The sequence below is a fragment of the Pinus tabuliformis genome, chromosome 1_2, assembly GCF_031772625.1.
Source record: "Pinus tabuliformis cultivar Carrire ecotype Pingquan chromosome 1_2, CPIR1, whole genome shotgun sequence".
Lineage (NCBI taxonomy): Eukaryota > Viridiplantae > Streptophyta > Pinopsida > Pinales > Pinaceae > Pinus > Pinus tabuliformis.
This window is the reverse complement of record NC_142298.1, coordinates 574,258,184-574,402,362: the sequence shown is the minus strand read 5'-3', so window position 1 is coordinate 574,402,362 and position 144,179 is coordinate 574,258,184.

Below are 144,179 nucleotides of genomic sequence, written 5' to 3'. Positions count from 1 at the left end.
TCGTTGCGCGGATTGCGCAGCAGGGGGGTCATCGAGGGGGCGGTAGCCCCCCCTATCCGGGGGGTTTGAGGGGGGTGGGTAGCCCCCCTCTACGGGGTCTGGGGCAGCGCCTCGGGAAATTTTTTTTGGACCCTATATTAGGTTGGGCGGACCTACCTATGGTTTTCAGTCCATGGATTTGGATGCCATGGTTTTCGGTCCATGGTGTTGGATTCTTCAACATGTATAAACATCTATTGTAACATTGAAAGGCACATAATGAAAAATCAAGCTGGTAGTCCTCGTTTTGGGATCCAAGGGAAAATCTTTGTGTATATGTGTTTTATGTGTTATGCTCTCACATTGTTTATGTGTTTTCGAATTCGTATGCAGGTAATTTCTATACAGGGTTAAAACCTACGTTTGGTATCAGAGTTATTTTGGCATCAAGGGGATGCCTTTGTTACTGAGGGGTTTCACTCAGGCCTGTGGTAGACCTTGTTTAGTGGGAGATCTGAGAAACTGATTCTGGTAGTGAAAGAAGATTGCGAGCATTGGAAATATAGAGGTCAAGAAATTTAATGGTCAGAGTTTTGAGTTATGGAAACTCAAGATGGAGGATCTGTTGGTGGATAAAGATCAGTGGATCATGGTAGATACAAGTACTAAAACAACGGGAGTGTTTGATGAAGAATGGAAGAAGTTGAATCAGAAGGCAAAGAGCACAATACGATTATGTGTCTCATATTCAGTATTGTTGAATGTATCAGGGTATAATCTGGGTACACTACTCAGGTTCCTCTGTCCAACTCGTCTGGTAGCATGGGTATCCTTGTCTTCAACGCGGTTGGACCAACAACATACTTGTGCATGGTATCTACATCGATTGACAAGTATGGGCTGGTGGCTATGCACATCAACTTGTTAAAGTACGAGTCAATCTCTAGTCAGACCTGTGCCTTTGTATTCACCTGAGTGAGAGTCCCAATAGATGGGATCACATGTGCGCGTATGACAACATCCATACTATTGAAGACACGCGCATGGGATTCCTATAGACTAATGATGAGCTGCGGAAGCTCTTCATACTTCCATGTCTGACTCCGGATGCGTGCCTTCAACTCTATCGCTCTAGGCTTCATTATCTTAGGCAAGTGAAGTGGGGCTCCCTTGTATCTCATCGTCCATGTTTTCATGTAATAAACATCAACATGCATGTTCGACAAGATACATGCTCTTATAGCACAAAGCTACTGTCATCCATTGAGATGGACGACTGGCTTATGCACAGTACCAAACTTGGAATACAATGCCCACATGAATGTGTCAAGGGACAATACTTCATCCAGTATTTCCTTCTTCAATTCCACTTGGGTAGATTCTATGACTAATTCTCCTCCTTGCATAGTCATCTGTAGCTCCTTCAACATTCACTCGTTCTCAACTATCAGAAAGCGAACACTCGAGCTAGTGGCTTCAAAATATGCTCTTGTAGCATCAGCCAATGCTGCTAGATGTTTGCACACGTCAGACATGATCAATCGTTCCTCGAATTGCATAAGATATGTGTGCTCATCCAAAGTTGACACTCTGTGAGATTGCACAACTCTATGTTGAGACTCGTCAAATGAGATGTTGTGCATCTCTCCTTCCGGGTGATCTCCAAGGATCTCAATGTCTCCTTGGTCGCTTAGTACTTTCTCATCTTCTATATGCAGTGAAGCTGGTGCGTCGACCTCTTGGTGGTTACATGAGGTCGATGTCTTGCTTTAGCTCCTACTACTCCATATCCACATCCATCTGTTCAATTTCTTGCTCTATCTCTTGAGCGAAGTCCTGCTCCTGCGATGGTTCACCTTGTCTGCCTAATGCTAGTTGTTCTGATGAGTCTACTACCTGTATGGGAACAGTTTCATCTATCTGTACAAGTTGCACCCCCTGTTGTACTTGTTACTGTTGTGCTTCCTTCTCCTTTCTACATAACCCTTGTTCCTTCCAGAGTTTCTCCTTCAACTCATGCAACTCCTTTTATGTTTCCTCCATTCTCTATTTCTCTCTCTACCTTTGCATGTTTCACTTGTCACGATGTTGCCTCTTTTCCTCCATTGCCATAGCTTCTTTCTCCACAAGTGGATCTACTCGGAACATGCAGCTTTTCTCTTCCTCCATGCGGTCGACAATCATCCTCTTGCCCTAGTCGCGCACTGGTATGTTCACCTTTGCTGCTGTTGTTACTTCTGGTGCTCTTTGGGATGCTGCTTCACACTGCTTCTCTATCCATTCGACAACGAGGCTGACGGTTCATTGAGTTTGGGAAGTTGTAACAATATCTCCATGGGTCCTCCTCCACCCAATGACATGCCCCGTGGATCCAATTGAAATTTACTCTCGTGCAGTGATATTTCACAAGACAACGTGGGTCATACGGATTTTAAATTTGGAGTTCGAATGGATACTTATTCATCTACTCTACTTCGATATCCACATGCCTGAAACTCTGTATCTCATATAACCTGATCCACAACGGAAGAGCGGGCCAAGGTGCCTTCTTCTTCTAGTGCAACCTAGCTATCAATCCTGCTGAGATGTGATATGATACTTCTTGCATGATGAGTTTGTCCAAGGTAAACTTCGGTAGGACATGTAGAGGCTTCTCCGCACTGTACATCCGTATGAAGGTGCTGGACAGTGAGGCATACCAATCGGCTATGTTGATCAACGCCTCCATTATTGCCTTAAACGTGTAGGGTGGGTCCTGTTTGAATATCGTCTTGTAAACTGGGGTGACCGAATGATCGGACAACTACATGATGACTCCTCTGAAGCTGCATTCGGAAAACATATTACAATAAGTGTTCACAGCAGTCTCTGCTGATGTCCATGCCCACTTCAAGCCCGGGAATTCCCGTCGGGCACAAATTGCATCCAAGATATAGGCAGACATGTAGATTTCTACTTTCATACTTTTGGGCAGTTGTCGAGCCCTTGTTACTTGTTCCTTCAGCTGGTAGAGTTAGCCAAATGGCTAAAATTAGACTTAGACAAATTTAGGAATTCACAGATAAAATATGTAAAATTTTTAGAATTGCAAATTTCAATAAATAAGCTCAGGTTTTTCTTATAGAGAGAGGGGAGAATAATTATAATACTTTAATACAACATTCATAAGAATTGATAGAATTGGTTGATAACTAAAAATAAATATTTATGGATGATATGGAGCTAAAGTTATCTAGAGTTCAAGAACTAAAAATATCAGTCCTAAATCTTTATATGCATAAATGAATTTGAAAAAGGTGTGGTTGTTGGTTATATTATGTGTTATTAGGTGTGTATTGTTTATAGTTGAATGTTGGTGAATAGATCAATGATCAGAGATTGATGAAGGTGATTTTATGGTGTTTATGGTGAGTGTTTAATGTCATAAAATTATTTTTTTATGACATTAATCACCTCATCGTCTTAGTATTGTCATGGTTTCTAAATTTTAAGTCTTTTACATCACTTTTGAGGGTTGGGGCTTGCAAAGTGATGTAAAAGAATTAAATTTTGAGTAGAACAAGAGTTGGTGAAATAATATTGTATCAAGCCATAACCCTCAAAAGTGATGTAAAAGACTTAAAATTTGAGCAGAACAAGAGCTGGTGGTTTTATCCCATTTGGGTTTCCACCTAAAAAATGTGTGTCTCCTTGTGATGTGATTCTCTCTTATGTTGTTGATTTCATTTTTTCATATTATTGATATGATTATGGATAGATATAACTGATCAGATAATGTTTACCATTTACTATTATATGGATGAATTATTATGAAAGATTTTTAAATTATGAAATTAACCTTAAACTGATACACCCCGCCTCTCAATGTGACGTTTAGGCCAATAAGTAGTATTAGATCAAGTAGTTTTAGGAATATCTAACTACTAGAAGGTCAAAGATCAAGAATAAATGGGCACTACCATAGTAGTAGGGAAGCCCCGTATGTTTGACGGAACCAATTATTCATTCTAAAATTTAAGGATGGATACATATCTCATCTCCCTAGGAGTAGAGATTTGGAAATTTGTCAACATGAAATATAAAGTTCCCAATGCTACTCCAACAAATGAAGCAAATAAGGTAGTTTACACACATAATGTACAAGTGAAGAATTTATTAAAGTGATGCAGTCCAAGTTAGCTCATGAGATATGGAATAAACTTCAGACATATTATGAAAGTGATAGGAAAGTTAAAGACGTTTTATTGCAAGCACTTAGAGGAAAATTCAAACGTTTGAAGATGGAAGATGATGTGAACATTGCTTCATATTTCCTTCATGTCGAAAACATAGTTAACTCCATTGGAGGTCTTGGTGAAGATGCCTCTGATATTTACGTTGTTCAAAAAATCTTGACATCACTCCCATCAAGATTCAACCCTAAATTATATTCCCTTTAATAATCAATAGAAGTTGACAACATGACAATAGATCAACTCCATGGAACTCTTTCTGCATATTAGTTAAGAATAAAAGAAGACAATTCAAGGGTCAAGGAAGTATATTTCAAGGAAAAAAAGAAGAAGAAGAAAAAGGATAAAGAAGATGCTAATTATGATGAAGAAGAATCCAAGTTTATTTGAAGTCTCAAGAGAGGAACTGACAAGTTCAAAGGTAAGCTTCCTTTCAACTCTTTTAAATGTGGAAGAATTCATCAGTATGCATCTAAGTGTCCTTATTCTAAGCTAAATGAAAGTGATGATGAATTAAAATTCAAACGAAAGTATCAAAAGAAGAATCAAACAGGAAATAAAAAGAACAAAGTGATAGTGAAATAAATGTAAGCACGACCGATGAAGAAAGAAACGAAGTACTATTCATAGTTGAGGTTGAAGAACTTGAAGCATAAGTGGATATTGAAGAGGAACTTAAAAGTGCTTTGAATGAAGTCAAAACTATGAGGCAAAGAGAAACTAAATTGATGCAAGACAAGAGTCTAAATAAATACATTATTGTTTCCCTCAAAATTGAACTAGAAGAAGCAAAAAAAATACAGGAACACCTTTCTCTACAGCGGAACGAGAAATAGAAAATTTATGAAAAATTGGAAGAGAAAGTTTTCCTCTTCAGAGAAGAATTAGATAAGCCTAGTTCAAAGTTCAAAAAAGGCACTAATTCTCTACAACATGATCTTGCCATGAAAATGTCTTCACTTATCATGACATGTATTGGTTACTAAGAAGGTGAAGTATCCAAGAGAAATGATCCCCCATAAAATGAAAGGCATCTCAAGAATATTAATTTCACTTTTATAGCGTCGATCAATAGCTCAATTGAAGATTCAAAGAAAGAAGAACACGAGGATAGGGATGTTCACTTCAATAACTCTCAAACCACTTTCAAAAAATATTAGAATGCAAGGAATCTAGATAAAGAGAAAGGATCTACAAGCATAGTTAATGCGGGAATGACAATGAACATGGTTAATTCCAAAGCATCCACAAGGCATAATGGAACAGGGTTTAGGAATCAACATATGGATATGTCTCATGCTCAAATTATATAAATAGTAACAATGAATCCTCCAAAAGCAATCCTCAGAAGTCCGAGATCTCCGACTTTACCTAGGTATCAAAGAACGTTTCTTGGTTGTTGTTACTCATGCACTAAGTTTTGACATAAAGCATTGGATTGTTGGACCAATGATATGGTCAGGTACAAAGGATATGATCAAGTAAATAGATGGATATATGTGTACCAAACAAAAACATCACCTCATCGACATCTGCGAGTATTGAAAACCATTTTTGAATGTCACATATGTCACAATGACGATCATATAGCGCAAGACTGTAGGCTTAACATTGGATGGTACAACAAAGGAATATTTCCTTTTACTACTAGAAGATGGATAAGAGGATAAGAAGGACGTCGATTAGTTTTGATCCCTTAGATATAATTTGATGGAGAAATCTTATTCAATATCATAACTTTTTAAATCAAAACTTGAAGAATTAATTATGAAGGAATTATGTGGACTATGTGTTGATTGTATCTTAGATGTAAAAAAAATGAAATAAAAATCATGATCTCAAGGGAAACACAACAATAGTGGAAGCATAGTTTCATGGGGATAACAACAACATTCACAACCATAGTAGAAGCATGTTCTCAGGGGGAGACTATGTGTTAGAAATATAGGATCATCATTCATAATAGGTCCTCGGGATCATTAAGGAATAGGCACTCATATAGTTTAAGATACACGATGTATTCCTAAAGATACATGTGACCCTTTTCCATTGATTTCAAAGATGGAGAGTGGAGACATTGATGTTACTAGGAGAGATTGTAAGCATTTCACTTATATTCGTAGCAAGGACAAATTGTAGCACTTCATTAGGAGCTCTCGATTTTCTTTGACATCTAATGAACATCAATCTCTTGGAGTGTTGCCATGAATGAAAAAGTGAGATATTGTTGCACATAGTGTCTTCATTGATGAAAAGAAGATGTCTTTGATGTCAAAGGGGGTCCGTGGACAACAATAGTAGAACCATCCTTTATTATCAAATAAGTGTTAGGTATTTTAGTGAAATAGTAAAAGAGCTTGACTTCCGGTAAGGTATCATTACATGAGGATATGGGTGTTTGAAGTTATTAGAGTTTTTAACAAAGTTAAGATTCTAAAAATATCTTACAAATAACATGGTTTCAATGTGCTTGTCAACACCTTTCGAACAATATTTTTTTCACATAAAAAATCTTCCCGGATGTGAAATTATGGCCTATTGGAAATCTATAATAGTTGGGAAAAAATTAAAAGTCCAAAATATAGGGCCAAGACCAAAAATTGAATTTGTTAATTTCTCTTCTTCTGTCTATCTCCTCTCTTCTTATTTTTTCTATTTCTTCTCAAGAAACTCATCATTCTTCTCAATATCCTCTTCTTATTCTTCTTCTTTGACTCTATTTGAGTAGTTCCTATGTTTAAAGGATCGACCTTCCATTTCTTGCTGCCCTCGCTTGATCAATACCTGATCCTTTTCCTGTTATCCATCTTCTTTACAAGAGGTGTTATTTCCTCCTCCTCCTAAGCCTGCTCGTGCAAGTCCTTAGCTAGTGGATCATAAGGTGAACTAGCCTCCAATAATGGATGTGTCTTAATTTTGGAATTGTATTAGTTTTTTATCCTCTCACCTTCTTATGTAGACATAGATGAGTACTCTGTATTGTGACTAGTCCTCTGACAATGTTGCATGACAATTCACCTGGGATTATATCCATGGAAATATTTGGTGGAGAAGTTTAGGTGATCCAGCTCATGTATCTCTGCTACTGTAGACTTGTGATCTTTAATTCATACAATCTAATCCTCACTGGAAGGATAGGCCAATGTGATTTCTTCCTCCTATGAAGAACTCCTAGTAATCCCTTGTCCATTTGATTGGCAACTTTTTGCATGACCACTTTGTTAGTCACATATTGTGGCATAAAGTGAGGGGATATTTGAAAACTGAAACACCTAATTTATGTACCCTCTTGAGCTACAAATTTGTTCATGATATCTCGAAGATAATCCTTTACATGATCAGTAATTCAAGGAAGATCGATCTAAAAAATCATGTGAAATATTATTGCAAAGAAGTGTTAAGCTAATTTTTCATATATGCCTCTGAAGCTTAATTCAGATAAAACTCTATAGTATAAATAAACTAGGAAATCCACCTCGGGAGTCTACTTCCACTTCATTCCCGAGAATGCATAATTTTCATAGATTTTGTCTGAAAGAAATGCAAGCATGTAGAATTATGGTGCCTGGTTCGCTCTTAAAGATGATTTTTTCATGTCCAACCTAACGCCACAACTCAAATGATAGGATATTTTTCAGATTGAAAACATTTGCACAATTCACTACTATATTGAGCACGCATATCCAGTTCTCTTGGAACACCTCAATGTTATTAATCCCATACAACCAATAATACATAAATATTAGGTACTGCTAGATATCTCTAAGACTCTTCGTCGGATACACTATAGATGGGCAATAATGGAACTTGGCTGACTTTCAACACCATGTTTTGATAACACCATTAGTGTCAAGAGTTTCCTTGTTGTTTAAAAATCATCATTAGAATATTCAGTGGTCTTGAACATCTTATAATATTTTTTCATGTATTTACCAATATAGGTGGTTATCTAATTGTCACTCTTGCTGCATAGAAAAATGTGAGAATCATCCATGTGTGTAATGATCCATTCAATTAATTTTTTCACATGGCATGACCATGAATCTGCATGTGATCTTGTTCATCCTAGAAATCTTGATATTGATATATTCATGCAAATATTCTAAGTCCCCAAGAAACATCCCTTGCATGGATGTGTTGTATATTTTTCTCCAAGTGACTTGTGTGCGTTTATCAATGAAGTAATGAATATTTGCATATATGGCAACATTGGGCCTCGTAAATTCCACGGGTTCATCAACGCTTGCTTATAAAATCTCAGTTGAGGTCACTTTGTGAGGTGACATGTCCACGATAGATGAAGATGGAGTGGAGACACTTGAAGCATGAGCACCTATTTGAGGCAACAAACTCATACTGATAGTATTAGCCTAAAATGACCTAACTATGCAAAAATACTTGTAAATAAGTATAAAGAGACATTATAGAAAATAGATCACGAGAAATTATGAGAGATAACCTAAAATAACTTGTATGCGAGAGAGGATAAACATGAAATCTAGGAGGCCACACTTTGAAAGCATGAAGGGGACATGCATGGTCATTTTGGGTTGTGTAGTGCGCTCATACACTCAAGAAAGAGGGAGAAATCAACTAGAGCACAGTGTTGCACCCTGAAGGGGCAAACGGGTGGGAAAAAGGGCACTCATGTCTTCCCTATGTGCCCATGCACTCAAGGAGATCATGAGGGCACCCTATCTCACTCAAAAGAGACAAAGGATGAAGGAGAAATGTTTCGAGTCTTTAAAGTGCGGTTATGCACTCAAGGAAAAGGAGATCACATTGTTGCATTTTGAAGGGCTTAATTAAAATTCTTCATGCCTTGTGATTCTCTCATGCACTCTAAGGCAAAGAGGGCACTCTATAGCACTCTGAAGGGTCAAAGGGAAAGGCTTCCTACCTTTGTGATGTCCCATTCGCGCATGAAGAAAATTTGGACAAACAGGGTGCAATTTTCAAGAATGATAGACATTCAAGCCCAAAGAGTGTGCTCTTCCTGATAAAAGCTCAGGAATACTTTCAAACAAAGCGATTAGGTTCTCACATGAGAAGGAGAATGATATGCAAGGATTTATAGCTATTGTCACATGCGTGGTGGAAGATAAAAGGTTTCAAGAATGTGAAGGGTTTCTTATATGTGGCAATGGATAAACACTTGCAAGATGGAAATTCAACAAGATCACCAGCCAAAAAACTACAAAACAAGTTATTGACAACAATGAAAGCAAGATTTAATAGTGAAATCATGAAAAACAGTGAAATATTGAGCATGCAAACTTACTTGCGGAACTGGTTGATGAAGAACTTCTTGATTTCCCAACTATGTTCTCAACTCAGATGGAATGATTATGCATAGAATGATTAACTGAGTTTATTTAAATAAATTATCGTGCAAAATGGATCCATGCATGAGTGCCACTTGTCGTCACATGAAAGGGTTAGTTGATAGGAGTTAATGGGGCTCTTATTTTCTAGGAATGTGCCCTCATGCAACAAGTTGTCTCTTGCATGCAACTAGACAGGGCACATGTCTTCAACACAAAGGAGTTCACCCAATTAGGTTGCATTTTCTCAGTTTGAATGAATGCACTCAAGCATGTCACACTTCTTAAAATCGAAGGAGTTCGCTCACCTCAAGAGCATGCATTCGTCAAATCAAAGTTCGTTTTTGGCTTCTGTGAATGATTTTCTTTCTTTTTTCTCTTATTTAAGCTTTTGTTTGTTTTTTAAGTGTGTGGATGACAAGAAGGAAAGTTTTTAAGTCTATGAAGATTGTGATTTCACCTAACCATAAACCTACTAACTCAAATGCTTATGATGGTTAAGTGGGGATGGTTGAGAGACATTGACTTAGGAGGATGAAACGCTAGGAGAAAACACACAAATAATGGATCAAACCACATGAAAACACAAGGGGCCTTGAATAGATAGCTAGCATGGGCCTCAAAATTTAAATAGGAAAATTTTTTGAAGGGTCGTTGTTGCAGCGACCACACATGGATTATGATGAAATCAAGATGTTGATGTGGCACCTCTAAAGGATTTCATGTTGTATGAAAATATGGCTTTTTGTGCTATCTAATAGGCACAAAAATGGAATACATGTGGCAAGATTACGCTGTGCCATGTGGACAATGTGACGTCATGGTGACATCGGCATGTGAATGCCTATTGACTCCTAGGTCTAGGTCACATGGGATCGGCCATGTGGCAAGGATGTATAGCTCTAGGACTTGTGGTTATTGCAAATTTCAAATGGTCATATGGATAGGTTGGATGTAGGTTATATGGATAGTCCCTTGGTCAACACTCAATTTATGGGACCTCTACAAACTATATATATAGAAACTTTGTAGTTATGAATCAAATGGAACTCACAGAAAACATAGTTCTGATTTGAATACCGTCTCATTTAGAGGTTAAGCGTATGATTATGGTTCAGTCTTGTTCACATGGTCCTTAATTAAATATTTTGAGTGTCGAACTTTTTTCACAGAATGTAGTTCTGATTCTAGATCATAAAATGCACATCATGATTTGTCGTTATGATTCTGGTAATGGAAACAATGGAAAACCATTTTCTAAGATCCATGGATGGGACCAAGTTTCTATGGTTGTAACTATACATTTAAATTTTGGAAGAGGTGGGAATTTCATAGAAAATTTCTTGGAACTATACTTGGAAAGTCATATAATCAGATCGAACTACTAGTCACGACAATGAAGCGGATTCCAAATGGGGTGGACACATTAGAATCTGTGACCATCATCTATTGAATAACGATACATATGTTACTGACATGGATGTCAATAATTAGTTGAATATGAGTCATGTGAACTCCAATGAATACTATGACATAGGTCCCGACACCCTTTTTAGGTCCCACACCATATACTATTCAAAAATAGAAGTCAGATGGGCCACATAGCAAGCCACACCATGAGAGTGTTTGGTAAATTGTCAAAAAAAGTTTTTAGTTGTCAAGAGTTTAACTTGTGGTGATACACTATGGTAATATATTTTTTATTATATTTAGGTGTTTTTTCAAATAATTAGTAGGTTCTAGTGACCGGTACCGGAATCCGGTGGCTCCATTATAGGGCGCCTGAAAATGGGTAGTTTGGTGAAATTTAACTCTTTATATGGTTTATTATGGTCTTTTTGGGTTATTGAAGTCATTATTAATCCAAATTGAAAACTGGAAGAAGCTAACCAATCAGGACTCAAAGATGGATGCATTTAGAGGGGTTTGCTAGTGCTTTGGGTCATGTTTAATGACTAAATTTTTTTTTATGTGTTTGGTAAAGTTATGAGCATGTTGGAGTTATTTTTGATACATGAAGTAAACAAGTTTAGGGAAATCGTTTAAGAGATTAGATCACATCTATAGTTGGAGAAAAGTTTTGGGACAATAGTATGATAGCCAACAACAAATATTACATAAATTTTGTGATAATATTTACAACTGAGATGATGGTTACATGTTACATAGTAGTTTTTGTAAATTTCATGATAGTATAGTGATTATAGGTTGTATGGAAAAGATAGTGATGGTTGTAGTGGCAGAGATAGAGGAAATAGAGGTCCATAAGGAGGTAGAGGAAAGAGGTTGAAGCCTCAATCAGGCTACAGCCTAAATCAAATTGGAGCCTACTCATCAATGAGGTTGGAGCCTTAAGTAGGCTAGAACCTACTCATTATTGAGGTTAAAGCCTCAATAAGGTTGTAGCCTACCGTAAGTGGAAGCTTGGATATTTTGGGGTAGTTGACTGCCATAGGTTGGGGCCTACAAATTGATGTAAAACAATTGAAAATTGAGTAGAACAAGAGTTGTTGGTTTTCTCCCATTTGGGTTTCCACCTAAAAAATGTGCATCTCCTTGTGTTGTGATGCTCTCTTATGTTGTTAATTGCTTATTTTCATGTTACTGATATGATGATGCATAAACATAACTCATGACATGATTTTTATGTTTTATTTCTATGGATGAATGATTAAGAAAGATTGTTAAATTTTGAAATTGACCTCACATTGATTCACCCCCGCTCTCAATGTGAACTTTGGGCCAACATAACCTTATGATAAATTGCAAAATTCACCTTGACTTACTTATATTGAAATACTATATTCCTTAATGCTACTTTTTTGTTGCCACATTCTCCAAGGCTTATGTCACATTGTGTTTGTTTGAAAGTGCTTCACTATGGCTGACCATGGTTAACTTTGTGTTACATTACGACATTCAAGTTGGTTGACTTATGTTTAACTGTTATGATCCTCTTGCATTACATTTTGGCATTATTTAAAGATTTTGTCACATTACGTTTGTTTGAATGTGTTTGGTTATGGTTGACTTGGTTTACCATGATATCCATAATTGATCATGGATTATTATGGAGAATTATATTGATTATTTCTAAACATAATTAATTTTATGTCACATTATAATATTATTCAAATATTATTATAACACACATCAAAATGAATCTTTAATCATACCAACCATATAAATTTATATAATTATAATTATAATAATAACATATTTATATTTATACTAAAGTGTAGCTTCAAATAACCAAAAATGTGTCACTTAGGAAGACTAATGGATTAACCTTATTCCAAAACATTAAATTTGTCATTTGAAGTTAAAAAAGGACTGTTGAGTCTTGAAAATGTCATTCATTTCCATTACACTTTCACTATTATGTCCATTATATCACCTCCATTTCACCTCCATTTCACTACTATGTCACCACATTCATCCCACTTTCATTATCATTGGGCCACATTTATGTTTTTCCAAACTTTATTAATTCTTAGAAAATAATGTGCATATGCTTATACCTAACAAATGGGTTGAGATTTTTGACATGTGTAGGTTGAAAGGAGGCTTCTAGAAGACCCTTATGTGGCACTCTAAGGCCAAATTCGAATTTGAGTGGAAAGAATCATGGGATCATGAGGATATGTGTCACATCTCCTAATTATATTGTAACTCTAAGAAGACATGTGTCTTATCAGTTCCTATTTTGATTAAGACTCTAGAGGTAGAGGGAGAGATTCATGGATTCTCATTAATGAGATGGCTCTCAGATTTTTGTATAAATAGGAGATCTCTCTCCTTCATTTGTTAGTTCTTTAGCTTGGAGTTTGTAGTTCTTCCTTGATGGCTTTTGAAAGCATTGGAGAGCTTTGTTGTACTTTGTAATTTTGAAGAATTTGAATAAAGCTTTGATGTTCTCAGCATGGAAGGAGATGCGAAGTAGATGTCATGGAGCATATTAGAATGTAAGGTAGAGTAGATTTCATTTTGTAATTTTTCTTTGATTTCATTATGTGATTTGATTGCTTTCAAGTTTGATAGTTAGATTTTCCATTCATGCAATTTTAATTCATGTAAGTGTGTTCAACCGGTTGATTGTAGATTAGTTTTTCTTTACATGTTTTTGCAACAAATAGTGACATGAGATTTACCTCTCTGCTGACTTTGTTTTTTTTTTAGCTTTTCAATTTCAATTATGCTTTGATTTCAGTCTTATTCATTTGCTTTGTTAGCTAGTTTAGATATTAGATTGCTCAAGTTATTGATGATTACCTCCGAAAGCCATAGTGAGACTAACTGGCGAGGGGTCAGACTATGAATTGATGTGATTTGATTTTAAGTGTACTTTTCTTCAATTAGATATCAGATTGCTCAAGTTGTTGATGATTACCTCTGAAAGCCATAGCGAGACTCACTGGTGAGGGGTTAGACTATGAATTGATGTGATTTGATTTTAAGTTTACTTTTCTGCAATTAGATATCAGATTGCTCAAGTTGTTGATGATTACCTCCGAAAGCCATAGCGAGACTAACTGGCGAGGGGTCATACTATGAATTGATGTGATTTGATTTTAAGTTTACTTTTCTGCAATTATATATAATATTGCTCAAGTTGTTGATGATTACCTCCGAAAGCCATAGCGAGACTAACTGGCGAGGGGTCAGACTATGAATTGATGTGATTTGATTTTAATTTTTATTGGTTTGCAGTTTTTGATTTGTTTGAGTGTAATAGCTTAACTTTTATTTCCGTATTTAGACAAGCAGCAGAGACAGTGATTTCATGATCAGTATTTCATCTTTTGCTTGATTAAAGTAGCTGCATACTTACACTTTTGTTTAAGTACTAATTCCATCAATAACATGTTTTAGGATCTTTTGAAGTGCTAAGTTTTGGAAGTTACCATTAGGGACATATAACTTGTCTTGAAATCTACATCCGTACTTTACCTTTAAAAGTATTGTTAAGACCTTAGAATAGGATTTCCATTTGCATTAGATACTTTAGGAGATCAACAAGAAAAAAACCACAAAACAAAATAAAATCTATAAAACAACGAAGTAAGGAAAAGGTTAACTAAGCACATATGGTGCACCACACTTCATCAGTTTACGATACCCAGATTGATAATTTATGTAGAGCAATTTAAGACGTTAAATTGACTAGACAAGGACCAAAAAGAAATTGGTTGTGAAAATGGATAAATTAGACTCATGTATATGCATTATTCATGTAATATTGTTCTGGTTGTCACATCAACTTCTTAACCAATGTATTTATTTTCCTTGCATGGAATATTCTTAACCTTGTATAATTGCCTTTAGGAATGTCTCCACCTCACATGTCATTTTTATATGGTATCCTAATGAATATAACTATCTATATATTTAAAATCAATTAGGAATTATTAGCATTCGACATAGATTTTATATCAATAGGGAATTATAAGCATGCAACGTGAGGCAACCACTTGCTCTAGAAATTCTTCTTCTTTTTCGGAACCAGATTTATACAAGAGGTTATGGAAAATTTTAGTATTCATTTGTAGAAAAATAGTGATTTTTATGTCAAACTCCATTTTGCCATAATAAGATGGAGAATGAATTACATATTGAGATGTTTATGGAATTAGGAATAGTGATGTGTAGGCAAAGTCTCTTTAATATAGTTTTGAGTGCTTTTCATGTTTTACTGAGGAGTATTTGGGAAAGTTGGCTGAAGTCAAAGGTGACCACAAAATCTTGATGTGAGATATTTGATTGAGAACTAGCAAAATGATTGCAAGTTTGTTGTAGGCTAGTCATAATAATCAAAAAAATGTTCTCTTAAGTTCAATTATCGCATGTAAATGTCACCAGATCCCATGTAATTGGTTTATAACATCCCTTTATATATAATTAACTATATTAAATTGTTTTGTTGTGGTAAAATAGTACTTATTATACATGTCAAGGTAGGTATATGGCGATCTCTATACGATTGACTGTATATTAATTGCATTTCTTTTTTTAATATCATTCATTTATCCAAAGTTTTCGGTGCTACTTAGTAATGCAGGAGAGATTGTAAAATTTAACCAAATTTTCTTTGTTGTTTAATTGGGCAAGCAAATGAACTTCTTATTGAAGCCTCATTTTAGTTCACATGAGCAGTGTACTAATTTTACAACCTTATCCTATGTTATAACTATCATCCGTAATAACTTTACAACCATTCGTAATAAATTTACACCATTATAGTAAGTTTCATAATGTTAGGACATTATTCTACGTTTTATTTTGAAGCTAGATTATAGGGATCACTATCTTCTACCAAGTTTTATTTTTAGTTGGCCAGCTAAATGGTGTTGTGTAAGCAGCTATGTTAACCATTTTTCAAGTTTCAACCAACCATTGGCATGTTAGCCATTTGTCAGGATTCCCCCAACTACTAAAAAATAAAAGCTCCAATTCTTTGCTCCTCTCTTCTCTTTTGGTCTCTTGGTCTTGAATAAGAGGGTCTCGTACTTGATCTTCTAGTGCACTTACTTTCTTTGTGTTCTTTGTGATAGAGGTAGCCCCAATTAGTTAGCCATCATAGCCTCCAGAAGACATTTTATGCCATTTCTGTGGGTTTTGAACATCAAATAACCTTGTCCTCCGGTGTGGTTTGTATGCCATTTCTAGTGCGGATGCATACAGAGTAACAATTCCAGCATCACTACCAGTAGTTGCATTTTCTCAAGGGGCGGCGATAAAGTAGCAGAGGTCAAAGCAGTTCCAGTTGCATAACCCATTTACCAAGTTGAATCAGCATCCAAGGATGAATAGAACAAACTCATAATATAATACTCCAGAAAAGTTGGCATAAGAGTTGGTGTGTCTACTTTTGAACTTTCAATATTTTCTTTTGAATTTTCAAGAATATTGAAGGATTATAAATTAATATTGAAGAATTATAAGTTTTGTCTAAAATTTACTCATGTTTTCTCTTGAATTTTCAATTTTTAATTTTCAAAGTTCTGTCTATGTTTGGTTTAAAATGTATTCATATTTGCTTTTGAATTTTTAGTCTTCAATTTTAAAATTTTCAAGAATATTGGAAGAATTTCCAATCTTGAATTTTCCAAGTTTCAAGAATATTGGAGCATTAAATTCTATCTATGTTTTTCTCTACAATTTACTCATGTTTAGCCTTATGTTTAGCCTCAGAATTTTATTAAATAATTTGTTGAAATACAAATATTTTTCATTTAATTCTTTGCTTACTTTTTCATTTAATTCTTTCATTAATTCTTATAATTCCAATATGAAACTTAAAACATTTGAAGTACATGTAAAGCTCAAAAACCACAACTTAAAAATCAAAATCCTTAATAAAAGGTGTTATGAAAAACTCAACTCAAGCATATTCACAATGCCGCATCCACCATGATTTAAATGAAATGAATTTTAACTTCAATATCCTTAATAAAAGGTGTTATGGAAAACTCAACTCAAGCATATTCACAATGTTGCATTCATGGTGATTTAAATAAAAGGAAGTTTAATTTGGCCTGATGAAACAAAAATTGCAACTCAAAGATCCACAGCATGGAATGCATTTTTTTGTTGACATGAAACAACAATTCTACCTCAAAAATCGATAATCGGGAGTACCTTTTTCTTGTTTAAATTTTCCTTGCTTTATATAATAGAAAAAGACCTTAAATATGCAAGTTCCTAGCATGCATATCATTTTTTCTTGAATCCCAACCTGCTTTTCATTATTTTTTGAAAATCCCATTTCTTGAAAACCCGTTCCATTTCAGTTAATGCCTCAACCTCTTCTTCGGTTCAAAAGTTTCCTCTAGGTGATTTTTGTACATTTTCCATTTCCTTTTTTCCAACCTCTATTCCTTTAGCTCTAAAGCTTCCTCCAGGTGCTTTTTGTACATTTTCCATTTCCTTTTTTCCACCCTCTATTGCTCTTCTGTCCATTTCCTTTTTTCCAACTTCTGGCATTTCCTTTTTTTTCCACTCTCATTGCAAATGTCTTTTTTTCCATTTCCTTTTTTCCGACTTCTACTTATATCTTCCCGCTTACCCCTTATTATATCTAAAGGGGTATGAACAGATCCCCTAGTTATTATATCTAAAGGGGCATGAACATAACAACTGGTTGATGATGCAATTGCTGTGGCTGATAATGCAACAACTATGACACAAAAAGGATTTTATTCCTTAGGTTTCTCCTTCATAATGTTCGAGCCAACAGTGGTCTGCATAGATGTCCACTATTTCAATGGTTCTTTATATGGATGCCCAATTAAGGATGCCCTGCTTGGATTCCCATGTGTCAATCCTTTAATACAATGGATACGTTATAATGTTCTTAAATAGGGTTTTAAGGGACCTGTTAAATAACAATATAGGGTGGTAGTGCAATATGTTATAATCCAAGATGATGACTCTTCCATTTTCAAGAGCATTCAATAGACCTTTCTAATAAATTCTTGAATTCAAAAATAATGCTGACTTGAAAAAATTTTATAATCAAAAATTAATGATAACCTTCATGCCCAAGAATTCCTGAATTCAAAAATAATGTTGACATGGAACATTTTTATAATTAAATATTAATGACAACCCTCATCTCCAGGTTGGGCTCTCCAACACCACAACAACCATCTTATTTTCTATGTTGCATTATGAACAACAACTTCAACATATTATATCGTGTATTTCAGAATCAATAACAAGTTCAATGACTTATGTGGAATATGAACGAAACACAGAAAATAGTCATTGATGTGGAATGTGAAAGAAACACAAAAACTATTCAAACAAAGAAACCACCTAATGATGAGTGATCAAATGAGTCAGACTTGAATTAACTTGGATTTCTAAATTTTTGGAGGAAAAAATATAACCATGACCAACGGGAAAGGATTTTGATATAGCTTTCCTTAAGTGGTTCTGAATATTATTATCTTGAGTTGTCCATGGATCTTGGAATTTCACTAGATCCTACAATTTCACTGACAATTATATGAATAAAAATCCAAAAATTCTCAATTTCAATTTCTCATCATTGGCATATCTCGAGCAATGGGCACTGCTTTCATGAGGGAAGGTTACTGCTCGGATAATTTCTCATCATTGATAGATCCCCGAGCAATGGCCACTGCTTTCATGATGGATGGTTACTGCTTTATGAGCAATAGACATTCATCAATTTATTAAGAAATTAAAAATTACTCCACTTATCATTTCAACATTGTACTCTGACACATACAAAAAATTAATCTTCTTATGATGTCAACATTGTACTATGAAAAATACAAAAATCTTTTGAAAATAATTTCGGTGGGTATGCTATCTGCAACATAGATCTTGTTATATTTATTAACAATAAATGTTAACATACATATTTTTTCATGTGAATAGGACCATTTGTAGTTGTATTCTAAGGTAGGAAGAGTAAATGTATGATAAGCTAGGAAAAAAACTTCCTAATGTTAGTAGAGTTGAAGTAGACCAATGCTTCAGGATGAGTTAATGCATGCTAAAACATGTAGTCAATTGGAGTACATTCGTGGAGTTGATTAAACAAAGTTGATGTCCTCAAAGGATGTTATAGGACAATTTTTATACTTTATTTGACACCATAGGAATTATAAGGAAATTATTACATGTTACAAGGCTAAAATTACATAATTGAGTAATTACTCACAGCTATTTCACATTGAAGTAATTGTTTTGTCACAATTTCATAATTATGAAATAAAAATTATCTCATTATTGATCAAAACTTGAAATTTAGAAGATAGTGAATAGTGAGATAGGAATGTTCATAATTCAATATGGAACTTCTGAAATAAAATCATATTAGATAAAAATATCATTAAAGGTTTGAAAAAAGATCATATTTTAAGCATTAAACTTGTGTATGACTTGTTATTACTTGGTTCACATGCCATCAAGTCTATCCACAAATTGTATCCAACTAATTCACATGTCATCAAGTGTATCTCCAAGTTATTCTAAATTCTTATAAAATGAGGCAAAATTAAAGGGTATAGAAAGAGCAAGGGTGCATCAATTCTATCCACAACTTGTATCCAACTAATTCACATGTCATCATGTTTATCTCCAAGTTATTCTAAATTCTTATAAAATGAGGCCAAATTGGAGGGGATAGAAAGAGCAAGAGTGCAATGAAATGATGGTGAGATTCATGTAGACTCCTTGTACATGATAGGAAGTGTTAATACTAGCTAAGGAATATTTAAGTCGAATAATTTGGAAGGGGATACATGAATCCCAAGGTATAAATATTGTATGTTTCCATTTCCAGTAATATATAGATCCTATGATCACTTCTCCACATGCTATTGTTTTTTTTTTTTTGAGCTAGATCATTTTGGGGGATTTAGATTGAATCAGATTTCTCTAACCTTATATGCTTGGAATATATCTTGCGGTTGTTATTTTTGTGTAGGTTATAGGTCTAGCAGTGATGAGAAAAGGTATCTAAGGAATACATAGTATTTTCATCAACCATCATCATCTAGGATCATCACAATGTTCACTAGAACATGTAGTATTGTCATCAACCATCATCATCTATGATCATCACAATGTTCACTAGAACATGTAGAGTTATTTCCCTCTTCGTTTCTATTTCTTGCATGTAAGGAAAATGAAGAGTAGATCTAATTATTTATAGCTCAAAATTGCACTTCCTTGATTTCATTAAAGAAGCAGGACAAAAACATGATGAAGTTATTGTATCTACCTCATGGAAACCTAAACTTCACTCAATTTTAGTCTTCTAATGCTCGTGATGACCTAACAAGTAGCATTAGGGCCTTGCAATTAATAGTTGAATGTTCTCATATAAAAGAGGCAAGATAGAGTATAGATTCTTAGAGAAATCATCATTAATATATGGTAAGAAACTATACAAAATAAATATAAAAAGCAGAGAAATATGATTTCTATAAATGATATCTAAGTTGAAAAAAACATAATTTCCTTGAGTAACATGAACTTGAGCATTCAGTATGAATTTCAAAGCATAAAGCTTTATTCAAACACTAAAGATTTAATGATCAATTTTTTTGCTAAAGAGAAGGGAAGAACAATAGAAAAATGGAGAGGAAACCATTCACACATGAATCTTTGAAAATTGCACATGTGATATTGCTAATAGAAAATTATATTAATATCAAAAAGTATACATTAGGCCTGTCTTTTTCAAAAAAAATCAAACCCTTTACAATTAAAAAAGAATTCATTAAATAGGAAAAATTACAAGGGTCTATTTTTCCAAAAAAATTAAATATTTTTTTGCAATAAATGAATAACAAAAATAACATATGATCTCTCTAACTCATAATAAAATAATGAACAAAAATAAATCAAAGCTAAATATGTGGCAAAGTCTTCAAATAGGGGGATGCTGGTGGATATTTTTGGTTTGATTTCTGGCTTGTAGATCTTAACATTCATCAGAACCTTCAAATATGGTCTTTATCCTGAACATTTGGGATTTGATTAACATTTATTTTCGTTTAACTACCTTCAAATATAGGAGAGCTTGATTCTTAGTTTTATGCCATGGTATATGGAAGCAAATTTATGTCTTCGAATGCTAAATTTATTTAATACCATCTATTGATTTGATTTCCAAGTCGATTTGATACTTGACTGAAGCATTCATTCAGCTTCTCCAAGCATAAATAAAAATTGTAAATGTGACAACTCAACCAACCATCTAAAACTAATCCCTCTAGTTATGAAAATTGTAAGACGGATACCTTGTGGAGATTCTAACAGAAATGCGAAAGGGTGTTCAAAAATATTTTTTTGATTAGCAAGAAGAAAAAAGTAACCATAATATTTATATGTTGTTCCTTGTTCAAGTTTTTCATTCTAAACTTTAGGATCATTCCGAGATGAGAAAGAAATAGTCTTGTAATCATTTTTCTTATTTAAGAGGAAAAACTTTGAACATTCGTGGAATATTTCAAAAGGAACAATGACATCATGTTCTATAGGAATGTCCAAAGGTAAATATTCACATGATTTGACAAGAATATCATTCTACCTTTCCATAATTTTTGAATCTGTCACTTCAAGGGGTGAATTTTTTTGAATAACATCTTTCTTTTGATTTGAAGGTTTCTTTCTAATTGAAAAATAATTTTCTACAGGAAGAATTAATTTTGGACTATAAACCCTAGGTCTGAGATCACAGTGCTTGTGAAAATCAGACATTGCAACCTCATATCCTTTTTTATATTGTTCTAAATGAATTAGTAATGGTTCATCTACTATTGACTCATACTCTTCTTGTTGTTGATAATAGGAATTTTCAGATGAAATGGTCATATGAAATAGGTCTTGGGACATTCTAAATGCTTCTTGTTCTATATTAATTTCTTCAGTAAGCATATTTAAAAAAATTATTTTATCGTCTAGATTAAAGATGTTGCGTGATTCTAAAAACGAAAATAAAGAAGAACAAATATATTTCTACCATTCATCATTAGAAAAAATACCTATTCATTCTCTAAAATCTTGAAGAGAAACAAGGTCTTCCACATACATTGTCATCTTCATTAATGAAGCAACTAGATCAACAGTTGATCTCATCATTCCAAATTAAATGGAGTTTTCAGTGAGAACTTTCAAGCTTCGAATTATTCAGACAGTGGAATCGCCATGAATGTCTAGGCTATATAATATCTGTCAATGGAGTCGCCAGGTGAAAGATAGAGAACCACCTTTGTGTCTGACCCTTGTTCACCATTAATGATTAGAACTGGTTGTCTATCATATTTCTCAGGGATTATTTGACCTTCAGTCCCCAAAAACGGTACCTTTAGTCCCTAGAAACGGTGTGAATATGTTATCACTTAGAAGTTTTCCTTGGATGTGGAAGGAAATCTACTGAGGTAACCTTCAAACTGCTTTAGGATTGAAGGCTAACCCTTCAATCTGGAGAGAATTTGTCCTTAACTCTACTACTCAAGGTCACTATAGTAGTAGGTTACTAATATGTTCATTGACCATATTTAGTTGGTAACAAATGAATATGGTTTGGAAAGGAAAGAAAAGGGACCATTGGGCATGGATTCTTAATATATATATATATATAAATATATATATATATATATATATATATATATATATATATATATATATATATATATATAGATATATATATATATATATATATATATATATATATATATATTTGTTAGTCACATATTATATGAATAACTCTAACAGAGGCAAGATAGATTATGGTTTCTTAGACAAATCATCATCAAGGTATGGTAGGATACTATAGAAAATAAATATAAAAAACATAGCAGTATTATTCATGAAAATGTTATCTAAGTTGAAGAACACATAAGTGCCTTGACTAACATGAAGTTGAGCATTCTGTAAGAATTCCAATCCATAAATATTTATTCAAACACTAAAGATTTACTTATCCAAATTTAAAACTAAAGATAAAGGAAACACGGTAAAAAATCGGACAGGAAACCATTCACACATGAATGTATGGAAATTTCACATGTAACACTTCTTATAGCAATTTATATTAATATCAAAAAGCATACACAAGGTCTGTATTGTTGAAATAACTTGTGAACCCTTTAAAATTACAAAATAATTCATTAAATAGGCTAAATTGCAAGGGCCTATTTCTCTAAAAGATAAAATATCATTTTGTAATAAATGAATTAAAAAATAACATGTAAGCTCTCTAACTGATATTCAAATAATGAACAAAATAAATCAAAGTTGAATCTATTGCAAAGTATTCGAATATGGGGTTGCTAGTGGATATTGCTAGACCAATATTTGCCTTGGAAAGATTAACTTTCATCAAAACCTTTGAATCTAGTCTTTATCCTGAAAATTTGGGATCTAATTTCCATTTATTGTCATTTAACTACCTTTGAATCTAGAAGAGATTGATTCCTAGTTTTATTCCTCGGTATATGGAAACAATTTTTTGTCTTATAATCCTTAATTTAGTCGATGCCATTTGTTGATTTCATGCCCCATTCTAATTAATGAGGTGTCTCATCACAACTGAGCATGATCTTTTTTTTGGTGAGTTTCTGAACGATAGGCTTCAAAAATCCATTTGAATCTCCAAAACCATGATAGTTGTATAAAAACTGAAAAATACATTTGAATCATCAAAACTGTGATAGTTTCTGTTTTCAAAACTTTGTTTCCATCTGTTCAGAAACTGTGCCCAAGTTACTATCTTTTACAGGAAAAAACATTGTAAAACAGTGTGCTGCCAAATAATCTGTTAGCGATTTTGTTTAAAATATTTGAACCAATGTTGATAAAATATTTGGCATCCCTCGTGAAATTTTTGTGAAAAGCTTCAAACAAATTCTCTTTGTCACTACCCCTAAAAGTAAACTATGGTAACACCATCAAGAACACATACACCTTCAAGTAAACTTTATTGAATGCTTATCATTGAAGATTTTAGTGGGATGATATGCGTTACATTTCTAAGAGAGAAATCAAAAGCCTTTGAAAAGTTTAAAGACTTTATGGACATGGTTGAAATAATAAAAACTTTAAAATAAAGTTCATAAGGTTTGATAATGGAGGTGAGTTTACTTCAAAATATTTTGTTGACTTGTGCAAGAAACTTGGCATTAAAAGGAAGTTTACCATAGAAGAGAATGCACAACAAAATGGTGTAGTAGAGAGAGACAATATATTAGTTCAAAAGCTGGTTAGAGCCATTATGGGGGAAATAAATATTCAACTGAGATTTTGGGCTAAATCTATTCACATAGCAGAGATTATTCTCAACAAAGCACACTTCAGAACAAACAGTGAGAAATCCCCATATGAGCTTTGGTATGGAAGACCTTCAATAGTCAAGCATATCAAAGTATTTGGAAGTAGATTTTATATCAAAAGGAATGATGAAAATCTTGGTAAGTTCAATGCAAGGGCTAATGAATGTAATTTTATTGGATACTCTCAGAGCAATAATACAAATAGGATAGTTAATTATATTGATGTTAAATTTAATGAACATATTGATTTTGAAGACAAATAGCTAGTAAATAAGAATTCCAATGATCCAATCAACAATGATGAGAAGGTTCATGATCCATTTTCAGATGAAGATAATGAAGAACCTCTTAGTCCTCAAACTAAGGATCGCATAAGGTATGTGCAAAAATACCACCCAATTGACCAAATTGTTAGTGACTTGAATTTAGGTGTCTAGAAAAGAAGAAGACTATTAAATCCCCCTAATGAAGTGCATGTAGCACTGCTATCAATGATGGAACCAAAGGATTTTTCTCAAGATATCTGAGATAATAATTAGTTAAAAGGAATGTATGAAGAGATTGTTCAAATTGATAAAAATCACACTTGGGAGCTTGCCCCTAAACCATAAAAAAAGAATGTGATTTACACAACATGGTTCTACATGAACAAATTGAATGAACAAGGTGAAGTAGTGATAAATAAAGCAAGGGTAGTTTGTAAAGGCTATGCACAACTTGAAGACTTTGATGAAACCTTTGTTTCTATTGCTCGATTAGATGCAATTCAAAAAAATTGGCTTTTTTTAGTTTCAATAAATTCAAGATATATTAGAAGGATTCCAAATCTACTTTCTTGAATGGAAAATTGTAGGAAGAAGTTTACATTGAGCATCCAGATGGTTTTCAGTTGTTAGATAAGCCTAATTATATTTACAAGCTTAAAATGGTCTTGCATGGTCTTAAGAAAGCCCCACAGGCTTGGTATTCCGAATTGGATAATTACTTTCTCAAGTTTGGTTTTAAAAGAGGAAAATTTGATAGTAATTTGTATGTGAAATCTTATGATGGAAAATTGTTAGTGGTGGTTGATTATGTTGATGATATCATTTTTTGTAGTGATTTATATCAACTAACTTTCCAGTTTGCAGTTGATATGAAGGATAATTTTGAGATGTCTATGCTTGGAGATTTTTGTTATTTCCTTGGTTTGTAGATTACACAATCATCCAAAGGAATTTATATCTCAAAAAGCAAGTATCTCAAGGAAGTTTTGAAGAAATTTGGCATGGAGGAATGTTCTTTGGTAAGAAATTGAATTGTTACTAGATGCAAGCTCAGTAAGGCTAATGAATCACTAGAGGTGGATTAGACATTATTCATATATATTATTGGCAGCCTTTTATATTTGACAACCTCAAGACCAGATATCATGCAGATATTTGGTATCGTTGGAATATTTCAAGTAGCTCCAGATACAGTCATCTCCTAGCAGTAAGGAGGATAATCAAATATCTTAGAGGCACAATGGACTATGGAATTTGGTACCCCAGAGCTAAATATTTTTCACTAAATTTTTTTATTTATGTTGATTAGTCATGTGATGTAGATGACAAAAATAACACTAGTGGTTGTGCTTTCTTTCTTGGTGCATGTCTAGTTTCATGGCTGAGCAAGAAGAAAGCTTCAATTTTTCTCTCTACTGTTGAAGCATAATATATAACAATAGCTTATTGTTTCACTCAATTATTGTGGATTAAGGATACTTTACAAGATGTACAAGTGTTATATGATTAACCTATCCATATCATCTGTGATAATACAAATGCCATCAACACACCCAAGAATCATGCTTTCTATTCAATTATAAAGTATGTTCCAATCAAGTACCATTTCTTTTGAGAGAAAGCTGCAAATCAGATTTTCAAGTTAGAGTTTGTACCTACAAAAGAGCAGGTAATTGATATATTCACCGAACCTCTCCTAAGAGATAAATTTGATTATTTAAGGAAAAAATTGGGAGTAGTTCCTCTCAACTCCCTCCACAAAATACTCCTCACAAGGATGAAAGGCACCTAGAAAGCACTCAACACAATAGATGATAGTTGTCAGGGCATGTTGTAGTAAATTATATGTGCAAGGAGTTATTTCTCCATAATCCTATGCCCTATTAGGATTACTAGACAAAAAAAAGAAATGGCCAACTGATACAAGAGAAAATCCCTAACCATATGATCATACAAGTAACCAATCATGCATTACCTAATTCTGTAGGGTTTAAACTAGCACCTGTTATCCTTGTATATTGGTGAAGGTTCTTGAGTTTGATGCAAAATGATCTCACTCCAACTAGGAGATATTTCTCTTCTACCACCGATATAAGCCTGCACACATGCACAAACAAATAAGGACAACAACTGATCTTCCCTGGAAGATCCTCAGTTCAAAGCAATAAACAATAACATGAACAAATAAGTGCAAGTACAAATCTGAATGGAAAGGAACATTTATCTCTATTAATGAATAATCAAATGGTAAAATTATACCTTCAAGCATAAGATCTGCTCTCCAAAGTACAATGAAGTCTCCCCCTCTCTGAGCAATATGACCTCAAAACAAAGTATGTCTCTCAATCTTTGAATCAAGGTAACAATATCTCAATATAATTCTCACTCTCCCCTCTCCTTTCTTCTTTGTGAGATTATATAGGTTTATTCTATCCTTTGGGAGAATGTATCCAGACATCTAGGGGCTCACAAAGTTAGGAAAGTTCTACAATAATGGACCCCTATCCAACTCATAAACAAGTGGGTTAGGTTGATCTTTTTAGGAATGACAAACTCTAGAAGCCTTTTTCACAAATATGAGATTTTTCGCAATTATCTCAATTATGAAATAATTATTATCACATAATTATAATATTTTGGCAAAATAATTATGAGAAATTTCTCAACTATGTAATTTCACCCTTTTAACATGGGATAAATCTCACATAAGTAAAAAGAAAAGGTTGAAAGGGGATGCATTTTGACCAAAAAATAAGGTAAGTTGAACATGGGTTTCTCTCACTATAATGGAGTGGAAAATAGGGTCATAACAGATGCCCCCTTGTGAATGACATCAAAAGGGAAATTGATTGACAAAATGCATTACAATAAAGATTGAAGGTCAAAATAGGAGCGAGGAGACAAAGCCAAGAACTCGGATTGGGAGGTAAAAAATGTTGAAATCTCATATGTGTTGATAAGATCCCAGAGGCGAGCATACCCATGATCGGTCATGAAGAAATACTTAATATGGCCTCTAAAACATACACTATAGATCCATGACCTAAAATGCTAAAACATGGCCACAAAGAATACATAGTGGATCCATGTGACTCATCAAATAGATCATAGCCACCAGCAAGTATAATGTGGACCTATGTCGTAGTATACATCAGTAGGAATATGGACACATAACATAAAGGAGGTGCCCCATAATAGCCCACAAAGTACACAAATGATACATAACTCCACCACAACCTGGGGAGAGTTCCTTATAAGAGTGAAATGTCCCTATCTCAGGATCTTCGACATAACCCCAATAGTACGAATCTACAACATACGAATAAATGTGTTGAGTTCGAGCATAGTAGAAACTTCTTGATTTCTAGCCAATGAGGTAAACCAGTAATAGACACAAAGGAATCCATCAATGATGAAAATTGATCCCAAGGTACCTAGTACAGTCCACTAAGTGTGAATGAATGAGATGACATCAAACACTAGTGAACTTGACCGATCAGGTTTCAATGATGTAAACCCACGATAGATCCTGAGGAATCCTACCATTTGGTTTGCAAGCTCCAAGGTAGTATTGGTTCCTAGATCAAGCTCCTAGATAATGGGCTAAACTTGACAGGAGAAGATTCGTCGAAGGAGGGTCTTGATGTGTCCCCCATAAATTGACATAGTGCAAACTAGGATGATGTGATATTTGTATGAATTAATGAGATGATGAAGTATAAATAATGCAGGGATTTCAGACCCAAAAATGTCAATAGGCAATTGAAGTTGGCTGACACAGGCTGAGACTTCCCTTGAACACATAGTGGCATAACATAAGAGTGACTTGGAAACATGACTAATGAGAACCATGTGATATCACGCAACAATACATGATGCATTGAAACACTCTCCACATGACTTGATAGTAACCAACTGAAGGATTAAATAAACTCATATAGATGGTATGGGTCATAGGAAAGCTAAAACCCAACTGTGAGATAATGATGTAGACAGGTTCCATGTTCAGGGGTGACACGATTGACACTACCATTTTGATGACTAATGGAGATTAATGTTCCCTTCCCTTTCTCTTTTTGGGTTATTTTTTCATAAATTTAGTCCCCCAAGCCCAAAAAAGAGATAAAACAATACAAGGGATAACCTTCTATCCATATTAGACTAAAACATTCATTTTTCGTAACAAGTCTAGTCAATCTAGAAAAGGGGTTGACTTATACTAAATTGACATCCCTTCAAGTACTTTAATGATTATGGAGAAAAGTTCACTCAATTATATTTATGTTGATAGTGCTGGACCTACCAACATGTCAGGGGATCTCCCCAATAATAATTCCAAATTAGACCTCAGACCATTTAGTGTAGGAGTCCCAGTAGTGGGTCGTATGGTAATGCCTTGACCGCGATTTCACAAAGAGGAAAGTAAAATGTCCTTGTTAGTACCAAGGGTGTGACAGTTGTAGTAAGACAAGGAAGGTGCATGTATGGTTCTAACACACAGAGAGTTGCGTGAGTGCACCCCTTGGAAACCTATAAAAGTATGTAGCTTGGAAGGGAACACACGAGCGAAGGTGCATCACAAACTGGAAAGAAAGTTAGCTAACAATCCAAAGTGATGGTTAAACCAATCAACACATTTCAATTAGATTCATACATACTTATACCTAATAGTCCATACATGCATGCGTAAGCAAATAGATACATATGCCATTTAGAGTAAAAAGTATAGTTGGAATACAATATGACATATACATTAAACATGTTGGATCTGTTATATTAAGAAGTGTAAGTTCCAGTCATACAATTCATCCACATCCAACCACTATTTCCGATAGCGGAACATTACAGCCACAACTTCCTGCTCCTCTAAAGAGATATACTAGCTCTATGTAGTGGAGAAGCCAAGGCGCATTATAATTTTGTCCAAGCTCTCTCTAACATAGTCTTATCAGAAGCTTGGCTGACCAAAAGCCTTTACAATGAGTTATGAGGGACTATTTATAACAAATGGTGGGGTGGCCCTTGACATTCCCCTTTGTGATAGTTCATATACCCTCATGACTCTTCATATACTCTATGATTGTTACATCCAACTATCAACACTTGAACTTACACCTAAAAAGACTTTACAACAATGCACATGTACCCATGTGAGACAAAATGGATTGAGCAAGCCATGCAAGACATCACTATGACTTGGATAACTATTGGAAGACCAATTCTTTGACATCCTCATGGTGGTCAACAGTAGCGAACTGATGCCAAGAACAATAGTCTGCGATTGTGTCCATGTACTCTAAGGTGACATCTTTCTGAAACCTGACCCTTGCCTCCATATCATCTGGGTAAAATGCTCGGGTTCCTCTGTCCAACTCATCTGATAGCATGTGCATCATTGTCTTCAACGCGGCTGGACCAACGACATACTTGTGCATGGTGTCTACACCGATTGACAAGTATGGGCTAATGGCTATGCGCATCAACTCATCAAAGTACGAGTCAATCTCCAGTCAGACCTATGCCTTTGTATTCACCTGAGTGAGAGTCCCAATAGATGCGATCACATGTGCACGTACAGCAACATCCATACTCTTGAATACACGTGAATGGGAAGCCTGTAGACTAATGATGAGTTGCGGGAGCTCTTCATAGGTCCAGATCTGACTCTAGATGTGTCTCTTCAAATCGATCTCTTTAGGCTGCATTATCTTAGGCAAGTGAAGCGGGGCTCCCTTATATCTCATCGTCCATGTTTTCATGTAATAAACATCAACATGCACGTTTGACAAGATATGTGCTCTTCTAGCACATCGCTACTATCATCCATTGAGATGGACGACTGGCCTATGCATGATACCAAACTTGGAATACAATGCCCACATGAGTGTGTCAAGGGACAATACTTCATCCAGTATTTCCTTCTTCAATTCCACTCAGGCGGATGCTATGACCAATTCTCCTCCTTGCATGGTCATCTGTAGCTCCTTGCCATTCTCTCATTCTCAACTATCAGAAAGCAAACACTCGAGCTAGTGGCTTCGACATATGCTCTTGTAGCATCAGCCAATGCTGCTGGATGTTTGCACACGTCAGACATGATCACTCATTCCTCAAACTGCATAAGGTATGTGTGATCATCCGGAGTTGACACTCTACGAGATTGCACAACTCTATGTTGAGACTCGTCAAATGAGATGTTGTGCATCTCTCCTTCCAAGTGATCTCCAAGGATCTCAATGTCTCCTTGGTCTCTTGGTACTTGCTCATCTTCTGAATGTAGTGAAGCTTGTGGGTAGACCTCTTGCTGGTTAGGCATGAGGTTGATGTCTTTCTCTAGCTCCTGCTGCTCCACATCCGCATCCATCTATTCAATTTATTGCTCTATCTCTTGAGCGAAGTCCTGCTCCTGCGATGGTTCACCTTGTCTGCCTAATGCCAGTTGTTCTGAGGAGTCTACTACCTGTATCAGAACAGTTTCATCTATATGTACAAGTTGCACCCCCTGTTGTACCTATAACTATTGCGCTTCATTCTCCTATCTATGTAACCCTTGTTCCTTCCAGAGTTGCTCCTTCAACTCATGCAACTCCTTCTTTATTTCCTCCATTCTCTATTTCTTTCTCTACCTTTGTGTGTTTCACTTGTCACAATGTTACATCTTTTCTTCCATTTCCATAGCTTCTTTCTCCACAAGTGGACCTGCTTGGAACTTGCATCTTTGCTCTTCCTCCATGCGGTCGACAATCGTCCTCTTTCACTTGTCGTGCACTGATATATTCACCTTTGTTGCTGATGCTACTTCTGGTGCTCTTCGAGATGTTGCTTCATGCTGCTTCTCTATCCATTACACAGCGAGGCCGACTGGTTCATTGAGTCTGGGGAGTTGTAACAATATATGCATGGGTCCTCCTCCACCTAATGACATGCCCCGTGTATCCAATTGAAATGTACTCTCGTGCAATGATATTTGGCAAGACAATGTGGGTCATATAGATTGTAAATTCAGAGGTCAAATGGATACTTATTCATTTGCTCTAATTCGACATCCACATGCTTGAAACTCCATATCTCGTATAACCCGATGCGCAACGGAAGAGTGGGCCAAGGTGCCTTCTTATTCTGGTGCAACCTAGCTGTCAATCCTGTTGAGATGTGATATGATACTTCTTGCATGATGAGTTTGTCCAAGGCAAACTTCGGTAGGACATGTAGAGGCTTCTCCGCACTGTACATCTATATGAAGGTGCTGGACAATGAGGCATACCAATCTACTATGTCGATCAACGCCTCCATTATTGTCTTCAATATGTAGGGTGGGTCCTGTTCGAATATCATCTTGTAAACCGGGGTGACCAAATGATCGGACAGCTATGTGATAACTCCTCTGAAGCTGCATTCGGAAAACATCTTATAACAAGTGTTCCCAGCAATCTCTACCGATGTCCATGCCCACTTCAAGCTCAGAAACTCTCGTCGGGCACAGATTGCATCCAAGATATAGGCAGACATGTAGATTTATACCTTTGGGCGGTTGTCGAGCCCTTGTTACTTGTTCCTTCAACTGGTAGATTTAGCCAAATGGCTAAAATTAGACGTAGGCAAATTTAGGAATTCATAAGAATTGATAGAATTGGTTGATAACTAAACATAAAGATTTATGGATGATATGGAGTTGAAGTTATCTAGAGTTCAAGAACTAAAAATATCAGTACTAAATCTTTATACTCATAAATGAATTTGTAAGAGGTGTGGTTGTTGGTTATATTATGTGTTATTAGTTGTGTATTGTTTATAGTTGAATGTTGGTGAATAGATCAATGATCAGAGATTGATGAAGGTGATTTTATGGTGTTTATGGTGAGTGATTAATCTCATAAAATTATTTTTTTATGAAGGGAAGTGGCCCTCATGATTTGATTTTGAAAATGGAATAAAAGATGAATCAAGGATGTCAAGAAAGTAGTAGCTTTCAAATTAGAGGTTGTAGCTCCTTCCAGTAGTGGAAGGTAAATAATCAGGGGTTGGAGCTCCTTTTAGTTGTAGTTTATAAATTAGGGGTTATTTCTCCTTTTAGTAGTAGCTTCCTTCTAGTTCCAGTGAGAAAAAATTATAACAACAAGTAGAAGATTTCCTTTATGGAAATAACTGAAGATAATTTTGAAGAATTTATTTGTTCTATTTATGCTTCTAATGATTCGTTCTTGTGATACTGGTAAGAATTATTGCTAAAGTATTTATTGGTGTTCTAATATTCTATTAGTGAAAGAAAATTTTAAAATTCATACAATATTATTTCACCTCATCGTCTTAGTATTGTCATGGTTTCTAACATTTTGGGGGTGGCTAACTCCCATGGGTTGTGGCTTGCAAAGTGATGTAAAAGACTTAAAATTTGAGCAGAAAAAGAGTTGGTGGTTTTCTCCCATTTGGGTTTCCACCTAAAAAATGTGTGTCTCCTTGTGATGTGATTCTCTCTTATGTTGTTGATTTCATTTTGTCATATTATTGATATTATTATGGATAGATATAACTAATCAAATAATGTTTACGATTTACTACTATATGGATGAATTATTATGAAAGATTGTTAAAGTATGAAATTGACCTTAAACTGCTACTGCCCCCTCTCAATGTGACCTTTGGGCCAATAAGTAGTGTTAGATCAAGTAGTTTTAGGAATATCTAACTACTAGAAGGTCAAATATCAAGAATAAATGGGCACTACCATAGTAGTGGGGAAGCCCCGTATGTTTGATGGAACCAATTATTCATTCCAAAATATAAGGATGGATACATATCTCATCTCCCTAGGAGTAGAGATTTGGAAATTTGTCAAGATGAAATATAAAGTTCCCAATGCTACTCCAACAAATGAAGCAAGGAAGGTAGTTTACACACATAATGTACAGGTGAAGAATTCATTAAAGTGATGCAGTCCAGGTTAGCTCATGAGATATGGAATAAACTTCAAACATATTATGAAAGTGATAGGAAAGTTAAAGACATTTTATTGCAAGCACTTAAAGGAAAATTCGAATGTTTGAAGATGGAAAATGATGTGAACATTTCTTCATATTTCCTTCATGTCGAAAACATAGTTAACTCCATTGGAGGTCTTGGTGAAGATGTCTATTATATTTACGTTGTTCAAAAAATCTTGACATCACACCCATCAAGGTTCAACCCTAAATTGTATTCCCTTGAAGAATCAATAGAAGTTGACAAGATGATAATAGATCAACTCCATGGAACTCTTTCTTCATATTAGTTAAGAACAAAATAAGACAATTCAAGGGTCAAGGAAGTATATTTCAAGGAAAAAAAGAAGAAGAAGAAAAAGGATAAAGAAGACACTAATTATGATGAAGAAGAAGCCAAGTTTATTTGAAGTCTCAAGAGAGGAACTGACAAGTTCAAAGGTAAGCTTCCTTTCAACTCTTTCAAATTTGGAAGAATTCATCAGTATGCATCTAAGTGTCCTTATTATAAGCTAAATGAAAGTGATGATGAATTAAAATTCAAACCAAAGTATCAAAAGAAGAAGCAAACAAGAAATAAAAAGAACAAAGTGATAGTGAAATAAATGCAAGCATGACCGATGAGGAAACAAACGAAGTACTATTCATAGTTGAGGTTGAAGAACTTGAAGCATAAGTGGATATTGAAGAGGAACTTAAAAGTGCTTTGAATGAAGTCAAAACTATGAGGAAAATAGAAACTAAATTGATGCAAGACAAGAGTCTAAATGAATACATTATTTTCTCCCTCAAATTTGAACTAGAAGAAGCAAAAAAAATACAGGAACATCTTTCTGTACAACGGAACAAGAAATGGAGAATTTATGAAAAGTTGGAAGAGGAATTTTTCCTCTTAAGAGAAGAATTAGAGCAACCTATTTCAAAGTTCAAAAAAGGCACTAATTCTCTACAACACGATATTAGCATGAAAATGTCTTCACTTATCATGACATGTATTGGTTACTAAGAAGGTGAACCATCCAAGAGAAATGATCCCCCATCAAATGAAAGGCATCTCAAGAAATTATATTTGACTTTTATAGCGTCGATAAATAGCTCAATTGAAGATTCAAAGAAAGAAGAACACGATGATAGGGATGTTCACTTCAATAACTCTCAAACCACTTTAAAAAAAGATTAGAATGCAAGGAATATAGATAAAGAGAAAGTATCTACAAGCATAATTAATGCGGGGATGACAATGAACATGGTTAATTCCAAAGAAACCAAAAGGCATAATGGAACAGGTTTCAGGAATCAACATATGGATATGTCTCATGCTCAAATTATATAAATAGTAACAATGAATCCTCCAAAAGGAATCCTCAGAAGTTCGAGATCTCCATATTTGCCTAGGTATCAAAGGACATTTCTTGGTTGTTGTTACTCATGCACTAAGTTTGGACATAATGCATTGGATTGTTGGACCAATGATATGGTCAGGTACAAAGGATAGGATCAAGTAACTAGATGGATATATGTCTACCAACTAAAAACATCACCTCATCGACATCTCCGAGTATTGAAGACCATTGTTGAATGTCACATGTGTCACAATGAGGACCATATAGCGCAAGACTATAGGCTTAAATTTGGATGGTACAACAAAGGAATATTTCCTTTTAGTACTAGAAGATGGAGAAGAGGATAAGGAGGACCTTGATTAGTTTTGATCCCTTTGATATAATTCAATGGAGAAATCTTATTCAATATCGTAACTTTTTAAATCAAAACTTGAAGAATTAATTATGAAGGAATTATGTGGACTATGTGTTGATTGTATCTTAGATGTAAAAAAAATGAAATAAAAATCATGGTCTCAAGGGAAACACAACAACAATGGAAGCATAGTATCATGGGGATAACAACAACATTCGCAACCATAGTAGAAGCATGGTCTTAGGGGGAGACTATGTGTTAGCAAGATAGGATCATGATTCATAATAGGTCCTCAGGATCCTTAAGGAATAGGCACTCATATAGTTTCATGCACATGACGTCTTCCTTGAGATACATGTGACCCTTTTCCATTGATTTCAAAGAGGGAGATATTGGAGACATTGATGTTACTAGGAGAGATTGCAAGCATTTCACTTATATTCGTAGCAAGGACAAATTGTAACACTTCATTAGGAGCTCTTGATTTTCTTTGACATCTAATGAACATCAATCTCTTGGAGTGTTGCCATCAATGAAAAAGTGAGATATTGTTGCACATAGTGTTTTCATTGATGAAAAGAAGATGTCTTCGATCTCAAAGGGGGTCCGTGGACAACAATAGTAGAGTCATCCTTTATTATTAAATAAGTGTTAGGTATTTTAGTGAAATAGTAAGAGATCTTGACTTCTGGTAAGGTCTCATTATATAAGGGTATGGGTGTTTGAAGTTATTAGAGTTTTTAACAAAGTTAAGATTCTAAAAATATCTTACAAATAACATGGTTTCATAGTGCTTGTCAACACCTTTCCAAAAATATGTTTTTCTCATAAAAAATCTTCCCGGATGTGAAATTATGGCCTATTGGAAATAAATAATAGTTGGGAAAAAAATTGAAGTCCAAAATATAGGGCCAAGCCCAAAAATTGAATTTGTTAATTTCATGCAAGTTTGGAGTAGATCCACCATTGGACATGAAGATCGATGGCCTTGGGAGCATGAAGATGAACACTACTTAACCTAGTTAAATGACATGTATGTTCCTGTCTTATCTATGGTGCTTATAATAGATTAACAACCAAATAGAGGTAAAAATGCATGAAGGTTAACCATCCAACAAGACGATGACATGTGTCATGATTGCATTAGGTGATGACGTGCTATTGATAGTGTTGGATGCTGCCAACATTGTCAGGGAATCTCCGGGATGTGAAGTCCCATTTAGACCTCACATCATTTCATGTAGGTGTCCCATCCAGGGATACTGTCTGGTCACTGTTGAAATGGTTTTCTAGGATATGCCTTGGTTACAATCAGACATAAGAGAACAAAATGCCTCTTTGGGTCAAGAAGAATGTGATATTTATGAGACACTCAATGTAAGGTGTACGAGGGATACTTTCATGGATGGTGAGGGAAATGAGCCACCGGTTAGAAAAGTAATAGTACTATCCTAAAGGGGGATCCAAGGATAGAGAGAAAGAATTGTTAAGTACCTGCATATTAGTCCACATAATTAACAAAAATCATTAAAACATAACAACATTCATTCAATAACAACCATAACTATGCAACAAATTAGTTCATTAACCTAGTATGTAAATAAAGAAACATTTACATAAACATAATCATAATAGTCCAACTATATCTACTATACATGTATGAAATAATGTTGGCTCAATGAGCTTCTAATTATAAGTGTAAGATTCCAAGTACATTGTCACATGAATGAAACAATGTATCCAATAGTGAAACATGAAGCCATGAATTTCTTCTCGAAAGAATAATATATCTCCTATGTAGTACAAGTGAAGCCAAGGCTAAGCCTCCCAAAAATCCCCTTTGCTTGATTTATGAGGAGCTATTTATAACAAAAACAATGACCTTTGAGATTCCCATGACTCTTTGACGTCTATGACTATTCACATTATAGCATGACTCATTACATTCCAATGTGTGGATTTTCATATTCCACAGGTGTCCCTTGGACTTCATTACATAACATTTATTGCATAAGAAAATTTACAAATGAGATTGTGGCCTAATAAAACAAAACTGCTAAAATGACAAAGACTCCTCAAATCGATAAATCATTTACTTCTTCATGAAGTTCATTTGTGATATAAGTGTGCCATGATCTAAAGTCCTTTGCGATGTCTTCGATTCAATCTAGAAAGTCCCCTTTGCAGTGCATATTTTCTTCCAATGCCTCCATCATTATGTTCTTGGAGCCTGATTGTACATTATTCCACAACCATGAAAGTTTCATGTGCACTTTGACTAGTGCAAAGGCATACTGTTGAATAATTTGTTTAGTTACCTTCAAGCCTTCCCATTCTATTGATTGCTTGATTTGTTCAATGTAATCTCTGATCTCCTTGAAGATGACTTCTCTACCTCTAAGTTCTCTAAGAGTTATGATGGCGGGCATCCCATGCTTCTATGTTAGAGACTCAAGCCCATTATGTAGTTGGTTGTAGGCAGCCATAGTGTTAACAGACTGTGCTCCCAAATGTGAGTATTTTTGTAGGTTGAGTCTCAAATGAACTTTGTTGATTTATGTGGGTATTTTATTCCTCTTCTCCAAATGTTGTGGGGCATATAGATATATGGTAGTCCACTCATGCATCCAGTAAAATGCTCTGTTTTCTATCTTTAGGAGTTTCACCACTTCTTCGTGCCATAGTATCAACCATTGGACCATCTCTTCTTGCATGGTTGACTGCCATTCCATGACATTGAAGTTCTATGATGATAGTAATTGGTTTTTCATTGCAATTTGTTCTACTTGTTGCTTCATTGCAACAAGTTCTCTTCTCAATCTAGCATTCCCATTTAACAAGTACTCTAATTTGTCTTGTGTCATTATAGAATATGCAACATTTGCTACCATGACCACCCTCTAATTTCTTCTATTGTTGGAAGTGATCACCCTTTCTGTAGAAACTAAGATTGGATTATGAGGATATTGTGGGAAGTACATGTGCATTTGTTTTACGATCCTTTTCTTCAGTTGATCAAATTTTACACTACATACATCCATGACTCGATCTGCTGGTGGACGTGTAATCCCCATCTCTCCCAATGGAATATGATCGCTTCTGAGGTGGTTTTCCTCTGAGATACCTGGCTCATTATCCATGGGTTGGATGGTGTCTTCTTCCTCAAATTTTTCCTCTTCCATCTCTTGAGTCAATTCTTCTTCTTCTAGCCTCTATTTCTTCCTCATCCTGGGACTGCCTCTGTTTCTCTTCTTCTGTCTATCTCCTCTCTTCTTCTTTTTCCTATTTATTCTCAAGAAACTCATCGTTCTTCTCAATATCCTCTTCTTCTTCTTCTTTTTTGACTCTATTTGAATAGTTTCTATGTTTAAAGGATCTACCTTCCTTTTCTTGCTACCGTTGCTTGATGAATACCTGATCCTTTTCTTGGGATCCATCTTCTTTACTAGAGGTGTTAATTCCTCCTCCTCCTAAGCCTGCTCGTGCAATTCCTGAGCTAAGGATCATAGGGTGAACTAGCCTCCAATAATTGATGTGTCTTGATTTTGGAATCGTATTAGTTCTTTATCCTCTCATCTTCTTATGTAGACAGAGATGGGTACTATGTATTGTGACTAATCCTCTAACAATGTTGCATGAAAATTCACCTGGGATTATATCCATGGAAATATTTGGTGGAGAAGTTTAGGTGATCCAACTCATGTATCTCTTCTACTATAGACTTGTGGATCTTTAATTCGTACAATCTAATACTCACTGGAAGGATAGGCCAAGGAGATTTCTTCCTCCTATGAAGAATTCCTAATAATCCCTTGTCGATTTGATTGGAAACTTCTTGCATGACCAATTTGTTAGTCACATATTGTGGCACAAAGTGAGGGGATATTTGAAAACTAAAGCACCTAATTTATGTATCCTCTTGAGCTACAAATTTGTTCATGATATCTCGAAGATACTCATTTACTTGATCAGTAATTCAAGGAAGATCGATCTAAAAAATCATGTGAAATATTATTGCAAGGAAGTGTTAAGCTAATTTTTCATATATGCCTCTGAAGCTTAATTCAGATAAAACTCTGCAGTATAAATAAACTAGGAAATTCACCTTAGGAGTCTAGTTCCATTTCATTCCTGAGAATGCATATTATTCATAGATTCTATCTAAAAGAAATGTAAACATGTAGAATTATGGTGCCTAGTTCGCTCGTAAAGATGACTTTTTCATGTCCCACTTGATGCCACAAATCAAATGATAGGATATCTTCCAGATTGAATACTTTTGCATAGTTCACTACTATATCAAGCATGTATATCCAGTTCTCTTGGAACACCTCAATGTTCTTGATCTGAAATTCACTCGTGGGTGACCTCAGTTAAATAATTAATGAATGAAGGTATTACAGACTCATGTGCTGGTGTGTGTCTATGTTATTTTAGGCAACGAATCAATCAGATTGCAAAATACACAGTCACTGGAGAATGGAAAACAGTAAGAGAAACATAGTAAGCAAATACAAGAACAAAACAATTAATAAGGAGTTCACCCTATCCTCCAGGGCTATGTCTCCGGTCCAGCTTTTAGAGGTGGCCTTCTTTTATTGTGTCTTTAAAGCAGAGATTTACAATCAGGAACTCAATTTGAGTCTCCTGAAACAGATAATGCTTGGCAGGGTGGTTCTAAGATATTCAGGTAGCAAGTCATCAATAGAAGGCAATTGACCGTGCTCTTTGGGATCCTCAATTAGTGAGGGTTCAAACATTCTCAAGCAATTTGCATTTACGACTGAGTAGATGTGCATGTAAGCTGGTAGATCATGGCGAAAAGCATTCTCACCAATCTTCTCAAGTATCTTGAAGGGTCCATACCTGATAGGGTTTAGCTTTTTACCTTCACCTTGCATGTTTTCCTTGCTGATATACAGCCAGACTTGGTCACCAACTTGGAAACTATGCTCCATCTGATGCATGTCATGCCTTGCCTTGTATTTGGCTTGGCTCTTTTCCAGTTGTTCCTGTACTGGCTGGTGGATCTCTTGGATTTGTTCAACAAACCTAGTTTCCCTGTCCACATCACTGTGTCCCTCAACTGTGGTGTCTTTACCAAAGACAAAATCCAAAGGAGACCTTGGTGTGAAACTAAAATGGGTCTCAAAAGGAGATCTCTGTGTAGAAGAATGTTTTGATTTGTTGTAAGCATGCTGCACATAACACAAATGTTCATCCCAAAGTTTAGGATGCTTGCTACAATATCCTATGAGTAACTAGATCACAATCATATTATCTACTTCTGTCTGGCCATCAATTTGTGGATGAAAAGCTGTGATTTTCTTCAGTTTGGTGTCCATCAGTTCCCACGGACTTGACCAAAAATTCCCCACAAATCGGGTGTCTTGATCAGATACAATGGAAGTGGGTAATCCAAATGAACCCATACATGTTCAAAAAAAAGTTTTGCAGTCTATTCAACTGTAATCTATTTATTACAAGGTATCAAAATACACATTTTGCTGAACTTGTCCACAACAACATATACATAATCATGACCTTTTCTATATATAGGCAGTCCTCCAAAAAAATCCATGGAAATACTTTCCCAAGGGTGAGAAGGAACTGGCAATGGAGTGTACAAGCATAGTTTTCTATTGCTGGGCTTGCTTTTAGCACACATAGTACACCCCCTTACATATCTAGAAATAGTCTCATTCATTTTTGGCCAATAAGAAAATCTTTGCAGTTGTTCAACTGTTTTACTTACCCCAAAGTGACCTGATATTAGAGAAGTGTGTGCTTCTCGAATTATCTTTACTCTTTCAGTTTGTGGAATGGATAACTTCCCATAATGGTATAAGAGTCGGTCCTTCACATGATAATGCAATTCTTCTACTCGTTTGCCTTGACTTAAAGTTTTATATACGTCTTTAAAGTCTATATCTTGAACATATTGTTCAATTTAGATCTCATGTAACATAGAATTATGCTTAAGTATAGTAGATGCATTTATAATGGGTCTAGATAACATATCTGAAACTTTATTGTGTATGCCCTTTTTATATCTAATGACTAAATGAAACTGTTGTAGAAAACCCATCCATCTATAGTGTCTTGATTGTTGCAACTTACTTTGGGAGTGTAGATATTGAAGTGGCTGATGATCAGTATGTATTACTGTCTCTTTGCCCATTAAGTAATGTTTCCACTTTTTCACACTCTGTACTAATGCATACAATTCTTTATCATATGTAGGATAGTTAACCACTGCAAAATTAAATGTCTCAGAATGATAACATATGGGTTTACGGAGCTGTGTCAACACTACTCCCATGGAATAGTCATTGGCATCTGTTTGGATCTCAAATGGTCTTTGAAGATCAGGCAGTGCTAGTACAAGTGTTCTACTAACCTTTTTTTTCAAGGTGTCGAAGGCTTTCTGATGTTTGCCGCCCCATTGAAACACCTTGTTCAATCCTGTTAAAGAATGTAAGGGAGTTGCAATTGAGGAAAAGTTAGAAATGAACTTCCTCCAATATTGTGATACTCCTAAGAAGCTTCTAACTTCTGTAGCAGACTTGGGTTTAGGCCAGTTGACAATGACTGCCACCTTAGAGGGATCTATCTTCAATTCACCACCCCTACTATATGACCCAAATAACTTAGAGATGTTTTGCCAAATTCACATTTTGAGAGTTTAACATAAATTTTTTCTCTTTTAAAAACATCTAGTGTCTGCTTAACATGCTTTAAATGTTCTTCCCACATTTTTCTAAATATCAGAAAGTCATCTAGATACACAATAAAAAATTCATCAAGAAAAGATCTGAGTACATCATTAATTAATCTCATGAAAGTAGCAGGAGCATTAGTTAAGCCAAAAGGCATAACCATCCACTCATATAATCCCTACTTCATTTTGAAAGTAGTCTTCCATGCATCTTGTTCTGTAACTATGACCTGATGGTATCCACTGTGCAAGTCTAACTTGGAAAAATAAACAGCTTCTTTCAATTGATCTAGCAGATCATCTATGCGAGGAAGGGGATAACGGTTTTTGATTGTTATCTTATTCAATGCTCGGTAATCAATGCACATTCTCCACGAGCCATATTTCCTTCGCACCAAGACGATTGGTGACCCACATGGTGATGTGCTAGGTCTGATGAACCCCTTCTCGAGCAACTCCTGCACCTGCTTCTTGATTTCATCATTCTCTAAAGTAGACAACCTGTACATTCCAATGTTAGGCAAGGAGCATCTTGTTGCAAAATAATATCATGAACTATTTCCTTTTTGGGTGGCAAACCTTTAGGTTCTTGAAACAATATATCATATTCTGAAACAACCTTTTCTAACTCAGCTTGCTTTTCAGCATTACAACCCTCAAATACATTGGTTTTATCATGTTTCTTTTCGTTTACAACCATCAGTAAGAATTGTTTACATGAGTTTATCATTCTTTTCATCTGCCCAGAGTTTATGAGAGTATAATTATTCTTGAGCTTATGAGCTCTTACAAAGTATTCGATCCCATCTTTAACAAGTAGATACTTGTTCTCAGCTCTGTAGAAAATAGCTTTCCTATCATACAAGTAAGGACTTCCTAAAACAATTCTATATATATCCAAATGAATTATGTCTAACTCAGCCTCATCTATAAATGCTGACCCAAAAGAAAACTTGAGTTTGCATTGTCTAGTCACTTGTAGTTGTGCTTTATCATTTAACCATCCTAATGGGTATGGTTTCTTGTGAGGTGTAGTCACTAATCCCAACTTCTTTACAATTGCTTCAAAATTTAAATTTACTTGTGAGCCACTATCAAACAAAGTATCAATATTTTGATGTTTGGAAATAACTCAAATATGGAAAAGCTCATGTCTTTTTCTCTCATTTTCTTCATCAATAGTAGATTGTGCAGAATTACTAGTAGATGCTTCAGAATTCTTACCTTTTATATCTGTGGCTCAAATGGTTGTTTCATCTCCTGAAGCTGACCCCAAATCCTTTTGAAAAGTTGTAGCAGTCTTCTTCTTCTTTCCCTCGAACTTCTTAGGTTTCAGCTTTGGATGCAGAATCCAACAGTGCTCATCATCATGCCCATCCTTTTTACAGTGAGTGCATGAAGCTTTGCTTTTCTATACAGTGTTAGCCTTCCTTGCTTTCCATTTCTGCTTTGTTTTCTCCTTATTCTTGCTTACAGTGGGTTGGGATGATCCTCCAACTTCTGGACTTCCATCCTTTCCTCTAGCTTCTAGATGAGTAGCTTGTACAGATACCTCATCTATACTAGTGGGATTAAACATGAGGATAGTGTGCCTCATGTAGCTGTGTAGACCACCAATGTACTTCAACAGAGTCTCAGGTGAGTCTAATGAGATTCCTAGAATCAATGCTCTCTTTCTAAATTCTTGAGTGTACCCTTGAACACTTTTCCCTTTCAACTATCGAAGAGTTTCCCAACTCATCATGGCTTGATGCATGTAGCCCAATGGATAGAGCTGCTTTTTGATTGCAAAAACAAATTCACTCCAGATAAAGATAGTCTTACCATGTCTCTTTAGGTCAGCTTGGTTCCTGCCTTCCCACCAAACCAAGGCAGTGCCTCCAAGGCGTAGTCTTGCCAGCTGAATCTTGCTCTTGTCTGAGTCGATATTTTGCACTCTGTAATAAACATCAATTTGTCTAATCCAATTGTCTGGATTTTCTTCATTCAACTCTCCATCATATATAGCTATATCAAATTTAACATCTAGTTTGATCAAAGATTCTTTCTTTTTGTGTTCAGGGCTATTAAGAGGTGTGAGAAAGCTTTCTTCTTTCCCTTTGTCTTTTAAGTGGTCATGGAAGTGAGACTCATCTTCTCCTTTGTCTTGTTTAGAGCCTGATGAATCTTCATCCTTATGTTTTCTAAAGTCCCTATACATTTATTCTACCATGGACTTTATGGCTAGGAAACTATCTATGAATTGAGGGTTTGGCCCCATAGAACCTTCCTCTTACATTGTCTTCTGAGGGTAGACTCTCCCAATTTTAGGATTAGTTTCGACCAACTCTCATTCTCCTAATTTGAGCTTTGATCTAGTTAGCATTCAACAGCTATACCAACACAAGCTTGTCTAACCTTAATAGCCTAAAGCTCTGATACAAATTGATCTAAAATTCACTCGTGAGTGACCTCAGTTAAATAATTAATGAATGAAGGTATTACAGACTCATGTGCTGGTGTGTGTCTATGTTATTTTAGGCAACGGATCTATTAGATTGAAAAGTACACAGACACTGGAAAATGGAAAACAGTAAGAGAAACATAGTAAGAAAATACAAGAACACAACAATTAATAATGAGTTCACCCTATCCACCAGGGCTACGTCTCTAGTCTAGCTTTTAGTGGTGCCCTTCTTTTTTGTGTATTTTTAAAGTAGAGATTTATAATTAGGAGCTTAATTTGAGTCTCCTGAAACAGATAATGCTTGGCAGGGTGCTTCTTGGATTCCCCAAGCCACTAGAGTGCACATACTCTTTTCCTTTCCAAGTCTTGACCTCTCTGGTCTTTAATGGGAGGAGCCCAATGTGGTGCTCAATTCTCGACAGATCCTCTCAGGGATTGCTTGAATCTCTCAAGCTTTCTGTCTGCTCGATGCTGCCTTAGGTCAACTCGACTCTCTGTTTTCTGCTTCTTGCTTCACTGTCTTTTCTTCGCTCTCACTCTCTCTGTCTTCGTCCTTCTCTTCTCTCCTATCCTATTATCTATTTGTTAATGGCTTAAAGCCAATCTATCTTTAACTATTCCCTTCATCATCGGCCCCTTCAGATCGCCTGCTGCTATTTGTTTGGAGTTCCCTACCTCTGCGTCATCACCAATGTATCCCAGGGAAGTGGCAACTTGTCCTCTCATGAACTGTGCCAGCTCTTTCTAGACGGTTCGGTAATTCAGATACACTGTGGAATGACTCATTTGCCAACTTAGTGGTGAAATCGGACTTCAAACTCTTATGTGTGTGGCTTAACCCCCTGCCAAATTCGATTCCTCCATCGGGCGTAATCTCCGCCGTCAGATCTGGAGCCCCCGGATCCTACGTTGTTTGCTCATTTCGCGTGGTTGACTTGCTCGGCCATTAGCGCGTGATGAGAGGTAGTTTTCTCTCTCATCCACCAGATGCGTCGTGCACTGAATGGAATCACTCGTTTTCAGCCAAATCCACTTACTGCCCAAGGGTGCCCCCGATATACCACTAGTTTTGGAGCGCGGGACCCGCCTTTTGCCTTAGCGCTTTCCCCACCATTTCCCAGCTTCCTATGCCTGAGAAGTTTGGGGATTTTCCTTCTCAAGGGGTTTTTCCAGCAGTAGCATGATCGCACATTAGAAATTGCCTCCGTTTCCCGAATCAGGTTTCCCAAGTGCAATTTTTGCATCCTGCACAGTCTCCATGGGCCTTGGTCAGCACACTTTTACCAGGGTCCTCATCGTTCCTTGCTAGCTGCAAACTGCCATTGTCCAAAGGTCTTCTTGATCGCTCTTTATTCGCAAATTCGAAGTCTGTCCTATTTTGATACGGTCATGGCACTTTGATAATCTTCATGGATCCAATTCAGATCAATTGTTAATCCCATACAACCAATAATACATAGATATTAGGTACTGCTAGATATCTCTAAGACTCTTCATCGGATACACTGCAGATGGGCAATAATGGAACTTGGCTAACTTTCGACACCTTGGTCAGCACACTTTTACCAGGGTCCTCATCATTCCTTGCTAGCTGCAAACTGCCATTGTCCAAAGGTCTTCTTGATCGCTCTTTATTCGCAAATTCGAAGTCTGTCCTATTTTGATATAGTCATGGCACTTTGATAATATTCATGGATCCAATTCGGATCAATTCTTAATCCCATACAACCAATAATACATAAATATTAGGTACTGCTAGATATCTCTAAGACTCTTCATCGGATACACTGCAGATGCGCAATAATGGAACTTGGCTAACTTTCGACACCATGTTTTGATAACATCATTAGTGTCAAGAGTTTCCTTGTTGTGTAAAAATCATCATTAGAATATTCAATGGGCTCGAACATCTTATAATATTTTTGCATGTCTTTACCAATATAGGTGGCAATCTAATTGTCACTCTTGCTGCATAGAAAAATGTGAGAATCATCCATGTGTGTAATGATCCATTCAATTAATTTTTGCACATGGCATGAACACGAATCTCCATGTGATCTTGTTCATCCTGGAAATCTAATATTGATATATTGATGTAAATACTATAAGTCCCCAAGAAACATCTCTTGCATGAATGTTTTGTATGTTTTTCTCCAAGTGACTTGTGTGCGTTTATCAATGAAGTAATGAGTATCTGCGTATATGGAAACATTGGGCCTCGTAAATTCCACAGGTTCATCAACTCTTGCTTATAAAATCTCAGTTGAGGTCACTTTGTGAGGTGAAATGTCCACAACAGATGACGATGGAGTGGAGACACTTGAAGCATGAGCACCTATTTGGGGCAACAAACTCATACTGATAGTATTAGCCTAAAATGACCTAACTATGCAACACTACTTGTAAATAAGTATAAAGAGACATTATAGACAATAGATCATGAGAAATTATGAGAGATAACCTAAAATAACTTGTATGCAAGAGAGAATACACATGAAAACTAGGAGGCCACACTTTGAAAGCATGAAGGGGACATGCATGGTCATTTTGGGCTTCATAGTGCGCTTATACACTCAAGAAAGAGGGAGAAATCAACCAGAGCACAGTGTTGCACCCTGAAGGGGCAAAGGGGTGGGAAAAGGGCATTCATGTCTTCCCTGTGTGCCCATGCACTCAAGGAGATAAGGAGGGAAACCTATCTCACTCAAAAAGACAAAGGATGAAGAAAAAAAGCTTCGAGTCTTCAAAGTGTGGTTATGCACTCAAGGCAAGGGACATCACATTGTTGCATTTTGAAGGGCTTAATTAAAAGGCTTCATGCCTTCGTGATGCTCTCATGCACTCTAAGGCAAAGAGGGCACTTTTTATCACTCTGAAGGGTCGAAGGGAAAGGCTTCGTGCCTTTTTGACGTCCCATTCGCGCATGAAGAAAATTTGGACAAACAGGGTGCAATTTTCAAGACTGATAGACATTCAAGCCCAAAGAGTGTTTTCTTCCTGATAGAAGCTCAGGTATACTTTCAAACAAATGGATTAGGAGCTTGCATGAGAAGGAGAATGATATGGAAGGATTTATAGCTATTGTCACATGCATGGTGAAAGATAAAGGTTTCAAGAATGTGAAGGGTTTCTTATACGCGACAATGGATAAACACTTGCAAAATGGAGATTCAACAAGATCACCAGCAAACAAACTGCAAAACAAGTGATTGAAAACAATGAAAGCAAGATTTAATAGTGAAATCATGAAAAAAAATGAAATATTGAGCATGCAAACTTACTTGCGGAACTGGTTGATGAAGAACTTCTTGATTTCCCAACTATGTGCTCAACTCAAATGGAATGATTATGCATAGAATGATTAACTGAGTTTATTTAAATAAATTATCATGCAAAATGGATCCATGCATGAGTGCCACTTTTGGTCACATGAAAGGGTTAGTTGAGAAGAGTTAAGGAGGCTCTTATTCTCTAGGAGTGTGCCCTCATGCAACAAGTTGTCTCTTGCATGCAACTAGACAGGCCACATGTCTTCAACACAAAGGAGTTCACCTAGTTAGGTTGCATTTGCTCAGCTTGAATGAATGCACTCAAGTAGGTCGCACTTCTTCAAATCGAAGGAGTTCGCCCACCTCAAGAGCATGCCTTCGTCAAATCAAAGTTTGTTTTTGGCTTCCATGAGTGATTTTATTTATTTTTTTCTCTATTGTTAAGCTTTTGTGTGTTTTTTGAGTGTGTGCATGATAAGAAGGAAATTTTTTAAGTCTAGGAAGATTGCGAGTTCACCTAACCATAAACCTACTAACTCAAACTCTTATGATGGTTAAGTGGGGATGGTTGAGAGATATTGACTTAGGAGGATGAAAAGTTAGTAGAAAACACACAAATAATGGATCAAACCACATGACAACACAAGGGGCCTTTAAAAGACATCTAGCGTGGGCTTCAAAATTGAAATAGGCAAAAATTTTGAACGGTCGTTGTTGCAGCGACCACACATGGATTATGATGAAATCAAGATGTGGATGTGGCACCTCTAACAAATTTCATGTTGTATGGAAATATGGCTTTTTGTGCTATCTAATAGGCACAAAAATGGAATACATTTGGCAAGATTAGGTAGTGCCATCTGGACAATGTGACGTCATGGTGACATTGGCATGTGAATGCCTATTGACTCCTAGGTCTAGGTCACATGGGATCGGTCATGTGGCAAGGACGTATAGCTCTAGGTCTTGTGGTTATTGGAAACTTCAAATGGTAATATGGATAGGTTAGATTTGGGTTATATGGATAGGCCCTTGGTCAACACTCAATTTATGGGAACTGTACAAACCATATATATACAAACTTTGTAGTTGTGAATCAAATGGAACTCACACAAAACATAGTTCTGATTTGAATACAGTCTCATTCAGAGGTTAAGCGTATGATTGTGGTTGAAGTATAATGAAGTGGTTTAGTCTTGTTCGCATGGTTCTTAAGTAAATATTTTGTGTGTCAAAGTTTTTTCACACAATGTAGTTCTGATTCTAGATCATAATATGCACATCATGTTTTGTCGTTATGGTTTGGTAATGGAACAATGGAAAACCATGTTCTAAGATCCATGGATGGGACCAAGTTTTGATGGTTGTAACTATAAATTTTAAATTTGGAAGAGGTGGGAATTGCATAGAAAAGGTCTTGGAACTATACTTGGAAAGACATATAATTAGATCGAACTACCAGTCACGACAATGAATCGGATTCCAAATGGGGTGGACACATTAGAATCTGTGACCATCATCTATTGAATAATGATACATATGTTACTGAAATGGATGTCAATAATTAGTTGAATGCGAGTCATGTGAACTCCTATGGATATTACGACATAGGTCCCAACACCCTTTTTAGGTCCCACACCATATACTATTCAAAAATACAAGTCAGATGGGCCACGTAGCAAGGCACACCATGAGAGTGTTTGGTAAATTATCAGAATTTGTTTTCGTTGTTGAGAGTTTAACTTGTGGTGATACACTATGGTAATATATTTTTAATATATTCAGGTGTTTTTCAAAATAATTAGTAGGTTCTAGTGATCGGTACCAGAATCCGGTGGCTCCATTGTGGGGTGCCTAAAAAGGGGTAGTCTGGTGAACATTTAACTCTTTATATGGTTTATTATGGTCTTTTTGGGTTATTGAAGTCATTATTAATCCAAATTGAAAATTGGAAGCTAACCAATCAGGACTCAAAGATGGATGCATTTAGAGGGGTTTGCTAGTGCTTTGGGTCATGTTTAATGACTAAAATATTTTTTATGTGTTTGGTAAAGTTATGAGCATGTCGGAGTTATTTTTGATACATGAAGTAAAAAAGTTGAGGGAAAGTGTTTAAGAGATTAGATCAAAATCTATAGTTGGAGAAAAGTTTTGGGACAACAGTATGATAGCCAACAACAAAGATTACATAAATTCTATGATAGTAATTACAACTGAGATGATGGTTACATGTTACATGGTAGTTTTTGTAAATTGCATGATAGTATAGTGATTATAGGTTGTATGGAGAAGATAGTGATGGTTTTAGTGGCAGAGATATTGGTAGAATATGTATTATTACATATTTGAGCATTACTCATGATTTAGTGATACATTATGATCATTGATCTAGTCTAAAAATGTGATGAAATAGAGGTCCATCAGGAGGTAGAGGAAATAGGTTGAAGCCTCAATCAGGCTAGAGCCTAGATCAAATTGGAGCCTACTCATTAATGAGGTTGGAGCCTTAAGTAGGCTAGAACCTACTCATTATTGAGCTTAAAGCCTCAATAAGGTGGTAGCCTACCGTAAGTGGAAGCTTGGATATTTTGGGGTAGTTGACTGCCATAGGTTGGGGCCTACAAATTGATGTAAAAGGATTGAAAATTGAGTAGAACAAGAGTTGGTGGTTTTCTCCCATTTGGGTTTCCACCTAAAAAATGTGCATCTCCTTGTGTTGTGATGCTCTCTTATGTTGTTAACTGCTTCTTTTCACGTTACTGATATGATGATGCATAAACATAACTCATGACATGATTTTTATGTTTTATTTCTATGGATGAATGATTAAGAAAGATTGTTAAGTTTTGAATTGACCTCACATTGATTCACCCCCGCTCTCAATGTGAACTTTGGGCCAACATAACCTTATGATAAATTGCAAAATTCTCCTTGAATTACTTATATTGAAATACTATATTCCTTAATGCTACTTTTTTGTTTCCACATTCTTCAAGGCTTATGTCACATTGTTTTTGTTTGAAAGTGCTTCACTATGGCTGACCATGGTTAACTTTGTGTTACATTACGACATTCAAGTTGTTTGACTTATGTTTAACTGTTATGATCCTCTTGCATTACATTTTGGCATTATTTAAAGATTTTGTCACATTACGTTTGTTTGAATGTGTTTTTTTATAGTTGACTTGGTTTACCATGATATCCATAATTGATCATGGATTATTGTGGAGAATTATATTGATTATTGCTAAACATAATTAATTTTATGTCACATTATAATATTCTTCAAATATTATTATAACACACATCAAAATAAATCTTTAATCATACCAACCATATACATTTATATGATTATAATTATAATTATAATGATAACATGTTTATATTTATACTAAAGTGTAGCTTCAAATAACCAAAAATGTGTCACTTTGGAAGACTAATGGATTAACCTTGTTCCAAAACATTAAATTTGTAATTTGAAGTTAAAAAAAGACCAAAAAGAAATTGGTTGTGAAAATGGATAAATTAGACTCATGTATATGCATTATTCATGTAATATTGTTCTCGTTGTCACGTGAACTTCTTAACCAATGTCTTTATTTTCCTTGCATGGAATATTCTTAACCTTGTATAATTTCTTTTAGGAATGTCTCCACATCACACGGCATTTTTATATGTTATCCTAATGAATATAACTATCTATATATTTAAAATCAATGAGGAATTGTTAGCAGTCGACATAGATTTTATATCAATAGGGAATTATAAGCATGCAACATGAGGCAACCACTTGCTCTAGAAATTCTTCTTCTTTTTCGGAACCGGATTTATACAAGAGGCTATGGATAATTTTAGTATTCATTTGTAGAAAAATAGTTATTTTTATGGCATGCTCCATTTTTCGATAATAAAATGGAGAATGAGTTACATATTGAGATGTTTATGGCATTAAGAATAGTGATGTGTAGGCAAAGTCTCTTTAATATAGTTTTGAGTGCTTTTCATGTTTTACTGAGGAATATTTGGGCAAGTTGGTTGAAGTCAAATGTGACCGCAAAATCTTGATGTGAGATATTTGATAGAGATCTAGTGAAATGATTGCAAGTTTGTTGTAGGCTGGTCATAATCATGAAAAAATGTTCTCTTAAGTTCAATTATCACATGTAAATGTCACTAGATCCCATGTAATTGGTTTATAACATCCCTTTATATATAATTAACTATATTAAATTGTTTTGGTTCGGTAAAATAGTACTTATTATACCTGTCGAGGTAGGTATATAGCGATCTCTATACGATTGACTGTATATTAATTGTGTTTCTTTTTTTATATCATTCATTTATCCAAAGTTTTCAGTGCTACTTAGTAATGGAGGAGAGATTGTAAAATTTAACCAAATTTTCTTTGTTGTTTAATTGGGCAAGCAAATGAACCTCTTATTGAAGCCTCATTTTAGTTCACATGAGTAGTGTATTAATTTTACAACCTTATCCTATGTTCTAACTATCATCCGTAATAACTTTACAATCATTTGTAATAACTTTCCACCATTATAGTAAGTTTGATAATGTTAGGACATTATTCTACATTTTATTTTGAAGCTAGATTCTAGGGATCACTATCTTCTACCAAGTTTTATTTTTAGCCGGCCAGCTAAACGCTATTGTGTAAGTAGTAATGTTAACAATTTTTCAAGTTTCAACCAACCGTTGGAATGTTAGCCATTTGTCAGGATGACCCCAACTACTAAAAAAATAAAAGCTCCAATTCTTTGCTCTTCTCTTCTATTTTGGTCTCTTGGTCTCGGATAAGAGGGTCTAGTACTTGATCTTCCAGTGCACTTCCTTTCTTTGTGTTCTTCGTGATAGAGGTAGCCCCAATTAGTTAGCCATCGCAGCCTCCACAAGAAATTTTATGTCATTTCTGTGGGTTTTGAACATCAAATAACCTTGTCCTTTGGTGTGGTTTGTATGCCATTTCCAATGCGGATGCATACAGAGTAACAATTCCAACATCACTACCAGTAGTTGCATTTTCTCAAGGGGTGGCAGTAAAGTAGTAGAGGTCAAAGCAGTTCCAATTCCATAACCCATTTACCAAGTTGAATCAACATCCAAGGATGAATATAACAAAATCATAATATAATACACCAAAAAAGCTGGAATAAGAGTTGGTGTGTCTACTTTTGAATTTTCAATATTTTCTTTTGAATTTTCAAGAATATTGAAGGATTATAAATTAATATTGAATAATTATAAGTTTTGTCTAAAATTTACTCATGTTTTCTCTTGAATTTTCAAAGTTCTATCTATGTTTGTTTTAAAATGTATTCATATTTGCTTTTGAATTTTTAGTCTTCAATTTTAGAATTTTCAATAATATTGGAAGAATTTCCAATCTTGAATTTTCAAAGTTTCAAGAATATTGGAGCATTAAATTCTATCTATGTTTTTCACTACAATGTACTCATGTTTAGCCTCATAATTTTATTGAATAATTTGTGGAAATACAAATATTTTTCATTTAATTCTTTGCTTAATTTTTCATTTAATTCTTTCGTTAGTTCTTATAATTACAATATTAAACTTAAAACATTTGAAGTACATGTAAAGCTCAAAAACCACAACTTAAAAATCAAAATCCTTAATAAAAGGTGTTATGCAAAACTCAACTCAAGCATATTCACAATGCTGCATCCACCGCGATTTAAATGAAATGAATTTTAACTTTAATATCCTTAATAAAAGGTGTTATGGAAAACTCAACTCAAGCATATTCACAATGTTGCATTCATGGTGATTTAAATAAAAGGAAGTTTAATTTGGCCCGATGAAACAACAACTGCAACTCAAAAATCTACAGCATGGAATGCCTTTTTTTTGTTGACATGAAACAACAATTCTACCTCAGAAATCAATAATCGCGAGTACCATTTTTTTTCTAAAATTTTCCTTGCTTTATATAATAAAAAAAGACCCTAAATATGCAAGTTCCCAGCATGCATATCATTGTTTCTTGAAAAGCAAGTTCCCAGCCTGCTTTTCATTGTTTTTTGAAAATCCCATTTCTTGAAAACCCATTCCATTTCAGTTAATGCCTCAACCTCTCGTTCGGCTCTAAATCTTCCTCTAGGTGATTTTTGTACATTTTCCATTTCCTTTTTCTAACCTATATTTCTTTAGCTCTAAAGATTCCTCCAGGTGCTTTTTTTACATTTTCCATTTCCTTTTTTCCACCCTCTATCGCTTTTCTGTCCATTTCCTTTTCTCCAACTTTTGGCATTTCCTTTCTTTTCCACTCTCATTGCAAATTTCTTTTTTTTCCGTTTCTTTTTTTCCAACTTCTACTTATACCTTCCTGCTTACCCCTTACTGTATCTAAAGGGGTATGAACAGATCCCCTAGTTATTGTATCTAAAGGGGCATTAACAGAGAAGCTTGTTGATGATGCAGTTGCTATGGTTGATAGTACAACAGCTATGGCACAAAAAGGATTTTATTCCTTATGTTTCTCCTTCATAATGTTCAAGCCAATAGTGGTCTGCATAGATGTCCACGATTTCAATGGTTCTTTACATGGATGCCCAATTAAGGATGCCCAACTTGGATTCCCATGTGTCAATCCTTTAATACCATGGATATGTTATAGTGTTCTTAAATAGGTTTTAAGGGATCTGTTAAATAACAATATAGGGTGGTAGTGCAATATGTTATAATCCAAGATGATGACTCTTCCATTTTCAAGAGCATTCAATAGACCTTTCTAATAAATTCCTGAATTCAAAAATAATGTTGACTGGAAAATTTTTATAATTAAAAATTAATGATAACCTTCATGCCCAAAAATTCCTGAATTCAAAAATAATGTTGACATGGAACATTTTTATAATTAAAAATTAATGATAACCTTCATGTCCAAGTTGGGTTCTCCAATGCCACAATAACCATCTTATTTTCTATGTTGCATTATGAACAACAACTTCAACATATTATATCGTGTATTTCAAAATCAATAACAAGTTCAATTACTTATGTGGAATGTGAGCGAAACGCAGAAACTAGTCACTGATGTGGAATGTGAAAGAAACACAGAAACTATTCAAATAAAGAAACCACTCAATGATGAGTGATCAAATGAGTCAGACTTGAATTAACTTGGATTTCTAAATTTTTCGAGGAAAAAATATAGCCATGACCGACTCGAAAGCATTTTGATATAACTTTCCTTAAGTGATTCTGAATATTATTATCTTGAGCTGTCCATGGATCCTGGAATTTCACTAGATCCTATAATTTCACTGACAATTATATGAATAAAAATCCAACAATTCTCAATTTCAATTTCTCATCATTGGCAGATCTCGAGCAAGGGGCACTGTTTTCATGAGGGAAGCTAACTGCTCTGATAATTTCTTATCATTGACAGATCCTCGAGCAAAGGCAACTACTTTCATGATGGAAGGTTACTACTTTATGAGCAATAGACATTCATCGATTTATTAAGAAATAAAAAATTACTCCACTTATGATTTCGACATTGTACTCTGACACATACACAAAATTACTCTGCTTATGATTTCAACATTGTACTATGACAAATACAAAAATCTTTTGAAAATAATTTCAGCGGGTATGCTATGTACAACAGAGAGCTTGTTATATTTATTAACAATAAATGTTAACATACATATTTTTTCATGTGAATCGGACCATTTGTAGTTTTATTCTAAGGTAAGAAGAGTAAATGTATGATAAGCTAGGAAAAAAAACTTCCTAATGTTAGTAGAGTTGAGGTAGACCACTGCTTGGGGATGAGTCAATGCATGCTAAAACATGTAGTCAATTGGAGTATATTCGTTGAGGTGATTAAACAAAGTTTACGTCCTCAAAGGATGTTATAGGACATTTGTTATACTTTATTTGACACCATAGGAATTATAAGGAAATTATTACATGTTACAAGGCTAAAATTACATAATTGAGTAATTGCTCACAACTATTTCACATTGAAGTAATTGTTTTGTCATAGTTTCATAATTATGAAATAAAAATTATCTCATTATTGATAAAAACTTGAAATTTAGAAGATAGTGAATAGTGAGATAGGAATGTTCATAATTCAATATGGAACTTCTGAAATAAAATCATATTAGAGAAAACTATCATTGTAGGTTTGAAAAAAGCTCATATTGTAACATTAAACTTGTGTATGACTTGTTATTACTTGATTCACATGCCATCAAGTCTATCCACAAATTGTATCCAACTAATTCACATGTCATAAAGTGTATCTCCAAGTTATTCTAAATTCTTATAAAAGGAGGCCAAATTATAGGGGATAGAAGGAGCAAGGGTGCATCAAGTATATCCACAACTTGTATCCAACTAATTCACATGTCATCAAGTTTATCTCCAAGTTATTCTAAATTCTTATAAAATGAGGCCAAATTGGAGGGGATAAAAAGGGCAAGAGTGCAATGAAATGATGGTGAGATTCATGTAGACTCCTTGTACACGATAGGAAGTGTTGATACTAGCTAAGGAAGATTTAAGTCCAATAATTTGGAAGGGGATACATGAATCCCAAGGTATAAATATTGTATGTTTCCAATTCCAGTAATATATAGATCCTATGATCACTTCTCCACATACTATTGCTTTTTTTTTTGAGCTAGATCATTTTGGGGGATTTAGATTGAATCTTATTTCTCTAACCTTATATTCTTGGAATATATCTTGTGGTTGTTATTTTTGTGTAGGTTATAGCTCAGCAGTGATGAGAAAAGGTATATGAGGAATACGTAGTATTTTCATCAACCATCATCATCTAGGATCATCAGAATGTTCACTAGAACATGTACAGTTATTTCCCTCTTCGTTTCTATTTCTTGCACATAAGGGAACTGAAGAGTAGATCTAATTTGTTATAGCTCAAAATGGCACTTCCTTGAGTTAATTAAAGAAGCAGGACAAAAACATGATGAAGTTATTGTATCTACCTCATGGAAACCTAAACTTTACTCAATTTTAGTCTTCTAATGCTCGTGATGACCTAACGAGTAGCATTAGGGCCTTGCAATTAATAGTTGAATGTTCTCATATAATAGAGAAGGAGAATTGACGAGGCTCATGTTGGTAGGGCAAGAGTATAAGGGTTGACAAAGTTAAATAGTGATAAAAGGTGAGGAAAAGGATGAGAAGACTAAATTAAATCAAGTCAATAAGATGTCTAAATTAATCTCCTCCACCTTGTAAAATAAACTATAAATAAAATAGCCTCCATTAAGAATAGGGGAAGAATAGTGAAAATTAAGTACATGCTTCCAAAATGAGATCTCAACCTTGAGATAATCGTATCAAGCAGTGAAGCCTTATTTTAGATATAGGTGAGAGGAAGAGTCTTGGATTAAAGAGCCTATAGGTATTCCAATTAATCTAAGTGTCTTCATTTAATAAAATTCCTATACTTTTCCTCATCATTTTTCATACTTTAATTTCCCTAATTACATATTTATATTGATTTATGTGTCTAACACAAAGAATAATTGGCTTCATTTGGTTTTTGTTTCTGTATAAAAGACAAGTATGATAAACTTGGTGATTTACAAAAGAGTATTGTTTCTCCAAGGTAAATTTAATGTGACTACAAGAATTCATGGAAACACGTTAGGTACCCATCACTTATGTGACTAAGAAAAAAGATGACTATTAGCAAAAAAGGTTCTGATTCAATTCATTGATCATAGATGTAATAAGAAAGAATTAGGATCAATATCAAATGGGCATTCAATTTTCTCCCTTCGATATACATGGCCCGCCATTAAAATAGAAATTTCATTTAGCATATCAAACAAAGAATCTATATGAGTATTAAGTTAAACTTGCGGGGTTAGAAGCTAATGAGATTTTTGAACAAAATCTTATATTTCATGGATCAAGTATACGATTATTATATGAACCCATTCAATCACATCTCTTGTATTTTATATGTGTTTTGGTGCTTCTCTTGTATTCTTTTCCCATGGTATATTCATTTCCAAGCCATTCATAATAGTTAAAATCAACATGACAAGTTACATTCAATATTTGTCCCATAATTTCATTGTTCATCCATACTTTCAATTCTCACAATATCTTTAGTTACTATAAGCATCCTTGAGGATTGTTAAATGATTTTCAATATTGTCTATCAATTGAAGGACCACATTTTGAAAATTTTCATATTCAAGGATATTTGCATTGACCCAGTAATCCATACACCTATCCATTTTCCCGTTGATCCATCCATCTGAGCATTACCACTAGCACTTTCCTTTTTATCTACATAAACCATAGCTCTAGTTGCACAATATTTACATACCTTTGGAAACATTTAGCATTTTTTGACATCCTCAAGCATCATTTGGCATCATTTCACATCCTCTAGAATTATTTTTGCATCATTTGGTATCCTCTAACATCATGTGCTATATCATCCTTTAACGCATACCTTTTGAAAGCTCTGACTAGGCATTCTTTAATGAATATAAGGCTTTCGTCTCATGAAAACATTCCTTTTCTCCTTTGGCATCATCTCACTATTATGGAATTGCAATAGGTTTGGAATATATAGGTCCTATGCTTTCTCATAGTCTTTGATTTGTAACATTCTATGTAGCATTAGGCTATCATGTAGTTCCCATAGCCCCTTAATGCATAACACTCTCCATCAGTTCATGTGATGCATGTTCCTATTAGGTGTGGAGCCTCATTATCTTCTTTATTTACAAGTATCTTCATGTTGGACCCCAGTTTGTAACGGGCCAAAAAAGCCACCCATTTTCTCGACATCAAGGGGGGGTGAAAATGATTTGGGGGTAGTGCTCCTGAAGATAAAAATAGATGTAAAATTTCCTTGTAAAATATTGTAATTTCCTAGTCAATCTGAGCCGTTTATTAGGTGGATGATCAGACGGTAGAAGTTATGTTTAATTTAGGGTTTTTTCTATAAAAGGAAACCCATCTTTATATATGAGGTAATTGTATTGTGGTTGTGTATATGTGTGTATTCGGAGCGAGAAAGAGAGAGGATATTGTGTGAGAGCGAAGAGGAAATTACAATGGATCTACTATAGGTTGTATCTCTTCATTTTCTTTGATAATATAAAGGAAGGATTGGTTGTTTCTCCGTTGACATAGCCCAAACTGGATGAACCACATACATCTATGTCTCTCTCTTTTTATGTGTTTTTTGTGTTTGTTTTTCTCCAATATTTTATGTGTTCTATTGCTCTTTAATATATAATTTTCTAATAGTTGCAATCGATCAAGATATTTGTCTTCTAAAATGCTAACTAATGGCTCTCTATCCACCTCAGGTCTTGTTTGTACCAGTTTATGAATGATTATTTTATGTAAAAACCCTCTTTTATTCATCATTTTCCTTTATTTAGCCTTTAAATTTCCTCCATATTCCTTAGAAACTGATTTATATAATGTTATTTCCATTATTTTTATCTTGGAATTAATCTTAGGAATTTTTGTGTTGAAATTGGAAATTTTCATAAAATTACAAGTTATTGTAACTTCCTATAATGGCTCCATGGTTTGACATGTTATAGGATAGATTGGTAAATTTGAGGACCTGGGGTTTGATCCAAAATGTACAAGGATGGTGGAATACCTATCCACTCTCAGATTTGAAGATTCTAGGTGCTCGGTCAACGCTGGTCAAACCCAACCATTTTAGCATAAATTCCAGATTTTGTGAGCAAACTTTGCTATTTTTTAGATTTTTCTCAAATTGACGATCTGAAATAATTCGACATCCTTGGATGTAATTGTTAGGATTTCATTAGTATTATGAGGAGTATGAATAGCTTCCTCTTGTTGTGAAGATTTAGGAGAAATAACTCAAAACGAAATTATGTAGTTTAGTAGTTGTTGATACATGAAAAACTTGGGAACACAGTTTATGTATTTTTGATTTCCAGACTTGAATACAGAGATACAGTGTTGGAGTCCATATTTATGTTTCAGATCCAGTAGTTGTCTTCATTTGAATTAGTCTAAGGTGTGCTTGCAAAGTGTGGAGGGCACCCACTACAAAGTTGGTACACTTTTCCTTGAATTCTCTTTTACAATTTCATAGATAGATCTGATACTTAGAATTGCGATTCAATTAATATGCTGCAAGTTTATGAAATTGGAAATTGTTAATTGAAGAGATCCACATCTATTGTGAAATAGTTTTGTAACAAAACCTCAATTGATATTCATCTCGAAATTGACAATTGTGCTTGCTATTTCATGGTTTTTATCTCATAGCTTGATCTAGAGTTTACTATTCATTGGTTGTGATTTGTAGTTGCAAAGCTCAATTGGTAGTTTATTGACTGAACCTTATAAGAGGTTCCACTATTGTTGATCTCCAAAGCTACATACTTCATTCACTGTTTTGTGTGATGAGTAATTAGGAATTTGTTTTCCATTGAGACAATTAGATTTGTTTCGTTTAAGTAAATGCTTAAGTGTTAAAAAGACAAAGAGAAACCCCTTGTAAAAGTGCATTTTTTATTTTTCCACATTAAGCTATCATTTAGAAACTAAATCCTTCTAGATATCTATATATATATATATATATATATATATATATATAGATATATATATATATATATATATATCTTAGATAGCACCTCTAAGTGTACCTACTTAGGTTGACAAAGAAATTGAAGCCTTATTTACATCAGTAAGTAAGGCCCGTCATTTTGGCGCTGTTGTCGGGGAGGTGCAGACTAGGAAGATTTTTAAAAAATCTAAAAATATTAAATAAAAAAAACAACAAAAAACACAGATTTAGTTTTAATTCTATAATCCATGATTCTTTATGTCTAGATCTAGGGATGAAAAAGGAAGATTCATAAAAACCCCCCACCAAACAACTAACCCTCCATTGGGAGAAGAAAATTTAGAGAGGATTGAGTACACAACACCAACTGGAAAAGTTATTGTGGAAAAACTTGAGGAAAAACAAAGATCAGACTAGAGACTTACTCTTGTTGAAAGACAAATCGTACTAGCTCATGAGGCAAAGAAAAGGTATATACCTGAGACTTCTACAGTAGGGAAAAAAAATGAGAGTAGCACAAGAATCCAACAACCTATCCTTGAACAGATTGTTCCTCAAGAATCAAAACAGGAAGAAGAGTTACAAACCTTAGACAAGTCACATATCACAATGGCTGAAGACAGAGGATCCAGAGGACCTACTGTAGGACAACTTAGAGAGTACGAGAGACAAGTGGAATAAAGGAGAAGACAAAGATAGCTTGAAGAAAAACAAGGAAATGATACTTTTTTTGGAGGGAACCAAAATCCACTAGAAGAAGAGGAATCAACATTTAACTTTCCAATTCAAGATAGAGGAGAGTACATGGATGAGGAAATTAAAATGAAAAATATCCCACCATCTGTATTACCAAAATTTTATGGTATGGAATCTGAATACCCTGATTCATTTTTTGTTTGAATTTGATATAGTATGTCGAACCTATGGATATACCTATGATGCAAACAGACTTTGACTTTTTCCTACCACATTAAAAGCAGCAGCACTTAGGTGGTTCATGGGATTAGGTGAACACACAGTGATTGATTGGGATAACATGAGAAAAATCTTTTCGAAAAAGTATCAACCTTATTGTCGATCAAAAGAATCTAAAGATAACATCTTTAGAATGAATCAACAAGAAGATGAGACCTTAGAAGAATACTTGGAAATATTTTCATACAATCTGCAAAAGTCAAAACATAGAACCATGTCTGATGATATTATTCGAACAATATTTCTTAAGGGCATACACGACGAATATCTAGATGACCTCAATCTCATCGGTAAAGGGGACATTTCTAGTTTAACTTTAGAAGAGATTGTTGAATTGTGTTAGAGGTACTCCCGAAGTAGAGCAAGAAATGGAAGAAGAACTACGACATCTAGAATCATTAAATCTGCCACAGGAAATATTACCAGAGCTGAATAAGGAAATCTATTTGAAGATTTTAAAATAAACCTCTTAAGGACTTTGGTAAATCAAATATACATTCTGAAAGCAAAGGAAAGACAAGATGAACAAGAACAAGTGTTGTCTATATTTTGTCCTAAATGCTGAAAAAACATGCTTTGAAAGAATGTCCATTAGATAATGTTCAGATCTGTGGGTTTTTTTTACAGAAAATCATGACATTAATGACTGCTCTAAGATGAAAGTTTTGCAGACTTATAATTTGGAATCTAATGGAGAAATGGAGAACTTATATTTTGTGTGATCTCAAAGACGATGGAAGCCAAGAACTCTAGCTATGTTTCAAAATCCAAATACAACAAATTATCAAATGCATGTTCAAAATTCTTGGAATGTACCTATGCCATGGAAAAATTTGTTTAATCAGTAGCAACAATCTTATCCACAACAGGGATGGAGAGGATATTCACATCCTTAAAAATTTCCTCAACAACCACCTCAATAATATTAGCAGTCATTTCCAAACCCATATCCTCAACAATATGAGCAACAATACACTCAGCCATATCTACCATAGTACACACAACAATACCTTTAGTAACCAATAGCTTATCAGTAGTAAAATCCTCAGCAAACCTTACTTGCTCCTCCACCAATGAATCAACCACAGCTACAATTACCATCTAATTAACCTCCTCCTAAACCTACGTAGCTACCTGCACAACCGGTAGCTAATCCAAATAATGAACTGGACAGACCACCATACAGTATGGATGAGGGACCATCATACCCAATTCTACCTCTGCAAAACATAGAACTTAGATCCATTCGAACTCTTCACATAGAACCTTCACCTCCACCTATTTCAATGAAAGAGAGTTTGAATAAAATTGATGAACAAGAATTTCCAAAACACAGTAAAAAAGATGATTTAGAACATGGTAGAAAGCTTAGGACATTTCAGTCACCTCCTTATCCTGAGCGGTTACTTCAACCAAAATTAACCACACCTCTGCCACAATATGATGTTCTGGATGAGCTAAGCAATGTGTATGCAAAAATTCCATTGCTCCAGACAATTAAGGATATTCCAATCTATACCAAAGCCATCAAATAACTATGCCTTAAAAAGCCCGCAAAGAAAATATTTAATCCACAAACCATTCATGTTATTGGAAATTTAGCTGGCCTTATGTCAAATGTCATTTCTATGGAGAAATATGTTGACCCTAGTATACTTAGAATTACAAAAATCATTAACAAAATCTCTATTCCAAATACTCTCATTGATTTGGGAGTTGTGATAAATTTCATGACATTGGATATAATGAAAAACTTACAGCTGGAAAATTTACAATCAACACCATGGCGAAGTCCGATTGGGTCCCCTCAAAACTGGAGATGTGGACAAATTGTCTTTAAGTTTCGCAAAAGCATTTTGACAAGCATCATTCCAATTGAAAGATAAATCTTTTTCAAGAAGCTTAAACAAAGGCAAGGCTATCTTACTAAAGTTTTTAATAAATCTCCTATAATAGCTTGCATAACTAAGAAAGCTTCTTACATCTTTTTGATTTGTTGTAATTGGCAATTTGACAATAATTTGATTTTTTGTTTGATCTAGCTTGATTCCTTCGGGAGAAACATGATGTCCTAAGACTATTCCCTCATTCAACATCATATAAAATTGTTCATTTCATAATGACAAGTTGGTTTCTGTACTCATTTTAAAACTTTCTCAAGATTTTGTGAAGAATGGTCAAAGGAATCACCATATACTGAAAAATCATCCATATATACCTCAACACATTCATGAACCAGATCAGCAAATATTGCTAATATTGCTCTCTGAAATGTTGTTGGAGCATTGAACAATCCAAATCGTAAAAATTTGTAGGCATATATGCCCCAGGGATAGGTAAATGTTGTTTTTTCTTGGTCTTCTAAGGCTATGTTGATCTGATTGTAACAGCTAAAACCATCCAGGAAGGAAAATGACATTTTTCCAACTAATGTATCCAAATCTTGGTCAATAAATGGAAATGGAAAAGTCTTTAAGGGTGGCTTTACTCAGTTCTCTGTAGTTAACACAGACTCACAACTTACCATTTTTCTTGGGGACTATCACTAGTGGAGATACCCACTGGCTATCAGAGATGGGGTAAATGAAATTTACTTTCAGTAGCTTTTTCAATTCATCTCTTACAATCTCTTTAAGCATGGGGTTCATTCTTCTCTGTGGCTACGTCACTGGTGGAATACTAGTTTCTTTATAGATATGGTGAGTGCAAGTTTCCGGGTGAATTCCCTGCATTTCAGTGTAGTCCCAAGCAAATGTCTTTTGGTATTTGGTCAGAAAATCAAGCAATTTTTGTTCCTGTGGTTCTTCCTCCTTGCCCTTTGCTTCCAACTATTGTATATAATCATACTGAGGCTATTGTAAGATGTCATATTCTTCCAATGTCTTTCCTTTTTGTCCAAATTTAGTCTTCCTAGACCTCCTTTCATAGGTAGTGAAAATCTTATCCTTCTCAGCTTTCTCATTTTCTTCCCTTACCATTTTTCTAGTTTTTAAATTGCTACTGGATGGAGAAGAGATATTAGGTATGTGCTCTGAAAATTCCTCTTCGACATCATCCACATCAACCGATAATTCTGGATCTTGTTGCTTTTCTTGTTCCTCTTCATCTACTATAAATTCATTAGCAACCAAAATTCTTTTCTAGGATAATCCTATCTTCTGCAATTCAATCTCAATTAAGATTTTCACCAAGCCAAAATGATATAAGCTCCTATCCATATTACTTCTCTATTTTTGTATAGTTTTGGACATCTTAGTTAAACTCTGCAGAAGAAAATAAGGTAAAATTATAACACAATCTCCCCTCATATGCATCAACATTTTAACATGCCAAAGAAACACTATACTATATCTGCCCTCACCTGTTATGAATTTTTGAATCACATAGACTTTTCATCCCAAGGATGAACAAGCTAGCTCCTAGGAATTCATTTCAGCCAATTAACTGTTGATACTCTTGATTTAAACCTAATTGGAAAACCAATGAATTGGCCAGTAAGAATTCAGTTTTTTCTAGTTCTAGATAAAAATAAAAAAACCTTTGCCTATTTTAATTTCAAATTGATGACTTGAGGACAAGTCATATGATAAACAACGGAGGAGAAAAGTTTAAAATTTTTCATGCTTTTTTTCATCTCCTTATTTTCAAAATTTCATTATAGCAGAGGAAGGATTTTGTTTTATTTTCATTCTTCAGTGGACTTTTCAACAGAGGATTGGTGCTCATCATTTCTCAAGAAGGATTTGTTCAATCTAAATTTATAACACATCAACAAAGGGACCTATTACTTGATCATCTTTCAGAAGGGACCTGTTGCTTGATAATCTTTCAGAAGGAACTTGTTAAGAAGAAGAAGACTGCATCATCAGATCATGTCATGTCTTGTACACATCAAATAAGTCAAGAAGGGTTAAATTTCAACAAGGAAACATCTAGAGGCTGTAAGAAATTTTCATTTTAACACTTGAATTTCATTTATAAATTTCAATTTTTAATAGTGGTTAATGATATTTATTGATTTCAGTTTCTCAATCATTCAGCCTATCCTATATCATATTCACCTAGCCTATCCTTCACTTAGCCAAATAGCCTGATTCCTAAACCTATACTCAGTATTCTATTCCTGTAAGATTTATTCCTACTCTTCATAACTATCCACCCTAACCTATATATCCTATTTCTTTATCTTGTACATAATCCTTCGATTCATAAGCCTATACTACTCCAATACATCAGTTAAATGTGCCAACAAATCCACTAAAACAAACTTTGGTAGATCTAGTGAAACACAGTCTCAATCATAGATTTTTGAGGTACGTGGTCCAGGTTCAAAGCCTTGAATAACAATGCAAATTTTTTTATGGTTTTTATCTGAATTGTTTTTTATGAAATGCATGTTATGATGAAATGCTTTGATTAAAAAATGTATTAAGCGATGATATGAAAAAAGTGTCATCATCACAAGGATCAATGGATAGTTTCATCATAGGGATATTACGACAAGGTATCATTATAATAAGGGTTCTATAATTCTTCACGATCTCAGCCAAGGTTCATACCGTGCCATTATACCAAATCCCATCATTTTGAATATGATTGTTCCACATAACCATCGGGCTTATCATTACTAGGTATTGTGCTGAGGGATAGGTTCATTGCCATTGAACGCTGTGGGAAAGGTTCATTAGTGTTGAACACTGTGTTCATTAACGTTGATAAAGTCCAAATGTGTCGACTAGCATATGCTTTGTTTCTGGAACCCCAAACAACTGAGAAACCCTCCTTGGGGTATGTGTGAAGTGTAATAACGAAAGCTACGAGTATGTTGACAATGGAAATGTCAACGTACGAGCCTTAAGGGTAAATTACATAGGACCAACAATGAATTAAGAAGAATATTCCATTTGAAGACAACAGTCGTTTTCACCGCAACAAAGAAGAGAAATTTAAGGCAAAGGAATGACATTCAAGTCAGCGTAGGACCAGGTAGTTTTAAAAAAAAAACCTTGGTCAAGTTTTCTTACAGAGGAGGGTAAAAGTAAAATAATTCTCATGGCAAATAGAAGCAAACCGAAACAAATTGACATTTCTAAACTACATAAAGACTGTGTAGACATATTTAGGGAAAAACAATGGTTAGTTTTTCTGGAAAAATTTAATGGCCACAATGCGTTAACAACTAGGGAATTGGACTCTTCTTTCACTGGAGAGAGGGCCACGGTAGGGAACCTATCCTATAGAGTTTCAAAGGATACAATTGCCCAAGCTATAGGCATAAGTCCAGAGGGAGAGAAATATTTCAAAACTAAGCAGTTTAAGGAGAAATCCTGGACACATTTTGTATCTAAATCAAGAGTATCAGCAGTTAATTGGACGAAAGGAATTCCTAGGAGTTGGCTTGTTCATCCTTGGGATGAAATAGTCTATGTGATTCAAAAATTCATAACATGTGAGGGCAGATATAGTATAGTGTTTCTTTATCATATTAAAATGTTGATTCATCTGAGGGAAGATTGTGTTATAACTTTACCTTATTTTCTTCTGCAGAGTTTAACTAAGATGTCCAAAACTATAAGAAAACAAAGAAGTAATATGGATAAGATCTTATATCATTTTGGCTTGGTGAAAATCTTAATTGAGTTTGAATTGCAGAAGATAGGATTATCCTGGAAAGATTTTTGGTTGCTAATGAATTTATAGCAGATGAAGAGGAACAAGAAAAGCAACAAGATCCATAATTACTGGTTGATGTGGATGATGTAGAAGAGGAATTTTCAGAGCACATACCTAATATCTCTGTTCTATCTAGTAGTAATTTAAAAACCATAAAAATGGTAAGGGAAGAAAATGAGAAAGCTGAGAAGGATAAGATTTTTACCAGCTATGAAAGGAGGTCTAGGAAGACTAAATTTGGACAAAAAGGGAAAACATTGGAAGAAGATGACATCTTATAGCAGCCTCAATATGATTATATACAAGAATTGGAAACAAAGGGGAAGGAGGAAGAACCATAGGAACAAACATTTTCAGGCAAAAAGAAAAGGAAATTGGAAAGGAAAATTGAAAAACTATAGCAACAACTTATGGAGTCTGAAATGTTGGAAAGAATTGTGAAGAAAGAAAATGAAACCCTTAGAACACAAAGTAAATTTTTTTGGATAAAAATGAGAAGTTGAAAAATAAGGTCAGGAGACTCCAAGTCTATAAGGTTTAGATTGGTAAGAGGACCTATAAATTATACAAACAGAAGAAGGCCATCAAAACTAAATACCAAATTTTGAAAATGGAATACAAGGCCCAAATGAACATTGATGCTTTACTCCAGGTAGCAAAGGCAGAGGCAGAAGCAGAAGCAGAGGAAAGGGTTTGATAGGTTAGAATTCATTTGCATGAGGACATGCAAAGTCTTATGTTTGGGGGAGATGTTGGTACCAATTTATCATTGATTATTTTATGTAAAAAACCTCTTTTATTCATCATTTTCCATTATTTAGCCTTTAAATTTCCTCTGTATTCCTTAGAAACTGATTGATATAATGTTATTTCAATTATTTTTATCTTCGAATTAACCTTAGGATTTTTTGTGTTGAAATTGTAAATTTCCAGAAAATTACAAGTTGTTGTAACTTCCTGGAATGGCTCCATTGTTTGACATGTTGCAGGACAGATTGGTAAATTCAAGGACCTGGGGTTTGATCCAAAATTTAAAAGGATGGTGGAATACCTATCCACTCTTAGATTTGAAGATTCTAGGTGCTCATTCAATGCTAGTCAAACCCAGCCATTTTAGCAGAAATAAGCAAACTTTGCTATTTTTTAGAGTTTGCTCAAATTGAGGATATGAATTAATTCGACCTCTTTTGATGTAATTTTTAGGATTTCATTAGGATTATGAGGAGTACGAATATCTTCCTCTTGTTGTAAAGATTTAGGATAAATAACTCAAAAGAAAAATTGTGTAGTTTAGTAGTTGTTGATACATGAAAAACGTGGGAACACAGTTTATGTATTTTTGATTTCCAGACTTGAATATAGAGATACATTGTTGGAGTCCATATTTCTGTTTCAGATCCAATAGTTGTCTTCATTTGAATTATTCTAAGGTGTGCTTGCAAAGTGTGGAGGGCCCCGCTACAGAGCTGGTACACTTTTCCTTGAATTCGCTTTTACAATTCCATAGATAGATATAATACTTAGAATTCTCATTCAATTAATATGCTGCAAGTTTATGAAATTGGAAATTTTTAATTGAAGAGATCCACATCTATTGTGAAAGAGTTATGTAATAAAACCTCAATTGATATTCATCTTGAAATTGACAATTGTGCTTGCTATTTCATGGTTTTTATCTCATAGCTTGATCTAGAGTTTACTGTTCATTGGTTGTGCTTTATAGTTGCAAAGCTAAATTGGTAGTTTTTTTATTGAACCTTGTAATAGGTTCCACTATTGTTGATCTCCAAAGCTACATACTTCATTCACTATTTTGTGTGATGAGTAATTAGGACTCTTTTTTTCATATAGACAATTAGATTTGTTTCATTTAAGTAAATGCTTAAGTGTTAAAAAGACAAAGAGAAACCTCTTGTAAAATAGCATTGTTGATTTTTCCACATTAAGCTATCATTTAGAAACTAAATCCTTCTAGATATATATATATATATATATATATATATATATATATATATATATATATATATATATATATATATTAGATAGCACCTCTAAGTGTACCTACTCGGGTTGACAAAAAAATTGAAGCCTGATTTACATCAGTCAGTAAGGCCCCACAAGTCTGTAGATATATGGGTCTTCTCATGCCACTTAAGGTTACTTACATTATTATCTACTAAATATCCTCACTTGTAACTACCCTGAAGTCTTAATACTCAATCCAATATAATTTTGTTCTTGGACGTTCAGGTCTCATTAGCCCATCATTTTATTGGTAGTGTACCAATAATTTTCCTTCTTTTATTCAACTTTTTATCCTAGGCCAAGTCCATATGAGCATTGAATTTGTCTCCGTGTTACTTACGTTACTTTAATATAGCTTTGAAATTTTCTTGTTTGATGCTCAACTATCTACCTAGGTTGTTTAATTCTTCTCTCGAGGGTTGGTGTGACTTTGGACTACATCAAAGTTGATTCATGGTCAAATTTTATGGCTATGATCCTAGTGACGTTGAAAACCCCCCAAATGCCTTATGTGTCTCTGAGGGGATGTGATTGTCTCTGCTATTCAATTATCTCTCAATATGAATATACTGATAGTATCATTAATTTTTATCTATGCATATATGTGTGTGTATGTATGTATATATATGTATTTCTTCTATGCGCTTACCACAAACAATTTTAATAATAAATACCCCTTAATCATTAATAAATATCACCCTATTTATTTTATTAATTCTACCCTCCACTCTTCCCCTTAAATACTCTCCTACTCTACCTTCTAATCCTAATTCTCTTTTAATCTCCCATTTTGATCCTAATTTAAATTTAATCACTTATCCCTCTCCTACCCTCTTAAATTACATCGTCCCCTCTCCTCCTGCTTTGTCTCTTAATTCCAAAGTGATTAACCTATCCTTAATTAATATTAATGGATCTTGTCTAAGCCTTTTAGAAAAAGGTTTGAACTTTTCTCTTGTTCCCAAAAACATCCCCTTTGAAGACATCATTTTCTCCATTGAATCCATATCCGATCACCTTCCCTCCCATGAAGAAGAAGAGCTCCCACAATAGTGTGGTCGCATCTTCCAAAACTCCAAGCTCCCCAAACCTAACCTTTTGAGAGATATATTTATGGCTCTTCATCAACTTAATTCCAACCCTAATATCCTTATTTTAAAATATTACAAAGGAAATGCTTCTTTCATCATGAACTCCTTTGATTACCTTATTAAGATGCTTGATCTCCTTTCCTCGTCTTCACATAAGCCCTTACTTAAAAACCCCATCAAAACTATGACCAACATGGTCATTAAGTACATAAAATCCTCATCACTCGACCCTTCAATCCAAAATCTTCTCATTCCACTTAACCCCATTAACCCCCGACCTGAATCTATGGTCAACCTAAAATCCATAAAAGAAATACTCCCCTTAGACCTATAATTAGCACTATTAGTGGTCCCACCAATGCCCTTCCCCATTTTCTTTCCAATAAGCTTTGTCCCTTCTCCATCCAAACCTATTCCTAGATTAGAGACTCCTCTAACTTCATTGAGAAAACCAAACAAATCCATTTTGCTGAAAATGACATCTTAGTTAGTTTCGATGTTGTTTCCCTTTTTACTAAAATTCCTATCTTGGAATCCATTGAACTTATTTCCAACATTGTGGACTCTGAAATCCTCAATCTTATCAATTTATTCCTTACCAACACCTTCTTTACTTTCAATGGAATTTTCTATGAGAAAATTAAGGGCACAACTATGGGTTCCTCGCTCTGCCTCATTGTTGCCAACAATTTCATGGAGCACTTTACGACCTTAGCCCTTCATATCTACCACATAAAACCTAAAATTTGGAAGTGGTTTGTAGATGATACCTTTTTTATTTGGTTCCATGGTATTCCAGAACTCCAATCCTTCCTCACCCATCTCAATCAAATTTTTCCCCACATCCAATTCACAATGGAAATTGAAAGTAAACACTCCTTTCCCTTTCTTGATGTTCTTGTTTCTCGCATCCACGATGGCTCTCTTACCCACTATGACTATCCTAATAAAACCCATACTGACATGTACCTGCATGCAACCTCTCAGCAGCATCCTTCATAAAAATATTTTTTTCTTGAAACCCTTATTACTCATGCCATTTATATTTCATCCTCTCAATCATTTCCTATTGAAAAATCCCATCCTACCAAATCCCTCAAAGCTAATGGTTACACCTCCTCCTAGTTTAAAAAGGCTTTCCATTCCAATCTCACCCTAAAATTTCAACCATCAATCCTACCTTAGCCAAATTCACCCTTCCCTATATTCAAGGAATTACTAATCATATTTCGAAATCCTTTTCAAAAATAAACATCATATTTCGAAATCCATTTCAAAAATAAACATCAAAAACTTATTCAACCCCAAAACCACCCTTAGGAAGCTCTTTCGATCCCCCAAAGGAAATATTAACCCTATGTTATTCCATGGATATATTTCAAAGCTTGCCTAAAAGAACACATTGCTGACACCCTCCATAGCCAAACCTCTAAATCGCCATCACTAAATAATCCCTCAAGACTTATCATTTAATTCACTTTGCCAATACCAAAATCTTGGCCTGGCTTTAGAAATTGAAAAGCAACCTAAAAATTTTATTCGAGAAGATTGTTATAAATTGAGCCAATCTTGGAATCCTACTATCTATTTTCTATCTTCAAAAACATGACCCTTTGCCTCTAACCTCCCCTCCTCTTATTTATTTCAACTGGCATGATTCTTCTTCTTATCCCCCTTGTATTCATCCTTCCCTTCTTAATTCCTTCCTTTTTTATTTTTTCATCATCGAATTCAAACCTTATTAAATCTAAAACCCTTTTTATTCTAATAATTTAATTTATTAATTACAGTATCTCCAAGATATTTTATTAATTATATTTTCTCCAACATATTTTAACCCTCATTTCTATCCTTGATTTATTTTTTTCATAGGTACATTTTCCGATCATGATTATTAGTTTTTTTTTCCAATTTCCTTGATAACAATAATCTCCAACCTTTATTATTCAACTATTTGACCTATGTTAAATTTAGCTTTAAAGTATTATTAAGTTTTTTGTCTCTTTGACCAATTGTTTTAAAATATTTAATAAACCTTGTTGGAATTATGGACTAATGTGTTAGCCTTGATTTCAAACTGCACTATTATCTCATCACACTTTGCTAACTTGGATCGTGATATTGTTACATTATATCGTCACACTATGACACTCTTGTCACATTATGTCTTCATGATCTTGTCACACTATGACATTGTTAGTAAGTGTGTATAATTTTTGTGCCTAGCTAATTCATGGATGGATGATGGCTCGTAATGATTGAAAAGGAATTTCAGGAGTCCTTATGATTGCATGGAAGTTTCAAAAGCGTGCATAAGTTATAAATCAGTTGCAGGAGGATGGACAAGGTTTACAGTTTCTTTAAAGTGAAGAAACACAGTTGACTAATTGAGGATGGCTTACTAATGAGTAAAAAAGGTTGATGAGGTTGTTGAGATGTTATTAAGGCTTGGACAAGTGCTACAGATGTTAAAGAAGACATCCCAGAGGAAAGAAGGAGTTTTGAATGAGATTTGACTGAATTTAGGGCTTTAAACTAGTGTAACACAGCTTTCCAGTGTACGAGGTGTGTTATATACCAAGGAAACATAGGTTCTTAGTTTCAAATAAGTTTTACAATTCTCTTCCTGAAAGAATAGGGAGGGTTACTACCTATAAGTGTTGAAAAATAAAAATAAAAACTAAAGGAAAAACCATGGAATTTCCTAACGTATTCTTGTGCAGAACGCTGAGTAACGACTATTTTATCCCATCACCACTTAACATCAACAAATCCCATGTAATTTCTTGTGGTATTGTCCAGGAAAAATGGCTATCAAAGGGAAACAAATTGAATTAGATTAGACTGTGTATTTGATGCGTTATTTGTTATGATATGTTCTAGAATAGGTGTGCACTAGGGTGCAAGGAGGATGCTCAAATCAAATCCATCTTTGACGTATCTGAGGGAAAATAGATCTTCCTATATGATTCTTTTATTGCAGGTGCAATGGAGGGAAAATAATTATGTTTTTTCAATGTTCTAAGTTTCTAAATAGTCTGACTAGCAAATGCAGGATAAAGGATAGAAGTTATTATTTACTTATAGATGCATATGGCTTACTGAAAAATGAATGAATATGTAGGGCATAGACTTTTATGATTTGGATCAATTGGGAGTATGTCTATAGATCAATTTTTTTCATTGCAGGGACACACTTAGGTGCATTATTATATGCTTTGAGAATATCTATTCTTAATTTTTGCAGAGATCTTAACCCTGTTGCAGTTGATTAACCTACTTCTTCCCTTGTATATTTGATAAACTATTTCACTTTTTTTACATCAAAAAAGAATTTGTATTAACTTATTGCAGAGGCCAATGTGTTGTTGGAAAGATATTAGTGTGTTATTTGTTTAGTGTCTACATAGACCACTTTGTTGTTTTGGTAATGTATGCAAAGATCCATGTATCCAAATACCTATGACAAATGTTGCATATAAGAGTTGAATGACATTGACTTGTTGTAGAAGTTGAGTATGCATGGTTTAGTGTTATATACAATTTTTATTAACTTGGATACTCTTGTTTTTCTTTGAAGATAGAGGTTTTTCATGACATGAGTTGTATGTGGTATGCAAATATTAGTGATTTTGATATATTTTTAAATAATAAAGATTTTGTGCAAGAAAAAGGACAAAGGCTTATGAATCTAATGTGAATAATGTTTTTGTTTTTCAGTATGAGCCTATTGTAGAGTTCACAACTCAAATTGAATCCTTCATGTGCCAAAATGATTGGTTAATAACTCTACGATGAGTTGGTAGCTTATTAAAGCTAATGTACTACTCGTGGGAGTTGGATGTTCATTTGATAAAAGGATTTTAATGGTTTGAGTTTTTTTCTTTTTTTATTATGTATAGAAAGACATGATAATGTTGTTTCATATTATAATGTATTGAGATTGAGAACAATTTCATTAGGGACCTTGTCGTGTCTTATATTCGGAGAGGGTTTTGGCATTGATGAGAGTTGTCGATTGTCAAGGAATGTTTTTAGAACCATGAGATTTGTTTGGCTTGGTTTTGAATAAAGTGTTTGGCTTGGAAGGTGACAATTCTTTTTGAGCAAAGGACTTGGCTTAGCATTTGATAGTGAGAAAAGAGTTTGGCTTAGTATTTGAAAGTGTTGATGAGCTAGAGTTTGGTGACTTATTAAGCATATTTTTGTGCTTAATGACTTATGGAAGAGCGATTTTGGTATTTAGTTATTCAAAATGAGCATGTTGTTATTTATGGATCCAATTTGAAAATTGGATGAAACATGGCCTGTAGGTTTAGAGTTTTCTTGAGTCAAGTGGATCCTGTGTGAAATATTTGAAACATGGTACAGAGATGTATTGAGCATTGGAGCCTTCAGTGAGAGGATGGTAGCTTCCTTGCAATGATGGATGCTAAATTTGATGGGGGAGTAGTAGCTTCCTTCTAGTAGTAACTAGAGAAACACGAGGAGGTGGTAGCCTCTAGCAATTAGGAGCCTATGCACTTGTAAGAGTATGTGCTAGTGAAGGATGTAAGAATATTTTATTAAGAATAATAAATAAGAAAATGGAAACAAAAACGACGACGGTTTTTACCACTTAGGTTTTCCACCTAAAAATTCAATGTCCCAATGTGTTGATGTGTTGCATTCTCATGGTTTATATGCTCTTATTTTTATTGTTGCTCATGGTTTATTGAATATTTCTATATCTACAATATGATGTACTTCCAATGAAATAATGATTCATATAACTTTGAAAATGAAAGCATAAAATAAGTAAAATTTGATTGGGAATGAAATATTGATTCACCCCCCCAAGTATTTCTAAAAATGGAATCAGAGCCAAGTTCTTCAAGAAGTAGCTTGATCGCTAGAAGGGAGATCGAAAAACATGAGGAACCAGGTCAAAGTTTTCTCAGCAAAGCCATATTTGTTTAATGGAACACAATTTTTTATTTTGGAAGATCAGAATGAGGTCTTATTTTCAATCACTTGGAGCCTATGTTTGGGCAGAAGTCAAAGTGAGATATCAATATCATGGATCTATACCTTTAGATGTGGTAGATAATAAACAATAAAAAATAAATGCCAAAGAAAACAATTCCATACTAGGAGGACATGTAGAATATGAATTCATAAAGATAATGCAACTCATCACCACAGAGGATATGTGGGAAAAATTGGTCAATAGCTAGAAAGGTGACACGAAGTTTAAATGAGATAAGTTATAGTCATATAGAATTCAATATTAGACCCTTGAAATGCATGAAGGTGAAAGTATTACAAACCTTTTTCATAGAGTAAATGAAGTAGTAAATATTATGAAGGGTATTGGTGATAAGATAGAGGATTCTAAACTTGTTAAAATGAGTTTATGATTAATAAATCCTAAGTTCAATGCCAAAGTTTCAAGAATCAAGGAAATGTAGGATTTGAGTAAGTTATATTTAGAAAGACTCCATAGGATTTTGACAACCTATGAAATGAGGACAAAAGGGGATAAATTAGAAATCAGATAATCTATTGTCAAAGTTACATGTAAAGGAAAATAAAAGCAATAACCTGAAGACACTAGCTACATTTTAGATGAAGAAGAGGCAAACTTTGTTAGGAAGTTGCAAGTGGGAACCAAAAAATTCAAAGTTAAACTTCCCTTTAAAATTTTTGCTTGTGGAAAAGTTTCACACTATGCTACTAAATGTCCATACAAAGAAAATATTGATAAGAAAGAGAAAGAAAAGAATGTCTCCAAGAAAAATGACAAAAATAATTTCTATAAGAAGAAGAGTTTTTATTCTAATGAAAACAGTGAATATATGCTAGATGATCACGTAGATGAAGATTCAGACTCTAACTCTAGTTACAAAATTCTTATGTCCCTTGAAGATCAATTGGCTAGTGAACCAGATAACTGTGAAATACATTATTTAATGAATGCATTCAAATAAATTGATAGAATAAAAAACATAAACAAAGATTTGGAAATTAAAGAGAGTAGTAATGTTGAAGAAATAACCCTGCTAAAGACTCTTCTAGAAGAAGCTAAAAGAAAAAAGGAAGTATTGGTAAAACAACTTCAATAAAAAGAGATTCATTGTAAGAGGTTCCGATCATAAATTGTGACCCTAAGGGAATGTTATGAGAAAAAAAAATCCCAATCAGATTGGAACCTCAAATGGGTAAAGGCATCTAAATTATTAAAGAAGCTTATTAATGATAAATTCTCAGCACTACATATGATAGGTCTTCTATATAATTCTACTCAGAATCACAAGGTTTCAGATCCAACTATCATAGATCCATAGGATTATTTCAAGTCTATTCAAAGGTAAGATGAATCAAGTCACTCATAGGAAAGAAATCAACAAGGATCAAAGACTGGTCCAACCATCAGGTATAAAAGTTGGTTTAATGGTTATTTTTATACTTATAAATTGTTTAGCCATAAGGACACCAATTGCAGATCTAGAAAATGGAATATAGGAAAAATCCATCAAAGGGTGAGACTCACACTAGTACCAAACAAATTTATTACTACATGAGGTGTTATGTGTGTTTCAATCTTAGAATCATGGCCAAATATTGCAATAAGACCATAATTTTTAAGCCATTCTACCAAAAGAATCATATTTGAAGGAAGAAGGGGCAACACATAAAGATGTAGGGGAAGACAGTCCCCATTGCAGTCTATTGTACCTGAAACATATTTCTAAAAGGATTACAAAAGTGAATGTGAGGTCCACAGCCTCAAGGAAGTAGATGATGAAAATATAGGAACTTGATGATTATCAATTATGCAGGTCCAACTTGTTCTTTAGAAAGAGGTGTATGAGCTTAAGGGGAGAAATGCACGAAAATAAGGTTTACATGTGTTCTATTTCATTGTTTTAGTCTTATATTGTTAATGGTTAAGCCTTGTGTTGAAACTTGCCTAATGTGGTATCCATATGAACTTTATGCATATTCATGATTTGAATGAATCTTGATGTATTGATGAATGCACTTGAGGATTTAATAGAAGATTTATAAATGATGACAAGGTGTGGTGATGAGGGATTGGTATATGTTCAAAGGGGGCATCTCATACAGCTCCAATTGTTGTAATTATGGTCCTTTGATAGTTCAAAAGGAAAATAAAATTATTAGAGGACCATGCTACATCTGAAATTGGTTTATTTTAGGATTTATCATAGGTTGAAGAGTCTGTAACTGATGCGTAAACATTTTTTGGGATTTTACACAAGTGCGTTGACCTATGATGAGTTGATGAGATGTTGATGGTTTCTCATTCCATAACTTTGTTTCTATTGTATAGATCACTTTTCTTACACTGCTTCTTTGATGCTTTGTTTGTTGTTGGTTGGCACTTTCATTGATGAGGAGGATATATATGTCATTGTCACTATGTCATGATATTTGTGTTGCTACTACAAAAAGTTCTTTGTTTGTGTTGGCTGGTATTTGATATGTTATTGATTAGTCTAATTTTTCTACCATACTTAATGCTTATGAGTATTTTAGATGCTCAAAAAGGTCTTCGTTGAGATTACATCTATATGTTGATGAAAGCTCCACATATGTTGCTATTGAAATTATTGTTTATGGCTAAGGTGTTGAGATTAGAAATTTGCTATCATGTATTGTACTTGTTACAACTCAGTGTATTGATCATGCACAAAATAGAGCACATGTTTTATGCATTTGAATAGCCATTTTACCTTCTTTTCGTGCATTAGTCATGAGGGGATACATGTTGTTTAGTGTGTATTGTAAACCTTTTCAAATTCAACCATGTATTTATTATTGGATTCAAATTCATGTCTTGTCAAGCATACAAATGATATAGCATTGTTTCTTTGGGTGAGTGATGTAAACCTATGTTCATAGAGTCATTGGTTGGTGATAGTCATGCTTATAAGAGAGGTATACATCAGTCATATGTTCTTTTGTACAACCATGTATTTTCTTTCTTTTGATGCATTAGTCATGAATAGATCCATGTTGTTTAGCATGTATTGTAAACATTTCCAAATTCAACCATATATCAACTATTGGATTTCAAAGTCATGACTTGCCATGTATACCAATAATATAGCATTGTTGCTTTGGGTGATTGATGTAAACTTGTGTTCATAGAGTCATTGATTGGTGATAGTCATTCTTATAAGAGAGGTATACATTAGTCATCTGTTCTTCCGTACAACCATGTATTTGCTTCATAAAGCCTTGTACTTGTATTGTATATCACTAGAAGGTCCATTGAAGAAGCTAAAGTATTGGTAGCTCCAGTATATACTTAGGAGGAGCATTGTCATCTTGTGCAACTAATTTATTTGTAGGAGAAATATATCTATTTTAGTAGTGTTGATAATTTCAGGGGGGAGTACTTCCCTCATTCTGGCATGGCTATTTTCCCTTAATGTTAAAGGGGGAGAGAAGGACTTGGTATTTTGTAGGAGGTTCACATCAATTACAAATGGGGAGATTGTTAGGATTATGTCTTTCTGATCTTGTCACACCATGAGACTGTTGCTACATGTATGCTTGCTTACAGGTTTTCTGATGATGGACTCTCGTTCCCCGCATTCACTTGTAAAGCATTCCACCCCTCACTCTACTTCGGCCTTCACACTTTAGGGGACATTTGTTACACAACATTTTGTCACAGTCCCTGTACTCCCCATTCCATGATCTTGGAGGACCTCTATAATGACCCTCATGTGTTTTCCCATCATGAAGAAACTGCCATTATGTCCCTCTTCATGAGCAAAACATTTCCCTTTTGCATCATTTCCAAAGAATCTTCCTTTTACCCCAATTCACAAGACCAACGCTAATAACCAGTTCATCCCTTGTGAAAATCTACAGAGTTTAACATTAGTACTAGCATCGATAAATGCTACTGAGCCTTGTATCAGTTGCGATGATCCTCTTTTGGCAAGTTTTTTAAATATTGAGTCGAAGCTTCCAGGTCTAGAAGTTCATAATGGAAGTCCAGTAAATGGTTGGCCTGGATGGAGCCGAGGAAGTTAATTCGGGATCCTTTCCCTATTAGGATGGAACAAATAGAAGAGATAAGGCCTTCTCCCATGATAAGAGGAAACATATCCCCTCCATCCAAGCTATATAAACCCATCCTTTTACAAGCTAAACTGGTTTTTAGTCTTAGAATTTTTGGAGCTTGAATAATCAGCGAGACATCTTAGCTTGTAGCTCTCTAGTTTATGTTTGAGGGAGAATAGTGTGTTTGGTTTGATTTGAGACTAAACGAACTAATTCTTAAAACTTCCATTGTTCGGGCTATCTGTGAGATGCTAGAAGAAGTGTGGGAACCAGGATACAACGGAGGAGACCAACAACGTCAAGGCATTGGTTGTAATCTCTTTCTGAACTTATATGAATACAACTATTGATTGATTTCCTACATTTAAGTGTTATCTTACATTTGATGGCTTAATGTTCCTTGACCTGTTAAGTAGGTTGAATGCAATTTTTATGCTATCACATTTGTTGTTGTTGTTTGTTTGCTTGTTTCAGGTATTCAAAGGAAGGAAATGAAAAGTAGCTGGAGTAAGGAAGCATGATCATCACCAATAGGAATAGTGTTATAAGAGGTAGGCCCTCTTATTTGATTCTAGCTTAAGGAAGTTTTCCATAGATTGTTTGTTTGTGGCTAGGCCCACTCTCTCGAGATAGAGGAATTGTTCTTGTCTGCACTGAGAATTTACCTACACCACAGATGGGCCTACCGCCTACAACACATATGCATATGTACACCATCAAGTGGCTTCACGAAGGACGAGATCTCCACATCATCCATCAGTGTTGTCTTCCCTACACCATCAAGCCCTTCACGAATGAGGTACTATGTGATGTTTCTTTTCTTGATGTTTGTGATGTATTATTAGGACAACCATACTTATGGAAGTAGCATGTTGTATATGAGTATAGACCTTACTCTGTTATTATTTATTTGGGTACAAATTTATATAGGATACTAGAAGTAGCCCGACCTACTGCCATCTCTTTGATCTCTACTAAGAAATGCAGTAAGGTCATCTCTGAGATTGGTAAATTTGTTTTCTTCATAATTTTCTCTCAAAGTAAGTGGACGGTTATATCCACATCCATGGCCCTCGAGAAGGGTTCCTCCAAGCAGTATAAGCATGTGGATACGATCATGGAAGAATATAGGGACATATTCCTTTCACCCACAAGGGTACCTTTGCATTGTCAGGTCAAGCATTCAATCGATCTAACTCCTGAAGCACCTGTACCCAACGGGCCGATATATCGCCACTCCATTCTAGAAAATGAAGAGATCAAGCAGAAAATCTAGGAGGTGTTGAAAAAAGGGAACATCCAACTAAGTTCCTTGCCTTATGGGAGCCTGATTGTACTTGTACAGGAGAAGGATAGAACCTTCAGGCTCTACATTGATTATCGGGCACTAAACAAAATCACTGTCAGGAACAGTTATCCAATCCCATAGATTCATGACATAATGGACCAGATCAAGGGTGCCAAGTATTTCAATAAGATCGATCTGAAGTATGGTTAACACCAGGTTCCAGTAGAGCCCACAGATGTATGGAAGACCGCCTTTAAATCCAAGGAAGGCCTTTTTGAATGGTTGGTTTTTCCCTTAGAGTTGACAAATGCCCCTACTACTTTTATGAGGCTAATGGATGACATATTATGGCCCTTACATAACTCGTTCATGGTAGTTTATTTGGAAAACATCGTCATCTTCGAAAGGAGTTGGAAAGAACACTTCCAACACATTTGGCAGGTCCTTCAAACCCTTTGGCAACACAAACTATGTGCCAACTAGGAGAAATGCACCTTTGGCATGAACCAGGTTAAATACTTGGGTTACATCATAGATGAGTGTGGCGTGCATGTGGACCTGACCAATATCCAAGTCATTCGAGATTGGCCAGCCCTAACCACTCTACCGGAGTTTCGCAGATTTTTGGGCCCTACAAATTTCTATCAGAGGTTCGTGTTGGGGTTATCCCATATCACTTGGCCTTTGATTTAGATTACTAAGTGTGGGATGATAGAAAAATTTTCATGGTCCGAGTCCCAACAGAAAGCGTTCGTTGAGTTGAAGCACCACCTCTTCTTTGTGCTAGTACTCACATTGCCAGACCCATAACATCTATTTGAAATCAAGACAGATGCCTCAGACTATGCTATTGGTGCAGTCATCACCAAACATGGGCATCTAGTGGCCTATCATAGTGAGACAGTTTTTGATACAATTTGGAAGTACCCCACCTATTATAAACAGATGTATTCCATTTTGAAAACTTGTTGATAACGAAAGCACTACATTTTGGAGAAGGAGACAGTCATCCACACTTATCAATGACCTCCTCAGTGTATACAGACACAGGGGAAGTTGCAAAATGATCGCCATGATAAGTGGTCTACATATCTGCAACACTTCTACTTGAACATTAAATACAAAAAGTGTACCAAAAATCATGTTGCAGACTGCCTCAGCTGCCCCCCAGTTGCAACACTAACTACTATTGTCAACTCTTGTGGTCACGAGACTTTTGGATGGCTGCAACTATACAAAAATGATACAGAGTTTTCCTCTACATACCAGATTCTAGTAGCTGGAAAGCAAGTTCTTGATTTCCACCTCCATGATGCATTATTGTGCTACCTAGGCCACCTTTTTGTTCCTTCAAGTGAGCATGCCAAGTTGATTTAGGAAGTGACACTACAGTCGGGTCACAAGACAGTTTGGTGTGGATAAAATTGTGGTTGTACTATAAAATTACTTTTATTGGCCCAAACCCTGACTAGATGTTGGGAAATATATCAGTTCCTGCACTGCTTGTGCCATTGCCAAACCAACCATCAGGAAGCAATGCCTGTACAATCCTATGCCTACTCCTAGCTAGCCATGGGAATCCATCTCCATGAAGTATATGTTTGGCCTCCCTTCTACCAAGCATGGTAATGAATTTGTATTTGTGGTTGTCGATAGATTTTCTAATATGACTATATTGGTGGCCTGCAAGAAGAGTATCACAGTAGAGGACATTACAAAAATCTTCTTTGAACGAGTATGGGTACATTTGTAGATCCTATAGACCATTATATCAGATCAAGATAGTAGGTTCCTCGGCACATTATTGTCAAGCATATAGACACTATTGGACACCAAGCTCATGAAATCGACTGCCTTCCATCCCCAGACTGATGGCCAGATGAAGATCATTGATAGGATGATAGTGTACATACTCTACATGTACAACTCCAAGAATCCTCAAACCTAGGACGAGAGTCTTCCATATGTGCAACATAGTTATAATAGAGTTCTCCATAGCTCGACTGCTTGTAGTCCCTTTCAAGTGGGTCTAGGATTTCAACCATTGTGTCTAATTGATGTTGCCATGCCTCATGCGACTACGCAGACATAATACACACATGTACTATCGAAGGATGATAAAGCGACAAGATTTATTTAATGCAACCAACACATCCACCAACAGGTTCACAATATCCTAGAGAAGTCATATGCCAAGTACAAGCAACGACATGATCAACATTGGGTGCTAAGCAAGTTTTAGGAGGGTGAAAAAGTCTAGTTGCATTTGTAGAAATAATGCCTTGCCGAAGCCCATTAGAAGCTTATACCACTCCAATATAGTCCTTACACCATTACCAAGGTTGTGGGAGACAATGCTTTCGAGCTCAACATTCCTCCATTCATTGGCCTGCACCCAGTGTTCATTTCAGCATTTACTATTTTTAGCAGCTTTTTGGGTCCTAAACTTCTGGAGTAGTTTTGAACCCCTAAACGACGTTTTTGAGCTCTGATGCAAGCCCATAGCCAAGGGCAAGGGAATGGGGAAAATCTTGTAATACTTGGAGAGACCTTTCCAACAAGGTATCCTATGTGCCAAACAAATATAATATGATGAAGTTATGACCCCGGGAAGTTGGATGCCCAACTAACCCCAACGAGGCCCACAAACTCTTGGCGTTACATCTCCTGGGGTTATAGTTTTCATTGTTTATGGTTTTCACATATTTTTAAATAATAAATAGGTCCTTTAATTTCATTGTAACATAGGTTAGAGGCATGTACCTGCCATATCTCTTCTTTGAGATAAGCTAGCATCACCCGAGCTAGTCTTACTTCCATTTTGTTTGTAAGCATATTTCAGTATTTGATAGTAATGAAATAAAGTGTTATTTATGCTGCATCTTTGTATTTATGGTTATATTTGTAATTTTTTGTGTTCATGTTTATATTTAGATCAACTATTAACTAAAAGGAGACATGAATCACCTAACAAGATTACAAATTTGGTTGGTTTACCTGGTACTTGGATTTGGAGCTCTTATTTTTCTTTGGCTTTGTTCTGCACCTTGTCTCTACACTCTTTACAACTATTTATCTCCTCCACTCCTCTTCCTCAATTCTTCTTAACTTCTACCCTTCTTCCTCTTTTTCTCTTTGTCAGGAAATTCATGAACTTGTTCTGACATAATTCAATTCACTAACTATTCAATCATCCAAAAATACATATTTTTATATACATAGCTTGTTGACTTTTTGTAATCCAATGTAGGGATTTGATGTGAAAGTTTGTCTCTGTGTTCCAAGGATATCTCTTTGTGTTCCAATGATTGCATAAGCCAAGGCTCAAAAAATTCTTTTTCCATGCTATAGGACACATACACTTATTACCAATTGGTAATCTTGGCATTGGATGTTGACTTTCCTTTGACAGTATGGGCTACAAACATAGATAACTAAGCTTTAATCTGTGTTCATTCTCTAAATTTAGGAAATCTCAAGGTTCTTCTTCTGGATCTGCAGCCATTTGCATCACAACAACTTCATGAATTTTCATTGCACCTTCAGCACCAACAGCATGATGATGTGAATTATATTGCAATATGGATATTAATTAGAGATTTCATAACGGATATAAGCGAGGAGAGTGAACTTATTGGAAATGTAAACTCACCATATAGAATTACGTAGGTTTATGATAATATTCATGTTCAATGGAAATAAAAGGTTCTCGAGGCATCGTATTCCATGTATTTACATTGCTTAAGAAACAAAAAACATCGAAACCATTACTCATGAAATGCACATTTTTATGAAAACATTTCTTATTAAGCATTGTTGGTCTAAGTTTAAACAATTATCAAGTCATTGTCACTTCTTCATTGGAGCAAGTCACTTCTTCTTAAATCTAAGTCGATATTGAAGCCTTCGTAATTCCATGTGCTTTCATTCATAAAAATATGACATCAAGCCTTCATAACCATTTGTCATCAATGCAAATACTACCAAAACTAACTCATCATATTATATACTCAATTTGTACATCTTATGAATTTGGGGTCATATAAGGGTTCTAAAACTTTATCACATTTGATTCCCTATATTGGCATTCAGACTAGGTGGAATCCTATTGTCACTATCCTATACTCTTCTTATTTCTATTAGAGTCTAATGTGTTGAGTTTTCTTGTTTTCATATTACCAATTTTGTTTCAGGCTTGCTAGTCGATAGGGTTTTAAGGTTTTGCATGCTTTTCTTTTACCTTTTTTTAATAGTTTGAGTGTTTTGTTTAATTTTTTGTTATAAATCTTTAGAGTGAGGAAAGGACCACCATTTTGCATCCAAATTAAAAATATATCTTCCCAAATTTTAGCCTAGTTTTCAATGAATTGAAGTATTTCATTTTGATATATTGCATAAATTTCCTTGTAGTCAAGTCAAATGACACGTCATTTATTTCAATTCCATCATCCTTGACCTAACAGGAAACCACTAAAATAAATGTAATTAAAATTAACTAGACATATATTTCATTTTATTGATAGCACACTCACATTAGATTATTATTTTAGGGCCTTCAAATAGGATGGAGGGGACACTCTACAAGGCCATAAAACCAAACACTATAATATTTAGTTAGGCAACAAAAATCCACTTGTAATCAAACATTATCTAGGATTCCCTTCGATCATAATGGTTTAGCACTAGATAACGCCGGAATTTGTGGAGTGGTAACGTTGCTTCATTAGGTTTTGTTGGTGTGATCTACTTGCATATGGGGGCCTATTTCGAGACACTTCACGTTCAGATACCCTTCACTTACAAGTGGATATAACCCATGAATTATTCCCTAGGTGGATTTTTTTTACCTGATAAAATTAGTGGCCTATATTTTTAACGATTCCATATAGGTGACCATAGGTGGGGTGTTCTTAAGGTACCTAGAATAGATGCTTCTTATAACTCACTTAAATCCTCCAAGGGGTACTTGCCAATAAAAAAGGGCACTTGTGCTAAAAATTGACCCTTTAGGTAGGAAGAAAATGAAACAATACATCACACATTCATAACTAATTTAGGCCTTTGCTAACCAATCTAAAATTGATGGAAGACCCCATGAGCCACTTGGTTTTCTTTCTTAAATTGCTTATATTTTCGAGGTGTGTGTTGTTTGGTACAATCTTAGCTGGTCTTAGGTGTTCATATGTATCGTTGTGTAAAAATTTAATTTTGATTGTGGTTGATTTTAAACAAAGTTACCGATCAAACGAGAACTATTGCCTCAAAATGAGAACTCTAGCCCAAAAAACATGAGAAAACAACACAAAAACGAAAAGTTTGTATTCCAGAACAATGTTTTTTTTTAAGGGTAAGTTTTCAACATTTTTTTAAAATGGAAATAATTTATTTTTTCCAAAAAAGATGAAAAAACACCCTAAAAACAAAAAGTGTTGATGTTAGAACAAAAACAGAATTGGGTTACAATTTCAACACTTTTTAGCAATGGCATTAAAGATAAACCACGACTTTGAAAAACCTTAAAGTTCCAACATTTTTTGGGCATGACATTAAAGATAAAATATCATGTCTATGGAAAGACTTAAAATTCCAGCAATTTCCATTTGTGTTGTTAAACATAAAATATCATGACTCTAAAAAACCTTAAAATTCTAATTGTTTTCAATAATAACATTAAATATAAAATATCATAACTCAGAAAAACCTTAAAATTTTGACAAATTTTCAACTATAGAACTAAAAACCTTAAGTTTTCAACATATTTCAACCATGTCATTATGGACAAATTATATGACTAAAACAATTTTTTTAAATGAACATATAAATGAAAGATTCATTATTCGAAGAGTAATTTTATTTTTTAAAAGCTAAATTTATAGCTATTTTCATGTCTTACCCTAATACAACTTATCCCATTGCAACAAAAACCTAAAAATCAACCATCAAAATGAAGTATCACCTTTTAATAAGGCATTAAAATTGCCAATTTTTTTAAAACTATCTTATACCAAATGATAGCAATAAATAATATCGTGGCAATATTACTGTATAATTTAAAAAATCAACATAATTTATAATAATCTTTTTACTTTTAATCAAAATATTAACATTGGTAGATTGAATATAACATAAATTATTTCCGTAAGTCATTGTTGCATTGTGGATATTCTAAACAAATGAATTATTCATAATTAAAACATATAATCCAACAAACATGAAATGGCTCATAACTTGATGTAAGATCATATGGAAGTTAAAATATTTATTTCAGGTTACCATGCAAACATAATTTAAATTATTATGCTTTAGACAATTACTCAAAATCACTTATAAGTTTTGGCACACCATCAAAATATAAAACATCTTCAGATGAATGATTTGATGTAGATGAAGACGACCCATATTATTCTCTTTCATCAACTAGTGCCCCATTTGAGTCAACATTCATGCCCACGATTTCAAGTTTCAAAAGTATTCTAGATCTACGAATAGGTTCAAAATAATTCCATATTAAAATTGTTTCTTCTAGTAGAAACCTCTTCAAAAAATCTATGCTCCTAAAACGAAGAGTTCCTTTCTTTTTTAAATTGAAATCACAAAAAAGTATGTCAACATCCTCCAATTTTAAGAGGTTTTTGCAGTGACGATTTATATTTGTACCCTTTCTTTTTCTCTTTCTACAAATTTTTTTATAATCTACCCTCTGTCTTGTACACACTGTTGAATGGGTGGGTATTTGTGGCATACCAGTGTACTTCGATAACTATAACATCTTCATTTTATTTAATGACCTTTATAACCTTGGAAACCTAGAATTGATAGCCATGTAAATATCCATCTCCTAACATTGTGATCATGCAACACTCCTTAACGTCATGCAAAAAACCCTTGAAAAGGTATTCCATGGCTTCACGTTGTAAATGTGATCTTCTAGAACTAATATACATTTCTCTTTCCTTTACCTGTGGAGAATTAATAATACCTTGAGATTGTTGTTGCTCAACAATGTTTCTTTCCTCATGATCATTCAGAATTTTTTGTGGCCAAATAAATGGAGTCTTCAAAAGTATATCTTTATTTATTTATCTTGAAATGATATCACTTTTATTATTGAAAAATGACTCCCACCAAATTGAATGAGGAACATCAAAGTACTCATATGTATCTCTAATAGATTTTTTAATTTCTTCCATGCATTCAGAATAATTTATATCTCTCTTATGAATTTGTGAATTATGGAATTCAACAACTAATTATAATAACAATATATTTGATGAAAATATTGGATGCTCTAGAATGAAATTAAAAAATGCTAAACCTGATGATGAACCCCATTTTGTAGTAGTTGAATATTTCTTTCCCTATACCAGCGTTTTCCCAACAAATTTTTTGATACAAAATTAATGTTGGAAGATAATGTCATTAAGTTTTTCAATGTATTTATCCTTACCATGTCATCCCAAAATAGACCTTCAAATGTTAATAGTTTCTTCCAACCCACAAAAATAGGCTCTGGAATGCATGATTTATTAATACATTCAATTAATGATGGAAGGTTCCTAATATCCTTCCTCCTCAATGTTACTGAAAAGAAATTGAAAATTTGATCAATATGGTTTTGACTGTATCCCACAAGAAGGAAACCAACCTTTACCTTTTGAAAAAATCTCAATTCAACAAGCATGTTTAGATATCCAAAAACAATTTGATTTTTGTTTTCATGGCTAATGTTGTCTAATTACAGCTACAAAACTTCAGGAAGATTAGAGAACCAATGAGAAACCACATCATGAATGATGGTTATGGTCAAATTTACATCATTATAAATATTTGTAGTTGCGAAGTAAACCCTTGGCAACATTTTCCCATTAAAGACCGTATAACCAACCAAGTGAAACTGAATACAATTTTCCTCTTGTAAATTTTTTTCCATGTGAAAAAAAATGTGGTAGAAGTGTTTTCTCCTGGCCCATAGCATAAATTATCAAACCAAAATATTTATTTGGACTATCATAACACTTCTTTCAATACTTATACAAATTTTTCCTTTCACTTTTTGCTGATTGTGATGCTCTTGAAGTGCTTTAATAATAGAATATGCACATAACATAAAAGAAACATATTAATAAATATATTTTCATAGTTGATAACTATCTGATTTCTAAAAATTATGTTATGTATTCATACCTCTTTCTTCCCCTTGAAATTTATCCATTTTTAATTAAGAGAAGAACATGTACTGCAAACCCCCATCCTTGTCTTCTAAGGAATACAAACATTATTGAATTTACTATTCCATATCCTCATAATATGAATATGTAATAAAGTTACCATCTCCTACAGCAGCTTCTACATATTATTTGTTTAAGTTGTAGATTTCTTGACTTGAGAAATTATCTGGAATATGTATTGTGTCCTTATTTTTATACACTCTCCATGATTTGAAAAGAAGCCTTGCATCCATGACATTGTAGTATTTGCTAACCAACCTCTCAGTCATGACGTAATTCTAAATAAAATGTGCGATCTTTTTCCAATGTTGCTTATATTTTTGACACACAAAAATTACCAATTGAATGAAACATTTTGAAAATATTTCTATAGAGAAATAAATTCCCAATATCATAATCATAACCTGCTAGTGTAGATTGCATATATAAATTTTGCATGCTTTATTCATTGACAAGTATCTCTTCCTTTACTCCAATGCAAACTTGAAATCCATATGTTTCAAGAAATTATTTTGACAACATTTTCTTAAAATTAGATCACTGATAGAACTTCTTCTTGTGATATATTATGTTCTAAACCTTGTATAACTAGAATATCTTGGGTTGATATTGAAAGGTCTAGTCCTACTCCTAGATACAATATTTGTTTGCAATGTCTCCATCATTCCATTATCCTTTTAGAAGAATTTTCATCATCATCAAGAGGAATATTATCCTCACTATGATCATTCTGAACATAGTCAGGAAATTCATCACCATCATTTCTTGGAAAATATTCATTACCATCCTCACTTAAAGGAAATTATTAACCATCTTCATCCGTTCTTTTAAAATCCTCGCTTGGAGGAAATTCATCACCACCATGAGTTCCTTTGAAAAGTTGAATCAGAGAAAATGCATTATTCACATGTGTGCCTCTAAAATTATCATCTATAAGAAAATTTTGATCCTCCTCTTCATCACCGGTGCTCTCATAATCCTTAGGATTAGGAATAAGTGGAAAATATGAATCTCTATTCATATTCAAATTATCGTTTGTAGGAAATTCTTCATTATCCCATTCATCACTAGTGCTCTCATGATCCTTAGGATTAGGACTAAGTGGAAAACTTGACTCTCTATTTATCATTTGTGGATAATTCTTGATCATCCCTTTTGTCATTGGTTCTTTCATAATCCTTAGGATTATGACTAAGTGGAGAATTTAACTCTTTATTTACTGGAATTTCTTCATCCTCCCATTCGCCAATGGTGCTCTCATAATCCTTAGGATTAGGACTAAGTGGAAACTTTGACTCTCTATTTACTAGAAATTTTTCATCCTCCCGCCCCCCCCTTCGTAAGTGGTGCTCTCATAATCCTTAGAATTAGGACTAAATAGAAAATTTGGCTCTCTATTTACTAGAGATTCTTTATCCCCCCCTTCATGAATGGTGCTCTCATAATTCTTAGGATTAGGACTAAGTGGGAAATTTGACTCTCCATTTACTAGAAATTCTTCGTCCCCCACTTCATTAGTGGTTCTCTCATAATCCTTAGGATTGGGACTAAGTGGAAAATTTGACTCTTTATTTACTAGAAATTCATCATCCTTCCATTTGTAAGTGGTGCTCTCATAATCCTTAGGATTAGGACTAAGTGGAACGTTTAACTCTCTATTTACAAGAAATTTTTCATCCCACCCTTCATTAGTGTTTCTCTCATAATCCTTAGGATTATGACCAAGAGGAAAAATTGACTCTCTATTCATAGTGAAAGAATTTTTGTTATATTCATCAATATGAATAAAGTTGTTATATGAGGAAGATGTTGATGCTCTTGAAAATAAAATTCACAATCAAAAGAATCCATGACTTTCAAACAAAAGATGTTGAATGATATAAATGCACTCTCTCCCAATTGTACTTTATAACTTAGAGATTGAAAATTTCCCCCTAAAGTCTCCCCCCATTTTTTCGCCAAAAATTTTCCCTCCAAATTTCCCCCACAAAACTTTTGTCGGAAAATTTCCCTCAAAAAATTTTGGCCTTCAAAATTTTGTCCCTACCTTCTATTCAAATTTTCCACAAAAAATTCCTTTAATACATTCCTTCGAAATAAAAAAATAAAATAAAAACTTTTACTTAATTTTTTTTACATTAACTAGCTAACTAAGTTAATTTTTATTATTTATATTTTATTTTTTATCCCACATTGAATAAAAATTAATCTAAACCTATAATATTAACTATATATTTAGTTTTCTTAATTTTAATTTCAATCCCACATTCAAGAAATGCTAAAGTAATCCAAAATATTCGTTATATGATAACTTTTGTTGTTTCTATTCCTCACATCACATCAAGTCTTCTAGGTTTTGTTAAACATCTTGGAGTGATTTTGGGAGGAGATACATTTTCATTGATAACACATTCAACAGGAGTTTTCGCATTTCAAAGGTTAGTTTTCCTTCTATTTTGACCATTTAAAGAGGATATTTGGGAAAATGACCATTTAAAGAGGATAAAGGTTAGTTTTCCTTCTATTTTGACCATTTAAAGAGGATATTTGGGAAAATGACTATTTAAAGAGGATATTTGGGAAAATATGTTGTTTTGTGGTTTTTATGCTTCAATTTTTTATTTTTTATTTATTTTTAAGATTTTTTTCCAATATCATATTTTAGAGGAAAAACCACATCAAAAAAAATTAAAAAAAAAAGGAAAATGATGAAAAAAACTCATATATGTAGCATTTTTTGGAGAAACAATAAGAAAAATCATATGTTTTCGGGCATTAAAATGGAAAAACCAGTGTTGAATCTTTTTTTTTTCTATTTTTTGAAATTTAACTTGGGGGGGATTTCAATTCGTCAATTCGAAATTTTTGAAATTGTTGAAACAAGGCAGACCTAGGTTCAAATCTCCTGAGGTAACCAATTTACAATAAGGAGGATAATTCATTAACCCTTGGAAGATTACTAGTAGTTACATCTCAGGGGGGTTGTTGGGTTCCTTGAGAATACCAAAGAAAGAAAAACTATTCCTTTAAAAAAATTTACATTTATTAAAAATATTTTTTTTTTAAATAAAAATTAAAAAGAAATTAGGCTGGGTGGGCTAGCCTGTGGCCTTTTAGCAGACCAAGAGGCATGCGGGAAAGCTTGGCTAGGCCGCCCATGAGCCTTCGATCCCCTGCTAGGTAGAGGGGTTGATGCCCAGAATCAGCCCCTCCACCCAACGGGGGACCAATTTTGTGTATCAGCCCCTCCACACAGTAGGGGTCAGGCTGAAAGGCACTCACCCGGGCACAATTTCTTTTTTCATTTTTTTATTGTTTTTTTAATTAAATTTTAAGGGGTTTTTTAATATATATATATATATATATATATTTTAAATATTTGCAATATTTTTTTTTGTTTTTTTAGTTAAGTTAGGAAGAATATATATAATTTTTAAATGGTTTTTTTTTTTATTGTTTAGTTAAGATATGTTTTTTTTAATTAACACAGACACACACTCAGTCTCCCTCTCTCTCTCTCTCACACATGCACACACACACACAGACATATATATATATATATATATATATATATATATATATATATATATATATTATGGAACAAAGGATGTGATTAAATCATCTAAAGTTGTAGTTGGACCCTCTATGGACACTGTTAAACGAAGCCAAAATAAAAAAACATGGTAAACGTCAAGCAAATCACCCATCAAACATATTCAAGATTATTTCCGAGTGGAGGAATGCATGAGAAATAAATGAAACAAAATTTACAGGTTCGTTGAAAGTATAGAAATCAATGAAGGTGTACATATCTATCTATATTATGGTATGATTATCTTTGGTGAGCCATATGAGGTGATGGGAAAATTATGAGACATATGTTTGGAGCCGAATATAAACACTATTTATGTTCTTACAAAATTTCTCAAGACACATGAAAATGTTAGATATTATCTCTTAAAGGTCAAGTATGATACATATGAAGGATCTACAAAATTGTGTTAAGAACTTGCACTCAACATTACAAATAACATTGCAAGTATATTTATTTACATTTATGTGTTATGCATTATTGTAGGTATCATTATATTTTGTATAACGTATTTATCATTGACATGTTATGTTTTATTTGATAGGATTTTGCTGAGAGTCTTTAAATTATGTTGGAGGGTATTTAATATCTAGAGCTAAATATTATGAATGTGATTATCAGTTTTCACATAGAGATAGAAGAAGAAATGAGAAGGAAGAAAAGGACAATAGCTCATGCAACTACAAGAGTATATACAGAGGATCAACAAAGAATTGCTAAAGTGGACCAATCTAGTAAAGCTAGACATGTTATTTTCGAAGATGTGGAAGTTGAAGTTGAAGATGAAAAATATGTTGCCATTAGCAAGGATGAGATTATTTCTATTGTTGAAAAGGAAAGAAACTATAAAACCCCCCAAAAAAATTCCCACAGATGTCTCTCTTCCAGTTGATAATGAGAATATTGTTTGTCTAGAAGAAAATATTTTAATTGGTAAGAGGAAGAAGATAAAAGTTGCTCAATCTTTAAAAAACACATGATCTAGTGAAAATCTGAGTGAAAGCTCTAAAGGAAGTATGGAAATCATAACAATAGGTGCTAAGTTAGAGGATGTCATCATTAAAACAAAGATAAATGTCATTCAAGATAAGTTGATGAAGAATAACTTAATTAATGGCAACAAAACATTTCATCTTAATGTAAGCCAATTTTGTAAGCCAAGTGAATGACAATCTAAATATCAAATTAGAAAGCCACATCACCTACATGTCCATGTTGGGTCAGGAAAAAGGTATGTTTTCTCTTCGTAAATAGCTTTATTCAGCATTTATCATCACATGATTATCTTTGTTTATGGATCAAAGTAAAGGAAATAATAGCTAAAGTTGGGTAAAAGCACTTGGTAACAAATTAGATAAATCTAGCACGAGAAACTGACTTTTTTCTATCTTTATATGCAGAAGACATGGATTGAACAATAGTTGTTCAATCGACAGAGCAGCATCGGGCCATAAAAGGAAAAAAGACAACGTCTGAGGCAGGCAAGGTAGCAAGAGACCAGGTAGACTGATGTTATTTCATGACAGAATCAGATTATGTATAGCGAAATCCTCAGGATCCCCTGATCTTGAGGATTCACTTTTATCTATTTATTTTCTAAATGTAATATATAAGGTCGAAAGGAAAAACTGCACAGAGTTCAAAATTTCATAACTTGTAATTATTCTTTTGAGACATATAATATTGTTATCTCAGTGATGTTGTAACCATGTTGCTTATTTTAATGAAGAAAGACTGTGTTTGATCCATACCTATATTATGAGTATTTCTTAGCGGAGACTTCTGGTGACTCTAGGCCCAGTCAAGAGAAGTTCTATTGCTTTCTTGTGTTATAATATTTTCTATTTAGTCTTTACTGATTGTTACTGTTAAGTTAATATCATTTCGCTTATTGTGAAGATTGACGATTCCGATTCATATTGTTGTTCATTTAGATTCAGACTTAGCTGTGTGATATATCTGAGTAACGCTTTGATTGGATTGGTTATGTTAGTTTCGGTAGTATATTATTGTCCATTCTGAGTTATGTTATCATAGATCTTATAGATATCATTGATCAGTTTCCATAATTTTCTTACATGAGTCATCTGCTATTTAGATATCATTTATTTGTCGTTCAATTGAGATTGTTATTCAATTAGGATTTGTCGTTCAATTAGATTTGTTTTCCAATTCAGATTTGCTATAAATTACCATTGTTGTTCAGTTTTTATAGTTCTCTTTCTTGATTGAGTGAGTTAGTCTTAATTCTATTTGAATATTGTTGAGTGTGATTCTTTGCACTTACATTCAGATTCATTTGATTTTGGAATAAGTTAAATAGAGTTGCATAGTTTGTTAAGAGTTCTTTCAATAATTATTTCCTCCATAGTTATTTCTATCAGAATTGTTTGGAGTGAGCTAAAGAAATAGTTATTAGTGATTACAACAATTTATCATTAGATAACCTCTGAATTCATTGCACATATAGTGTTGACACTCTTGAGATAAAAATACTTACCTTGGATTGACGATTAATGTAGGAATTAAGATTTCCTATAAAAAGACACCTTAGTACACCAACAGTCCATACCTTGGAAACATTAATTAGGTACAATCCATATGCACATTTGGTTGATTATTTGGTTATTTTTGATCCAATTCAGATTCCCAATAAAGAGGCATTTGAGACGACAAGATGATTAAACACAAATATTATGTAATTTGGGGGAACCATTCTAAAGAGTCTAGAAGGAAATTGATCGAGGAATATCCCAATGACTCGCTTTTTGAAATAGTGAGATGTATCGTTTATGTTGGTTTAACATAAATAGAAGCAAAGTTATTGGCATGGGATCGTAATATAGATAATGAGTATAGGATGTCGATGAATTTCATCCAAAAGGTTACATTTATTCATAGTGAATTTGAAGAAAAATTGATGGGGATAAGGAAAAAATTACTCTAAATGTTCGAAAGGAATGTGGTATGGAAATAGGTTATCAAATTGAAGAAAGAATCAGTTGAAAAGGTGGAAAAATAATTTCAAATGTATTCAGAGGTATGGATAGCATTTTCCATTTGGCATTTAGAACTGGGGAGATATGGGAATTGCTTGATGAGATTTTCAACATGTGGGAGAATATTACCATAAAAAGTCAGAAGGTTAAAATGTCTAAACCCTTAATATTTACTAGTAGTAACACAGGTCCTGAAATCAAGCATCTTCTAGATGATATGTCTATCACACGTTAAAGAACAATGCAAGGAGTGAAGGATGAAAAAAAAGTAAAAAAAATATTATCTCACGTCAAGTCAAGTGAATTATCATTGGACGAAATGTGTTGGGAATTTCAAAAGTAAATTTGTTGAATCATTTTTACTTATTTTTGGATTATAATTTTCTTTTAAATATAACATATTATTGTTGGTAGTATTTTTTATACATATCACTATATTAACAATTTTTACTTTATTTACTCAGTCATAAGGTTTATATGAAAATACAAGTACACATGGTTAAAATGTTGAATGAAGAGAGTTGAGATGATTTTCTAGGAAACTACCCAGATTAAAGTTCTACAACAACACTTAAATATTTTTATCTTGCATTCAAAAAGGCATGTTGATTTATACATTCATTTTATTCATATGTAAACTATTTTTATTTTATTACTTATACGTATATTTGTTTATTTCATTAAAGATTTCAAAGAAGGGTGCAGATAGAGTACCAAATAGTTTCAAAAACATTATTGAAAAAATGAAGTTGGAAAGGCTAAGAAAACAAGGTCTTAGGAATGTTGAACTTGATCCTCGTATTAGTCATTTCATTTGGAATGGGCTCCACACTATCCAATAGAAAAGAATACAAGGTGATTGTGAACACATTGCAAAACTCATACCTAAAATGGAATATGCCCTAGTTATTGCAGATATTCCTCATGGTTTCAATTTCTCAAACATTGGATATGATAATGAGCCTTATAGCTATCAAGATTTTAATAAAGTGGTTAAGGGCTCTTAAGAAGTCACAACATCACCATTTTGGAGATTTGTCGCATTTCATTCAGACACACAATTTGCAATGTTATTATCAAGCTTCAAGGGAAAACCAAACTAAAGGATGCAACTTACATGGTAATACATTGAAATTATATGTTTGATTAATGTTAATATATATATGTACAAGTTAATTGAAATTTTATTATGTCATGTTACAAGGAAAAGTCAAATCTTATTGATTGCTGAGAGCAACTAATTATAAGTGATTTTGAGTTCATCCATGTTGAATTTTGGACAAAAGATGATAGTTATAATCCTATTCTTCTAAATTGAGTAGATGGAAAGAGTCATAGCCAAGTAGTGGTTCATGACCTTGTCGTGAGAAAACTAACATCTGATGGTAAAGATACAAAAGGAGAGATACTTAACATTTATCATAAAATGCAGGCATTGATGAACTATCTTATAGATTTATGTTCAAATGAAGGAAATTGGGTTTTGGATTTATTCTCAGGTTCAAGTAAGTTTTATTATATAAAATTGAATTTCATTAATTTTTTGTGTTTTTATACTAATTTACTTAATTATTTCTTTTGTGCTTGATGATTAGGTATAATAGTAGCATGTTTCTTACAAAAAGGAAGAAATTGCATTGTCATTGAAAAAGACTCACTACAATGCAGTTTTATTCAGTAAAGAATTAATGTTATACAATTTATTCCAGATGCAATCCAAAATGTTGGTTTGAGGAAAGGGGCTTTTAATGAATCACATGTGGAAAAAAAGGCAAAGGAACCTCAACCACCATTAGATGGAATCACTGAAAAGTATAATTAGTGAGATTTGTAGACATCAAAGATCCATTATAAGAGGAAAATGACCAAATTGAAGCCAAAAATACTATGGTAAAAGACAATAATGAAACTCTAGAAGATGATGGACATGGATTATATGATATTATTGATTAAATTTAAGTTATGCTTGCAAATGAAGCTCAATTTTGAGGACAATCCATTAGTTATACTTGCAATATTTTGAATTTGATATTTTATGAGAAGAATAAGTAATCAAGTATTGTTGTTATATGTTTAATATTTGTACTACCTATTTTTCACTTTAATTTTTATGTGAATCACTATTTTTTGTTAAAAATTTGTGGTTAATATTAATTTTTGACATAAAATTCCTAAAAAATGTTATTTTAAATTTTATTTTTTTTAAATGTTTCCATCAAAATTGTTTATTTGACATGTCATTTTTAACAAAAAAGTCTCAAAATGTGTTTTTTTTAATTATATCTACATTCAAAATGTGTATTTTTTTGTCAAATGTTTGAACTTATTTTTTTCAGTGATAATTATTTGATGTGCATTGAAATATTAATTAACGATACATAAATATATAAAGAATCCTAACTTTAAAATATTGACCCTTTTTTTTAACTAAGCAAAAAAACAAAGATTTCAATACAAAAGAATTTGAAAAGAAAAAAAAAACACAAAATTTAAAAGCACTTAATAATAAATATCTTAGGGAAGAAGAATAAGAATACATTAGAAACTTAAAGTGTCAAAAATAATCCCTCTAATAAATGGGGATGATGATCCTTCATCACTTTTCAAAATTAGCATGAAAATCACTAACATTTAAAAACAATGTGCATACTCGATATATAAGAAAATTAAAAGTGTCAAAATATGCTAAAAAAAGGTATATTCTATATTAGCACTTTTCAAAATCAGATATTTTTTTTCTAGTTCAAAAAAGTAGGTACTCGATACTGTTCTTGTAGAAATTATGATGTAGATTTGCAAGTGTTCATGAAGTTTAAATCAAAATCACTAGACACGAACATACTCTACTACTCTATAGAAGCTAATTCACAATTTAAAATAAATAGTTTAGACACACAGTAAGAAACAACAGACACGCACACAATACTCTTTTCTAGGGAAACCAATCTGCTAAAAATGTTAATGCTTGCTTGCATTGATATGATAAATAGAGATGTATTACAATTTCTTTTCTCAACTAACCACAACCTACAAGTGAATAACCTATCTCTATGCCCACTAAGAAGCTATGACCCAGACTTAGTTAATTTATGTCTCTACTTGAGCCCCTATTTCCTTGCGTAATTCCTTTAGAAATCAGTCCCCTATTATTTAGGAATTCCTCCAAAATGGATTGTGCAATTCCCATTTTTTATCATCTGACTGCATGCAACATCTGCACACTCAAGACGAGTCTACAACTAATGTTACACTGCCTTTGAATCTCCAACACTGTTGGGAAACTCGAATTCTCTGCATGCACTAACAATTTTGGGTTGATTTATTAGTTACCTGGATGATTACTGAGTTTTAATGAAGTCCCACTACACAACTGACCTTCCACTAATTCCTCCAATAGTTGGAACTAGTTTAACTGAAAACAACTTGAGATAATTGGCCTTGATTGCTACAAATTAGAAAGCATACATCATTAAGTGAACTCTAATTCCTCCAACTTGAATTTATTCAATAAACTAAGTGACACAACCCATGTCACATAATTTAACTGCATCCAAGTTGTCTACTTATGTGGAAATTTGAATTTTTTTAATTTAATCAAGGAAAACTCAAATTGAGAATTTCTTGCTGCATTTTTCAACACTCCCTCTTAGTAAGAAAGGGACTATCAACCACCCCTATCATGACTTGTGGAACTCGAACTTCCCTCTTAACAAGGCCTTTCTCAAAATGTCAGCACCTTGTTCCTTTGTAAAAAAGTATTTTAGCAACATTATCCACCTCTGCACACAGTCCCATAAATGGTGATACCGAATATATATATGTTTGGATCGATCATGAAAAACAATATTCTCAAAGAGATTGATGCAACTTTGATTATCACAATATATCGCAGTTGGATACATCATTTGATCAAACAATCTAGCAAGTATCTTTCTCATCTACATTGCCTCACATGTTGCTTTATTTTCAGGCATGTATTCTGGTTCTGTCAAGATGAGCACCACAAATCTTAGCTTCCTATTGTACGTGGAAACTACTGCAGACCCAAAATTGAAAATTCCACCTGATGTACTCTTTTGGTTTGATAGACTCCCTACCTGATCTACATTTGTGAAGCCACACAACTTCACTCCCTTTGTCATCTATAACATAGTCCAAACTGGTTAGTGCCTTTGAGGTACCATAGAGCATGCTTTGTTTCCTTCCAAAATAATTTTGTTGGCCTAACAATAGCTTGGCTCAGATGGTTGATTTCATAGCACATATATCCTCTTGTGTTCATAAGATACATCAATGAACCCATTAGTTGCTAATAAGTGGTAGCATCCACTTCCTCACCTAAAGTGGCATCCTCCTTCCTCCAGTTTGTCACTAGAGGTATCTCCATGGGTTTATAACACTCCAAGCAAAACTTCTATAGTATCTCATTTGCATACTTTCCTAGAGAGACAAACAATTCTCCATCGCCTTATCATACTTCCAACCCAAGGAAGTAGTGCATGACACCAATTTCCTTCATTTCAAATTCCCTTGCAAGGTCCTTCATGCAAGATGTGATCAGTTTCTCATAACTAGTTAAAATCAAATCATCAACGTATAAGACAATAAAAATTAATTTACATTCTAGAAGGATATGATAGAGGTTTGCATCTGCTTCACTTTTGGTGAAGCCCAAACTGGTGATATAACTATCGATCATAGTGTACCAAGCATAGGGTGCTTATTTGAAACCTCATAAGTATCACTTGAGTATGCTCACATGGGTCTCTCAATAAAAAGTCTCAAAACTTTTTTATTGCTCGATGTACACCTCCTCCTCAATAAATCCATTGATGAATGTGGTTTTTACATCCATCTAACAGATATTCCACCCCATCTACACAACTATTGCAAGAATTGATTTAATGGATGAGTACCTTGATATAGGAGAAAATGTATCCTCATAATAAATTCCCCCAACTTGAGAGTACCCCTTGGCCAAAACGCTGACCTTATACTTCTCTATACTTCCACCTACTGCATGTTTAACCTTGAAGATCCATCTCAAATGCACAATTGATTGATTTTCTTGCCTTGGGAACCACTTCCCAAACACTGTTCTTTACAATGGGTTCATATTCCTCCACCATTTCATCAACCCATATAGGTTTATCTACTTCTTTACTCGAAAGAGGATGGCTGGAACTGTACAAGCTATCATTAGAGCCATGTATTGAGTGTACCGATCAGGTGACGTTCTCTATCTGCACAAATTTTAAGGAGCTCCCACATTCTCCCTCGCATCTTGCACATTTCTATCAGCTTTCCTGGTTCTTTTCCTACCTTCTCTAGATATTTCTACTTCAGTGGATGTCTCCACTCTCTTCTCCTCAACTTGTGCCTTTCCCACAACTTCCCGAGGCTCCTACTTTGGAGCTAAAATCTCCTCTTCTGGTGGGATTTGAAGCTCCCTCTCAAGAGAGAACTTCATCACTTTCTCCTCATCAAATTTTACATCCCTTTTCACAACTATCATTCCGAGGGATCGGAAGTGCACACAGTAGTTGTGGCGGTTTCTATGTAGCCCATAAATACCCCCAATTCTACTGTCAGCTCAAGCTTCTTCCTCGATTTTTTGGAGACATGGCAGTAAGCAGAGGCTCCAAAATTTTGGAAGTGCAACACATCTGAATTCATCCTGACGAAATCCTCCTTTGGTGTAATCATGCCAAAAATCTAATGAGGACTCCATTTCTGCAAATAAAATATTGTGTTACATGCTTCAACCGAGAAATGTAAAGGTAGCCCTTGGTCATGCAACATCGCCCTCGTTTCTCCCATAATGATACAATTATTTCCCTCATCCACCCCATTCTGTTGTGGATTGTGGGATGTTTTCAACTCTCGTTGAATGCCTTCCTTCCTATAGAAATTTTTAAATTCATTCAACAGGTACTCACCTCCATTATCACTCCTTAGAGCCTTCACCTTCTTGCCAGCTTCTTTCTCAACCAGTGCCTTGAATTCATTGAACTTGGAGAATGTCTCATTTTTGTTCTGCATGAAGAAGATCCAACACTTTCATGAGAAGTCATCAATAAAAATGGAAAAATATGTGTTTATGGCAGTGGAGGTTGTCAAGAGAGGTCCACAGACATTGGAGTGGATCCTTTACAGGATTGTATGGGATTTCTTGTCCTGATCATCGAATGTGGATTTTTTTTACTTCCCTAAAGTACATCCTTTTCATAAATATTCATGCTCAAGTGCTCCTTTGGGGAGGCCAGTGGTTATTTTCTGCATAATCTTCAAGGCACCATGATTAAAATGGACAAGTATTTTGTGCCAAATTTCACTAACATTGTGACCCTTCACTTTCTCTACCTTAGTTCTTAATGCAACATAATATTCCACATATATATTATATAGGTTCTTCACACAAACCCTGATATGCTTCACATGTCCTATGGCTATGTGTCTCAAGAATGATTTTCCTTTGCTGAAGATCACATCAGAACCACATTGTTCCAAAATTGCAATAGAGACGAGATTTTTCTTTAGGCCCAGAATGAACAGGACATAGTTGAGTCTGAAAGGGGATCTTGACTCCCTCTGAAAGGTGACTATACCAACCCTGGTCATGATGAATCTTTTGTTTTTCCCTAGCTCGATGTGCATATGCAAATATTTCTCCTCCAGGTCGTTGAAAAAGTCTCTATACCCTGTTGTGTGGAACGAGGCACCAGATTCTAGGTACGACACACTCCCCATCACTATGTTGGCTATACATGCGATAAGGGTAAAGTCAAGCTCAAACTGTTAAGACAAGGCTTCACATGCTCCTCCTCCTAAGTTATTCTTTCTTGCCATTTTGTGCATACACTTCGTGGCATAGTGCCCAAATTCACGACAATGGAAGCATCTAATTTTGGACAAATATTTCTTCTTGTCCCCTTGACTAGACTCTAGTTTGGATTGAGATTTCTTCCCTTTTCCCTTCTTTTCCTTTCGCACCAATGAAATTTTTTCTTCATCTTGGCCCTTGGATGAATTTCCATCTCTGGTATTCTGCCTTATTCCCTCCTATGCCAAATCCAGCTATAAGCATTCCCAATTCAGTAATTTTCCCCTTCGGTTCACAAAATCTTGGTAGCTATGCCATCACTTGGGAAAGCTTGGAAGCTTTAGGCTTACCAAACCATCATTTGAAACAGTAACACCAACTTGTGCAAGCTCATCACGAACTTGTGTGAACTTTCTTAGATATTGTGGGATAGTGTCATTCTTCTGCATCTTGATATTTTGTGAAGTTTATCCTCGAGTGCCAACTTCATGTGCTCAATACGATTCTTGAATATATATATCAGTTCTTGCCACATTGCATTAGGAGTTTCTTTCCCATAGACATTGATGACAATGTGGTTCCATACTCCCTCCAATATTATTCTCCTTGCCTTGGTTACATCTTTCTTCCACCGCTCATGGTTATGGGCATCAAATTCTGATGGTAAATTACAACACCGCTCTTAATGTATTCTAAAAATCCATTTTCATCCAATAACCCCTCCATGTGATCCTTCCATGCGATGGAATTAGAGGTGCCTTCCAAGGCATACTCTAGCCTCAACCTATTGAAGGTAATATTCTAAGCTCTGAAGAGATCCTACAACATTGAACTGCAAATTCAATGCTTATGAGAAATAATTTTGAAATTCTTGCTCTAATGTGAATCCTGTTCTGATACCATGTATAAGTTATGATGTAGATTTTCAATTTCTCATGAAGTTTTACTCAAAATCACAAGACATAGACCTACTCTACTACTCTGTGGAAGTTAATTCACAAGTTAGAACAAAAAATTTAGACATGCAATAAGAAAAAACACACATCCACACTAGCTATTTTGGGCTGATTGATTAGTTAATTGGATGATCACTAAGTTTGACTAAAGTCCTAGTGCACAATTGACCTTCCACTATTTCCTCCAATATTTGGAACTAGTTTAACTGAAAACAACAAGAGATAACTAACCTCGATTTCTACAAGTTAGAAATAACACATGCTTAATTGAACTCTAACTCCTCCAGCTTGAATTTATTGAGTAAATTGAGTGAGACAAGCCATGTCACACAAGTTAATTACATCCAAGTTGTTTGTTGATGTGGAAATTCAAATTTTCTCAATTTAATCCAGGAAAAATCAAATTGACAATATCTTGATGCATTTTTTAACAATTCTCATTTGATCAGTAACTATGTTTTTATTCCACTTCATTCTCATTGAAAATGGGGGATTCCTCCTAAAGTGTACATTCCACCACTTCATAAATATAGGATTGACCTCAGAACCAAATTTGATTTATACTTACCTATTTCAGGGAATATTATCATTCTTTCTTTTGGGGCTGATTAAATAGTATAGGAATTCCTTGAAGAAATTATGTCACCTCACTCTCATCCTTCAATGGTTCATACCCCTAATCCCATCTTTTATGCTAGTGTTATAGATTTATCCTAATCCTTTTGGTCCAGTGGTATCTAGCATGAGTTTTTTGTTGATGATGTATAATACATGAAGAAAAGTAATGTGTTAATCCCTAATTCCATTGGATGTTCCCTTGAGAAAACCTATATTACATTATCTAGTACCAAAGGTCCCATCTCCACCATGCCTACATCATATATTTTTTAATATTTTCAAACTAACCCATGAATGTTATTTCCAACATTTTGTATATCAAGTAAGTACCTCCACAACATCAACAATGATCCCTACATCCACATCTAGTGAAGGATATTGTTCCATTATGAGTAGTATACTCATGTTTTTTAGGAGTTTTATTCGTTGTTCTAAATCCCATAATATTAAATTATCAACCAAGGATCATAGTCTTTGAGTCACACTGCGTATTGATTCAGATTTCGAGTTAAGTACAAAGTATTTTACTTTATTTCAAAAAATGTTGAAGTGAAGAAGCCTATTCACCCTCATTGTATTATTCAAACCTTTTAATGATAATCTATCTACTCAAAGAAATCCAACACAACCATTATTGAGCACACCATTCTATTCTGTAAAAAATAGATCTTATATCTACAAAGCATCACACTTTCTATTACCCTAAAGAGCTCTCCCACTAACATTCAAAGGATTCACTTACCAAACCTCACTTCTTACTGGTCACTATATTTAATAAAATGAGAAATCACTTGTTTAAGGAAAGGAATTGTAATTACGAAGTGCTTGCTACATGTTACCCTTATAACTCAAAGCTTAAAAACTAAACCAAACAAATCATTCTTTAAAACACTAACTTTATTGACAATGAAATCACGCTAACACACTAATTACGAAATTCTTATAAACTACTTACAAAATTAAAACCATTTCAAATAAGATGGTAATCAAAACACAGAATCATATTCTAATTAAAAACATGAACAATAGACCTAAATCTCGGGTCACACAAATCTACTACTTTTGACTTGATAAGAAAAATGCATACCTCTATTCATTTTCACACTAACGAAATTCAATGCAAATTCTATTTTGATAAAACTCATGAAAATTGAATATTAAATTAACACTATCATAATAAATCTCGGAAAATCCTATATTGATGCACAAAAAACTTCAATTCCAATTCAACGCTTCCCTCGTTGTATTGTATCTGCAATAAAAGGAATGTGAAACTAGATATATCTGAGCATTCATATGAAAAAATGACACTATATGGTTCAAAAGAATGCAGAGTATAAACTTAAATTATTTCCAAGGTTTTAGTTGTAAACTCAAATTCATAATACTTCATAAATGATTCTGTATGGCAAGATTTCACAAAGGAAATAGTAACATGCCAAAATCATTACCCAACAAGACCTTGATTGGCTTATGTCAAACGAGAAATGAGATTTACTTCTATCAATTCAGATCTATGACACCACAATATGAATTTAAGTACAAAATCGATCTAGTAATCCAAAAACCTGATCAATAATTCTTCACACAAGATTTCCACTACAAACCAGTGAAAACAACACAGTCCTAAGATCTAAACTAATTTTAATATTGTTTCCAGCAGTGGTGGCCCTTGCCAGTCCTAAAGCAAGTTAGATTAACTCAATGAGAATAAAATTTAAAGGATAACGAACATACTCATGGGAAAAATTAACACTAGAGATGAATTTAGGTTAAATTTGAAATGTCAATACAAATGCCATATTATAATCTCCTGGATAGAGTATTCCTTACAAAATTGATCAATAGTTTTTCATTGCTAGCTAAATACCAAACACATCGAGCCTTAAAAGGACAACCGATGAAGACTAAACTTAACTAGTTACTCTATACATAGCAAATAGTTCTAACATCAAACTATTATGCACCATACGCTATCCTTCTCGTGATCGATCCTTAGTTGGGCTGCATCCTGTTTTGGAGAACTGCTCTCCATCTTAGGCATGAAGACTTTGATATCTGATAACCCAAGACATCATGTGAACCATTGACTATTGTATTAAGTATAGAATCATGGAGAGTCATTGAACACCAACTACTTAGTTGAGTATAGAATCACAAAATAGGATTTAGGTACAGAATGGTGAACAATGCTTTGGATGATGAGGTGTCTATCTCCATGTGTCTTTATCCAGATGTTGAAATTCTAGCTACCTATCAACAGATTTCAAGTCTACGAGTCCAAGTGATAGATATTTAGAAATAACCCAATAAGAATGATCTTATGAATCTACCTAAACTTAATAAAAAACACTAAAAATAATGCTAAGTGATTTTACCTCCAGTCACAAAATGTCAGGGTTTTGTCAGTGAAGGTGCAGTACAAAAAGGTAAAAGGAGAGTAATATGTAGGTAAAAAGAGTAAATACATGGGTGCATATGGGTACAAAGGTTGGCTCGAGCATCCCCCCATGCCTAAATGAATGCATGCCCTCATGCATCACCAAAAAGACAAAATTGGAGGAATTGATACTTCAAATTCGTGCTGCTTTAACTAAAACCGCCAAGCCATGGCTAACTGTTACTGAAGACTTTTGAAAATGTAGGGCTAGTTTCTGAACATTATGTTTCCTATTAGGTTTTAGTCGAGCCAACTCCAACAGATCAATTGTTTGTAATTCTGCATTAATGCATCCTTTTGAGATATTAGATAAATATTGGTGTCCAGGTACTGATTATTTACATCTTCTACATAACGAAATAGAACCTTATACTTATGTGCATGCTCCTGTAGGTTCATGTTCTTCTTTTGTAGCTTAGCCACAAGTATCTCCAAGTCTTCTTCATCAATAGTAGGGGTTGCTTTAACTAGTTCCATAGACTGCTTGGGAAGTGCTCCCACCTAGAACTAGCTTAGTGGTATTTTTGTCAGGCTTAGAGCCTTGTTTCTTATTAATAGTACTCCCACTAAGAGGGTGTTGAGGTGGGATTTGTTTGAAAAATCTTGATCAATTTCCTATGGAATACTTTCTTCAAATAGAGGGGATTTCATTTCTTCATTCCTCAGACCACGCTCTTGAGTGTCCGGGTCAAGAGAGAATAGAACATCAATGGGTTCCAAACTTTGGGTGTTTGAAATAGGCAACCCCTGTTTACTCATACCCCTGATGCGACGTCGACTTCGAAGAGCAGTCGAAGTTTCTGCTGGTTGCTGGGAGGGAGTATTAATTGGTTTTAAATCGGTTTGAAAGAGCTTCCATTTCTATTTGAGGGTGGATTTGACCTTCTTAGCATGCAGTTCAGTGGCTTTGGCAACGAGGCTTTCAACTTATGGAAGAGTTTCCTTCTCGTCGCCTACCTGCATTTGACTAGAAACTTCTTCATTATGCCAAGGTTTGTGTTTCTGGGCCTTTTTCCCTTTCCTCTTCTTTCCTTTCCCCAACTTTGGGGATCCTCTCTTATCCGAGACACTTGAACTTAGCATTATTTCCTGAGGTTTTTCTGTGAGGTTCCCTTCCACATGAAAATTAGACTCTGTTGCTGGACTAGGGTTAGTTTTATAGCTCTAAGGAGTCTCATACTTCAAGCTTGAATGCATTGAAATAGGGCTAATGAGTCATTCTTGACCCTTAGTCCATGTTTCCTCTGCTAGAAAATGCTCAATTAGGAGTTCCTCCCAGGACTTGTTGGCATTTTCTCAACTCTACTACTATTATCATCTTAATCAAACTATGGTGATATGTTGTGGTTTTAGGGATTTTACTATCAGATTGAGAACCTCTGCCCATTTTATGAAAACTTTGATGTAAAAATTAGGGAAAATTAATTCCTTTATTCTTAGATAAGTTTAACAATAATTTAATGTGATAAAGGAAGACAAAAGCATACTTTCCCTCACATGTAATGAAACTTTGTAATATCCTGACCAACGGGTACCATTTTTCCTCCAAACAACTACGTAAAATTCCTTTGGACCAAGTTAATGTCTGGTATGCACGCTTGAGAAATTTTTTACAGTCTCTTACATCAAAGTGTCCACCTTTGAAGAATAGGTCACACGTAGGAGACAACCTCGTCACCTTACTGATGGATCCTTCTATAACTTTAAATTTCAAATTCCCTACTTCCACAATTTCTCCATTGAAGCTCTGCAAGAAGGCTGAGGTCACCTTATCATTATATCCCTAGAATTTTATGAGAAACCCCATCCATCCTTTGTCTTCCAATAATTACCTGCACTGTTGATATTTTGGACTTCTAGAAAATTGCACAAAGGTGGGCTCGTACTTGTCGGCCCCCATGCCTAAAAGAAAACAGGTCTCAAGGATTTTTCTTTCTACATAATTATCTCTCACATCCGACTTATCAATACCCTAAATAGACAAATACCACACTAATCCTTCAGTCGTGTGAAATTTATAAAAGAACCCATTTCAAAGGCAGGACTGACGTCCTGAATATGCATGAAATGATGAATCGGTACCCAACAACGTTCGTAAATTGAGGGGATGGTTGGAAGGGTGGTGATGAAGGGAATGAGAATTGTTTGTCATGATGGACAATAGCTTCTCATAATTCGAAATGATAGGGAAATAATCATGGCAAGGGTAAATTAGAGATTGGTCGGTGTTACTATAATTAGCGTAGAAGTGATGGTAAAGAGAAATTGTTCAGCATAGGAAAAGATGGTATGATAATGGTAAGGAGTTGAGATAAATTATTACATAGCTTATAATTAGATGTTTCTAATTTAGTCAAAGTAAATAAATAATCACATAACTTGGTTCTAACTCATAACAATGTTAGATCTTGAAGACAAGAATAATCATGTTGATCTTCATTTTAATCAAATCATAGCAGTAATTAAGAGAAGTTATGAAATATTTTGCCCTGCAATCCATGTTTGTCACTGAATATTTACAGGTTGCCTTTACCCTTAAAATTTCACATTCTAAAACTTCATAATTTATAACAGTGGCCAGTTAAGTACATAATCATCCCGAATTTCATTTAGAAACAATGCTTCTTTTCTGGATTATTTTCATACAGCTAACTGTAAACTTTGTCTTCAAAACATCATGAAAATCCTGAAATATCATCCCATGGATTTTGACCAGACCTAGGATAATTTTTTCCTGAGGAATTTCACATTTAGAGAGTCTGAAATTTCCCACAGAAGACTCCAGGGTTGTTCTTTTCTGTACTTATTCTGTTGAGTCCGGAAAAGAATAATTCTATACTCAATAGATCCCTAACTACCACCACCTTAACATTTTAACGAGCCTTAAGTAGCCATGTGCTCGAGGAATTCATTTTTAGAGAGTCTAAATAACCCAAAGTAGACTCCCAGGGGTTTCTTTTCTGTAAATATTCCACTGAGCCCGGAAAAGAATAATTATGTACTGAGTGGATCCGTGAACTACTATTGTTCCATTTAGTTTTTATGAGCCTATATTAGTTTCTACTTAGAAATTACAATTTTTTAGAGTCTGAAATGTTCAAAGAAGACTCCAAAAGATTCTTTTCCATAATTGATCTGTTGATACTAGTTAAAGGAATAAGATTACCCAAGATGGATTTCTCCTTTATTCTACATGAGTTGTGAGGAGAACACCTATAAATATAGAAAATATGTCATTTCATCATTTATTTATAGTATATAAATATATATACATAAATATAAAAATAAAATCAGTTTGAAGGGTCGATAGAAGCCAGGTCCTTTCCTTGAACTAATTCCATCTCCGGATCTTGCATCACTTGCTGTAAAATTTCCTAGCGAGAAAGTGGTCAGTGGTATAACTTGAGTCAATGGCCATTTACCACGAATGAGGTCTGATCATAATTAATAGTTTTGATTTGAACAGAGCCATTATCGAAAACTTCTTCCACTTCATAGGGTCCTAACTACCTGGTTGAGAATTTGCCTTTGAAGTGTTTGAATTTACTGTCACAAAGTAGTGTTGAGTCCCCAGGGTGAAAGACATTTTTCCTGAAAATTTATCATGCCATCGAACCCTTTGATCATGTACTAGAATCATTCATTGGAATGCATCGTGTCTGATCTCATCCAACTCATTCATCTGCATCATTCTTTACTCTTTACCCTCATTTAAATTCATTCCTAACTTACCGATAGTTCGAAATGTTTTTACCTACAATTCGATAAGAAGCAACACTTGTTTTCTATACACTAATTCATAAGGAGTGTTCCTTGTCCGATTCCCCCAAGTGCTATGATACACCCACAAAGATTCAGGTAATCTATCAGACCAATCACCATGGTGGAGTTGAATTGTCTTAGTAAGAATAGATTCTAAGACTTTGTTTGTAGATCCCCCCTGTCTGTTTTCTTGGGGATGGTATGGGGTGGATTTCTGATGCTTAATCTGGTATTGTTCAGTGGTGGCCTTCACACATTGATATGTGAATTGTGTGCCTTGGTTAGTAACAATCTCTCTAGGCACTCCAAATCTAGTGGAGATGTCTTCAAAGAGGAAATCCAACACTTCTTTCTTGGAAGCTAAATATAAAGCCTTTTTCTTTAACCATTTTGTCACATAATCGGTGCAAACTAATATATATCTATTTTTCCTAGACATGAGAGAGATGGGTCCCAAAAAATCAAATTCCCACTTCTCAAAGGGCTCTATTCATATCTGTGTCTAGAGAGGCATCTCATTTGAAGGAACTAGCCTCCCATTCTCTTACAAGCATCACAACTGGATACGAACTTTTTAGCATCATTGTAAAGTGTGGGCCAATAGTATCCTACATGTAGGATTTTATATGTTGTCTGTTTATCTACAAAGTGCCCTCCACAAGGTTCATTATGGCAAGCATTCAAAACATCAAACATCTCATATTCCCACACACACCACCTCATGACCAAATCAGGTCTAACGCAGAACAAATCTCCCTCTATCCAATAACAGTTGGCACTTCGTTGTATGATATTCTATTTTTCCCTAGTGGACAGATTTTGTGGCAGCTTCCCTAAAACGAAGTGGTTAGCTAGGTCGGAAAACTAGGGAGTAAAATTTGATATTGCCAACAAACCTTCATCAGGAAAATCATTTAGAATTGGTGTTGAGGCCCCGTCCTAAGAAATGTTCATCCGTCATAAAACATCAACAACCAAATTATCTCACCATGGCCTGCCAATCACAATAATGTTAAATTCTTGCAAACAAAAGCAACCATATAGTAATTCTTCCATTAGCAATATGTTTATTCATAAGAAATCTAATGGTCTAATGATTTGTATGAAAAAAGGTCTCATAACTGGTGATATAGTGTCTAAACTTGCTACTGGCATGCACAACTGCTAGTAATTCTTTTTCATGACTATATAATTTAATTCAGCAAGGGAAAGATTCTTGCTAATGAAATCAATAGCATAAGGAAAGTTATCCTCCTTTTGTCCCAACACTGCTTCGAGGGCAGTGTTTGATAGATCCGTGCAAATATGAAACAGAAGGGACCAATTTGGCCCTCTTAATACCAGAGTAGTAATCAATTTATTCTTCAGTTCCTAAAAATCATTATGAGAGTTAGTATCCCATATAAAATCAACATCTTTAGTAAGCACTTTAAATAAGAGTTCTGCAATTTTCATAAAAAATTCAAAAAATATTATATATTACCCTGCGTGTCCCAAAAATATTCTTACCTATTTCTGTGATGTAGGTATTGAAATATGTGAGATTACCTCTATTTTCACAAGGTCGACTTTTATCCCTTCGAATGATACATGATGTCCAAAAATAATTACCTTAGCCTGCATCATTTTACACTTAACACTACTAAGGGCTACATGATCTTCTTGACATCGAATCAATACCTTTTCCAAATTTCCTAGAGCTTGAGAAAAAACATATTCATATACTATAAAGTCGTTCAAGTCGACTTCTACATAGTTATGTAACAGGTCAGAAAAGTGTTGGCATTATGATGTATGCATTGTACTTGATGGCAACCCACTTGTATCAGAACAACACACTTGTAGTAGAACAACGCACTTGTATATGGTAATGAGATGAATCTATGTAACTAAATGAATCTACAGGAGAGATATCAAGATGTAATAAAATTCATGACAGTTGTGTTTACAGATGTGACAAAATGCAGGACAGTTCAAAGGAATCATTTCAAAAGTAATACAGAAAATTACAGTGTAACAGGTCTATTCAGAGGTAACAGGGAACTGGTATAGAAGAATAGGATGATGGAACTAAGGTCTATTGATTAGAATAAAGAAGGTAAAGGAAAAGGTTGATGTAAAACAATTTAAGAAGTATACGCAGGTCCACTTAGTCAAAACAATGTATACACGATGGTCCATAGAACAAAAAGCGTGTATATGTATACACGCACTTTCATAGAAGGGAAAGAGCATACATGTTGAAAAACAAGGTATTTTGGTCCAAGGTATTTGGTCTGAGGTATTGACCCTAGGTATTTGGTCCAAGGTATTGGTCCTAAGTGGTTTTGGTCCAAGGTATTGAGAAAGGTCTAAAACTATATAATGAGGAGAAGATCATTAGGCCAAGGTGTGCAACTGAATAAGATTCTAAGGAGTACTTCTATCTTAAATATATTTTATGTTGTAGGGCCATGTTTGGGACTACATCTGAAATATTTATGTGCACCCTAAAGTTCAATATTGGATCTGGATCATGAGACCTGAAATGACTTATTCATGAATGATATGATATTGGTTGAGGCTAGATCTGATGTTTTGCGCCTGTTTTATTCGTTATCTATCATGATCTGGGTTTGTCAGAGGTCTGGAATTGCAGCAAAGTTCTAAGTCAATATTTGAATATTTGTACGCAATTTTGTCTCGACCAAAGAGCATATACGCACAGGTTCTGCTATTTCAAGTAGAGTATAAAAAAGAAGGGTTTGATGTTCAGAGATGACTGATCTATCAGATCAGTATTACTGATTTATTGCTGTTGTTGTTTTACTATTGTCTGTCAATGAAGTCTTCTTAGATATGAATATAAATCTAAATGCATAAGGAAGTTGATATTCGATTGATTTTATAAGTGAGAAAAAGTGTTTTCTGTTTCCTGCCTGTGTAAAGTTCTGTAAGTTGACAGTAGATGTTCAGTATAATGTTGGTTGGTACAGTTTGTGATTAAGAGATTTATGATTCAAAATATTTAAAGGTATACGCAGGTTGGGCTTAAGGAAGTTTCATATACATGCAGGTTTTCATCATTGAAGTAGCGTATACAGTCTGACACATGAATTTTTGAGGTTTTCAGTTGGTTCTAAATATTGGTGCAGGTTTCTAGGTTTAGCATAGTATTCTGATGATAGTGATCTGATTGTTTTAGATTAATTGCATGTTAGTTGATGAAGTTTGAGTTTCCAAATTTATGATGGGTTATTGATGAGTCAAGTTCTTCATATGTTTTGATATGTGCCAGGATCATCCAGTCTAAAACTTCATGAAACGTGGTCACTAGTGAAAGAGTGGAGTTTTCTGTACACTGGCACTTACGTACTAGTAAACATATTGGTTAGTACAAGAGCTAGGGGGTTGTATCTCCCTTCCAGTAGAAGCTAGAGAATGAGAGAAGGTTGTAACCTTCTACAGGTAGAAGCCTACGTACTGGTATGAGTCTGCACTAGTACAAGATTGTAAACATATTTTATTATTATTAAAAGAAGACAGAGATGACAACAACAGGTGGTTTTCACCCACATTGGGTTTCCACCTTAAATCTTTGTGTTCATGTGTGTTTATTATGTGTGATGGTTTTTTTGTTATTACTGCACATAGTTACTTTTTATATGGTTAATGAAGTAGAATTAAAGATCAACATATGATGAATTAACTTAATCATAAGTCTGTTGGATATACACTGGTTGCCTTAAATATAGTTGCATGTACATGTGAGTTACCTTCAATGAAGTAGCATATATAAATTTGACTATGGAAATGAAAAAGTTATAGATTTGATAATACTGATTCACCCCCCCTCTCAGTATTATTTTCAACAATTGGTACCAGAGTAGGTCCTTCAAAAGAAGCTTGATCGCTTGAAGGAAGATCCATCAAGATGAATAATCACGAAAGCATGGGATCCATCAGACCGCCAATCTTCGATGGGAGCAACTTTGTTTATTGGAAAATAAGAACCAAAACCTATCTACAATATCTTGGAACAGATGTCTAGGAAATTGTGGAAGGAGGATATAATTTTCGAACAACAATTCCTATTGACACGACAGGTAAAAGGCAATATGAAACCAGTGCCAAAGTTGTCAATACTTTATTGGGAAGTTTGTCACAATTAGAGTTTTTCAAAGTCATGCAGCTCAAATCAGCCAAAGAGATATGGGACAAAATAATTCAGAGCTCCGAAGGAAACTCTCGGGTAAAATGTGCTAAGCTTCAAACTCTCAGAATTCAGTATGAAACTCTTAAGATGCATAGTGATGAGAGTATAGCTAGTTACTTCTTATGTATAGATGAGGTTGTTAATTGTATGAAGAATCTGGGTGAAGAAATAAAGGAAGTTACCTTAGTTGAGAAAATTTTGAGATCCTTGTTTGCTAAATTTGAATCAAAAGTATCCGCCATAGAAGAAAAACAGGATCTATAGAATATCACTATGAAACAACTTCACAGAATCATAACTTCTTTTGAAATGAGAAAAGGAGGTCCATCAGATATGAGAGAAGACACATTTAAAGCTTCAACAAAAGGAAAAGAAAAGGAAGAACGCAATGAATCAAGACACGTTTCAGAAGAAGAAGATGAGGTAAATTTTGTCAAGAAGCTTCAATGGGGTTCTAGAAGGTTCAGAGGTAAGCTACCTTTCAAATGCTTTGCTTGTGGTAGAGTCGTTCATTATGATGCCAGATGTCCTCATAAAGATAAATATGAAGAAGGAAAAGAATATACAAAAGGGAATAGGAAACAAGTTGTGAATAGAAGGAGTTACTATACTCATGAAGATAGCGATGGTTTATCTAATAGTGATGAAGATGAAACTAGATAAGATTACAGACTTCTCATGGCTTATGATGGTGATGATTTTGGGAGAATGATGGGTTATCTAATAATGATGATTAGAGATTTCTCATGGCTTATGACAATGATGATTTTTGGGATGATTTAGAAGAGGAAAACTTTCATAAAGAAATCTATAAACTCAAAATTTGTTTAGAAGAAAAGAATATGCTCATAGATACCTTGACATACCAACTTTCTAAAAAAGAAAAACACAACGAAAAACTAGAATGTGAAATTGTGGGTCTAAGAAAATATCTTGAGAAAACAAAACCTATCAATCTTAGATTTGCTAAAGGATGAGAAAATTTAAACGAAATTATCAAAGTTCAACATTTTCCTCTGATAAAGACAAGTCTTGGATATACTGAAGAAGCATCTCAATCGCAGAAGCCATCAATCTCCACCAAAAGCTATCTTCATGCAGCAAAGACCAGTGAACAGTATGAAAATCGTCAACAAAGGCATAAAGCTAATCACTAGGTAAATCATACTCAATTTGCTCCAAGGATGAATATCAATAGAAGCCACAACCAAACTCAGGCAAATCATACTCAATTTTCTCCAAAGATGAATATCAATAGAAACTACAGTAAATGGGTAAATAGATTTGACAGTCGCGGAAACTTCTTTAATGGGAAATTTGTTTCATGTCATAATTTTGGGCACAAAGCTGCTCAATGCATTTCTTACAAAACCATCATGACTAGAGAAGCACGAAATCAAAGGAATGTAATAGGGATCAAGAGAAGTTCCTATAATAACTTTTCTCCTCTTGAAATTGAAAAAGAATGTTCAATCTATAACAACTTTGGTCATGAAGAATTTGAATGCAGGAGAAAATTTCAGAAAACACCTCAAAAGAAGCAAACGCCATTAAATCCCAAGATATGGAGAAGGAAAGAATATCAAACAAAAAGATGTGGTATAGCCTTGTATGCAGAAGGACAAGAAAATCAGCGGTACATTGATAGTGGATGCTCCAAACACATGACAGGTGACAAAGAGAAACTTCACTCATATAATGCCTTAGAAAAGGAAAAGAATGTCTCATTTGGAAATGAAAATCAAGATGTCGTAAAAGGTAAAGGTTTTGTTTTCTTGAAAGAAAAGATTAAAGCTGGAAATGTTATGTATGTAGATGGTTTAAAGCATAACCTATTGAGTGTCAGTCAAATATGTGATCAAGGAAATGAAGTGGTGCTTCAATCAAATGGATGTGTTGTTCATGAGCTTGATACAGGAGAGACTGTGATCAAAGGTACAAGAACTCCAAACAACTTACACATACTCAAAGGAGGACAAAAACAGTGCTATCTAAGAAAAAATGATGAAAATTGGCCATGGCATAGAAGATTGGGACATCTAATATTTTCTCAAATAAGAAAAGCATGCAGATTCAAGGATGTTCATGATCTTCCAGATATCAACATCCAAAAAAATACAATATGCAATCCATGTAAAATCGGTAAGCAAACTAGAGTTCACTTCATGGAAAAAGAAGGGTCAACTAGTAAGCCTCTTGAACTTGTCCATACTGATTTATGTGGACCAAGAAGGAAAACGTCACCTTGTGGAGAAGAATACTTTATTTTGTTCATTGATGATTTTTCGAGAATGTGTTGGATAGGTCTTCTAAAGCATAAAGATGAAGCATTTGAAAAGTTCCAAGCCTTCAAAGCTTTCATTGAAAATGAATCAGATTGAAAAATAAAATGCCTCAGATCTAATCGAGGAGGGGAATTTATATCGGATGAATTCTTTGACTTTTGTGAACAACATGGAATATAAAGGCAATTCTCCATTGCAAGAACTCCTTAGCAAAATGGGGTGGTAGAAAGAATGAATAGAACAGTTCAACAAATGGCTCGAGCTATGCTAGATGAATCTAGAACTCGTGCAACCTTCTGGGGTGAAGGTGCATTCGCTACTATGACTATTCTCAACAAAGAAAATTTTCAGGCAAATAGCACTCAAACTCCACATGAACTTTGGTACAGTAAGACTCCTACTGTAAAATACTTTAAAGTTTTTGGAAGTAAACATTTTATGAAAAGGACTGATGAAAAACTTGGTAAGTTTGAACCCAGAGTAGATGAAGGTATTCTTCTTTGTTATTCTTCTAGAAGTAAAGGATATAAATGTTATAATAAAATACTTGGGAAAATTGTTGAAAGCATTGATGTCGTACTTGATGAAGCATGCAAAAATCCAAAACAGATAAAATCAATAGAAGAATATGACAATGAGGAAGATGGGGATTACTTTCCCACATCAAAACAAAATCATATTGAAGAAGAAACCAATGAAGCACTAGAAGAAGATATAATGGTAGAAGAAAAGACTCCATCTAGGTATGTTCAGAAAAATCATCCAGAAACCCAAATTTTAGGGGAAAAGGAGGCAGGTGTATAGACAAGAAGAACTATTACAGGGACCTCAAGCTATCTAGCATTACTATCCTCCACCGAACCTCAAAATGTAAATGAATCATGCAAAGATGAATTTTGGGTCAAGGCCATGGATGAAGAACTTGAGAAAATTGAAAATAATGATACTTGGGAATTAGTTCCTAGACCTCATGATAAATATATTATAGGAACTAAATGGATATTAAAGAGCACGCTGAATGAAAATGGAGTAGTCACTAGAAACAATGCAAGACTTGTTTGTAAAGGGTATGCTCAACAAGAAGGTATATATTTTGAAGAAACTTTTGCACTTGTTGTTAGAATTGAATCCATAAGGATGTTTCTTGCTCTTTACAGCTTTCAGAAATTCAAAGTATACCAAATGGATGTAAAATCAACCTTCCTTAATGGAGATTTAGAAGAAGAAGTTTATATTGAACAGCCAAAAGGATTCATTCTTGGAAATGATGCAAAACTTGTATGCAGACTCAAAAAGGCTCTCTATGGTCTGAAACAAGGTCCAAGGTCTTCGTATTACCACCTTGACAAATATCTACACCAACAAGGTTTTACAAAAGGTTCTCTAGATAGCAATCTATATGCAAAGATGGAAACTGTTAAATTGCTAATTATTATTGTTTATGTTGATGATATCATTTTTAGTAGCAATGAAGAATCCATGAGTCAAAATTTTTCTTCAATAATGCAGCAAGAATTTGAAATGTCCTTGCTTGGTGAACTTACCTATTTTCTTGGTCTACAAGTTCAACAAACTAAAGATGGTATTTTTCTTTCACAAACCAAATATCTCAAATAGATATTGAAAAGGTATGGAATGGAAGATTCTAAACTTGTATGTACCCTAATGGTAATAGGATGTAGTCTCAGCTCAAATGATGTATCAACAACAGTACATCAACCAACTTACAGATCCATGATTGGCAGTCTGCTCTATCTAACAGGTACCCAACCTGATATCATGCATGTAGTAGGAATAGTTGGAAGATTCCAAGCAAATCCAAAGGAATCACACCTTTAGGCAGTCAAAATAATTTTCAAATATCTTCAAGGAACTCATGAATTTGGACTATGGTATCCTAGAGATGGAGATCTTACTCTTCATGCATATACAAATTCAGATTCGGTAGGAAGTGTTGATGATAGAAAAATCACTAGTGGTGGTGCATTCTATATGGGTTCCAGGTGTTGGGTTGTGCTATATTCTTTCCACAACTAACTTACGCAGTGAACTGGGGAGTTAGAGGGGGGCGTCGATTGTGCAGTAGGGGGTGGGTAGCTCCCCTGTATGGGGTCTAGGGCAGCGCCCCGAGAAATTTTTTTTTGGACCCTATATTAGGTTGGGCGAACCTACCTATGGTTTTTGGTCCATGGTTTTGGATGCGATGGTTTTCAGTCCATGGCATTGGATGCTTTGACATGTATATATATGTATTGTAACATTGAAAGGAATATAATGAAAAATCAAGTTGGTAGTCTTGGTTTTTGGATCCAGGGGAAAATCTTTGTGTATATGTGTTTGATGTGTTATGCTCTCACATTGTTTATTTTCTGTGTTTTGAATCATATGGGGGTAATTTCTGTACGGGTTTAAAACCTACATTTGGTATCAGAGTTGTTTTGGCTTCAAGGGGACACCTTTGTTGCTGATGGGTTTCACTCGGGCCTATGGTAGACCCTGTTCAGTGCGAGATCTGCGAGATCGATTCTGGTGATGGAAGAAGATGGCGAGCAGTGGAAAGATAGAGATCGAGAAATTTAATGGTCAGAGTTTTGAGTTGTGGAAACTCAAGATGGAGGATCTGTTGGTGGATAAAGATCAATGGATCGTAGTAGATCCGATGAAGAATGTAAGAAGTTCGATCGGAAGGCAAAGAGCACAATATGATTGTCCGTCTCAGATTCATTATTGTTGAATGTATCAGGGGAAGCTACGGCGAAGGATTTGTGGGACAAGTTAGGGACTTTGTACCAATCTAAGTCTCTGGTGAATAAAATGTTCCTACGGAAAAAGCCATATAACCTGAGGATGAAATATGGAGACTCGGTGACAGAGCATCTGAATGCATTTAATATTGTGGTAAGTCAGTTAGCATCTATTGATATTAAAATTTCAGATGAACATAAGTGCATCAGTTTGTTGTGTTCTCTACCAAATTCGTGGGATAGTCTGGTTATTATAATAGGTAGCAATGAAAATACCTTGCAGTTTGATGAAATAGTCTCATCCTTGCTAACAGAGGAGATGAGATGGAAAAATATGGAAAGCAAGAATGGTGATGCCTTGTATGTACAAGGACAGTCCCAGAATAGAAAAAAAAATAATTCATCGAGTGGGAGAACTAAATCTAGAGGGAGATCTAAATCTCTAGGAAAACCTTTAAAGGTGGTGTGCTAGAAATGCAGAAAGGAAGGGCACTACAAAAGGGACTGTAAATCTAAAGCTCCTGATAAACGAAAGGGATCTGATGGTGCTCCTTCTGCAGAGGCAAAAACCACCTCAAATGAAGGTGGGGATGTGTACTTAGCTTCTTCAAGTACACATGTAGATCGTGAGGCATGGTTGATTGACTCAGGTGCATCCTTTCACTTCACTCCCCATAGAGAGTGGTTGTGCGCGTATGAGAGATACGATGGTGGTGATGTCTTCTTAGGGGATGATAGGAAGGCTAGAATCATTGGTCACAGAAAAGTAAAGTTGAAGTTGCAAGGTGGAAGGGTTAGAACACTTCTGGGTGTTCTGCATATTCCTGCATTGGCCAGAAATCTGATTTCTATAAGCAAGCTGGATGATGCAGGTGTAAAAACAGTGTTCGAGAAGGATATATGCAAAATGGTTCAGGGAGCACTAGTATTGATGTGGGGAGTTCGGATTGGAACTCTATACAAGCTACAAGGTAGCACTATTATTGATGGGTGCAACAGTTCTGTGGTTCCTAAAAGTGGAGCAAAAAATCTAGTGGTCTCTGGAGAAAAGACCATGGTGTGGCATCAAAGGCTTGGAAATATTGGAGAGAAGGGCCTTCGAATACTTCATGGTAAAGGTATGGTAGAAGGTATGACTAACAGCTCTTTGGATTTTGATTTCTATGAAAATTGTGTATATGGGAAGCAGAATCAGGTGAGTTTCCTCTCTGGTAGTAAGAGGGTGAAACAGATATTAGAGCTTGTGCACAGTGATGTCTTTGGACCTGTGAAGGTTCCATCACTAGGTAAGTCTATGTACTATGTATCATTTATAGATGACTTCTCAAGGAATACATGTATATATTTCCTTAAGAATAAATCTGAATTCTTTGATAGGCTTAAAGAATTTAAGGCTCTCATGGAAAATCAGACAGAGAAGAAGATAAAGGTTTTGACGATAGATAATGGTGGAGAGTTTTGCATTAAGGAATTTGAAGAATTGTGTAAGAAGTGTGGTATAGCATGACAAAAGAATACTCCATATACACCTCAGCAAAATGGAGTTGCAGAAAGAATGAATAAGACATTGATGGAAAGGGAAAGAAGCATGCTCAGTGGTGCCGGGTTAGGACAGGAATTCTGGGCAGAGGCAATGTATACTGCATGTTACCTGGTCGACAGGTCACCTTCATCAGCATTGGAAAATAAGACTCAACAAGAGGTATGGACTGGTAAGAAACCCTCTCTTTCACATCTAAGGGTATTTGGATGTGATGCATATGTACATGCTCCAAAGGAGAAATGAACCAAGTTGGATAGTAAATCTAAAAAATGCATCTTTATTAGGTATAATGATGGTTTAAAGGGTTATAAGCTTTGGAACCCAGCAACAAGGAAGGTTGTGTACACCCGAGATGTGGTGTTTAGAGAGGTGAAAGATGTTATTAAACATGAAATCCAACCAAAGGAACCTGAGAAGATAGAGTTTGAGCTAAAGGAGGAAGAATCAGACTCTACATCAAAGGAGGAATCCAAGGATGAAGAGCCACAAACTCTGAGTTTGAGAAGATTAGTTTGAGAAATAAGGCAGCCAAAAAGGTATAGTCCATCTGCTTTCTGTTCAAATTTTTCTTTGTCTCTGACTGATGATGATCCCATAATTGTGAAGGAAGCAGTAGATTCAGAGGATGGAAAACTCTGGAAAAGAGGCCATGGTTGATGAAATGACATCTTTGCACAAAAATGAGGCTTGGGATCTAGTAGAGTTGTCGGCTGGAAGGAAACCCATTGGTAGAAAATGGGTGTTCAAAAAGAAGACAAATATAGAAGGAAAAGTGGAGAAATACAAAGCTTGGTTGGTAGCAAAAGCTTATTCCTAGGTGCTGGGAATTGATTTTGGTGATATTTTTTCTCCTGTTGCCAAGGTAACTTCTATTATATTACTTTTATCTATTGCGGTTGCTTTTGATTTTGAGGTGGAACAGATGGATATGAAGACAACATTTCTTCACGGGGATTTGGAAGAGGAAATATACATGAAGCAACATGAAGGCTTTGTGGTGAAGGGTAAGAAAGAACTGGTATGTAAGTTAAAGAAGTCTTTGTATGGGTTAAAAAAGTCACCAAGGATGTGGTATCAGAAATTTTATACATTTTTACAAGGACTTGGCTTCACCAAAAGCAAATCATATCACTGTGTGTATTTTAAATTAATTGGTGATCGTGTTATTTATCTAGTCTTGTATGTGGATGATATGTTGTTGGTTGGAAATGACAAAGAGTTATCCAGGATTTGAAGACCCAATTGTCCTCCAAATTAGACATGAAATATCTTGGTGCTACAAACTATATTTTGGGCATGGAAATTAAAAGAGATCGGGCAAAGAGGAAGCTCTGGTTAAACTAGAGGAAGTATGTCAAGACAATACTGCAGAGGTTTACTATGCAGGATAGTAAACCAGTGAAGGTTCCTATTCCTGTAGGTGTAAAGTTATCTGTTGAATAGTCTCCCAAGACACAAAAGAGGAAGAGGATATGTCGCGTGTTCCATATGCAAGTGCAGTCGGTAGCCTAATGTATGCAATGGTTTGTACTAGACTAGACATTTCACATGCAGTGGGAGTATTGAGCAAGTTTATGTCAAAACTAGGGAAAGAGCACTGAACAACAGTGAAGCGGGTTTTCAAGGATTTGCGTGGCACTAGTGATTATGGTTTGTGCTACCAAGGAAGACTAGGATTGGACAGAGTGTTGGATATTCATGGCTTTGTTGATGTATACTGGGCTGGAGATCTGGATCAGAGAAGATCTACAAGTGGGTATGTGTTTAACCTATTTGGAGGTGCAGTCAATTGGATGAGTAAGAAACAATCTGTAGTGGCACTATCAACTACAGAGGTAGAATACATGGCAGCCACTCATGCAAGCAAGGAAGCAGTTTGGTTGCAGAGATTGTGTTCAAGTATGGGTTTAGTACAGGAAGCTATAAGGATAGACATTGACAGTGAAAGTGAAATTTTCTTGGCAAAGAACCTTGCATATCATTCAAAGACAAAGCACATTGATGTTCAATATCACTTTGTGAGGGATATGATAGAAGAAAAAAACGTGTTGCTAGTAAAGGTGGACACTTTGAAGAATACTGCAAATGCATTGACAAAATCTGTGAGCTTTGAGAAGTTCTCTTGGTGTAGAGAAACAATGGGTGTTTCAGGGCTGGAAAAATGACTAAGCTCTCCTGTGGAAAGAAAACAAGAAGTCGGAGAATGTTGGATTGTGTTATATTCTTTCCATGACTAACTTACGTAATGAACCGGGGGGTTAGAGGGGGGGTGGAGCCCCCCCTTCATTGCGCTGATTGTGCAATGGGGGGGTCACAAGGGGGTTTGAGGGGGGCGAGTAGCCTCCCCTATACGAGGTGTGAGGCAGCGCCCCGGGAATTTTTTTTTGGGACCCTATATTAAGTTGGGTGAACCTACCTATGGTTTTCGGTCCATGGTTTTGGACGCGATGGTTTTCGTTCCATGGTATTGGATGCTTCGGCATGTATATATATGTATTGTAACATTGAAAGGAATATAATGAAAAATAAAGCTGACAGTCTCGGTTTTGGGATCCAGGGGAAAATCTCTGTTTATATGTGTTTTATGTGTTATACTCTCACATTGTTTATTTTATGTGTCTTAGAATCGTATGCAGGTAATTTTTGTATGGGGTTAAAACCTACACCAGGTTAGTGTCTTGGTTCAACAAGAAACAAAGTTCAATTGCCTTATCTACAACTAAAGAAGAATATGTGGTTGTTGCATCTTGGTGCACACAAATACTTTGGATAATGAAAACTTTGCAAGACATTCAGATCACATGTACTCCACCCATCTCCATTCTATGTGATAACACAAGTGCCATCAGTATTTCAAAGAATCCATTCATTCACTCCAAGACCAAGCAAATACCCATCAAGTACCATTTTCTACGTGAACAAGTTCTCGAACAAAAGGTCAAATTGGAGTATGTTCCCTCCAAAAAACAAGTTGTTGATATATTCACTAAACCACTGCCTAGAGAAATATTTGATTATCTCAGGCAAAAGCTGGGAGTAGTTGTTGCATCATCCCACTGTTAAATCTAGTTTTTCAAAGGAAGGTTACTATAGGAATGTTTCATGAAGTATAGTCGCATATACATGCGTGTTTCTGTGGGTGAAGTAGCGTATATGTTTTTCTGACACGAAAAATAGCGGGTCAGACTCTGATATGGGTGCTTTGTCTAATGTTGATGATTACTATCTAACGATATGTTTTGTTCATTAATTTTAATCAGACTGATAAAGATGCCTTGATTAATGATGTTTTAACAATGCAGAGGTAGCACAGGTTCATGGAGAGCATTAGGCTTCTCATGCATTCTACATTTTTGGCATTATGGTTGCTAAGTCCAGCTATGGCTTCAGATATTTATACCATTTGTTGCTTAAGCCATGTAAATGTATAGGGTGTGATATGACTTCTCATACATTTGAATGAGTCCTATTGGACAAATGATGTAATTTTTATCCCCACTTTGCATCGGATGGATGATGTAATATTTATTGTATTTCTGTCATGTATAAGCAATTGGTATATCTCCACTTGGTTGGGTGGATGAGTCAAATTTGGTATATCCCCACTTGGTTGGGAGATTGATGTATGTATGAGTCATTGGTGATAGGAAGGTCAAACTCACATAGGTGAGTTATAGAATTATTCTTTTGGAAATATTTTTGCAGACTTTGCATGTGCTCAGGGGGAGCATGGACAGTTTAGCACATCACAACATCAGCAAATTCAGCATGTGCCAAGGGGGAGCATGATCAATGATTATATTCAGTTGTTCAGCTATGAAAGCCTTTACTTTGGTCTACCCTTTGCCCTTGATGTCAAAGGGGGAGAGTATTTTGGTGTTGCTTGTTATCTCTAATAGTTTCTACAGCTTGTAGTAATCAACACCAACATGGTTGCCATCAAGTCCAAAGGGGGAGATTGTTGGCATTATGATGTATGTGTTGTACTTGATGGCAACCCACTTGTAGCAGAAAAACTCACTTCTATATGGTAACGAGATGAATCTATGTAACTAAATGAATCTAAAAGAGAGATAACAAGATGTAATAAAATGCATGACAGTTGTGTTTACAGATGTGACAAAATGCAGGGCAGTTCAAAGGAATCATTTCAGAAGTAATATAGAAAATTACAGTGTAACAGGTCTATTCAGAGGTAACAGGGTACTGGTATAGAATAATAGGAAGATGGAACTAAGGTCTACTTATCAGAATAAAGAAGGTAAAGGAAAAGGTTGATGTAAGCAGTTTAAGAAGTATACGCAGGTCCACTTAGTCAAAACAACGTATACACGCTGGTCCACAGAAAAAAATGTGTGTATACGTATACACGCACTTTCATAGAAGGAAAAGTGCATACATGTTGAAAAACAAGGTATTTTGGTCCAAGGTATTCATCTAAGGTATTTAGTCTGAGGTATTGACCCTAGGTATTTGGTCCAAGGTATTGGTCCTAAGTGGTTTTGGTCCAAGGCATTGAGAAAGGCCTAAAACTATATAAGGAGGAGAAGATCATTAGGCCAAAGTGTGCAAGTGAATAAGATTCTAAGGAGTACTTCTATCTGAAGTATATTTTATGTTGCAGGGTTATGTTTGGGACTAGATCTGAAATATTTATGTGCACCCTAAAGTTCAATATTGGATCTGGATCATGAGACCTGAAATGACTTATTCGTGAATGATGTGATATTGGTTGAGGCTAGATCTGATTTTTGCGCCTGTTTTCTTTGCTATCTATCATGATCTGGGTTTGTTTGAAGTCTGGAATTGCAACAAAGTTTTCAGTCAATATTTGCAGATCTGTATGCAGGTTCGTCTTAGCCAAAGAGTGTATACACGCAGGTTTTTCTCTTTGAAGTAGTGTATACAAAAGAAAGGCTTGATGTTCAGAGATGACTGATCTATCAGATCAATATTACTAATTTAGTGTTGTTGTTGTTTTACTATTGTCTGTCAATGAAGTCTTCTTAGATCATAAGGAGGTTGATATTCAATTGATTGTATAAGTGAGAATTGTTTTCTGTTGCCTGCCTGTGTAAAGTTCTGTAAGTTGACAGTAGATGTTCAGTATACTATTGGTTGGTATAGTTTGTGATTTAGAGATTTTATGATTTATAATCTTTAAAGGTATACGCAGGTTGGGCTGAAGGAAGTTGCGTATACACGCAGGTTTTCATTATTGAAGTAGCGTATACAGTCTGACACATGAATTTTTGAGGTTTTCAGTTGGTTCTAAATATTGGTTCAGGTTTTTGGGTTCAACACAATGTTCTGATGACAGTGATTTGATTGTTTCAGATTAACAACATGTTGGTTGATGAAGTTTGAGTTTCTAAATTTATGATGGGTTATTGATGAGTCAAGGTCTTCATATATTTTGATATGTGCCAGGAGCATCCAGTCTAAAAATTCATGAAACATGGTCCCTGGTGAAAGAGTGGAGTTTTCTGTAGGCTGGCACCTATGTACTAGTAAACATATTGGCTAGTACAAGAGCTAGGGTGTTGTAACTCCCTTCCAGTAGAAGCTAGAGAATGAGAGAAGGTTGTAACCTTCTACAGGTAGAAGCCTGCATACTGGTATGAGTCTGCACCAATACAAGATTGTAAACAGATTTTCTTATTATTAAAAGAAGACAAAGACGAAAGTAGCAGTTGGATTTCACCCACATTGGGTTTCCACCTTTAATCTTGGTGTTCATGTGTGTTTCTTATGTGTGATGGTTTGTTTTTTTATTACTACACATAGTTACTATTTATATCATTAACGAAGTACTCATGCACTAATTAAAGATCAACATATGATGAATTAACTGAATCATAAGTCTGCTAGATATACGTTTGTTTCCTTAAATACAGTTGCGTGTACAGGCAAGTTACCTTCAATGAAGTAGCGTATATAAATCTGAATATGAAAATGAAAAATTTATAGATTTGATAATACTGATTCACCCCCCCTCTCAGTATTATTTCCAAAAAAAAGATGGCCAAAACAACCCAATGAAAGGTCATTAGGGCATTGCAGAAGCCAAAAGGAAGCACTCGATAAGAAAATGTACCCCACGGGCAGGTAAAGGTAGTATTATATTGGTCCTTTGGGGCTATTTGAATTTGGTTGTAACCACTATACCCATCTAGAAAAGAGAAGTTTTTTCCCCGATAATGTGTCAAGCACCTGATTGATGAATGGTAAGGGGAAATAATCTCATAAGATGATCTTGTTCAATTCTGTATAGTCAACATAGATTCGCCATTTACCATTTTTCTTTGGGACCCCCACCAGAGGTGATAACCATTGACTGTCATAAATGGGATAAATGAAAGTTGCATTTAAAAGCTTCTGCAACTCATCTTTAACAATTTCTTTTAAGGTTGGGTTCATACGCCTTTGAGGTTGCCTAACAGGTCACTTTTCAGCATTTATATAAATATGTTGGGTGCAGGTGTCTGGATGAATACCTTTCATATCCAAGTAGTCCCAAGCAAATGCTCCAGATTGTTGTTGAAGCATATTTGATACTTTCTTTTTCTTTTCTGTACTCAATTCGATGTCAATGTACAATGTCTTTCCATCACCAATTTCAATAGGTTCAGTAGTTATTTTGCTTCTATCTTTTAATTCTAGCAGAGTGAATGTTGCAAATAGAGCTAGATGATAGGTTTCCTGAAACTCATTGCTGAAAACATGTTGATAGCCATTAAAACAAACAAGGTAGTTAATGCAAGTAATATCAGACAAAAATTGTTGTAAAACATGTTCTTCTGTGTGATCTTGAAGTCCTCTAGATTGTTCTAAAGTTAATAGAGGAAACATACAATCCTCTTCTCCATAAGGATTTTCTAACCACAAAGGTACTTCAGTAGCCATTTTAGTAGGTGGAAAGATAGTTAATGTCTGATTTTGTACCCTATTGGAAATAATCATTTCCCTGTGCCTACCGCCAATGATAGCATCAACAGTGACTAGCCATGGTCGCCCTAAAAGTATTGGATGTCCAGGTCTAGAGGTTTTTGGGGAAATCACAATAAAATAAATGGGAAGCTACCATGAAGCTATGGTCACCACTATATCTTCTATGATTCCCACTGGTTTAACAATAGATTTGTCTGCTAATTCGAGCACTATATGGGTAGGACTAACTCCTTGCAGTTGTAAGGATATCATAGTGTCAACTGTGTGGCATTAATGGTTACCCCCAAATCTAAAAGCATGTTCAGTAAAGTGTGCCATTAATTTCTATTGTTACCACGAGGTTTCCTGGATCACTGTATTTTAATGGTAAATCAGAGATCATTTCCATTATTTGACTTACCACTTTAACGTTCTGATTTTTATTCTTCTTTCTCCCTAGTTTCTTGATACAAAGGTCCTTGATGATTTTGGTATAAATGGGAATGTCCTTTATAGCTTGTAATAGAGGTGTATTTATGAAAACATTCCTCGGTTCCATCTCCAAATCATATTTTATATGGGTCTATGTTTTCTTAACAAGTAATCTTTCTCGGTAGGGAGGTTCTTTTAGTTCTTCTTTTTGGTCATATTTTTTATTTTTTGTTTGGTGAATTTTGTCCTCAGATTTTTCTTGAGGGTCCTCCTCTTGAATTATCACAGCTGACTTTTCCCTATTGAATGTTTTCCCTGGTCTTAATTGAATTTCATTCATGGGGGCAATAGTAATAACATAGGTAGGAAAAGGTTGCAATTCCATATTTTGTATAGGTTGAGGAGGTTTATTATTGGGGTTAGAAATGGGTTGTGCAAGAAGCAAAGTAGGACAAGGTGGATTAAATGATTGTGGTGCCTGCTGAGGTGGTGATTTAGAGCTTGAGGGTAATAGTTGTGCAATGGAGGTGGAGGTAGTGAGGGTTGCTGATAGTAAGTTGGGTTCTACCCTTGTTGAAATGGAGGGATATTCTATGTGTAAGGAACACTATGCATGAAACAATATTGAGGATACGACTAATTTTGTGGCTGAAATGTATTCCCATAAAAGTTTCTCCTCAATCCTTGGTTCCGTGATGGATTTTGAGGTTGTTGATTACTCCAAGGGGGGTAGTATGGCTGAAAGTTTGATGACTGGTTTTGAATGAAGCATTTTGTATTAGGATCTTGATACATGTTTTGAGTTGGCCCTCCTATAGAGGCTTTTTGTTTGCTTGAGATGGGTCGTTAGTCTCCATACCACCTTTGTAAATGGCTTGGAGACCGGGAGTGCTTGGGCATTTTATAGTGTCATGCACAGATTACACATACTTCAACCATAATGACATGGAATTCCCTTTCCATATGTTTTAAATTGAATTTAGGACAGAAGTTTTCCATAACAACTTTCTCCTCTTCTTGTTTCTTCTTGATTTTCAAAGTGCCTAGTAGCTAGTCACCAATGGTATTTAAAATGTTTGTTTTAAAGTTTTCCAACAAATTTCACAACTCAACCCATGTAACAGCATTAGATACAAATTTCAAATTCTTCGGCACATAATCTCTTGAGCTTTCCCGAGGTCTTCTACCTACCTTGGCTTGACTTCTAGAGTAGGTGCGACATAATTCAGTTACTTCAGCAAAGTGTTTTTTAGATACATCACCGACACTCAAGAGGTTAAGTATCTCAACACATTATTCCCCTAATACTTTCAAGAATATTGTCCTAATGGTTTTTTCATCTAGGTTACCCCCTCTTGATTTATGATATTTGTAGAGAAATCTCTCTAGATATTCTTCCATGCTCTCATCTTCCATTTGTTTCATCCTAAAAATGTCATTTATATCCCTACTTTTGGAGAAGTCTTGATACTTTTTAAGGAAGAAATATTTCATTTGGTCCCAATTGTAAATGGTGTGTTCCCCTAAGCTCATAAACCATCTTAGGGCTGAGTCGTTTAAGGTAGAAGGAAACAATTTGATTTTATTTAAATTGTTGTAATATTTTTAAGTTCTACATAAAATATCAAATTTGAATAAAAATGCATCTGGGTCCTCAAAGGACATATCGTGAAAAAGTGGAAGAGATGCCAACGGGATATTTTTCATTTGGATATCCCTATTGATATCCAAGATAGGAAATCCAAAAAAAAATTCATATTCCTCTGGCCCACCTCTTGGTCCATCCCTTTAGTCATTATTTCGTCCCCCAAATAAAGTTTCTTTTTCGTGATTTCACTCATTATTTATGTTCTCTCCTTCTCCTCTATTAGCCATGTTTACTGCAGGTTCAGGAGTAGGTCTTGGAGAATTAACTCGGCTAGAGAAGGATTCATATGAATGAACCTTAGTGCTTTCAAGTCCCAAGTCTTTGTGAGGTCCTCTTGTTGCTGACTCCACCGATAGAATTAGCACTGGTTGTGTGACTGTAGTGGATCCCACAACAATTTGTGCTTGTGGTAGCATTATTTTGGTTGCTCAGCTCCTTCTTGAAGTGGTTTTTCATTTGCTGATGCCACTTTGTTACTTCCTTCTCCTTCCCTGATCCCTCCATAACGATTAGCAAGATTAGTTGGTGGTTTTTTTACATGACCAAATTTTTTTGAAAACAATTTTGTGCTAGAAATAAACCTATATTTTATATCTCTAGGTCTACATTTAGTTCTATGCATAAGAAAATAAAAAATACAAAGACCCACAAAGCCATCCATACTTTAGAGAAACCCCACTAAAGTGGATGCGTGGCTCTTCACTAACCTATTACCATACACTCCCCACCCTCTGATTGTCCTGCATATATATTTGTAACTCTGTGAAAGAAATTATTACCTGAGTGCAACTCCCTGAAAATGGCGCCAAAAATGTTAGGTGTTTTATATCCTGTTCTAAATCCCCTAATATTAAATTATCGACCAAGGATCGTAGACTTTGATTCACACAGCGTATTGATCCAGATTCGGAGTTAAGTACGGAATATTTGATTTTCTTTCTAAAAAAGTTGAAGTGAAGAAGGGAATTTACCCTAATTCTATTTTATTGAAACCTTTTAATGATAATCTATCTACTCAAACTAATCTAACACGGACATTATTGAGGACACCATTCTGTTCTATAAACAATAGAGCTTCTATCTGCAAAGAATCACACTATCTATTAACCTAAAGAACTCACCCACTAACATTTAAAGGATTCACTTACCATACCTCACTTCTTACTAGTCACTATATTTAGGCATATGAGAAATCACTTGTTTAAGAAAATAAATTGTAACTACGAAGTGTTTGCCACAAGTTACTCTTATAACTCATGTTAAGTTCCTATACCAATAGGAGTCATAATTTTGATTGAAAAAGGTTTAGCCTTGTAATATTGTACATACCTTTTCTTTCTACAAATGTTTTCCATACTTAAAAAAATTAAAAAAATGTAAAGCGGGTATGTCCTAAAAGAATAATCAAAGGACAAAAAGAATGAAAATAGGTCACAAAAAATGAAAAATATGAACCCCAAGAAAACAACAAGACCATGAAAGTGTGCAAGTAAAAATGCCACTACTATTTACTTTTTATACTTAATGAATGATTGTGTTCAGCTTGTCATTTATGCCACCATCCATGAATAGTCAAAATGTTTAAACTTGGCTATTTCATGTTTTCAACTTCATGTTTATAGATAGAGAATAAAATCTGACCAAATAGTGTAACAAATAAATTAGATAGGTAGAGTAAATAAAGGAGCTCAACTATTTAAACTGAGCCCTTGGATGAGATAAGGTCTAATTTAGAGAGTTTTCTATGTAAAGAAAAGAAAATATTGATAAGTGTTTCCTAGCTTAAATGCACCCTAATAAAGTGAAGAAAAAATCGTAGAATAAGTAGATGGGTAAGTAGAAGAAGCATTGCAGAAGTATGGTGATTGATTAGACAAAAAGCATATTTATCACTTTTCATCATATGTTCCAAATATGAACGGACAATCAAGCATGCAAATGGATTTCAAAGTCAATTAATTAACTTCCCCCACTCATTTCACCTCTTTACTTAACTAGTTTCCCATAATAAAGTTCAAAGTACTTATAAACCTTTAAGTCAAAGAGGCTCAAAGAATTTCTACAACTTTTGGAGGGACCGAACTCTCAGCTCAAAGACTTATGGATATCAAGTACTAGACCCCCCTCATCAATGTTTGCCCCCCCCCCTTCGGTTCATTCATTTTCCTAATAATACTCCTTTTCCTAAGGTTAAAACACATTTGCTTAGGAAAAAGTAATTCTCCTCCCATATAAAACACTTTTCATACCAAAACCCCACAAAAATGCTTTACCCTAAGTATTAATGTAAATATGTGAGAAACATGTAATTCACAAAAAATCACTTTGCTTAGTGTTTTTCCCTTTTCCGCCCATTTTTCATATTAGCGACTAACTTTATTATAGTAAATCCCGATAAAAACCCAAATTCTCCTATATATTTAACTCCTATGTATAGATTAACCCTACATCCCAGTTTAATTATAAACTAAGATTTTCGCCTAAAACCCGACCAAAACCTTTAACTGGTCAATCTGCGATCAAGTTAATTAAGCGCCCTTTTAATCCCCCATTAATTACCCCAATGGCCTAATCTCACTTTAAGCCATTATTAACCTTGATACTGCCATAATTAAGTGCTCATCGGGCCCTCCACTACCCTTTGCACAGTTTCTCCACCCGATCATCGTGCGATCGTGCCCTCCTCATCTGATGGCCCTTATCCATATCGGGCCAACCCGACATCCGTCCTTTACCCGCCCAATAAAGTGGTTTCTCCTCTGACCACCAATGTTATGTGTCATCTGATGAGTGGAATCAGGCGGCCCCTCCCAAATACCATAGACCACCAAAAAGCATTGCGAAATAAATTGCTTACTACCCTCCCGCTATGTGACACATTAACCACTATTCACCCCTTACCCGCCAAAAAAATAAATTTTACATATAAAAGAAAAAAGCCCCAAAATTGTTTGATTTCGCTAAAATTTCATATGCAAGCCTGTATACGCATGCACGACACCTGAAAACGTTGAATCCGTCAACCCACGTAAAATTTCACTCCAAAGATGCTACAGATAACCTAGTCGGCCTTACATCCTATACGAAGCCCATTCAATCACTTGCATTCGCCAGCCACCCTGCTCAGAACCAATTCACCCCAGTTCCAGGTATTTAAAACAGAATTCACCAAATACCCTGTCAATTTCAAAGTAACCAATTGCTGAGTGTTTTAGTTAAGTTAAAAATTAATTAGAAATACTCAAGAGCTTGAGCCATAAACCACTGCAGAACACCATTGCCATAAAAACTATGAATCCCTCACCACACTCAAATCCACAAGAACTAAGTATGGCTTCCCCAATTGCAATGGATGTGAGGCCCACCACTACACCACATTTAGGCCTAGATCACCTTCCCCTAGTTGACAGAGACTTCCAGATAAAAGATACCACTATCATAGAGCTCTTGTTCAAAGATCATTGCCAAAGTATGGACAAGTTTCTGAACTGTGCTGATGAAATTGGCCTTTGGGAATCAAATTTTCCCAAGTACCAGTTCCCCCAAGTCCACGTTTTTCCTGAAATTGTGCATATGTGCTATGCTTGCTATTCCCCTAGTCACAGAACCATCGTGTCTCATGACCAAAAGGCCCTTTTCACCATTACCGCCAAATCCATCGATGAAATGCTGCAGCTCCAATCAGGACCAAACCTAATTCCCCTCTCAATTGGAGACCTATTGGACTTATACCCCAAACTCAGCTCTTCCAAATTGGCCCAAATGTCCCAAACCTTCATCGTAGAAGAAAAGCACATCCCTAACAACCCCCCTCCATATGTAGTGACTATATTTTCCCCTTAGGGCCAAAATATTGTCGCCATGATATCTTGTGTTTTGGGTTACTCCACAAGTGAGTATATTGATGAAATTATCCTAGCTTTCATGTGGATCTATACCCCAGAACAGCCTCCTGCAACCATTTATGACTTTGTCACATTCATAGCTGACAGGATGCATGAGCAGTTCACAAGAATGGGAAATGAAAGGGTCTTCAAATACTCTTCAGTGTTATACCATATGTTCTTATATTATCAGTCTGATAAGTTCCCATTCACCCTCCAAAAAATGGACACCAAGGGTCAACCAAGGTCAATCATTTTTTGGGCCCCATTAATCCATGAGTATCAGTCTCCATACTCTTATTCAGACTTTATTGACTTATTTGTACATCCAGTTATGACAATGTTGATTGGAAACCCTCCTCCAAGAATCACTGTAGAAATAAAGAGAGTCCTTCAACTGTCAAAGTAGACTAATGTGGGTCACGGGTACCTTTAACAGTGCCACACAGAAGTCAGGATATATGGTTGCATGCTTGCACCATACAAATTGCTAAGGTACCTCCCTATGAGGTTGTTTGCATTAGAATACTACAGGAAAATTATTAATGCAGATGAGATAAACTTTGTAAATGCCAAGAAGAAGGCCAACTTCAGAATAAAAGATCAACTAGGCCCCTTCAAATGTAACTCTAAGTAGGTTGGGACAGAGGCAGATTTGATACTACAGAAGATGAAGTTCTAGAGAAGTTTTGTTTGGAGATATGATCCTTTGGAATTCACCACCAAGAAGAGGAAAAAGGTCAAGCTAGGACCTTTTATTCACCATCCCATACCTGAGATTGAAGCCTATGCCAACCAATCAGAATGGGTGGAAGGAACCCTAGTTGATCAAGACAACACTAGAATAGACATAGAGAATGCTCTAATAGATATTGAAAAACAACTTGATGAGGGTTCTTTCCTGCAGGTGCCAGAGTAGTCAGACAGGCCAAAGAAATCAAGCAATCCAGAGACAACCATGAGTACCCCCTCAGTTGCGCAAACTCCTCTAAATGAGGAGAGGAGCCTAAAAAGAAGTAGGGAGGAGGCCACCACATCAGCAAGGGCCAGTTCATAGACTTACGCAGATACAAGCCAAGCAAAAAGACAGAAAGTGAATCATGTCTCTCAACAGGAATACACAGAGGAGATAGTAGAAGTCACAAGCACAGAAGGAAACAGGAGCAAGCCCATCACCCCATCGGAAGGCACACCTTCCACATCACAAACTCAAGGGTTGGAAAGGCAACTCAGTCTTGAGGTATCTTCCTTTAGAATTCCTGCTAACAATGACAAAGACATCAAGGAAAGGTACAGGGAAATAAAAGCAAGGAATGAGAAGCTCGAGGTCCAAACTTATTCCTAGTACTTGAAGATGACCCCTACCAATCAAACAAGGCTAATGTCATCCTTTGATATCAAAGAGGGGAAAATGCAGATGACTTTCATCACACCTACAACTCAACAGCCAAGAACAACCTCAGATTTCAAGAAAGTAGACTTTGAAGTGCTGGAAAGGGATATCCATCTGATAGACCAAATTGAGCTACATAAGCAAACAGGGGAGATGATATACACCACTTTGACTGGAAAGGCCATAACTGCCCACCAACTACAAAATTCCTTAAACAACATCTCTGCACAATTACAATTGGAAAACGCCTCCTCACATGCCAAGGACACAAGAATCAAGTCCTTAGAGGACTTACTAATTGAATCGGGACACGATCCCAAGGATATAAAAGCCACAAAGCAGCTAATTAGGAAGAAAAATGATGATATCACGACACTCAAGAAGTAGCTAAAGATACCCCAGCTGCATCATCCAAAAACATTAGAGGTCCTGGAAGCCTAGCAAGGGCATGAAGAGCTCATGGAGTTGGTCCTGAAGCTGAATGATCAACTCAAGGAGACAGAGAAGGAGTTGGAAAATTTAATTAAATCAAAGCAAAGTGACTTGGCCACAACTTCTAGAACTATCATCCCATGGTATCCACAATAGTTCCTTCTACACTGGCAACATCACTGGCACCCACAGCTCCACCTACAATAGCATTTCTAGTAATAGAAGAATCTACTATAGCAACAGGAGCACCAGGGGACAAAGCAACAGAACTTGTGAAAGCCATGGAAGATATGTCTATCTAGGCTATAGAGATGAAAATATTGAAGGAGAAGGTGGAAATTTTTGAAACTGACTACAAACTTCCCTAACTCAAGCAGAATGTGGAAACACAAAGGACCCAGAGAATGGGTGACAGGATCAAAATCCTGGAAGAGGACTTGACACTTGAGAAGCCACCTGGACAAACCAAGGAAATGCTGTGGGCCAATATCATTGACTCTGTCAATGATATTTGGCCATCAATCCATGTAATTTTCGAGCAAACAGAGCCAGTAAAGATAGCTATTGAAGCTATCTAGAAAGTGAAGGAGGAATTGGGAAATAAGCCTGAGGATGAAAATACACTCATCCATTTCCTCAATAGAAAAAATAGATATGAGCTACATGAGCCGAAATTGAAGACAAAACTGCCACCATTCTAGAAATAAGGAAGGTCCTTTCTAAAAGGATCCTTATGCTTAATTTGGAAGAAAAGTGCCACAATATGCAAGTAGGTTCATGGCTAAATTTCAAATTTTGAGGGAAAAGGGTTTTCCCAGTACTATGGTCATCAATCATAAACTCATGACACAATTGGACTATGGCAACAGACTCAAACAATTGGCTAAGGAACAAGCCAACTCTTCATCCATTAAAGCCTTGCGAATGGGCGAAGTATTATATGACACATTTGAGAAATTATTTTTCCTTGAGCATGAGGTAAAACATTTGTTCCTCACCAAGCCAAATTTTTCTAAATATACCGAGGTTGATGAGATTTATAGGAGAATGGTAAATGTGAAATTACCAAATGTAGAATGGTGGGAGACAATGACAAATTTACTATGATAAATAAACAGCTGAAAGTTACTGTGCAGTAAAAATGAAGGCAATAGAGTAAAACAGGTAAAAACAACATGACAGGGTCAAAGAGTATCAAATGAAAGATCAAAGTAAATAAGACTCCAACGTAAAAATGCCACAACTATCAGCCAGCATAAAGGGCTACACCTCAACCATAAAGGCCAGCACAACCATAATTAAAGGGACAACAAGAAATAGTTCATTAGTTGTCTCTATCTTCATGCTAGAAGATATTTGTATTTCCAAGAATAAATCTCAAGTTGTTTTGAGATATTTTGTAATAAGTTTTTGTATAAATACTTCACAATTCAAAGTATGTAGGGTGGATTCCAAAACATTTCTATAGACTTTTTCTCTCGAATTAGAAATTCTATTGTATCAATGACTAGATTGGCTTACTGGATCAAGGAATAAAGATCGGATATTTTATAGGATTCTTGTGTAAAGCAAAATATAAGTAAGTATTCGCTCATGTTCAATGTTTTTTTCCTTCAAGTTTTTCATAATCTTTATGTATCTCTAAAATCTAAATGTTATAACATGGAATGATATTTCAGAAATTTCTTAAATGCACTCTACCTTGACAGTTATGCATTATTATATGTTTTCTTCACAAATCTAAGTTAAGGAATTCTTGATTGCTCCTTAGTTTAGGTAACTTCTTGTGATCTATCCATTTGTCCATAACTTAGTTTAGGTAACTTAATGAATTGGTCCAGTCCTACTATCCATTTGTTGAATCCATAGCCCAATGTCTTGAAGACCAAGCTCTATCCATCTGCTCTAAGAATTCCACCACCCGACCTTCAAATCAAAACCAAAACCCCAAAGAACACTAAGAAATAGCCTAAAATCCCATAAGAAACAAAGCTAAATTATATAGAGAGAGCCCTCTCTGAGTCATAGGTTGGCTAGAGCCTATACTTAAAAGATTGGTTTGTGGTTACCTCGGTTTCTTCCTTCTCCTGATAACTTCTAAGGAAAATTTTGAGCGATAACATAGTGGCAACCATACTAGGGACTCAAATCCTCAGTCTTAACAAACCTTTAAGAAAATTTTAAATCTTTATTTCAAGCCTCTTAAAGGGTTTATTAGAAGTTATTTACAAAATCTCACAAAAAGAAAGTAATTAGAAAAAGCTTGAAATTCTGGCTTCAAGGAGAACTCACTACACTAGGGATAATCTAGATCCAAACCCTGCCCTAGTAGTTGATAATCCCAACCTGATTTCAAGAAGACTCAAAAGAGAAGAAAGTTCAGTTAGTGAAACACCTTTAATCAAATCTGATTCGTGTCCTGATGAGTGGTTGTTTTTAGAAGACCTTCCCTTCGATGTGCCATTTGATCTTCATCTATTTAGAACAAGGTCGAAAAGTGCACTTGATGAAATTGTTCTAGATCCAGATTTTATTGCAAACCTCGAAGTCCAAAAGGCCAATCAGTCAATTGATGAATATATTCTAAATTCCCCACATTCATCCCTTACTACAGCAAGGAACCTTCAGATTTCTAAACCAATATCCACTACTCTTGGTTCACCATTATTCCCTTCCACCTCTGAAGTCTATTCCCCACCTCCATTCATACCCTCACTCCCTTACCAACCCATCATATCCCAGGTACCACTTGTTGGTCCTAGTTCATCCTCCACTGCTGAATCACCTTCCAGTGCCTCAACCCCACCTTTTAGCCCATCCCATCTTATAGCCATGAAAATAGATATGCTCCCCTTATCTTACATGCTCCACTTGGTGCCATGCCAGCAAACTACCATAGTAAAATCATCCAATTTGATGGTGTAGGACACTACACTACACAGCACCATGTTAATAAAATGACAGACTACTTTGAACTTCATGAAATTGATATTGTGGATGTCCAAATGAGATTATTCACTCAGACTTTAGCTGGTGATGTTATAAAATGGTTTAGATCACCGCCTGATAATAGTATTGATAGTTTAGAAGTATTTCAACAACAATTTTTTAATAGATGGGAAAAGAAAAAGAATCATCTACAGATCCTTTATAAACATGAAAATATTAGGATAGGACCCAATGAAAATGTTCAAGATTATTGCACCAGATTTAACAATATATACAATGCAATTCTAGTTAACCTTAGACCCCCACCTGACTTAGCATTAATAAAGTTCCGTGATGGTTTTGACACAGACATGGCATTCCAACTCAAGGAAAGAAACCCCCCAACCCTAGAACATATGAAACGTGTAGAAGTAAGTGTAGAGGCTAATTTATTAGCTAAAAGAGCTAGAGTTACGAATGAAAGAAGAGGATCAGCTAAAGATGAGCCTTCACCCTCTGACATTAAAATAGATAATTTAGAATAAGGCATGGAAAAATTAATGGATAGAATAGCGGATATAGAGAGGAAACCCCAGTGGGATAATCAACAAACACATCCAGTTAGAAACCCAAACTTTAGGTAAAACCAAAACCAAAATATTGGAAAAGATGGACCTGATCAGAATATAAGACCTCCTTTCTAGGAAAATTATGTAGAAACATCCCATCCTGAAGACCTAGAGCAAGATACATAGATTAACCCGATTGGATTATACGATAAAGGTGTTGTTTTTCTGACCCAAGATGATCAGGAATTACATATGCTGCAGCAATTGCAAATCCAGTCTGGAGAATCATTTGAATATAAACAAGGTTATGATTCTGCCATCTTTGAAGTACATAAGCAGTATAACCTGAGGAGTAAAAAGAATTCTGATATATCTGACCAAACCAAGAAAACAATGCCAAATCAACCAAAGAAAATCAAAGAAGCCCTGGTTTCTAAAATCCTCCAGATTCTCCCCGAAAAAACCAGAATCCTTCTGGTCCTACCATTGAAGATATGACCCCTAATCAACCTTCTGATGATCAACCCTCTTCTTCAACTTCCCCCAAAAAACCAATGGACACATCTCAAAATACTAGATTGGGAAATTCACAAAAAGAAGTCCCCAATAAAGGAAAAGAAGACCATCCCACTCAAATCCCTACTGTCAAAAGTACAAACCCTCAAACAGAGAAAGCCCCTTTGCCTTTTAATTTGGGAGCGGAGGTAGCTAAGCTAAACATTTCAGTTCCTTTAACAGAGTTAATCAAGAATGAAACCTACAAAACACAGATAAACCGGACCCTGAACCTTGCTAAAAATGAAGATTTCGTTAACCTATTTGATGACCAACCTGAACTTATATTTGGTCGAGATGTCAATGGCAAACCACTAGAAGGAGGGAAACCACCTCTCTATATTGGCCTTGGCATCCATGACAAAATCCTTCATAATGCCATGTTGGATTCTGGTGCCTCCCACAACTTAATACCCAAATCAATAATGGAAAAATTGAACGTAGACATTACAGGACCTTACAAGGACTTATTTTCATTTGACTCAAGTCAAGTAAAGTGTCTGGGGTTGATTAAAGACCTCTGCGTTACCTTAGTTCAATATCTTGCCAAGAACGTCCTTACAGATATTGTAGTTGCTGACATCCCACCGAAATATGGCATGTTGTTATCCAGGTCATGGGGAGCCAAACTTCAGGGACCTCTACAGCTTGATATGTCATATGCAACAATTTCTGTTTTTAAACAACCCAAGAAGATGTACCGAGAAGCTTTAATGAAATACATGGTGAGTAGCCAGGATCGGTCTCAAAACTTTCCTATCTACTCTGTACATTCAGACATTGATTATTTTATTTTGTATAACACTGATGAAACATAAGGAACTCTTTTAGAAAATATTGATACAAAACCAAAAGAAATTGTAGTTTCAAAAAAATGGAATTGTCCAAACTTTAGAACTTTCCACTAAGCAAGGTAGTCAAGTCGAGGAAAAGTTCATGGAAACAGATGATACAAATTATGAACATGAGATATTTTGGCATCTTGAGTGTGATGGGTCAGTCAATAAGTTTGGAGAAGGAGCAGGAGTTTGGATATACAATCTAGAGAATGATTATTCAGAAGGCCATGCATACAAACTAAATTTTAAATGTACTAACAATATGGCTGAGTATGAAGCACTACTTTTAGGTCTTAAATTAGTTAGGAAGCTAGGAGCTATAAGAGTTACTGTCATGGGAGACTCTGAATTAGTGATAAAACAAATTAATGATGTATATATGACCAAAGACCCTACATTAAGTTGTTACAAAGGAACCATTGTAGAAATAATAAACACTTTCTTAGAAACCAAATATTTTGTAATTCCAAGAAAACATAATATGCAGGCTCATAGTTTAGCAATGTTTTCCAACACTTGCAAGTTACCCTTTCAACCTAACTATCAGTACACCGCTGAAGTAAGGCACAGGCATACAATCCCAAATAAATTGAAGAATTGACAAATATATGCTGATGAAAAACAAATAAACAACTTTTTTATTTTAGAACAAGAATTTGTAAATAGCAATATAGATACTTACACATCAATAGACCTTAACACTAAAGATAAAATAGGAATAAACAAGATAGAAGGTGAAGAGTGTTAGAAAATTATATATTATGGAGAAATGGAACACATAAAAATATTGCAGAAAGATAAACATAGAAAACACATAAAATAAGAGAGACACAGATATATGTGGTTCACCCAGTTTGGGCTACGTCCACGGAGAAACTTCCAGTACTTCTTCTATTATATTATCTAGCAAACTGAAGAGATACAACCTACAACAGATCCGCTATAACACCCTCTTCACTCTCAATCTCCTTTCTCTTCCTCACTCAGAATACAGATCTACATAGACGCAATACAATTCCCTCATATATAGTGAGGGGTTGCCTTCTAGGGAAAAAACCCTAAATTAAACATAACTTCTACCATCAGATCATCCGCCTAATGAACGACCCAGATTGACTAGAAATTACTAGACTTTTACAAGGCAATTTTACATCTATTTTTGGCTTTGGGGGCGTTGCCCCTGAACCCCCGCCAGGGGACCGCTAGCCCCCAGACCCCCCAACCGCGGGGGATTTAGCCCCACGGGGGGGACAAGTCCCCCCCACACCCCCCCGCATGGAGGGGTGCACAGTTTTCCTGGGGTATACATCCGGTTGAAACCTTTGAATACAGAAGATAATAAGGCTCCACACCCAACAATCTCCCACTTGGAGACTGATTATAACAACTCCACCGCTGCTTCATTTGCTAGACAATGACTCCACTTTGGACCTGGTTGTTTCTCATCTTCTTCATCATACTTGAAGACCAATTGAAACTGAGCAGATTCTCAATTTCTCCCTGGTTATAACTTTTGTTAGCATATCTGTAGGATTCTGGCTAGTGTGTAACTTTTTCCAGCTTCAACTGTCCATCTTCCAATGCTAATCGTATTAAATGGTACTTGAGCTGTATATTTTAGTCTTGGAATGAAATGCAGAGTTCTTTGCAAGATATATGGGACTCTGGCTGTCACTGTATAACCTACCCAACTCCTCCTTCTTACCCAATTCATCCAGAAACCTTTGTAACCAAATCATTTCTTTACTAGCCTCTGTAGCAGCAACATACTCTGCTTCTATTGTTGAAAGTGCAACAACACTTTGGAGTTTTGAAACCCAACTGATAGTTGTTCCACCTATAGTAAATACATATCCTGTAGTGCTCCTCCTGTTATCTTTGTCACCTGCCATATCTGCATCAACATATCCCTGTAGAGCAATGTTTGAACCACCAAAGCATAATGCTTGATTTGTGGTACCTCTCAAATACCTGAGAATCCACTTCACTGCCATCCAATTTTATTTTCTTGGATTGTTCATGTACCTGCTTACAACTCCCACTGCATGTGAAATATCAGGCCTTGTACAGACCATTGCATAAATTAAGCTTCCAACTATTGATGCATATGGAACTTTAGACATATGAGCCATTTCTTCCTGAGTCTTTAGACACGCCTCCTTAATTTGAAATGGCTAGCCAGAGGTATACTAACTAGTTTTGCATTCTACATATTAAACCTTTTCAACACCTTTTCTATGTACTCACTTTGAGACAATGTTAATTTGCGATTCTTCTTGTCTCTAGTTATTCTCATACCAAGGATTTTTTTGCAGCACCCAAATCCTTCATTGAAAATGAGTTTGCCAATTTCCTTTTGAGCACATTTATTTCCTGCATGTTAGAACCTGCAACAAGCATGTCATCTACATACATTAACAATATAATATAGCTACCATCATTTTGCCTTTTGAGATAAACACAATGATCAGAGTGAGATCTAGTATAACCTTGTTCAGACATAAACCTGTCAAATTTTAGATACCATTGCCTTGGAGCCTGTTTTAAGCCATACAATCTCTTCTCCAATTTGCACACTAGTTTCTCCTTCCCTTTTACCTCATATCCTTGTGGTTGCTGCATATATATCTCTTCCACCAAATCCCCATGGAGAAAGGCTATCTTTACATCTAACTGCTCAAGATGCAAATCTTCAACTGCTACTAGACTTAAAATAGTTCTGATTGAAGTCATTTTAACAACAGGAGAAAATATTTCATCAAAATCAATACCTTTCTTCTGTGAAAACCCCTTCACCACAAGTCTAGATTTGTACCTCTGTTTTCCTCCATCTTCTTCCTTCAGCCCCTAAACCCATTTATTCTGCAATGCCGTTTTACTTGTAGGCAACCTGACTAAGTCCCAAGTCTGGTTATGTGCTAAGGAGTCCATCTCTTCTTTCATGGCTTTCTCCCACTTCTTCCTGATTTCTACCTGCATTGCTTCTTCATAACATTCTGGTTCACCAGAATCAGTCAACAATACATAATATAATGAAGGAAGTATCGTTCAGCGGGTCTAGTTATCTTGGTAGATCTTCTAACACAACTTTCAGGTGTTTGAAGTGCTTGTTGTTGTTGTTGTGGTTATTGTTCTGGCTGTTGATCATTATGATTTTCAGGCACCATCACTTTTCTTGTGATATCATCAAGCACTGTGTATTCTTTGTTTTCTTTTCCTTGTTTCTTTTCCTGCAACTCATTCTTATACAAGACCTTTTCATTGAATATTACATCTCTGCTCCTAATGATTTTGTGATTTTCATAATCATATAAGTGATAACCAAAATCATTAACACCATATCCAATAAAGGTACATTTATTTGATTTTACCTCAAGCTTTGTTCTATTTTCTTTATTAATGTGGACAAAGGCTTCACAACCAAAAGTCTTTAAAAATGAGTAGTTTACCTTTTTACCTGTCCATGCCTCCTTTGGAATACCACCATCCAAGGAAATTGAAGGCCCTGTGTTTATTAGATAAACAGTAGTATCTACAGCATCTGCCCAAAATTGTAAAGGCAATCCTGCATGCAATCTCATGCACCTTGCACGCTCTATGATTGTCCTGTTCATCCTTTCTCACACACCATTTTCTTGTGGTGTTCCTAGAACTGTCTTCTCTTTTTGAATTTCATTCTCTGAATAGTACCTATCAAACTCTTTGCTGCAATATTCACCTCCATTATCTGATCTGAGACACTTCAACCTTTTCCATGTCTCATTTTCAACCAAAGCTTTCCATTTCTTGAAAGTATCAAATACATCAGATTTATTTCGAATACAATAAATCTATGTTTTTTTGTTTGCATCATCAATAAAAGTAACATAATAACGAGAGCCACCAAGAGATGATACCTGAGCAGGTCCCCATACA